This window comes from Peromyscus eremicus, chromosome 6 (genome assembly GCF_949786415.1).
Source record: "Peromyscus eremicus chromosome 6, PerEre_H2_v1, whole genome shotgun sequence".
Taxonomy (NCBI): Eukaryota; Metazoa; Chordata; class Mammalia; order Rodentia; family Cricetidae; genus Peromyscus; species Peromyscus eremicus.
Window position 1 is genome coordinate 71,833,121 of NC_081421.1, and position 144,179 is coordinate 71,977,299.

At 43.8% G+C, this 144,179-nt stretch overlaps 3 protein-coding genes and 1 long non-coding RNA gene across 6 annotated transcripts in view; 1 reads left to right on the top strand and 3 right to left on the bottom strand.

Moving 5' to 3' along the window:
* The first annotated feature begins 4,826 nt into the window (after nucleotides 1-4,826).
* Nucleotides 4,827-38,677, top strand: Znf697 (zinc finger protein 697). Its single transcript, XM_059265949.1, has 3 exons — nucleotides 4,827-4,931; nucleotides 34,538-34,805; nucleotides 37,239-38,677. Exons 2-3 carry the CDS (start codon nucleotides 34,571-34,573, stop codon nucleotides 38,675-38,677), a joined length of 1,674 nt encoding a protein of 557 aa, XP_059121932.1. The 5' UTR covers nucleotides 4,827-4,931; nucleotides 34,538-34,570.
* Nucleotides 32,643-34,607, bottom strand: LOC131913350 (uncharacterized). Its single transcript, XR_009379871.1, has 3 exons — nucleotides 34,285-34,607; nucleotides 33,763-33,919; nucleotides 32,643-33,104 (listed from the first exon to the last, which is right to left on the bottom strand). It is a non-coding gene; the product is annotated as an uncharacterized LOC131913350 (long non-coding RNA).
* A 14,922-nt stretch (nucleotides 38,678-53,599) lies between the features above and the next one.
* On the bottom strand, nucleotides 53,600-75,167 carry LOC131912596 (NADPH-dependent 3-keto-steroid reductase HSD3B3-like). 2 transcript variants are annotated; one of them, XM_059264904.1, is made up of 3 exons: nucleotides 75,023-75,167; nucleotides 67,569-67,733; nucleotides 53,600-54,411 (listed from the first exon to the last, which is right to left on the bottom strand). In XM_059264904.1, exons 1-3 carry the CDS (start codon nucleotides 75,165-75,167, stop codon nucleotides 53,600-53,602), a joined length of 1,122 nt encoding a protein of 373 aa, XP_059120887.1. The 2 variants fall into 2 exon arrangements, with proteins under 2 accessions (XP_059120887.1, XP_059120888.1); XM_059264905.1 differs by lacking the exon at nucleotides 67,569-67,733.
* A 61,327-nt stretch (nucleotides 75,168-136,494) lies between these two features.
* Nucleotides 136,495-144,179, bottom strand: part of LOC131912598 (NADPH-dependent 3-keto-steroid reductase HSD3B3-like) — a 10,951-nt gene continuing 3,266 nt past the window's right edge. Inside the window, exons 2-3 of one of the 2 annotated variants that reach the window (XM_059264906.1) lie at nucleotides 143,358-143,522; nucleotides 136,495-137,306 (exon numbers count right to left, since the gene is read on the bottom strand). In XM_059264906.1, the coding sequence (XP_059120889.1) occupies nucleotides 136,495-137,306; nucleotides 143,358-143,522 (977 nt within the window). The remainder of the gene's footprint in view (nucleotides 137,307-143,357; nucleotides 143,523-144,179) is intronic. The other variant, XM_059264907.1, reaches the window with a different exon arrangement.

A 144,179-nucleotide genomic window follows, 5' to 3' on the forward strand; every position in this document is an offset into this window, starting at 1 on the left:
CCCCTTTCCTTAGTTTCTTTGTGAAACCATCAGTGACCAGCTCCTCTAAAATTCTAACATCTGTCTGTCAGGACATCTCAGACTCACCTCCCAAATGTTGACGCTCTTCATTCAGTCCCTTGGTCCTCACATCACAAGGATCCAATTCCTGACTCTGGCACAGAGAGAACCTTCCTGTTCTCACCTATCCACCACTCAGCCAATTGCTACACTACGACCTCCCATGTCCAGTGTCCAGCTACGTAGAACTCTCAACTGCAAGGCACAGGACTTAACTCAAAATAGCTGGAGCCCCAGGTTCTGGCTCAAGAAACCAAAAAAGCCTATGAGTGTGTAAGCCTCAGGCACAACCCAACAATATCACAAAGAGGGGTCTTTCTTCCTTTCCTCAGTTTTGCTTCTTTTTATCATTCTGTCCCTCATACAGCATTGAAGCCTGTGCATTTTGGTCACATTCTTCCATTGAAATGGAAGCGGGCAACGTCTGCCTCTCTCTCAACTGCAAGGACTTGGGGTTCGAAAGGAGTCATTTCTCAAAGGTGCTGTTATCCGATTAAGGGGAGATGGTTACTTATTAGCTTCAGAAAAACAAGGCATCTCCCTTATGCTTGCAAGCTTCTAAGGTGTCTGCACCCTGGCTCCTTTCTTCTTTAGTGGGAGTTCTCTGTGCAATGGCTACAAAAGCAGCCTCTTTGGTCATGCATCCAACCCTTCGCTGGAACATGGATGGCTGCCCTACAGGACCTCAAGACCACCCTTGAAGGAGATGTGCATGTTTGTGATCTCAGGCTGTTCCCAGTCTAGAAGCCAGACAGGTAGACAGTTGCCTTTGGGAAGCCTCGGGGCACAGTGGCCGAGGTTCACATTGGCTATGTCATTGTGACTGTCATCATCAGGCTGCAAAACAAGAGCACAGGACACAGCCCTAGGCCTGGGTCCTAGTCATTTCTCTGGCCACCAGAAGACCCACATTTCAGAGAAATGGGGTTTACCAAGTTTAATGAAGATAAATTTGGTAATGCGATGGGTGACAAGTGGCTTGTCCCCAGTGGCTACAGGATTAAATATATCCCCAGTTGTCATCCCTTGTGCAAGTGTTAGGCCCTGCATTTGAGAAGGCATCTCCAGCCACCTATCTTTTATAACCCTCACCACCAGTAAGCCCTACTTCCTGTCCACCTAAAATAACTATAACAATAATGATAGTAATACAAAGCACAAGGGCTATTTGATCTAAAAATGCTGTTGGCTAATCTTTCTAAGCTCAACTCCCCTCTCTGAAAGGCAGGAATGAGAATAGTTATTTATTGTACTTCAAGGTGGTGAAGTAACAAAATGAGCAGGGCCTGGCAGCACAGACTGGTTATCCCAGATTCCCTGGAGGCTGAGGCAGGGGGAGTGTAAATGTTCAAGGCCACCCTGGGCAACTGAGTGCCAGACACAGCCTTGAAATAAAAAGGGAAAAGAGTGTGCTGGGATGAAACTCAGTTACAGAACTTGCCTCGAATTCAAGAGGCTCTTTTTCAATAACCACAACCAGAAAGAAAAAAAAAGGGCAAGGGTAGGGTGAAATATTTATTTAAAGATAAGTAAAATAAAAATCCGTGGAGGCTTCGGCTGTTCTGAAGTTGCCGTGTCCTTTTTAAATCTATCCTTAAGTCAGAGAAGGCTTGTTCGCCAGCACCAGGGAGGCTTGAGTCTCTCCCTCATTCATCATCTTCCCCTGGGGATGTGGAGGGCAGGGAAGGGAGTATGACCAGGGAGAAAGGAATGCCATTTCTGTCTGGTCTCAGACTCTGTGAGTCTCAGCGGGAATGTGCACTTTGTCCGTTTCAATGACAACATCACCAATCACGCTACTTTGCAGGAATTTGTTGGTTCAACGAGTATTTGTTGGATGCTAATCCCTCATCCTTCCTCTCTCCCTCTGTCTTTACCATCTGCCATTCTTTTCCAGCCAAAATCTGAATGTCCCCTGATACGTGCATGTTGAAAGTCAAACAAGGAAAACTCCGTGAACAACACTTAGTTTTGAGCCCATTCCCATTGATGTCACTATCCTTCAGAAACCAAGTTCACACCTCGTCTGTTTCTTCCATCTCATTTCTATTCCCACCTAAGAGCAGCGGTTCTCAACCTGTGGGTCAAATGACCCTTTCACGGGGGTCGCCTAAGACTGTCGGAAAACACAGATATTTACATTACGATTCATAATAGTAGCAAAATTACTGTTATGAAGTAGCAACATATAATTTTGTGGTTAGGGGTCACCACAACATGTGAAACTGTATTAAAGGGTCACAGCATTAGGAAGGTTGAGAACCACTGCCTTAGAGAGACAAAAGGGCTCATGGGAAGACCAGAATCTTCTGAGAACACAAATTCCTATATAGAACTTCTTGCACCACTGGACTTGGATGCTGTGTATTGATTGTGTGAGCTGTATCATGTCAACTGGGGTGTGGGCTCTGGAAGATAACACATACTTTTAATTACTCAGTGGGTAACCTACAGAAGACCTCACAGACCCTTGTTAGTCCGGAAGCAAAGATCCGGTTTTATGGCTAGTGTCCTTCCCCTCACCTCTTAGAGCACACACACACACACACACACACACACACACACACACACACACCACCCCACACTACACCTTACATACAGTGACTGCAGGTTTCACAGGACTCAGTTACAACAGAGAGATCACTGTTGAAAGCTATAAAGGCATGAGTATGTTTAAAAAGAAACTTTCCCAAAATAATGAACTAACTACATTGGAAACAAACAGAGAAGGGGCAGGTGTGATATGGCGTGGTGGAGGTAATGGGTCAAGTTTCGGCATCATCAACAAAAGTGAGAAATGTAGGAGACAGTGCTGTCAGAGGAAGGGGAATAAACAGCTTTAGTGAGGGGAGAGTAGCCGTGTTCGGTGCCACCGGCAAGCCTGCTGCCTTCTCAGACCGAGCACTGCAAGGCTGCGTCTGTCCGTGATGTGATGAACGACTATGAGTTCTTCCCTAGGGGGAGAGTGGGAAGCTCTTTTTCACGGGAATGGTCCAAGGCTACAAATGCGAAGGGGCAGCACTTTGTGCGACTAATTTAGATGGACAGTCAACAGATCCACCAGGGCTTCTGGGAAGTAAACCACCTACCCGTTTGTCAGCAGCTCCACACCTCGAATTAAACCAGCCATCCTATCCCCGTGACAAAAGGGCTCTAGAGGAAGGATTACAGTATTCTTAGAAGAGAACTGTTCTTTACACAGACTAAAGCCCTCACTCAAATGTCCCTACTTATGCAGATTTGAAACCTGAGATGACAGATGGAAATGACAGGTAATTGTGACCTTTTCTGATGGTGTGTGTATGCGTGCATTACCTATGGACAGGGTCTTGCGAGGTAGCCCACATGGGCTTTGAACTCCGTACCTTCCTGCCCCAGCCTTCTGGGTGGTGCTATTGCCAGGTTATTTTTCAAGTTGCCTTCATACCATCCTTTGGAAAGCGCAGCTTTTCCCCATTTAGTTTTATGTTGCCCTACCTCAACTTTCCCACAGGGTTCTGAGCCCCACAAATTGATGGGAACACATGGAAGACTCACAGACTTGCCAGGCTATGGAGGGAAGGGACATCCCTTTCTGGCTACCACTGTCCTTCCCTGCCCAAACACACATTCCATGGGATGTTTCACTGGGCTGAGAAAGCTGAATCCTAAAGGTGAGTGAGGGTAAGACAGAAAGTCCAGAACGTTCTTAATTCAGGGTTTTCACATATCTAATTCATGAAGTTTATTTTCTATCTCTCAGTTCAATTAATTTTCTTGAAAAGAAGCCTGGGTGGAGGCCAACAGTGGAGAAAAGGGATGTCACCGGGCCAGGATCTGGGAATGATCAGCTCCTTATGGTTTTAGGGACAAAATGCCAAGACCTTAAGGATCTGGACTCTAGGAGAGCAGTCCAGTTCTTTTCTTTAACATGCCGCAGCTGAATCCTGACTGGGTAGCACAGTGGTTCTCAACCTTCTTAATGTTGTGACCCTTAAATACAGTTTCATGTTGTAGTGACCCCCAACAATGAAATTTTCATTGCTACTTCATAACTGTAACTTTGGTACTGTTATGAATCGTAACGTAAATATCTGTGTTTTCCGATGGTCCTAGGTGACCCCTGTGAAAAGGTCGTTCGACCTCTGAAGGGGTCGAGACTCACAGGTTGAGAACCTCTGGGTTAGAGAACCGGGGAGGTGGAAAAGTTGGTAGATCAACAGAGCACTTGCCTAGCATGTAGGGGGGCTTTAAGGCAGAGCCTTGGCACACAAGAGAAACAATCAAAACAACAAACTCGGTTTGGTACATGCCTGATGCTGAGGAATGAGAATCGCGGTGAGTGGTCCAGGTGAGTTCCAGGCCACGCTGGGTGTCAGAGTGTGTCCCCATCTCAATCTCCCCTCAAGGAAGACCATCTATTAGAGGGGGGAAGTCTCCTTAAAGAGAACCCATCATAAACTTAATTTCTAAAGAAAAGGCCGCTCGCACCGCGCGCACAGGACAGTGAGCTGGTGCATGCAGCACACATCTTCAGGACCGCGACTCTGCCACTGGCGCCCGGTGGGTCAGCCATCAGCCACGCACCATTCCCGCCCAGCAGTGTCCAGGGACGCAGTGAGCACGCCTCCTCCAGTCCTGGGGTCTGAGTAGGGGCCCCTGCTGCTGCTGCGGTGGCAGGAAGTCCCCGTGAACTACAAATCGAGGCATGCTGGGAACATTCCCCGCTCCTCCCAGGAAATGTCCTTTGTCCAGCCCCACAGGAAGCCCCAGCGAGGAGGCAGCGGGCAGCTAGCCCGAGTGCCAGCCCGCGGCCGCACCGCCGCTGCACCCGGCAGACGCGCGGGCGCCAGGCTCCGGCACTGCGCTCGGAGCCGCCCGGCGCATCGCAGGTAGGAGCGCCGCTAGGCTGGGCGCGCCCCTTCGGGGATGGGGAGCTGGGCACTGGAACTGACCACCTTGGGGTTGGGGTGTATGCTGTGGCTGAGCTGCCGCGCGTAGCTGTGTTCCACACACCAGGTCGTGGTCTGCCATCCCGTGGGCTCAGGGACCGTGGACGCATGGGGAGCCCTCGCGTCCCTAAAGCCGAGCAGAGCTCCCTTTGGGCTCAGTGATGAGGGGCGGGGAGGAAGGGCTGAGACTGCACTGCTAGAGCGAGTCGGACCGTCCCACAGACCACCGAAGGGGGCATCAGAGACCCTAGGAGACCAAACCCAGGGAGGAGCTTCCAAGGCGAGCAGAAGGTGAAGGGCTTTGTGTGCAGCGGTGCACAAGCTTGGATCGCGCTCCCTTTGCTTGCTCAGTCAGCGCCCCCAGCCCCACCGTGAGGAAAAGGGATGAGGGTGGAGACTTTGTGAGGGGCAGCAGGTTAATTTGGGTCCTTGTGAAATGTGTGTCTGTTCCTCTCATCTGTCTGCCCGACTCGGATTACCGTTTAGGGGCTGCGACCAGACGGGGCAAAAGGCACAATAAGGACCTGCGGATCGAAGAAGGCTGGGCTAGGCAGCGGCTGGTGGCCCAAGAGGGGTCGTTGTCTGGCGTTGCTAGAATTCCCAGTCACAAATGTCCACGTTGGCTGGTCCTGGGCAGGTGGTGGACAGAGCTGAAGCCTGCAGCCAGAGGGCTTATTGAGACTCAGGTGGCCTGGGGGGAGGCATATGTTGGGATAAGGGAGGGTGAAGAGGAGCCGTGACACAGGGGCCCTGGGTGTATCTTACAGCCAGAGTACACAATAGCAGGACTGTCAATGGGACTTTACGACTTCCTCTGGGACTTTCCATGATGAACCATTTTCTTACCCCCCTCCCATCCCCCAGTGAATTGGCTGCCCCTCTACATGAGCATGAGGCATGCTTTAATTTGGTGGTGCTGTAATCCTGCCTGTTGAGTCAGTCACAGTTGGCTGTCAGCATTCCCATACAGTGGGTCTCCTCCCGAGAGACCGCTGTGGTAAAGGCGGTGAGGCAACAGGCTAGCAAGCTCGTGGTCTTAGAGAGCTGTGGTGGACAAGGGGGCACGTTTGAACACAGCTGGAGTGTGACTCTGTTGCCCTTCTGCTCTTACACGTCTATCCAAATGTATCCCTTCCCTTAAGGAAACGCATGGTTGTTACTTAATGTACAACACACTTTAAAGCCAAGTGAATGTCTCTTGAGTAGGGAGAAGGGTTTACCTAAAGTTCACAGGAGGAAGGATGCTCTGGACCCCGGGTAAATGGCTTGGAGGGGGAGAGAGGTTTCCCACTGGCGTTGCTAGTTAGACGAAACAATGGGAACTAAGTTGGAGTGAACTAACTGGCGTTGTCCAGGCAGCTAGTATTAGAGTATGAAATGAAGAAAATGTTCAAATGGAACGAAATGCATTGAAAAAAGTCTCCAGTTGCACACCCTGGCTGTGTGTGTAGGAGGAGGTAGGATCCTTGGAGGAAATTGATGGCCCAAGAGAGATCGAGATAACCTGAGATTGAACCAAAGGAAAGTCAGGCTGCCTTCTAGGTCATGCAGGAGACACACACAGGATGGCGTTCAAAAACTACAGGAATGAAGGAGCAAGTGACAAGAAATCAGAAAACTCAGAGGAGGCAGCCAGATGGAAGGAACCAGGGTGACCTCACTGGAGGCTGCATGTCTGAGGCTGATGGATTTGCATAACATTTCCTCTTCCTCCTGCCAAAAGCTCTTTGGATTTCTCCAGAATCTACTTATCTGCCTAAATTTTTTTAGTGTCCTGGGAAAGGAAGGAGAAAATGTAAAAGTTGGTTACTAAAAAGGATACAGCCAGACAAGAAAGAACTTGTTTACTTCCAAAGCAAGAACCCAGAAAGCCTCATGAAGAAGAAGTCCAGATCGCAGCTGTGTGGGGGCCTCGAGTGCCATTTGAGAAGTTCTCTCTAATCATTGTTTTTCCTTTCTTTACCTCTTGACAGGTTTCTGAGTACACCACATGCTATGTAGTGTTAATGTAATTGACAAAGGTTAAAAACTTAAATTTGGTGTTCAGAGTTCTTGACATATCCAGCGCCTACCCCCTTCTCTATTGTATCTACGCTATCTACTGGTCCTTGCAACAAACAGCTTTCATCCCAAGATACAACACACATTCTCAAGCGTTGGTTACTCAGGTCACACCACATGCCTGTAGCACATTCCTGTGCTGCCTCTCATTACTTTTGTTTCAATCCGTAACTCCCTCATGGGAGCCTTTCAAGAATTCCTAGCTAGTATTCGTCTTATCCTCATGGCATTTTGGTGACATCTCTCCCAGTCTGTCATGAGAGCTGTTCATCTTGTTCTCCCTCTAAATTGCAAACCCCTTGAGGACAATGATTTTTTTTCCCCCTGCCTGATGCTTTATAACTAACTAGCAGATGCACAAAGGATGTTTGATTTGAAGTTCATAAATAAATGAAAGCAATGAAAAATTACACACATCTTGTATTTATTTATAGATCAGGTCTCATGTAGCCCAGGCTGGCTTCCAACTCACTGTGTAGCCAAGGATGACTGAACAGCTCCACACCTCCCATCCTTCTTGCCTCCATCTCCCGAACGCTGCGGAAAGAGGTGTTTTTCAGGACACCTAATTTTATGCTGTCCTGGGGATCCAACCCAGGCCTTGGTGAAAACTTGGCAAGCACTTTACCAACTGAGCTCCATCCCCAGCCCACGTATGGCTTATTTTATCTCTTACTTGGTTTCTATAGTGAAGCCATGGAATCTTTCTCATAGACTTGGGAGGACTCATTGCGATGGGAAATAAAACCTCTAGTTCATGATATACCGAAACTTTTCCTTTTCCCTGGTTTTACAAGACCCTAAAAGCATTTGTCACGGTGTCTAGTAAAAGATGTTCATGGGAACCATGTTACTAAGCCTCTTTGCCAACCTGGATTTCAAACTCCAGCAACATATGGAATGGATTAATGCAAGTGCATAGTCAGTTATTTTTATAGGTCTACACTGAAGAAGGTGATTTTCTTCTCAGTATTAAAGTGTTTATGAGAAGGCAAGATGCCAAGGACTATCCCGCTCTTTGCAACCAAGTCAGGCATCGATCATGCCTCTTCCTTTTTACAGACTAAGCTGACTACTAGGGCCAAAATATAGCAGTAGAAGAAGAGGGCAGATTAACTCCTCAAACTTGGTTTCCTTCCAATTCAGTTTTTGTCCCCACGGGTGAATAATTGAGTATTTTTCTTGCTTTCTTTTCATGTGATTCATAGCCATCACCATTTACGGAATACATTATTGAATACGTCAGTGATTACAGTAAGACATTTGGGGCTAGGGACATGTGTGCCTTAGTTGGTATAGTGCTTGCTTTGCAGGTACAAGGACATGATATTGATCCCCAGAACCCATGTTAAAAAAGCCAGGCATGGTGGCATGTGCCCTGGGGAGACAGAGACAGGAGGATCCCTGAAGCCAGCCAGCCTAGCCTACTTGGTGAGTTTCAGTTTACTGAGAGATCTGGCTCATAAAAAGATGGGTAGCACCTGGGTAATGACACCCAAGGCTGTCCTGTGGCCTCCATATTCACCTGTGTCCATGTGCACCTCTGCACGTACACAGAATAAATCAGACAGCTTACATGAGTTGCCTCATTTCATCTGGTAACTGCCATTATCTCCATTCTAAAAATGAGGAAACCAGAGGTCAGAGAGTGGTCAAGAAACTAGCCTGGAGCCCAGATTCTGAACTGGAGATGCATTGGAACGTAGGTCTGTTGATCGGTACAACTTTCAGAACTGCTTTCTGTGGGAGGGACTTGCTCCACATTCGCAGGTTTCCTGCCAGGAGCATCGTTGGGCTTCTAAAATCATCTGACTGGCTCTCATTCTGAGAAGTGAAGTTCTTTCTTTACAAACAAAACAAAACAAAACAACAACAACAACAACAACAACAATAATAAACCACCTTTTTTTCAAGCCTTTAATTTCCTATGACCATCAGTTGGAAAGACCAAGTTTAGAATCCTTAAGGCCTTTGGGCACAGAACTTTGCCCCAAATTACTATTCTTTTTTTTTTTTTTTTGTTTACTTCCAGCCTAGCTGAATTTTTTTCTGTTCTCTCTAGGCTAAGTCTCTTCTCTTCCACGTAGGTTGTCTTGGTCATGCCAGGCCATCCTTACCCTCTCCTTCAGTCTCTGGCATTGCCTGAAATGCCTGGGTTTCATTGACTTCTTCATGAAAATTCAACTGCACACATGGCAGAGACTGTCTGTCCAGAACACAGCATGGCATTTGGTGGACTTTCAGAACACTGTTCACGATGAATCATTAGTCATGGGTAAATGCAGACGTGGAGGCATGAAACATCTTAATGCTGGCAATTGGCTTCTATCGTAGAAGGAAGACAAGAAAGCAATTGGTTTTCTTAGTTATTGTTCACGTTTTTCAATGGGACTGACTGCTAAGCTCCGGCTGGAAGATGCAGAGCTGTGCCGTGCTTTCATGTGTTTGTGCTAGCATCCTTGCTGAATGGTGGTGGAGGGTAATGACTTCAGGTGTGGGTGGGGCCACTGCCTCAGCTATGCCCTTGCTGGCCTGTGCATCCTCACTGGAACTAGGAAGAGCCTTTTTATTGTACATCTAAGAAAATCATAGGGGTTCCCTTAGTGCCAGTAGGGAGGGGAATAAAAAAAGAGAAAGTCTGGGGTGAGGAAGCAACTCCGCTAACACCTCTGAGAGAGTGAGAAGGGATTTGTTGGGCTTTACTTCAGCAAGTATGGATGGCGGAGCAGCCTCTCCTTGAGTGGACAGGACTGTCAGCTGTCATGAGGTCGAACCTGTCTTCCCACAGGCAGTTCATGGGATAGCTGTGTCTATCTACACAGCAGGTCATGTTCTGTGCATCTGTCTCCCAAGCTAGGTATGGCCATTCTTCAAGGAGGCATATTACATCCCCTGTGGCCTTCTGAGACCTTTGTCAGGATCCTGCTGTAAATCACAAGGCAGCAACCATTATTTCTGGGTTTTATTTCTAGGAAATGTCGCAGCTTGGATTCACTGCTGTGCACTGCTGTGTGGTTAGCACATTTTGCTTGATGCACGATGAAGGGCATTACTGAAAAGTCTCCCCTTTCCAATTGACCGTTTTGCTTTTCTGTCATACTTGGGAACCTTGGTAAGAGTCACATTTTCTCCCTGCGCCTTTGGTAACCCCTCAGCAGATATGAATAAAGATTTCTGACAATGGTAGGTGGTTTGAAAACTGAACTGAAATATAAATCTGTTAGACATAATCTCTAGCAACACAGAACCCAGAAGAATGGTAGCTTATGGCACGTTTAATAGATACTTTTGATTGTACGTTTATTAAACACATAGTATATTTTTAAATATTTCATTTTTCTTCTTGCCTAGTATGACGGTACTACCAACTTTCTACAAGGTAATGTGGGAAAGAGCAAATGCTTGTAATCTGAGCTGGAGCAGTTTTTCGGTCCGTGGGAGAGTTGAGCAGAAGGTACGGAATCTCCGTGTGCCTCCTGCCCCACCACTCTCAGACCCTGTACCAGCACGGTGCGTTTGTTACACTTGGGAAGCCCCTGTTACTGCCTCATCACCTAAGGTCTCCTGTTCACTTCTGGCTTCCTCTTGGCGGTGTGCACTCTATGAACCGACACGTGTATAATGACCTGTGTACCATTGTGATAGTGTACAGGACAGTGTGACGCTCCTGATGTCACCGGCGCTCTAATCATTTGCCCATCACTCCCTTGAAGTCCTTGGCAACCAGTGGTTTGTTTTTTTGTTTTGTTTCAACTCTCTCCGTAGTTTTGCCTTTTGCAGAGTCATAGACGTGGAACTGAAGTGTGTAGTCATTTTCATATTGTCTTCTTTCAGTAGTATGCATTTTTTTTTTTATAGATTGGTAGATGTGTTTGTGTGAGTGTGTGGGTGAGTGTGTATGTGTGCCTGTATACTTGCATGGGTGTGTAACATTTCATTGGAATGTCACAGTTTATCTATTCACGTCTTCAAAGACATTTTAGTTGTTTCCAAGTTTAAGATCAAAGCTGCTGTAAGGGATTTATGTGCAGTTTTTTTTGTTTTGTTTTGTTTTTGTTTTTTGACAGGCTTTCATCTTGTTTGGATAAATACCAAGGCGTGTAAATGCGGGTCTTATGGTAAGACTATGCTTAGTTTTGTAAAGAATGTACTGTGTTTCCCCCACAGAGAATGCAGTTCTCTGCTGCTCTGTTTACATCAGCACCAGGTGCAGGGAGTTTTAGGTTTGAACATCCCTGAAGGTGGAAGCAATGTCTCACAGCTGGGTTGCCATTTCCCAAAGCCCATGATATTGAGCACTTTTTTATATGTGCTTCTGGCATCTGTTTGGTTTTTGTTTTGTTTGTTTTTTTTTTTTTTTGATAGATGTCTGTTCTGATCTTTTGTCCATTTTTAATCCGTGTTGGTAATTGAGTGTGTGTGTGTGTGTGTGTGTGTGTGTGTGTGTGTGTGTGTGTATACACTTGTGCAGAGGCCAGAGGTTCTCCATCTGATTTATTTTCTTAAACAAACGTCAGTGATGGCTTAAAATTTATTGATTGATTTTATGTGTATGGGTATTTTATCTGTATGTCTGAGGCCCTAGGACTGGACTTACAGATGATTGTGAGCCACCATGTGGGTGCTGGGAATAGAACCTAGGTCCCCTGAAAGAGCAACCACTGAGCAGTCTCCCTTGTCTCTTCCACCTTAATTTTTGAGACAGGGTCTTTCACTGAGCCTGGCGCTCACTGGTCTGGCTAGGGTGACTGGCCAGTCCCAGGGATCCTCCTGTCTGTTAGATTATTTAAAAGACTATTCTGCTGGACAGAGACAGAAGGCAGAAAGGGAGGCTTGGTCTGACCTTAGGCGGGACCATGTTTACTTATGGCAAGTGGGTGTCTTTGTCATCCGTATGTGAAGATGGCCAAAATGCCCTGAGAGCAAGATGGTATGTGGGCCCCTTATAGGGGCAGAAAGACTTCAGTAGTCCATAAGGGGAGCTGGGAAGTGCATTTCTTCAGCAGAAAACCAGCATTCCTGACTCTGAGAGGATATAAACAAAATACAGGGTAGGGATACTACAGTTGTGTTCTGCTGAGGAGGGTCTTTGTTGGAGGGGGTAGTTCTGGGTCCATTGAGAAGGGGTCCTCAGGTCACATAGCAGGCGGAGTCTTGATCAGCTGCATTGGATCATGCTATTGTTGTCCTGCATTCCTGTGGAGACGTGGGAAATAATTCTTAGAGGGCTGGAAATAGATGATTTGGTTACAGAGTAGAACTGAGAGATTTTTCTGGAAAGGTTAAGGGATAGGGAGGAGCAGAGGTGGGTCAGTGAGAGAAAGTGGGCAGAGAGTTGATTCAGGGTGACAGTGACGAGCCCCATTGTCACCAAAATGAGCCAGCAAGAAGTAGCTTCCAAGGAAGGGAACAGGAGGAAATAGAAGAGTCATGTAACAAATTGTATCAGGCTTGGGGTGAAAGGATGAAGGGCCCTTTTACCTAGAGTTTCTCCACAGCATTTAAAAGGTCTTTTTGCAGATGTATCAGGACATCTGTAGGGCGAGAGCTATCGTGTGAGCTTACGTAGGACATTTTGTTTGGTAGAGGATGAAGTTCCATAAGTAAAACATTTTAGAGACATTGTAAAAACATAAGTATGGGGTTAATAGGAGGGGAAGAAGTGATCGGGGAGGAGCCAGGGTGGGAGGGAACCAGGAGCCCTTACATAGGAGGAGGTTTGTGGTTGATGTTTTTCCTGGTTCCTGGCTCTCCGCACCATCTCAAACCAGTTAGGATTTGTTGGTGTGGAAGCAACATCTTTTGTGGAGATGGCACAGACCTCACCTCAGTGGTCAGATCTAGTCCTTTTTAATTTTAGAGTACCTCAGCAGGCATGGAGTCCACTGGTCCTGAAGGCTCTTGAGCGGATCTGAGCTGGTGAGACTGGGGGGGGGGGGGTCATTGATGAAGGAAGGCTCCAGTCCAGCCGCTTTAGTTCTGAGTTCCCAAAACAATGGCCAGAGTGACAAGAAGACGGATGAGTTGGGTGGCCCATGGCCCATTAGCCCCCTTTTAGAGGTCACCTAAACTGCTTTTAGGGGTTTGGGGGTGTCGATCTCTAAGTAAGGCTGATGGAAGGGCAGCGAGGGGAGGAGCAGTTAGAGTGTCCATCCAGGGGGCCATGAGAAAACTTTAACAGTTGGCAAAGATCCAGAACGTAAGCCAGGAGGTAATAACTGTGCAACTTCGTGGGGAACATTAACAGACAAAGTTACCTGAGGAAAACCTTTGCATCAAGATTAACAGGAGTTAAAAGGCAGTTGTACCGCTGGCCGGGCCGTGCAGCAGAGCTCTATTGAAGGACAAGGCGACTGTAAGCAGCTGTTTGTCATGTCTGACTTCTGCCTAAGCAACAAGCACCTGGAAGCTGTGTGTAGGAAGTCAGTTAAAGTTGGCATCCAAGGAATGAATCTGAACAGAATGTGTCTACGAGATATCCCTTGTTTTTTTAACATATGATGAACTTGGTATATTTGTTTTCAGTATTAACAATGCCAGCCATTATTTAATGAACAAAAATAGTATCTTAAGTAAAACAAAAGTTTTGGTTAGAGACAATTTGATAAAATTTTAAAAATTGGGACTGCTGCCGTAAGTGGCTATAACTAGTGTTTGAAACCACGGCAATACATATTTTTGTCAACATCAAATTGTGAGACCTGTATTCCAAGAGATAATTTAATTGTAATTTGTATTTCCCCCAAAGAAATGATTTTTAATTTCCAATTTAAACATACTTCCAGAGACAATGACTGCCTTGCTCTTTCCTCAGCAGGCACATCTTTAGAACACTCGAGAACAGTCGTTCTCAACCTTCCTAGTGCTCTGACCCTTTAGTACGGTTCCTCATGTTGTGGTGACCAGCGGCCATGAATTTTTTTTTTGTTGGTACTTCATAACTGTAAGTCTGCTATTGTTCTGAATCGTAATGAATATCTGATATGCAGGATATCTTATATGTGACCCCCAAAGGGGTCGGGACCTACAGGTTGAGAACCACTGTTCTAGAAAACATCCTAAGTTACCACCCAAGTTGGTGACTGCCATGTCAGTAAATGATTCACTTTACAAAGTTTCCTAAAACTAACCCTATTAACAGAACTGTTAAAAACTACTTTCTCATTCCACGCACTCAACCAACAGATGACAGATGAAAGCAGTCAGTCATGTCAAATCTGTAAGAAATAATTTACATCATAGACTGAATTAGCCACGAAGGCTCAAGCCAGCTCTTTGCTCCTTCCCCAGGTCACCACACCCTGACCGCAGTAAGCTTATTTCTTAACACGATCCTATTTAAAAATAGATTGGTTGTTTAGAGGCATAATTTATAAAGCCAGATAACCAAATTAAATGAGCTATAGCAGATACTGGCTCTGGGAATTTCTTAGAAAACATCCACAGGCTTCGCTGTCAAAGCCTGTGTATGCCTTGTAGGCTTCAGGTTGCAGGCCCTGGCTGTGGAGCTCTCTGTCTGTGTAGAGACTAGATTATGGTCTCAAAGTGCCACAGGTGAGCCCGGGTTGGAGCGAATCTCCTCATCTAAGTTATCTCCTCCTGAAGAATCTAAAGGCTTGGAATGTCATTCAGTAGAATCATCTGTTGACTCTACAGATATAAAACCCAACTCTCCAAGACTCTGCCAGGATACTCTGCATAACTTTCCAAAGTTGTGAGTTTGATAACGGAGTATCTGGCAGCCTCCTTTAATGAGGGAACGTGAGTGCTTAGGGCATAGATGCTGGAATTAGCTTTTGCTAAGAAGAATTAAATGCCAGGATAAAGGGCATGACCAGTTGAATTAGCACACAGGTGCTTGCCGGATAGTAGGCTGAGGTACAAACTTCTGTTCACAGCATCCTTGTATGTCATTGAAGGCAGAGTGATTGTTTTTTGCCTCTCTGTTGTTTGAGACATTTTGGATGTAGGTGCTGACTCTGAGATCCTGATCCCTTTACAATGCACTGCACCATATGTTAAATTATCAAGAGGCAGCTGTAGAGAGACGGAAAGGGAAAGAGAGAGAGGCTTGATTTGACCTTAGGCTCGGCCATATTTATTCACAGCAAGGGGGTAACTTTGTCACCCATGTGTGCTGATGGCCAAAATGTGCACAGAGAAATATGGGGTGCGGGCCCCTTATGGGGTGGAAATGGCTTATGTAGTCCACAGGGAAGCTGGGAAATGTAGTCGTTCAGCAGGAAACTATCTGGGTTCTGCCTCTACAGTGTTGTTATGGGAGCATTCCAGCCTCTGGCTTTCATATGTTGTGCTGGGTACTAAACACAAGCCCTTGTGTTTGTGAAGCAAGGATGTTACTGACTGAGCCATCTCCTCAGACCTACTGTTGAGAACTCTGTGTATTTTGGGTGATGGTCCTTTATCAGGTACATCTTTGCAAATATTCTCTCCAAGTATAAAGCTTATCTTCTCTTTGTTTTGATACATCTGTACCTGTATCTATATTTGTATCTGAACGTTCCTCATCTTTTTCTTCTCTGAGGGTGTGGGTGTGCCAGATACAAAACCTGCTTTATTCTAGAAACAGGAGACAAAACTATGAGCTAGACTTGAAGAAATACCTGCTTCTTACTCATTTTTGGTTTTTTATTGATGGTCTGGAAGGGTGACTCAGCAGTTAAGAGCAGTTAGTGCTCTTGCAGAGGACCCAAATTCAGTTCATGTTGGCTCACAACCGCTTGTAACTCCAGTTCTGGGAGATCCAGTACCCTCTTCTGGCCTTCCAGGGCACCATGAAAGCACATGGTACACATACATATATGTAGGCAAAATGCTCAGACACTTAAAATAAAAGAAAGAACAATACCAATGGATTGTAACCAGCCAGTGGTTACCATAGGAACCTTTGTTTCCATTTCCCTACTGCCTAAGGGGCGCTTGGGTTTATTGATTGAGTCTGTAGTTTATTGGCTATTTCCAGTCACCACCTCCTCTGTGGCATATAATCTTTTCACACTTCTCTGAGAGCTTGTGGTTGCTGCACCGCTGATCACTGCCATCACCACCATCAGTGAGACTCAGAGCATCTGCATCGCCGCAGGCACCTCTGGCGTCAGAGCTTAACTCTAGACCCTTGGGAAAAGGGTTTTCTTGATTGGCAATTTGACATAGGAATGCGAGAAACTGGGACATCCATACCTTTCTAATTGTAGTAAGACAAACAAAACAGAACTGTCAGAGGATCGCTTCCCTTCACACAGACAGACGCTCCACATTCAACACAGGTGCCTCCTGGTGTTTGCATCTGCCTGGTCCTCTTCCTCATCCAGCGACTTTTTTACTCTCATCATTGCTCTGGAATGGTTGTGCGTTGGTCTTTTCTCGTTCATCATCTGACTGCTGCTGTCGCTTGTCCTATCTCTTCATGAGAGAGAAGCAACTGAGTTGTCAGGGCTGGGGAGTATTGGGGCGCTTTGCGTGATGAGCAGAGGAGGTACCTATGCTGGGCCGTCTGATATAAGCAAGAGGTGATGGTACTGGACCAATGATGCAGAACTCCTTTTGGAGATAATTCTGTCATTTTTAAAGTTAACTACCAGTCTCTGTAGCGACTGCCTCTGTAGTGGGATAATTTGACATGTTTGGATCTGGTTAAGAATGCCAAGTTAGCTGGGTGTCATGACCCACACCTTTAATCTCAACACTCGGGAGGCAGAGACAAGTGGATCTCTGTGAGTTCGAGGCCAGCCTGGTCTATATAATGAGTTCCAGGACAGGCAGAGCTACATAGTAAGACTCTACCTCAGAAAACAAACAAAATGAGCTTTTGAAAAAAAAAAGAAAAACAGTTGTTTTCATGGTTCTAGCTTACTTGATGTGATCTTGGCCAGGTCACGGGATTTCCTAGTTTTTTTTTTTTTTCTTAGTTTTTCCTTTTAAGACAGAGGCAATGAGATAATTATACCAAATTTTATATGTTTCAACAAACATTTGTGAACTCCTGTGGAGGAATCACCAAAGTGGATAAAACCCAACTTGTTTACCCAAAGAACTTACAGCTAGTTGAAAGGTGGTAGGGAAAGGAAGAACCAGCAGGTAGATATGAATCATTATAAATTTATTATATATACACATTCACATATATTTGTTGTTTTGTAGTGACACTGAGTATCAGTCTCCAGTGCCCTTTGTCTGCTAGCCAACTATGCTACTACTAAACTACATCCCTAGTCAATTATAAATATGACCATAATTAACAACAAATGTTAGGCAGAATAAGATGAGGGAAGGTACCTCAAAGAGCTGGGGTCTACTATGTGAAGTCAGCATTCTACAGACATTAGCAGCCATGCTGGTCTAGAAACATTAAACATTGTTTTCTGTTTGTAAAGTGGTAACACCTTATCAGATATGCAAGGTCTTAACTATGTGGGTTTGGTTACAGAAATAATAAAGTCTTCCCTAAATAAAACAAGAGTCAGTCATAGTGAAATAAACACCAGTGAAATAATTCTGTCTGAACCATTACCAATAATCCTATAGGGTAAGTTAAATTTGTTTTTCCTATTTTATAAATGAAACAAAGAGAGTCTCAGAGAGCTCCAGCTGGGGATGTGGCTCAGTGGTAGAGCGCCTGCCTACCCACCTGCCGAAGGCTGGCATTAGAGGCTAGATTCCCACCAGCAGTCTGGCTACAGAAGCAGAGCTCTGACCACTACAGGTGGGAAGAAAGAGAGAGACATCTCTTGTGTTTCCTGCAGAGGACAGCATGCGCCAGCACACAGTGAGTACCTTCTGCGGGACTCTGAGCAGGAGCAGAGTCTTGGGCTCGATCATCGAGCCCTAGAGTCTGTGCTCTGCTATGCCATTTAGGGGTTTCTGAGCCCGAGAATAAACAGTGGCAAGTGTGTTTCGGATTGATTCTGCAGACTTGTCGGTATGTGTATCTGGTGTGAGTGTCCCCTGCCGTGACAGTGGCACCAAAAAAGAGGAGAAAGGTCAAAGAAAGGAAATGGCAACTGATTTGATTGAAAGGCGTTAGGGATGGTGAGAGTTGGCTCCTCCAGGTTTTGAGGCTGCCCGGTGAGAACAAAGGCAGCTTTAACAGAACCAGCTCTGTCAGGAGGAGCCGGCTGACAAGGCTTCCGGAAGTGCTTTTTGATACGACCCAGCCTAGATATGTGAATTACAAAATGGAAATTAATTGTCTTTATAACCACTTTTCAAGGTGACTGTTTTTCATTAAAACATTTATACAATATATTTTGATCACAATCTTTCTTTTCCCCCAAATCTGCCCAGCTCCTCCCTACCTCCCTAGTCTCTTAACTTCTTTCCCTCAAAAGAAAAACAAAAAACAAAAAACAAACCATGAAAACAAACAAAAACCCCAACAAACCATAACAACCACACACATGTATATACACACACAAAAGAAAAAAAAAAGCACATAGGAAAAAAGTCTGTTTTGTGTTGGTTATCTACTTCTGGGCAAGGGGGCCTGCCTGGACTATGGTTGACATATCCAGTGTCACTCCATTGGAGAAAACTGGGTTTCCCTTTCTCAGTAGGCATCAATTTCAAATGACTTCTGTGGTTTACAGTTGGGGGAAGAAATGAAATGATTGGACTGAGTGACTGCAGAAAATATAGGAAACACCATCAAAGGTTGCTATGGCATTTTAGGAATTAAGAAGAGTATTGGTGAAATTATTAAGGCCACTCCACGTAGTTAAAAGGGAGGTTTATTTTGTGGGGTAACTTACAAGTGAAGGGACAGGTAACAGGGTCTGGGAAAGACGTAGCGCAGTCTGGCGGTGTTCTCTGGAGAATTCTGCTCAGTCTACCTCCAGCACCCAGGGTCCAGGAACCAAGAGAGCCCGCGCATCAGGATCTCGGGTCTTCAGGGTCCTCTCTGGGCCCGCCTTGTAGGCATGACAGTTACCGAAGCCTCAGTGGGGGTTGGAACTTCCAGATCAAAGCTGGAATGGCTACCCACTACAGAAGAGCAGGTGGGGTGGAGAGTGAGGCGTGGGAATAGTGAGGGCAGTGCAGGTTCACAGATGCCACAAAGAAGAATTTCCAGGTAGAATTCAACAGGAACCCAGAGGCCGGCTATTGAGTCCTGGTTCCAAGGCAAGCACTTCGTGTTGCTGGTGAGATGGAAGGGGAAGACACCACTGTATCTGGAAGACAGAAGAACAAAGCTGCTATCCATGTGAGCCTGCCCACTTGGTGCTAGCAATTGCTGCCATGTGCCAAGCCAGCTCACATCTGAACACCCAAGCTCCATCTGGGGAACTAGGGTGCGTGGTAGTAATGCTAGCTGTGAACAAGTGCCTTGGTAATGTTGCTTCTTCTCCCTACTTGTGAGTAGTGTGCAAGATTTGTTTTTGGAAAAAAAGAAGATGCTTTATGGAGATGTGCAGTAAAGTCTGATGACTGGTTTTTGGTAAATGATACTGCGGGATTAGGAAGTTCCCAGCCCCCTTCTAATTAGAAGAGTTCATAGTTTGAACCGAAGAATGGCTTAAAGGTTCTTTTGGATGGGGCTGTGTGTGTAGTTCAGTGTTGGGGGCACTTGCCTAGCATAGTTGAAGGCCTGGATTCAATCACCAGCATTGAAGCAGGTGGGGGCGGGGCGGGGGCGGGGTGGGGGGGGGGAGATGATCTAAGATGGCCTAGCCAGCACTGTCTACAGATCTAGTCTCTCTATGGTTATATTCCAACCCCCCTCTCCCCCGCAACTTTTCTTTCACACATTACACAAAGGACTTAGAGTTTACCGTAATACTTCTTTAAGTCAATGTCAATTCAAATAGCTTAACAGTCAACAAGACTTGTTTCTTGAGTGTTGATAATCCAAAACCTAAGGGTTTGTCAGAGACCGTTTTAGAGGTTCTCATGAAACATTTAAAATTACTTCCTGTTTTAATAAATAGGAAGTTAAGCCGGGCGGTGGTGGTGCACGCCTTTAATCCCAGCACTCAGGAGGCAGAGGCAGGTGGATCTTTGTGAGTTCGAGGCCAGTCTGGTCTACAAAATGAGATCCAGGACAGGCACCAAAACCACACAGAGAAACCCTGGCTCGAAAAAACAAAACAAAAGTTAATCATGATTATAATAGGAACATAAAAATAGAAGTTGGCAGAAGTCTGGAAGAGAACATGAAAATGGAAAGTATAAAGGTGTCACCCATAAAATGTGGTTACCACTGCAGCTGGAGTACCAGACCGTGAAGATGGCCGAGGGGGGTCAGGAGAGAATCTGATGCAGAAGAGACTGTGAAGGAACCAGGTGACTCTGGGTGGCTGTCTCAGTGTCTCACCTACCCACTCACTACCTTTGTGTGTTCAAACCAAGAAGTTTGTTTGTTGGGCCTCCTTTTTCTTCCCTGGGAAATAATGCTTTTCTTTCTCTTTTAAATGTATGCAATGTAGCAGGCTTTCTCATTATCAATGAGTATAGTCTCTTCGGCAGAATTTAGTGTGTGGCCATCTGCCCTTGCCCACTTACTTACTTCTCCAGAACCTCCCAGATAGGGAGGAGCTTGCTATTAAAACGGAAGCAAAAAGATGCTGTGAATCCGAGGTGAATCCGAGGGCTTGTTCGTTGCAGATTGGACGAACTGGATTCTTGATCTGGTGTATTTTCTAGTTTATGGTCTTGCTATCTTGAAGGGTTTCATGTAGTTCTTAGAACCCCCCTCCAGGGGCTGGAGCAATTGTTCAGTGGTTAAGAGGCCTTACAGTTCTTGCAGAAAACCTGAGTTGGGTTCCCAGCGTCCTCACTGGGTGGCTCACAGCTGCCTGTAATTCCAGCTTTAGGGGATCTGCCTCTTTCTTCTAGATTCCATGGGCACCTGTCCATACCCCCCCCCCCCAAGACACATGTATGTACGTAATTAAAGAATAATAAAAATAAGTATTTTAAAAAACAGTCTCCCTCTTGACCAGGTATCTCAGGATGTCATTTGCAGGTAAGATGATTTGTGAGAAATGAGTTGGTGATGTTGGCAAGACTTTAATTCTTTTTTCTATGACAAGGACGGAGATTACCTATCTAAGGCATCTATGTGCTGGGTAGACTATGAGTTGATTAACGTTGTCTGACTCACTGTCAGCAGCTAACAGAAGCTACACATTCCAGGGCCACATTTGTAAATTCGGTATATCCCAGAGAGGTAGTCAGTTAGAGACGCGGGGAGCAGCTTTCTTCTCGGAGGGCACCTGTTACTCAAAAGTGATTAAGAGGTGAAAAAAAGGTACGTCAGTGATGCTGGAAGGCCCACTTTGCCACTGTGATTAGCCAGGGAACCCTGGTGACACTGGTGGAGATTCAAAGGTGATTGGAGCCAAAGTTGATATGCCAGGCATTTAGGCTCCTGCCTGCTAGTTGGTTGTGTGTTCCCGGACAATTCACTCAGCCTCTGGATCTCCACTGTCTGACTGAGACACCACAGGCTGCTAGCTGAGGTTTCTGGGAGTGCTCAGGCGGTTCACACTTCCTTGACTCTTCTTTCTCTAGCCCATTTGAATCTGCTGGTATTTCTGGCTGTTATTGTCTGGATTTGGATTAGCTGCTATTATTTTCTCTTTTCCACTAGCCCAACCAAACATCTTGCTGAATAACATGGTAAAATTGTTCACCCTCTTCTCCAAACCACTCTTGCCCATTTCTGAAATATTTTAAAGATAAGAAATGTATTAGGAGGCTTTTGGAGTAGTGGTGGTAGCTTATAAGAGGGTTTTATTTTGTTTTGGTTTTGTTCCATGCGTCCTTTCAGAGTTCCAGGAAAAGCTGTGGGCCTTTTCACTAGAAGAACTTATCTATAGGGGACCCGTGGACTCTGGTGGACTTGGAGGGTTTCTAAACAATGCCCAAGAATAAAAGCTGTTACCATGTTTATGAGTGTAGTACTGTTGCTCCCTTCTGGAATACAAAGAGCCAGGGTAGTAGAACATGAAGAACCCAGGCAGACAGAGCCTGCTGAATGAATTAGTAACTGTGGTGTTCGAGTTGTGAATGAGCCCTGAACACTCGGAGACAGATGCATCACTTCCTGGAGGAGAGCCGAGTCCTGTGAGCGCATCTTCACACCAGAAACTGGGGACATACTTTCCAGCTGCGTTGTTTGTGGCACGGAAGGATTCAGTCTGGCTCATAGCTCCTAAGTGTCTCCAAGGAGGACACAATCTACATTTAAAAGTTCCCAGGAGTCAAGCATGGTGGTGCACACCTCTAATTCTGGCACCCGAGAGGCGGAATCAGGAGAGTCAAGAGTTTGAGGCTAGCCTGGGCTACATAGTGAGACTGAGTTTCAGTAACAAGACCAACAAACCTCCCAGGTTTAGGTGGTAAAGTAAATCTGCCCCACTAGGGTTTGTCTCATGGAGATCCTGTTTTCACAAACTGCTTCTGTAAATTTTCTTTTCCTCCATGTATGCCTTTATCATCCACTTAGAAGATCATTCTGGAGACGACCACTTATTGATGGACTTCCTCTGTTGGACACTCACATCAGATCATCAGTTTGACAGTCTCAGGGCTAAAGCAATCTCTTTGTAGAACTGTCACCTGTACTCATAACCCAGTTTACTGCGGGGGGGCCCCCCCTCCTCCCCACGCCCCATTGGTTTTGAGTACAGAGTTGCTGAGTTCATGGTAGAAGTAGTAAGCTCCAAGCTGACAGCATTCTTCTCTGGATTGATATAAATGTAGCTGAAGGTAGGAACAGGGTCCCAGTTCTCTTCTGTACACAACAGCTATTTAGATTTTTTTTAGTTTTTAGAATTTTATTTGTGTATCTATGCATATGTCTTTGTGGATGTATGCCGTTATGACGTGTGTCCGTGCATGAGGTCAGAAGTGGGTGCTGGTTCCATTGGTGCTGAAGTCCTAAGTGGTGGTGAGCAGCCCCGACATAGGTGCTGGGAACTGAAGTAGGGTCCTCTGAAAGAGCAATGAGTGCCAATAACCTCTGAGCCATCTCTCCAGCCCCACAACACCAATTTTTATATCTCATGAAAAAGGTCAAAAAGCGTCAAACTTGTTTTCCTCCTAGCCTCTTTCCTTCACTGCCCCCATGCCTCAGTTCCCAGGAGCTCTGTTCAACAGCAAGCATAATGGTCACTACTGATTTGCCACAATGTTTAGAAACAGACCGTTCCTTTCGTGGACATCTCTGACATTTTATTATGTTTGGCTCTTAATTAGAATGACCATAACCCTATCTCAGTGTCAGAAAAATGGTCTGTTTCCTTTTATAATAGAGTATCTTTTATTTATTTATTTTTGACAATTTCATACATGTAAAGAAAATGCATCTTGATCATAGGCACCCCAACTTCCCCTTCCACTCCTCCAGGAGCCCCCACCTCTTCCCTCTCCCGTTCTTGCCCTCTCTTTTTGGTTGATAGCCAGCTGGGTCCACTTGGTGCTGCCCATTGGGGATGCTGACTGGTCTTGTTAACTTGATCTTGTACAAGTAACTGTAACTGCAGTGGGTTCATGAGGGCAAGGGCCACATCATGACCTGAGACAGCATTTCACAGCCCTCCCCCACATCCTCTGGTTCTCGTTTTCCACTATTCTTCTTCAATATTCCCTGAGCCTTGATGGGTGGGGCTTGGTACAGGTATCCCATTTAGGGCAGACACTCAGTAGACACCTACTCAGCACTATGGTCAATTATGAGTCTGTATTAAGGGCTGCCCACTGGAGAGAGAAGCTTCCCTGGCCACAGTCAGCAGCAGCACTAACCTATGGGTATAAGCAGGTTTTCTATCTAACAAATACAAAGGTGGGGAGAATGGTATAACAAACTTAGATAATATATTAGCAGTGGCTGATATATGGCCGATCCCATTTTGTCTGCACCCCTGCCTAATCCTCTTTGCCTTGGAACTGTTTTGAAGCAAATTCCAGATGCATTATCTCATCTGTAAATATTTCATATATTAAAGATAAAGAACTCTGTAAACAGAATATCCAAATACCAGCATCGTAAAAAATGAACAGTTCTTGATATCAAATACCTAATGAGTATTCACAGTTCCTTAGTTGTCTCATAATTTGTTTTGGTTTTGGTTTTTGAGAGTGTTTCACGGTGGAGCTCAGGCTGGCCTTGAATTTTTGTTTTTGTTTTTCAAGACAGGGTTTCTCTGTGCAGCCCTGGCTGTCCTGGAACTAGCTCTGTAGACCAAGCTGGCCTCGAACTCACAGAGATCCACCTGCCTATGCCTCCTCCCCCCAGTGCTGGAATTAAAGGCATGCACCACCACCGCCCACTGGCCTTGAATTTTTAATGCCCCTGTCTCTTCATGTACCTCACCCAACCACTTAGAACTTGCTTTTGTAGCTTGCTAATTGAGTTGGGGTTCTGTAAGGAATGTATGTGGAGGTTGGTTGATATATTACTTAAGTTTTTGACCTTTGGAATCCCTCCTTTCTGCTTTTTATTATCTTTTTCTTGCTGTTTTTGTCACTGTTGTCTTGGTAAAGAAACTGGATCGTGTGTCTTATGCAGTTTCTTATGAGCTGGGTTTTGTGGACTCTGATAATTTTAAGGAAATAAGAGTAAAAGTGGGTCATGTTTTTAGAAGTGTTTCCCAGTGTATGCAAGGGTTTTTACTTTGAGTTTAAACAGTCTAGCTGTGGAGTTTTAAGACTTGAGGAGGCAGGAGCATTTAGGCATCATAGAGCTCTGTGTTTTCTCTCTGTTTCCCATGGATTGGACACTCCCCTGGCTGATTATGCGCAGAGGTGTCACTGACCCAGAGCTGAAAGGCACCCAGCCGGAAAACGACAGCCATCCCTCATCAGCGACACCACGCAGTTATTTTGGGCAGTGGAGTGGAATGGCAGTTTTTCCTGTTGAATCTGCATGGGAAGCTGAGTGACAGAATGTCTACCCACCTTTCCTTCTTTGCTGTGAAGAACACTTCTCTCATAACTGCTCATTCCAGGGGAAACAGGATCACAGAATCAACTGGATTGGGAAAGACTTGCTGAGATCACCTGACCTCACCCAGAAACCTTAACACGGAACCCCGGCACCAGTACTTCCAGAACAAGGCTGTTGATGAGCAAGTCTCATCGGGCACACACCTCCTGCGTTCCAAGGCTGTTCAGCCTTAAGCAAAGTTATTTATTAAACTGTGCCTCTTTCTGCTTCGTACACCATGCATGTCTAGGAAGCTGTCCCCTACTTTGAGGATTTTTGTTAGTTTCGCAACCAAGTCCTGCTCCGTGGTCCTGCCTAGCCCGGCTCTTGCTATGTAACCCAAGTTGGCCATGTTACCTCTTTTACCTCAGCCTCTCTCATGTTGGGCTTACATGCCTGTACTACCAGGCCTGTCTGAGCATCTTTAAGATTAATCTTGAGTCTCCCTCCCTGTCCTCTTTATCACGTGACACACAAACCACATCCAAGTGTGCATTCATGACAAAAACAATGCTTTTATAGGTAGATTAGAAGTGTGAAGGGATTATGTCAGATTGCTTTTTAGCTAGGGCCTGTGGTAGTTAACCATATGTGTCGGTTTGTCTGGGCCACAGGGTGTCCAAGATACAGTATCACATGTTTTTAATGGATATTTCTGTGAGGATGGTCTTTTAGGGGCTGTTGAGATGGCTCAGTGGGTGCTTGCTGCCAAGCAAGATGCTTTCTGCCAAGTTGCATGACCTGAGTTCCATCTTCATGGTTGGAAGGAGAGAACCCACTCCCACCCACAATCTCACAAGTTTTCCTCTGACCGCGCACGCGCGCGCGCACATACACACACACACACACACACACACACACACACACACACAAAGAGAGCGGGGAGAGAATAAAGAAATGCATGCAATTTTTAAGTTTTCTTTTTCAGGTTAGCCTACAAAGTTTCATCATGGCATCTTCATACATATATATGCCGTTAGACTCTGTTTGCAGTCACTCCATGCATGTGGTTTGGGAAGCAGTTAACATTTAAGGCAGTGGACTTTGGGTAAAGTAGACCAGCATCTACCACAGAGTTGGGCCTCCTCCTGCCAGTGAAAGGCCTGAGTAGATCAAAAGCCTGATCTTCAGGAGCAAGGAGGATATTCTCAGCTGCTTGCTTTTGGTGTCTGCTCTCCAGGACAGATTTCTGAAGCTGTCAGCCTCCAGAGCTGCATAAACTAATTCTTTATTATAAATCTCCTTCGAAATATACATACAGCCTACTGCTTCTGTTTCCCCTGGAAAATCCCTGACTAACATAGCGTGGGACTTTGGAGGGCCAGAGTATGTCATAGATTTATCTTGAATCTCCTTTTTTTGGGAGATGGGGGTGTCTTGCTATGTAGGCTGGCCTTAAAATCTCAATCCTCCTGCCTCAGCCTCTCTATGACAAGACCATTGGAGTGTGCTGCAGCACCTGGTCTCAGCTGTCTGTTTTTAATCGGTATTTTGTATTAAAGGGATGTCAAGATTATTGGAGGGATCATCAGGAAACTGAGATTTAAGACACACCTCTTCTAACCCTCTGCTTGCTAGTCTCTAACCCAGGCATTTGCTCTCTCTCAACCTCAGTTTGTTTTCATAAAAGTTCAAGAGATTTTCAAGATCCACGAGTCTATGAAAAATATATTGAATAGATAATTCAGCAGCTGAGCAGGCATGAGAAGACGAGTCTGCTGAGAACAGCCCAGGGTTTCTGTTACTAGATAAGAAAAACAAAAACAAAAACAAAACAAAACAAAACAAAAAAACCAAACAGCAGATAATAAAATGCCAATCACCAGGGAGGAAAATTACAAACATTATATATCCCCCGTATAGCAGGGAGACTCTTGTAATCAGTAAAACAGAACATATGGATGGATAGGTTGCCTGCATGAACATCTTGAACTTTTATACTGTTTTATCTTGAGTCAGGGTCTCACTATGTAGTCCAGACTGGCCTCCTGTTGCAGCCTTTCAAATGCTGGAATTATTTTGTGCACGTCCAGCTTATGACTTCTCATTTGAAGGTAGAAAATCTAATTTTCACTTAGGATTTGTCTTTGTATTGCAATAATTCTTGTTTACAAGGAGCTGGATGATGGTCACATGGTGGAAGTTTGACAGGTGTGTCAAGTGGTGCAAACTGAGGGCCTGCCCTAGACAATAGACCGGAAAACCTGGTCCCAAGGACAGTTTTTTTGTCTCTCTCTGTCTCTGTCTCTGGTTCTGTCTCTCTCTGTCTCTGTCTGCCTATCTGTCTGCCCCCCCCCTCTCTCTCTCTCTGTGTGTGTGTGTGTGTGTGTGTGTGTGTGTGTGTGTATGTGTGTGTGTCTAGAGACTGAACTCAGGGCGCCCGCTAGCTGTGTTCTTCTTTGGGCTTCCCACTCCAGGAGAAAAGGCAGGAACCACAGAGCAGAAACCGTATCATTCTGGCTCCTGTCTGGAGAATGGTCAGCACTTGGGTGCGGTCATCTTTTGCTGTTGTTCTCTGTCTGGAACTCAGGTTCACCTTGCACAGCAAGCAGTCTGCCACTTGGGAGGCTGGCACTGGGGATTGTGTGGTCTATGTCTGTGCAAGCCAGCCAAGGGGAGGGTCAGGTGACCTCTTTGGATGTGACATATAGGAGGAGGGTGATAAAGCAGCTGCTCCTTGCTCACCAGAGACATCCTCTGTCTAGTGAGGTGACTCTTAGCCCTGTGTCCTGACTGTGAGCTGGCCAGGAAGGAGACAAGGCTCTGAGACCATAGCCCCCAGAGGCAATTCGACTGTTTACTCTTTTACTTGGTTGCTGCTGAAGATGGACAAATGATTAACCCCTGCAGTCCCTAGCTGGATCTTGCTGATTGCCCTGAATTCAACCTTTTGAACCTCTGGCTGGAGTTGTTTTACCAGCTTCTTTCAAATTAGGCATCTCGACTATCTTCTGGGGAGAGACTGGCCAGAGTAGTGGGAAGCAGCAGGAAGAAGGTTCTAGACACTGCTGCTGGCTCCCTGGCTTCCCCCTGAGGAGGTAAGGAAGGGGCCCTGAGATGAGGAGGAGACAGGAAAGGTGCTTCAGTCTGGAGGCTGCTGAATGGAGCCACTCCTGGCCCTCTGCCCAGCAACCACTTCCTGTCCCTGACAAGACCGCTCTGCTGGCCTGGCTGCCTGCCACCTGGCAGTGGCCTCAGCACATGACTCCTGTCCACCCAAGGTCTGAGGGAGCGGGCCGGAGGTTCCAGGTTTAGCCTGTCTCTTCTGAGTCACAAGGCTGTCTTGCCAGCCGCCTTCATCTGCCATGAGACAGGTGAGTCCTAACTCTACCTAGGGGATAGGCCATGTGCTCAGTGTTCCTGACACACAGAATGAGTCACCCGCTTTCCTGATAGTTGCTAGAGTCAATGGAAAGGGACTGGACCAACTGTATGGTAAGGTGCATAGGTCTGTTCAAAAGGGACACTGCCCTCCAGCCTGGGACTGTCATAGCTGGTCTCTGATCTCTACCAAGCCCGTGCTGTCCCACCGGTGGCAGGGCAGGGTGGGGCCCTGGACGCCACTAGAGGGTGGGAGTTGCTAGGGCTTTGTCACTTGGTGCTATTTCTGGCCTTGATTTCTCTCTGGAAAATCCAGAAAGGTGGGAGGGTGGTATGGGCCTGACTGTCCATCCATAGGAAGTTAGATCTGATCTAAAAAGCGGGGGTGGGGAGGGGCTTGATCAAAGGAATAATTTGCAGAAATTCTGGAGGGGGCTAAATATGTCGGTGAACCCAGGTCCAAGTCTGATTTCCGCCTTGCTCCTGGCTTCCTCTCCCTTTTGCTCCATCCCTCTCCTCTTTCTTTTTTAAGGGATACTTTGTGGGCAGAGGATGCACCTTAGTCGACTGAGGGCTTGCGAAGCATGCTTGAGCTCCTGGGTGTGGTCTTCAGCACCGTATAAGCCTGGCATGATAGTGCCTGTAATCTCAGGATCAGAAATTCAGGGATTTTTTTTTCTTTAGCTATGCAGGAAGTTCAAGGCCAGCCTGGGCTAGAGACCATATTGTTAACTAACAACAATAGAACACCCAAAAGTTACCGGGTTACATTCTCCTCCATTCTGCGGCAGCGTCTTCCAGATGCACTGACTGGACATTTCAGACATCTGTGAGATGAAGTTGGGTTTGTCTAGAAGCTCTCGAGCATTTTTCTGCTTACTTTTAGGATATAAACATTCTTTTTAAGTTGGGGCCATGGCGGAGGAGCAAAGGACATGAACATGTATAAATTCTAGAAACTTGGATCTGAGCATTGTTAGGGATGTGCCCAGCCCCTCCCCGGTCTTTAAGAGAGAGGCAGTATGAAGGTGGTAGTGGAGACATGTTTGGGGTGCTGTGAGGTGATAAGGTGGAGCTGAAATTGTCTAGTAAAACTAACTTAGTGCCTTCTGGATCAACTCACCTGTTTATCAAGGACCCAGGCACATTTAATTTCCTTTTTAAAAAAAATGATTTATTTATTTTTATGGCATGTAAGTCTGTGTGAAGGTGTCAGATCCCCTAGAACTGTAGTTGTGAGCTGCCATGTGGGTTCTGGGAATTGAACCTGTGTCTTCTAGAAGAGCAGCCGGTGCTCTTAATTGCTGAGCCATCTCTCCACCTTCACCAAACCCCACCCCGAACATTCCAATTCTTGTTGAGAAGAAGCCAGGAGAGGACACACAGCACAGTGGCGGGACTGGCTGCACCCTGAACCCTGTCCCGTCAGCACTTGCTGCTCCTTTGCCTCTGTGGAGCCGCTAGAACTAAATGTGGAATTAATTTTTCCTGCTAGACCATTCCCTTTACTCTGTTCCTTTCCCTTATTAGACTTCTGTCTGTTCTTACACGGGGGAGCAGGCTCCCTTAGACATGGTGTGAACTGGGGTTTGCTACTCCTCCCTCAGATTTAGACCCATGTTCTGTGCTTACAATGGGTGTTTAGCAACTACCAACTTTTTACCCAGCCTCCAGCTCCCTCAAGCAACCGCCCCCTCCTTGATTCTTGTCTTCACGTGGGTGAGTTGTTTATTAACAGCAGCAAGGTTGAGGGAAGTTTTACTCGAAGCTGAAAAAGGCTTTTCCCAGGGAACATAGCTGTGGATAGTGACCTTAGTTTACTGAGCAATTGTTTAAATCAAGACGTTGACCTGGAACTTCATAATAAAGTAATTATGAAGTCTATTCACTCTGTACCTAATGTGTCATCACTGTTAACAAATGTAATTTCACAGGCTCTCAGCCTGTATGTGAGTGGCAGCATCCTTGTTTTCGTGGATGCAGAATTAGAGCTCCTACAAGGTCATGTGACTCACACAAAGTCATGTAGCCGGTTAAGAGCAGACAATTCAAGCATGGGTCAGTCTGGCTACAAAGCCATCCCTCTGCCATGCTGCTGCAGCCTACTCATTATCCAACCCTGGCTGAGCCTAAAAAAAAAAAAATGTTGCTAGTTTTTGAGAATGAGTAGGAAAGGTGTTGGAACAAAATGTGCCAGAATAGACGCTTTGGTTGCCCCACAGTGAGTAGACAGCACTTCTGAAAATTAAGTCTTCAGGATGACGGAATCACAGCTGCTCTGCTTGTCTTTCTGTTGCTTTCAGAATAATTGCGGGTTTTTCTTTAACATATTTGGTCATACTGAAAATAAAGGTAGCTGTCTTTCCCTGTTCAAAAAGGAATACATGTTTACTGTAGGAAATGCAGACACATACATAATTGTCCAACATGTCCCACAGCACCAGAAGCTGTCCGAGAAGGTCCAGCCCTGTGCTGCCGTTCACCGTGTGTAGGATCTTAGTGTAATCTCTTCTGTTCTTGTTTCTGGTCTGTGCAGTTGGAAATAGCCTCCATCATTGGATTTTGGTAAGATAAGAGTTAAAAGCCAGAAGCCTCCAAGAAGTGACCTTGAAATAGTTGACATTTTAGTAATGATCTCCTGGCCTTCCTTCCTGAGCCTGCACGTATGTGTTAAGGTATATGCTACTGTGTCTATATTAATGAAAACAAGATATTTTAAAACCAGTTGTGGCCTTTTAACCAATTAACATATCCTGACCACCTATCCTTACCTCTACATAGCTTTTACCATTGCCTACAATCTAGGATGAGCTGGTGCCAGTGGAATGAAATCTGTTATTGCAGGTGTGTGTGTGTGTGTGTGTGTGTGTGTGTGTGTGTGTGTGTGTATGTGTTGGGGGGGTGAGGAGGGGCAGCAGGCACAGACTTCTAGTCTCCTGATAACAGGCATTTTTAAACAAATATGTGAACATGGCCACTTTGGGTCATAGGGGCTCTCTTCCTTTCCAGAGCATTCCCAAACCTCCCTCCCTGTGAGGTGAGGATCAGGAAGGATTCCTTTCGGAGCTCAGAGCCTGTCTTGATTCAGCGTGGCAGTACTGTGAATCCAGATGCCAGGCCTCAGTGGGGGAACTTGGATTCTGGCCCTCTTTAAAGTTAGAAAAACGGTGCTACTGCATTTGATCTGTTCTCTGGGCGTACAGGAAGTCGCCAGTCAGAGCGCCTTCTGGTTCCAAGAAGCTTCCAGGCTGGACTGCCATGCTCCAGCCTTCAGGGAGGCGGACTGCAGTCACTGGCCTTTAGTTGGGGGAGTTTCTGGTGATGTGCTTACTGATTGATACCTTTCCTCTTGCTGCCTTCAGACTGTTAGAAAACATTGATCCATTCTCCTTTTAAACCCTTCCCCTTCTAGCAAACCAGCATGCCACATTTGCAAGCCTCCTCTTGCCTCTCCACACTCCACCTTCAGCTGTATTGTGTGTGCAGACTCTAGGGATGTCCTTGTCCATTCAGTCCCACCGACCTTCAGAAGGCTAAAGAGTGCTGAGCAGTGTGACTGGCGACAGAAGCCTCGTGTGGAATACGCTTCTGAGAAGGTTCATGGCTGTAATAATATCCCTTCCTTCTATCCTAAAACATCTGTTTGAGACTGGGCAGTGCAGCTGAGCTACCTTCCAAAGGAACCCACCTGTCCTGCAGGATACTGTTGACTGAGTTCAGACACAGCGGCTTCCCCAGGACCTTTAAGGGAATGGCTCGAGCTTTACGCTCTCATCGTTATTGAGAAAGATCTAAGATGCTCTTTGGTGTGCCTACCAAAATTACAGAGCAGCCGCTGTGTCTGTGAGAGGTATGCTGAGATGGCTGAGAGGAATAATGCACACATTTCCCAGCAGTGAAACTCAAAGCATTAACGACTCTCTCCAGTGTTTTTCAAAGTGCCATTTAATTAGTTTCCTTCTGACCCCCTCCCCGTGGAAAGGTTAAGTAGCAATACCCTCTTTCCACTGATGAGACGCTGAAACTAGGAGAGGTTAATCAACTTGCCTTGGGCCAGCCTGACCCAGTGGAGGGATTTCCTCTACCCATAACTCCTGCTTTTCATGCCAAAACCAGGGTTGCCTCGGGGAGGGCCTCGGTAGAGGAGGGAAGGATGAATATTCTTGCTCACTGTACCTTTTTTTTGCTCTTTATATTTTATCCTTTATTTTTTTGAGGCAGGGTCTCTCATGCCAAAACCAGGGTTGCCTCGAAGGATGGATATTCTTGCTCACCGTACCTTTTTTTTGCTCTTTATATTTTATCCTTTATTTTTTTGTAGCCCAGCTGCCCTCTGACTCACTGTATGAGCTTCTGATCCTCCTGCCTCCGACTTCTGAGTGCTGGCATCACAGTGACACACGGGCACGTCAGGTTTTATGTGCCTGGGACTGAACTCAGGGTGTGTGTTGTGTATGACAGGCAAGTACTCTATAAACTGCACCACATCTCCAGCCACCGCCCCTCCCACTTCTTCTGATGCAAGGGAGCCAGTCTATCGGCTTTACTCTTGCAGTCCTGTTTGGGATTGCTGAGGCAGCGGTTGAAGTGGTATCCTTCAAATCACAGACCCGGATCCTTGACCTGGATGTGGCTTTGCTTCCTTGAGCTAAGCGGCAAGCGTGATGGATAGCAGAAAGGAATTATTACTGGCTCAGTTGCCCAGTCTTGACAGGCGGCCCTTTGGGTTTGAGATGCAAACCTGATATCCACAGAGGGCTTCGGAATCGGATGTTGTTTTCTCCCTGTAATTTCACTTGTTGGGCTTTTTGGTAGAAGGGCTGCCAGGTTGTCCCTGGTACACATTCCTTGTAAAGTTCTATAACTGACACATGGCAATGTATGTAGCTAGACTGTGGAGATGGCTTGTGACACAGCAGGCCCTCGCATCTCGCCCTCTTGCTTCCACCAAAGCTGCTACAGCTTGAATCACCTTGGCTTACTTCTCCTAGAGGTACAGCAGATCCTTGCCACAGAGCCAGGCTGAGTGTGCCTTTGAGGACACGGTCTTAGATAAGCAGTTGCCATATTGATGTTTGTTATTCTTGAGGACTGAGTGTACTTTCCTTCTGGCTCCAGAAAGGCCCTCCAATAATTAGCTAACTACCTGGAGGAATGTTACAGGCTTGTGCAGGGCAGGCTTCACGAAAAGGAGGAAAGCATGGGAGTTTGAGACAGCACAATGGGCTCCCTGTCTATACTAGAGTTTTCATAGACTAGGATTGTTATTAGGGCTTTTCTTTCTGTTTCAGCTTTAACTTTTTCCCCCCCAGCTGTAAAATGTTTTGTTTTTGTTTTTTCCTCCTCTGGGGACAGTGTTTAGAACTATCCAGAGTGGTCTAGGGTTTAATATGCCATCATAGCCTTTTCTACCCCCAAACCCCTAGCAAGAGAATTGCTTACCTTTATACCAAGGAGGCTGTAAAAAAACATTCAGTGTGTGCTCAGGTGGACAGGGCCTGTGGTGATTCCATGTGTGCTAAATGTGTCAGCTGCGGATCAAGCTTGCTTTCCTCATGGTGAAAGTGTGTGGCGAAGGCATGAGCACAGAGTCAGGAAGCTAAATAAACACGAAAGGATTTTAAACAATGAAAAGAGACATGTCACAGTCCTAGAACCCCAGCCACTCAGGAGACTGATGCAGAGGTTGGGAAGTTCAAGACCTACTGGGGATACAGAATGAGTTCAAGGCCAGCCTGGGTAACTTAGCAAGACTTCGTTCCAAAAATAACAACTAAGTAGCTGGAGAGATCGCGCAGTGGTAGAGTGCTTTCAGTCCCAGGTTCAATCCCCTGCACTGCAGAAATAAATAAGGCAAAAGTAAAAAAAAAAAAAAAAAAAAAAAAAAAAAAGCAACGCTTACTTCAATGTTAAGGTGTAAACTCATACCCAGACATTTACTTCATAGACACTTCACAGACTGACCTGATCTAGTTTTGGTCCCAGGAGTGTTGGCATGTGGTCTCAGGATGTGGCCACCTTTTCCTCCTCCAGCCAAATGTCCCCCTTCACACAGCTGTTTATAGCCTAAGTGTCCATGTGGTAGGGAGTAAGTAGATTGGTTGTTGGCACTTACAGTTCCAGCTGTTTCATTGGATGGGAAAATCAAGACCATGTGTAGTAAAGGGTTAGATCCAGGTTGATGTAACCTTTCTTTCTCCACGTTTTGTCTGAGCAGATATCCTTGGTTACCTCACCCTTTTCTTGCTGGATGGAACAGGAAGATAATCAGGGTGTGTGTGAACCCCAGAATTCCGAAGATAGAGGTATGGGTTCTGACTTTGAGAACTCTGAGGACAGAGAAGGGGACCCAGAAGAAAGAGGAATGGGCTCCAATCCACGCCACACAGAAGAGAGGGGCCACCTGGAGATGGACTCCGACCCACGGGATGACGATCTAAGAGGGGACTCACAAGAGAGGGAAATAGTGTCCACTGTCTGTCCAGGTGAGAAGACTGGAGTATCCACGGAAGTTACCACACTCACATTTACACTTGGTGCCTCTGTCATACAATCAGGGCCGGCACCCTGTGAGTCTAGGGGGAAGGCTCTCTAGAGACCATTGAGCAGGATTCTCAACTGCCTTGGCTCTCCTAATGTCGGTCCTCTGAGCATCTTTTTCTTTAATATCATCCACCATTGAGGCCACGCTGGTAAGTGAAGGGTCACTCATGGGTGCTGCCCTTTGGTACAGATGACTACTTGTAACATTACAGTGGAATCACAGGCAGTACCGGGTACTGGTGAAATTATTAAGGCCACTCCACGTAGTTAAAAGGAGATTTATTTAATGGCGTAACTTACAAATTAAGGGATAGGTAGGTCGCGGGGTCTGGGGAAGGTCTATCGCAGTCCAGCGGTGTTCTCTGGAGCTCTGCTTGGCCCACCTCCACCATCCAGGGTCCCAGAACAGAGAGAGAGCGCTGGCCCATCCAGATCTCGGGTCTCCAGGCACCTCCCTCGGCCCTGCCTTGTGGGCGTGACAGTTGACGAAGTCTCAATGGGGGTTGGAACTTCCAGATCAAAGCTGGAATGGCTACCCACTACAACCGGGGGTGGGGGTGAGGGGGCTACCTCACAGACGTTGGGGAGTGACCTGACATGTTGGATTTAAAGAGTGACTTGGGAGCCTAGAAAGATGGCTCAGTGGTTAAGAGCACTTACTACTCTTGCAGAAGACCTGAGTTTGGTTCTAAGCACCCATATCAGTCGGCTCACAACCACCTGGAATCAGTTCCAGGGAATCCAATGTCCTCTTCTGGTCTCTGCAGGCACCTGCACGAATGTGGTACGCACAAACTCACATACATACATAAGAGATGAATACCTGTTTTTTTAAAAATTTTCAAAAGTGACAGCACACTGCTGGGCAAAGTATATGGATGTTTCTAGTTAAATCATCATCCCCGCTCTTGATAAGCAAAGTCAGTAGTTAAATGACCGACCTGTGTTCACGAGGCTGGTTACCCAAGGGCCTAAGTTCCTGGTTACCACCCTTGCTATTTCTGACCCGAAAGCAAATGCTGGGTCTCTAGCCACTTCCTTGTTCCTGTCTTTGGACACTGGTTGCTTTGTCCTGTTCAGGGTATACAGCAGGGCCAGAAAAGAGCTGAAACACCCTATGGCCAGGACTGTGTGGTTACATTTCTTTCCCTGTGACAAAGTCCCAGGTCCCCTGCTGCCCTCCTCCACAGCGCATATAAGCCTGTGGCCTTCACTTCCTCAAGTGCCCTCTGTTTGAGGAGGAAGCAGCCAGAGACTGACAGGTAGATATTCTCTACCAGTTTATAACTTGGTCCTTACCAGTTCTGGGCTGTCTGCCATCCCTTACCCATCTTCCAATGCTGAGTTCAGTTTGCTCATGAGTGTGACCAACCTGCTGCCGAGGACAGCGGTGAATGCTACTCCTCATGAAATTGTAAGTGTAATTAAAACTCCAAAGTGTGTGTGTGTGTGTGTGTGTGTGTGTGTGTGTGCGCGCGTGTGTACATCTATGGGTTGTTATATGTGTCAGCCAGAGGTCAACCTCAGGCATTGTTCCTTAGCAGCCATCTAACTTGAATTTTTAGGTGGGGGGTCTCTGTGGTCTAGAGCTCACCAAGGTAGGCTGGCTGGCCAGCAAGCGCCAGGGCGATCTGCCTGTCTGTCTCCCCACTAGAACTGCAAGCACCATGCATCCCACTTGGCTTTTTTTTTGCGGGGGGGGGGGGGATCAAAATCAGATCCTCGTGCTTGCACAGCACTTTAGAAATAACTTATCTTTCCTGATTTTTTTCCCCCTTAATACTTGACTGTTTGCTTCTTGAGCACAGACTTTAGTAGACTGTAACAGGGTGTTGTTGCAATGTCAAAGGTTGGAAATGCTCTCAAGCTGTTCCAGATTGACCAAATGGTTTTTTGTTTTTGTTTTAAAATCAGTTCTGGACCTAATGCAGCCAAGTGGTCTCTTTTACTTTTCATGACTAACCTGATTTGTGTTTTGAGGCTCTAACTTTACAAAGTGTGGTTGAGCAAATAAAGTTTTTTCTCCATTTTCTGGAGACAGAACTCTATCTCCTGAGTTCCCATATGGTACAAACCTGGCTATCTGCATCCTGCCAGTGGTTCAGCTAAACAAAGCCTGGGGTATAGTAGATGTGGTCTGCCAAAAGACTGGTTGGCAGCGGCACAGAGTGCACTGTCCTTTAGGTCTTACTTGGAGGAGACCAGTGGGAAAGAGGCTGGAGTATAAGGAGGTTAGGGAACTGGGGTGGAGAGGTTTTGGGGAGTACCCGGGACGAGCATTACTCCTTGGCTCACAATCTTTGAAGGGCAGTTCTCCTAGAATACCTTTGCACGCCAGGTCTACCTGACCCCCACTGCCAACTTGTCTGTTGCAGAGGGGCTGCTGAGTGAGGAAGAAGGGGCTGTCCTCCGTGAGGAAGAGGATGACCAGCCTGGTGTGGCTGACATAGCACTGTTCCCAGGCCTGTCAGAATCTGACAGTATATCCCGGAGTCCCCGCGGAGAAGAGGAGGAGGAGGAGTTGGAAGAAGAAGAGGAGGAAAACGTTGGGGAGAACGGGCTGATGGAGGCAGATGAGCAGTTGCCTCCTCCAATGCTTCCCTGGAGGCGTCACCTCTCCCTGGGGGGTCGACACCGAGGTGACAAACCTGCCCACCGCCGCTTCCACCGGCTCCATCACCCCATGGCCATGGACCTCGGGGAACTCGACAGCCTGATGGCCAGCATCATGGACGCGCCCACCATCTGCCCGGACTGCGGGGAGAGCTTCAGTCCGGGTGCCGCCTTTCTGCAGCACCAGCGCATCCACCGCCTGGCTGAGGCCGCCGCGGTGGCCAGCCTGGAGCCCTTCGGCTTGGCGGCCGAGTGCGGTGGGGTGGTGGGGATGATGGGCATGGGCGTGGCCGGCGGCTTCGGGGCGGGGCCCGCGCTGGCCCGGCCCCCCCGCGAGAAGCCCTTCCGCTGCGGGGAGTGCGGCAAAGGCTTCAGCCGCAACACCTACCTGACCAACCACCTGCGGCTGCACACGGGCGAGCGGCCCAACCTGTGCGCCGACTGCGGCAAGAGCTTCAGCTGGCGCGCCGACCTGCTCAAGCACCGGCGCCTGCACACGGGCGAGAAGCCCTACCCGTGCCCGGAGTGCGGCGAGGCCTTCAGCCTCAGCTCGCACTTGCTCAGCCACCGGCGCGCGCACGCGGCGGCCAGCGGCGCGGGCTCGGCGGCGCTGCGGCCCTTCGCGTGCGGGGAGTGCGGCAAGGGTTTCGTGCGCCGCTCGCACCTGGCCAACCACCAGCGCATCCACACGGGCGAGAAGCCGCACGGCTGCGGCGAGTGCGGCAAGCGCTTCAGCTGGCGCTCGGACCTGGTGAAGCACCAGCGCGTGCACACGGGCGAGAAGCCCTACATGTGCTCCGAGTGCGGGGAGACCTTCAGCGTCAGCTCGCACCTCTTCACGCACAAGCGCACGCACTCGGGCGAGCGGCCCTACGTGTGCCGCGAGTGTGGCAAGGGCTTCGGCCGCAACTCGCACCTCGTCAACCACCTGCGCGTGCACACGGGCGAGAAGCCGTTCCGCTGCGGCCAGTGCGAGAAGCGCTTCAGCGACTTCTCCACGCTCACGCAGCACCAGCGCACGCACACGGGCGAGAAGCCCTACACGTGCATCGAGTGCGGCAAGAGCTTCATCCAGAGCTCCCACCTCATCCGCCACCGCCGCATCCACACCGGCAACAAGCCCCACAAGTGCGCGGGCTGCGGCAAGGGCTTCCGCTACAAGACGCACCTTGCGCAGCATCAGAAGTTGCATGTGTGCTAGGGCCGGAGGGTGGGGTGGGGTCCCAAACGAGGCCGCGCGCTGGGAGTAGATGGCTTGGTTACTGATCCTGTAGATGTGGGGGAAGGGACGGGAGGGACAGCCCGAGAGTGTCGGGGGGGGGTACTTTTAATGTTTGCCCCTGCTCCCCCACAAGGGGACGGTTAATAAGAGTTGTTATTTCGAGGTGCCTACCTCCTCCATGGAAGTAACTCTTAGGAGATGTGCTTGAGTTGATGGCTTACTTAAATACACACTGTAAGGAGTGAAGAGCTTGGGTGAACAGATGCTTGGAGGACCCCCCCCCCCCCAGGAAGGGGATGTGGGTGGAGAGGGTTGGGCTCTCGTGTTTGTGGGAACCGGGAGGGGTGGCTGGTTTAGAGTTATGGGGGTACAGTAAAGCGCGGGTAGGAATAAGCCTGCGACACCTCTCACCCTCAGCTCTAGCCAGACCCTTCTCATCCCTATAGAAGAGGTCGCTTCTATCCACTTCCCTTCCCATGAGCCACAGTTAGCTGCTATTTTGAGACATCCAGGGAAAGTCGAGCAGAGAAACTGCACAATTACTTCAAGGGGCAACCCAATTACTTCAAGGGGCAACCTTGGGTTTAGAAATCCACTAATAACTGGTTCCCGGATTTCTTAGGAAATCCTGCACTTGGTTCTTCCTGTTGGGTCTCGGGTGCCTAGGTGGATGGATGACCCTGACCTGGGTGTAAGTCAGGACTTGCCCTGTCTTAGTCCGGCTTCAGGAGGACTGAAGACCACCATCAGCAGCGGCCTGAGAAACCTGTTCACAAAAGTCAGCCCGCTCAGTTTTGCTGGCTTTCTGTGGAAAACGCAAGAAAGCTGGGTTCCCAAGATGGGGATGCCTTTCTTTGCATGTGTGTGCCCTGACTCCAAGAACCCCAACTTCTGCACAAATTAATGAGGGATCTAGTCCAGACAGGGGTTTCCTTTTTCCGCTTCCGTATGAGAGGCAAGGATTTACACATGGAGGGTACGGACAGGAAGAGGTGGGAATGCAAAATTGCCAAATAGCACAAACAATGAATGTTTTCTAGTTAGACAGATGCCAAAATTAGCACTTTTGTATTTTCAAAGTGTTTTATGCTTTCTAATGATTGCTAGTGTTTCTCACGTGCTTGTGAGGTAAATCAGTATTACGAACTCTGTCTTGGGGAAGGTCTAGGGTAGGAGTGTGGCAAGCCTCTTGAATGAAGGCTGAGGACTGCGGATGGTAGAGCCTGACTTTTATGTTCTTCAGCTCCGTTGCTAGGATGACTTACGTCCTCTGATTTAAATAATACAGTAAGAACACTGAGCATTCTTGTGCTTGACAGAAGACATAAAGCCTAGAAGGACCAAAGATGTCCTTATTGACAAAGCTGGCCTTTGTCACCTGATTACAGTGTCCTCACTATGTTCTGTTTCTAGGAGGGAGCTGTAGTCAAATGACATGTATAGGTTTTGGTTACACTGAAAATCCCTCCCCTAGATTAGCCTGTAGAAGTTAGTGTTGTGGCAGGCGGTGAAGTTTTCTTCACTGAAAGTGTTTCGCCCTAGACTGTTCATGGGAGTCTCAAACTGTTGGACACAGTTGAAGGGGGGGGGGAACTATACAATTGTTTCTACAGTTTTAGTGAAGTTTCTGTGAATGCTAGTGATTTATACTTGATCATTTATATTTTAGTAATAATCTTTCTTTGGGGGGCTGTAGGAAAGCATGGTTTTTTTTTTGTTTTTTTTTTTGGTCATTTTAAGTACACTTCAAAAATCTGGAGAACACCCAGGCTTGTATGTTGCCTGCTGATCTTGACCACTAAATCTTTATTGTTGTTCACAGATGGAAATCAGACACTCACACTACGGATAGTTTTGTAAAACTCTAATTCTCTTCCAGTTTTCTTTTAGTGAAGAGTTAACACGTGCAAAGTCTGTGCCCATGATTTATTCTGACTCTTGCAGTCTGAATGCCAAGTGTATGAGACCTACTTAAAACAACACAGCCAATCTGTAAGTGATCTTTAATTTTTTTTCTTTTGAGACAAGGTCTCTCTACATAGCCCTGGCTGTCCTAGAACTCACTATGTAGACCAGGCTGACCTTGGACTCAGAGATCTGCCTGCCTCTGCTCCCCAAGTGCTAGGATTAGAGGCAAGTGCCACTATGACCGGCTTATTATTATTATTATTATTATTATTATTATTATTATTATTATTATTATTATTTTGTACACATCTACCTCTTCTGGCTGTTTTAAGTTCTCTCAAGTGTGTGCCAATGAAATTGCATCCGACTTTTGATTCTTCATATATTTTCCGGTCACTTTGTGTTTGATGGGCTTTGTTTTGTGTTTTTTTTCCTTCTGTCGTTACCATTACACACAGTATAGCCGCTGTGAGATGTGCTGCATTTCAGCAGCTTTAGAGAGTGGGTTCAGTGGGGAGTGGATCTTCAAGCTGGTGTGAAGTAATGGCAGTAGAAATCTTTGGCCTTCTCCTCTTCTTTCCATTGCCATGGGTAATAGCCTCAGCTCCTTTGTTATCCCTTGGCTGAGCAAATCCTTCAGCACTGACCATGTACCACTCCAGGGGTGTATATAAGATGTGATTCCCTTTCTCTTACTTCTTCAGGGAACATACCCGCATTAAGTGAGATTCCACGCACCCAGATGGTTAGTTCTCGTCTTCCGACTTAGGATAATAGTGTTTCTCCAGGATACCCTGGTGACTGCGGTTCGTGCTTGAAAGGATTCCTCCCTCCAACTCACTGCTGATGTTGGAGGCCTTTGTACTGTTTATTTCGGGGGCGTTTGGTCAAAAGCAGGTTCCCTTTGCTGTCCTTTACTAAGCAAAACTCGGTGCAGTTTATGGGCTTAAATGACTTAGTTCTGAGGTGGAAGAAGGATAAGCGCCCCTTTGGGCCACGTGGTGTCTTTACAGTCTCGAGGCTGTATATATGTGAAAAGTGAAAATATAAAAAAAAAAAAACTATGTTCATAGACAATCTGAACTGTGTTTCTGAAGTTTGTGCACATATTTCATTGTAGTGCTATTTTACATTTGTTTGTTAAAGTAGTAAGTAATTTAATGATCCGAAGAGTACCAGATTCTGTGTGAGTGTGCTCGTGTATGTGAGAATTGCCTCGTTTTCAGGCTGTTTTATTTAATGATGGTCCCTTGGACAGCATCCTGGTGTTCAGCAACGAATGTGGGATATTTGTCATTAAATTTCTATCAGTCTTTTATCATTCTTCTTTATTATCTGTCTCACATATGACTCTTTGTAAATGAAATTTTACTGGAGTACAGTTACACCTCGGCGGCCATGCTTCCAAACTGTCTACGGAGACTTTCATGGAAAGCTGAGTAATTGTGACAGAGACCACATGGGCCACAGTCCTCAAATATTTGCTATCTTACCTTTAAGAGCACAGTCTAGTGGAGTGTAGGGGGGTGTAGTGGGGTGTAGGGGGCATGCAGCAAGAGGCTGCAACAGGATGGGTGCTGGTGTGAGGCCAGCCTCATCTGTGTAGTAAGGCACTGACTCAGAATTGGTTCCTGTTCATTTGTGTATGTATTTATGCACACACACGTCCTAGTTTGCTTTCTATGGCTGTGATAAAACACCGTGACCAAAACCAGTGTGGGCAGGAAAGGGTTTACATGACTTCTTCCAGTCACAGTCCATCATGAAAGGAGGGCAGGGCAGGAACCTAGAGGTGGGAACCGAAGCAGAGGCCGTGGAGGAACATTGCTTGCTCAGTGTTGGCTTGCTCTGCTTGTCCTAAATTGCTTTTTAACTCAGGACCACCTGCCCTAGGGTGGCACCAAGCACCGTGGGTTGCTCCCTCCCACCATCAATCATTATGAAGCAAATGCCTCAGAGACTTGCCCACTGGCCAATCTTGAGGAGGCATTTTTCTCAGTCATGGTTTCCTCTTCCCAGATGACTATCTTGTGTCAAACTGAAACAACCTAACCAGCACAATTGGCCCCTTGTTCTTGACACAGATACACCGCTATTAAACCAATGCTGTCTCCATTGTTTGTTACCAAGATCTTGTTAATGTCATTATATAAAACAGTATAACTTTAAAAGCCCCACCATCTGTAAAATATTCAAACACTTTGAAATCTCCAGCTCTTTAAAATATCCAAAGCCTCTCAATTGTGGGCTCCTGTAAAACAAAAATGAGGTCTGTACTTTCTTACTCCAGAGAGAAAAACCAGGGCACACTTTGAATTTGACCAAGGCAAACCCTGAATCCACCAGTGTAAATACCTCAGTGTTGGCTGTCTGGAACTCACTCATGATCTTCTGGTCTCCAAAAGGCGTGGGCTTATGCATATACACAATTGCTGGAGTTGCCTGAGTCCTGCACTAGAACATTGGGGGGATCTCCGACCATCCTGGAAATAGTTCATGGCTGAAGTTCAAATAGTTTGCACATTCTTAGCAGTGACTCAGTGCAGCACAGTGAGGCTAGTACTGTGCCTTTGGAGTAATGGGGGATGTTTTCATGTTGTTTATCACTGCTCTCCATTCCCAAAGAACTGCTTTCACTCTTATCAGTGTGGCGATGTGTTGCGACCACCTCGACCAGCAAGGAAGACACAACACCGAGCTCTTCTTTCTGCCGTTTATTCAAGAACCTTGAACAATCTTCTGACCCCAGGGAAAGCCAGCCCACGCCCTTTATAGCCACTGGGCAACCAACCCCGTAGTGCCACGTGGACAATGCCGATAGGGTCAGACATACACAAGCAAGCCAGATTCTATGCCCAAGCCAAATAAGGAGTTGTTTATCCCAGAGAACACCCGCCATTGGGAAGGCGGAAGCTGGACGCCGGCGCCATCTTTGAGGTGCGGCCGTGCACGGCTCTCTACAGTTCCCCCTTTTTTGTTTTAAGCAGCAGGCAAGAGCAGAAGTCTAATCTCTGCCAAAATACAACTTGGACATTGTACTGGTGTTAGTCCAGGTGTCATCCACCCAGAGAACACTTGACCCGTCCAATACCCTTTTTTACATAGGTGGGAATTAGGGTAGCAACCCACATGCAATTAGACTTGCTCTTCTTGGGTTTTGCAATACAGCTAGACCCAAGTGCAGTGCACTAGCCTCACATCCTGTGCGATCAAGCTTTTAATGCAGCCAGCCAGGCCTGGGGAGACTGTCCAGCCTCTATGGCTGTAAAGGCTTGGATAATCATGGCTGCATTGCGCTGCTGAGAAACCCTTAAACGAACAATGCACCACAGGCACATCAGGGAGACAAGTACCAGTAGGCCTGCCAGGGCACCTAATCCCGCCCACTCCTTTAAAAAGGTGATAGAATTTTGCAGCCAAGACATCATTTCTGCAGCGGAGGCCAGGTGCACATGGGTGGAGTTGACTGCAATGATCTCATTGCGCAGGATCTGGGTTCTGCTCCTGCAGCAAGTCAACTCAAAAATAAAGCAATACACTAGAATGTGATGTTATGGGTAAAGGGTATGGCCAGGCTTTTATAAGAGCCCAGAGTAGTCGATCCTCAGCTGCTCCCGCTGGCACGCTTGTCAGAATCAGGGCTATCAGGATCAGGCACATCAGCTTCATCAGAATCAGGGGAAGAGATAGGGGACTCGGAAAGCTCTAGGTCTGAAAGGTCAGGATATAACCTTGTTTTTTCTTCCCCCTTTTTTGTTTTACTTCTGGTAGACGCTGCTTTAGCAGACATAGCCTTTTCTGATCTTTCCTCCTGCAACATTTCTAAGGCTGCCTGCCCATTTTCTACCGCATCGCTGCAGCGCTGGCCTTCGAGACACCCTCTTACTAATTTCCAAACTGGTCTAACCCCATGTTTAAGCATCCCTTGTTCTGCAGCGAAATCTAGATCACGGCCCAACCTTTCCCAGGAAGCTACCATGAGGCTTCCGGAAACTGCGAACCAGGGTGTCATTATATCACATTCCTCTAGAAATCTTTCTAAAGTACTCTTCTTAATCTTTAATTTCTTTGAAAGGAACAGCTCGTTAAGAGCCAGAAAAATTGGGTGCAAAGAAGTTGCGCCCATGATACTAGCAGCACTTTTGCCTTCACTTGCTTTCACTTTCTTTAATTTTCCCGCCCGCTTTTGTCGCGGCTCTACGTTTTCTCGCTCTCTCTTTATCTATAGATGAGAGCAAAATCCGCTTTTATTGCGGTTCCCCAAATTACCTGAGGACTTACCGGTATACCACCCTGACAGCAAAAAGTTCTGAGCTCCACGAAGAGGCTGAGGTTCCCCGTACAGGCCACCACTTGTTGCGACCACCTCGACCAGCAAGGAAGACACAACACCGAGCTCTTCTTTCTGCCGTTTATTCAGGAGCCTTGAACAATCTTCTGACCCCCGGGAAAGCCAGCCCACGCCCTTTATAGCCACTGGGCAACCAACCCCGTAGTGCTACGTGGGCAATGCCGATAGGGTCAGACATACGCAAGCAAGCCAGATTCTACGCCCAAGCCAAATAAGGAGTTGTTTATCCCAGAGAACACTCGCCATCGGGAAGGTGGAAGCCGGACGCCAGCGCCATCTTTGAGGCGCGGCCGTGCACGGCTCTCTACAGCGATGGTAGTGGTGGTGGTGGTGGTGGTGGTGGTGGTGGTGGTGGTGGTGGTGGTGGTGGTGGTGTTGGTGTGGTTTGATGGAAGGTTCAAGAAAAATTAGTTATTGAGAAGGGAAGAGACAATAATATGTACTCCTGAATCTCATAACAGAATTTCTCTTGCTTTGATTCTCAATAATTCAAATGAATGATTATTGATAATACCCAAGGGACCTCACCAGCTAGACTGAACTTTTGCTAAAAATGGCTTAGCTCAGTGGTTCTCAGTCTGTGGGTCATGACACCCTTGGGGGTTGAACAACCTTTGGCAGGGTCACCTAAAAACATCGGAAAACACAGCTATTTGTGATTCCTGACAGCAGCAAAATTACAGTTACAAAGTAGTGATGAAAATAATTTTCTGGTTGGGGGTCACCACAGCATGAAGAACTGCATTGAAGAGTTGCAGCGTTAGGAAAGTTGAGAAGCATTGCCTTAGCTCGTCTGGGCCTAGCCACCTCAAAACACTGACTTAGCAGGTCCTGGGGAAGATACCTGGAAAGCAGCAGAAAAAAAAGAATTATGAGAATGTGTCACCTGATCTTTCAGCGTTTCACAGTGACCTCCTTGTTTAGACGATCCAGAGTCCTTTCCCTACTCAACAGGGCCATGGGAAGGCAAAGAGAGCTAGGTTTCTCGCCAAGCCTGACTTGGCTTGAAGCATTAACCAGAGCAGCTACTGGTCCACAAGCGTCTCAGGAAAAGGAAATCAAACCCAGAGCTTTGGCATGGGTGAGTCTAGTAAAGGATGGCCTTGCACTTCTGATTCTTCCGGCCTCCAGCTCCCAAGTGCTGGGATGACAGCTGTATACTATCACATCTGATTTTATGCACTGCTAGTGATTGAACCCAGGGTTTCATCTAGCCTAAACAAGCACTGTACCAACTGAACTAATCCCCAACCCACAGGTAAGCCTCTCTTAATGGAGGGCAGCAGGGCCAGCGAGGTATGGTGCCATAAACTTGTGATCCTATCACTCAGGAGAATGGTAATGGAGTATCATAAATTTTAGGCTTCAAATAACAATTGGAAGACTGCAAAACAAACAACATCAGGAAATCATTTCCTGGGATCGGTGTAGAGTTGCCCAGATGTTGATGGGGCAACCTCTGCATATGCAGAATTACTTTGCACGCCTTGGAATTCTCAAGTTTGATGAATTGAGGCTAGACATGCTTTAACTAAACTTGGAGAGGTTTTTGTGACTTCATTATCTAAATCTGGATATCAGTTAATTGAGGTGAGCAGGGTAGATTTTCACCATAACTAGCAGGTGTCTCAAGCAAGACTCTGGCCTTTCTACGAACCTCTTTGATAGGCAGATACCACCATTATTGGCTATCCCCTCTGTGACAGTCTAGTGCTGGTCAGAGGGCTTCAGTCTCACCCAGGAAAGACCAGAGCTCATGACCTGCTGACATGAGCAGTCAGTGCCACCATTTAGGAGTCTGCGTATCAGACCATGGACTGGCTTTCCTGAGCTCCCCTTTGCCCCAGGCCCTTCACAGTCCTTGGAGGAGTATGATGGCCCTTTACTAATAGGTGCGAATGCCAATGGGGTGGAGAAGTGGGAAACTGTATTCTCATGCCACTTTGCTTTCATGCAACACTCCAACTTAAAGATTCAGGACTTAAGAGAAAACCGAGCTTCACTATTGGAGGAGGCAGAACATGGAAACCATCTTTTAGTCGCCCAGTGCCTTCGAGGCCCCCAGGAAGCAAGGCCTCACCTACTCTCTTCTTAGCTGAGGGCTGGCAAAGTAGCATTCTAGGTGGGGTCAGAGTCCATTGTGGAGCGTCACACCAGACAGCCTCTGAACCATTTCCCAACACCCTGTTCATCCTGTCCCTCAGGTCTCCTTCCTTTCCTCCAATCTTATTCTGGCATAGATTTGAGAAATAGCTGAGCACGGGTTGTCAGTGTGGGTTTCCTGTGGTGGCCCCCCAGAATCCTCAGACTAGGAAGTTGATAGACAAGTTAGAGTAATCACACTGTCTTGTGACAGGTGCCTGGCAGAGAGAGACGCGTCATCCCTCCTTGGACCCTGACGACTGCTGGGGGAAGGGGAGCTCAAAGCAGAATGACATAGGGACAGGTGGATAGAGAAATGGGATGTGTCAGGCAGCCCTGGTGGATGTATGGTGTGTCTGGAGCATGTTCCAATGTTGGTAAAAGGCAGATAATGTGACGCAATCCCCCAGCTTCTGACTGCGTTCCATCCCCCAAATGCGTGTGTTCCTAGCCCTGTGCTCACTGGTCTATACTCTCCCCTTTCATCTGCAGCCATGCTAGCCTTTTCTTTATTTTCAAATGAGTAGAGAAATTGGGGTTCAGCCCAACTCTGCTGCTGATGGCTTGGTGTCTTAGTTAGGGTTTTATTGCTGTGAAGAGGCACCATGACCACAGCAACTCTTATAAAGGAAACCATTTAATTGGGGCTGGCTTACAGTTCAGAGGTGTAGTTCATTATCATCATGGTGGGAAGCATGGTGGCATGCAGTCAGACATGGTGCTGGAGATGTAGCTGAGAGTCCTGCATCTGGATCAGCAGGCAGCAGGAAGGAAGAGACACTGGGCCTGCCTTGAGCACTTGATACCTCAAAGCCCACTCCCAGTGACACACTTCCTCCAACAAGTCCACACCTCCTAATAGTGCTGCTCCCTGTGAGCTTATGAGGGCCATTTTCATTTAAACCACTACACCTTAAGTCTGTTCCTTCACCTCAAAAGCCTGAAAGAGCCCATTGTGTCAGGCTGGAAGAAAGATGATCACAGTCAGCATTGGTGGCACATTTTGGCCACTAAGTGTAAAGTTATGTCTGGGGCCCCGTATAGACCCTTAAGCCAAGCATAGGGCCCTGAACACCAATCCTGCACTCCACAATGACTTCCATACTCCAGCAAGTACAAAAGCAAGTGCTTTAGAGGCCCTCAAGTGTTCTTCTGCATTCATGGCCAATGTCCATGCCAGGATGCCAACAGGCTAGGGCCCCTCAGGCTCCTGGAGGCCCCAGCAACCATGCTGGTGGGACTGGGTTCGCTGGTGCAGATCCTTGTATGGACAGCTGAGGGGCCACTATACTTGTCACTGACAGGAAGCTTTAGGGCTGCAGAGCTGGTTCTTGACTGAGTCCACAGCAACCCAGGGTCCCCTGCCTCTGGGGACAGCGGGCATTCCCTTTGCGATCACCTCCCCTTTCCTCTACTCTTCAGGCCTCAGAAGACCGTCCCTATCCCAGGCTCATTACCTTTATGTGAGATTTTGGCTGCCAAAAAGGGAGAGGACTTCCAGGCATGGTGGTGCACACCTTTAATGCCAGCACTCTGGAGGCAAAGGCCAGCAGATCTCTGTGAGTTCGAGGCCAGCTTGGTCTACAAAGTGAATTCCAGGACAGCCAGGGCTATAGTGAGAGACCCTGACTTACTGGGGGTGGAGGGCAACTTCCTCCCAATGTCAATGTTGTGTAAAGTATTTCCCTCCAGAGGGACTGACTCCTACTTTCCAGGAGGTGTCCATGAGTTGAAGAGGTTTTAAGATTTGTCAATTTTTGAAGTCAGACTCCCCCTCCATCTTTTTAATAGTATAGCAATGCCGTAGACATTATTTTAGAACCTTGTTGAAATTCCACGTTGTTACAACCTTTGTAGCTGGCGTTTGCCTTCATGGAAGCCTTCTCTATTTTCTTTTCAGGTCTGTCTACATTCTCCTCCCCCTCTGCCTCCCCGCCCCTCCTCTCCTCCCCCAGTATCCTGGCCCTCACCCCCTTACAGCTAATGTCAATGATCTTCCACCTGTGCATCCCAGTTCCCAAAAGGATGACTTGGTAAGGTTCACTGAAACGTTGAGGTCACTTTGGTTGAGGTCACATTCTCCTTTGTCGTTGAAAACGTTCTGCTCCCTCCCCGTCCTTTCAGCTCTCTTCCACTTCCTTCAGCTGCTTTTGCTCTATCTCACTGTCTTGACCGATGTCTGCATCTGTTCTCCCTCCTTCCCACCCTTCCCTTCCGCTCCCTCCCCTCCCTCCACTTCCAGCCCTTCCTTTCGTTCCCCTCACCACTTCCCACCCTTCCTTTCCTTCCCACCCTCCCTTCTTCCCTCTCCTCCTTTCTTTTCCTTCTTCTGGGCCCTTTTGTGCCAAGCATTGGTGGCACACATGATTTAGGGGACACACACACACACACACACCTCGTATAGAATGAGTTTACACACACACACACACACACACACACACACACACACACACACCTCGTATAGAATGAGTTTACCCTCAGAGTGTGGCTATTCAGAGAAGCAGGGAGAATACATGAATTAATAAGGGCAATGTAATTAGATATGCAGGAGACAGGCAGTGAAAAGAGAATTTCTAGCTAGTGAGCACTACTAGAACTACTGAGTTAACTCAGGCCAGCTGGGCACCTTCTAAACAGAAGGAATACTGTTTCCTGCATGGCCATATGGAAAAGCATGGTGTGTGGAGGAACTTCAAGTTTCAGAAATTGATGAACCATCGAACGGAGTGATAGAGGGGTCAGAGAAGGATGCATGGATGACTATCCAGGCAGTGAGACCTGAATGGGGGAGGAGGCAAGGGATGCTGATGACTGCAGCAAAGCTAGGCTGCCAGAGAGAAGAGAAAGCATGCAGGGTTTGCAGTTCCAGCAGAAGGGACCGAATGCTTGGATTCTGGCTTCACTTCTGTCGCTGTGACAAATTCCCTGGTCGGAAGTCAATAAGGGGAAATAGTTTGGTGTACTATCACAGGTTAGGGTCTGTCATTCTGGGGAAGTCAGGGCAGGGACTTGTCACATCACATACACATTCAAGAGCAGAAAGGTGCAAATGCATCCATGCTGCCTGCTTGCTGCTTCTGGTCCCCTTAGTTTTCTTCGCTCTCACACCTTCTCACTTTGACTAAGAACAGCCATGCAAGCAGCCAACCTAGTCTACATAATTCCTTATATGTAGGAAGAGACATAAAGACTGCCTTCCCAGGTGATTCTAGGCCCTGTCAAGACGGTTTTTAAAACATACCAGCAGAGGGCACTGTGTGACATCAGATTGTATCTGGTGCGAACGTGCCCATGGGTCTGCAGTGAGGACACTTAATCCTCCCTGGTGTCTCTTCCCAAGCTTGCCTCACTAGACCTGAATTCCATTTGCTGCAGTCACATGCATCAGGCCTCCACTTTGCTGCAGTCACATGCATCAGGCCTCCACTTTGCTGCAGTCACATGCATCAGGCCTCCATTTTGTTACAATCACATGCATAAGGCCTATACTTTGCCGCTAGAATCTTTGGGTGTCCCCTCATCTTTTCTCATCCATCTGCTCCAGGATGCTTTCCAGGAAGCTGAGGTTAAATACTTACTGCTTTCCATAGTGTATTGAGTGGGGCCTGGGCCTGCCCCCTGACTGCCATTATTCATTGCTAAAGCTGATGGTATGTACTTCCCTCATCCAGCAGGAATACTGCCTCACTTAGGACCTGACCTTCTCAGGACACTGTGAACCTTCCTGTCTAGAGCCCCTACCAAATGTCACATTTTTCTCTCTCTACTAGACTGTAAGTCTGGATCAGGGATGGAGCAATGGGGCCAGGGGCCTGGGTTCACCATCAAATACATTTTCTTAGATTTCATACTTCTTTTTCCTCAGATTGCATCTCTTTAAAATTAAAGCTCATATCGAACTTTCTGAGGTTCAGATTTCGATGAAGTGTGTACTGAGGACTCACACCAAGGGGAAACAGTTGAGTCACTGGAGCCTCCCACCATCTGAATAAGAAACAGGGCACACGCCTTTAATCCCAGCACTCGGGAGGCAGAGGCAGGCAGATCTCTGTGAGTTTGAGGGCAGCCTGGTCTACAAAGCGAGTTCCAGGAAAAGGCGCAAAGCTACACAGAGAAACCCTGTCTCGAAAAACAAAAACAAAAACAAAACAAACAAACCAAAAAAGAAAGAAACAGGATCCACACTCAGCTGAGGAGCAGGGGCCACTCCCCTGTTCCTTGAGCTGTGTGTTCTCACTCTGCTGCCCAAAGCTCACACTCCAGTATTTGGAGATCAAGGAACAAGCATTGTCTCTGGACATTCTCCTGCAGGTGGCCTCATAAACAGACCATGTACTGAACACTCTGCTGGGTCCCCAGAGGCCACCCTTGCCTAATGTCCATCTCTGTCTGGCACCCAGGACACCCACTGTCTCTCAGCAAACCCTGCTAAGTGGTGTCCAGCCTCCTTACTCACTGGCCTTCCTCCTCCCCCACCTGCACACTCCTCCTTTGCACCATCTCTTGGGCTGTCCTCCCTGCATGGACCCACCTGACACTCTTTAGAGTCCCACTATGTTTCTGAAGCTTTCCTGGACACCTTCTGCTCAATTCCATTCTCTTCAGTCATTTGTACATCACACTTAAACCTGTGGGTGAGCACATCTCTGAGCTTCCCTTATTCCTTGGCCACAGACTGCAGAATCCAGCGGAAAACAGGAGGAAGCTCACAGGCTGGGGCAGCTGCCAGTCTTTCTGTGCCTTTACTGCCTCCTTGTGGTGGATTGCATGCAGTATATGGCTCCTGAGTGTGGGAGCTCTAACTGCCACCAGCAACTCTGTATCTAGACTGAGTAGGTAAGGGGGTGTTTCCTTGTTATCCAAAGGATTCTATGGCCTTATGCTTGTCAGGCTAGATGCACAAACCAGGTCACTCTTCTTTCTTTCCACTCACCGTGGTTAGACCTTGGGATTCTGCTTTCCCTGAGAAAATGGCTCAGTGAATCCAACGAGGGATTTAAGTTGGCAGAAATCAAGATTGAAGATCCTTTCTCCTACCCCACCATATCCTTTCCTTCTGAGCTAATGGAACAGGCTTGTGGAAGTTGTTCAGTTTTCCCCGGGCTCATGGACACTCACTCTGGACAAGCTGCCTGGGGTGTATGAGCTGCAGTCCTGAGCTGCCCCCAACCTGGGGGCCAGGTGAGAGCTCTTACTTGTGTCCTTGTGGGTGGTGCCTGAGCATCTCCTCTCTCTCTTATAGAGTGAACGCTGAAGCTACATCCTTAGTGAGTGTCCTCTCAAAGAACTGATGGATGAGGAGTCAAAACAGAAACATGTAGCCAATTGTGGCTAGAAATCGTCCTTGGAATTTACTTTTACTCCCAGAAACAGATGACTCTTCCTTTTTTTTTTTTTTTTTTTTTTTTTTTTTTTTACCATAGAACACTGTCCAGTGAGCCGAATTGGGGCTCCCTTGGTCTGGCAGGGCAAAGGAATCAGAACTGGCTGACAAAGGCAGAGGATCCACTTCCAGATGATCCCTTGCTAATGTGAAACCAGGTGGGGCTTCCTAGGCTATAAATGCCCTGCTTGAAAATGGTGCTTGTTTCTCTCTCCTGATATTGTAGTAACCAGGAAAATACTCTTAGGTTTGGTTTGTTGTATAGAATTTCAGCATGGTCTTGTCTCCTGATCCTCGTACAGGAGCTCAGTCCTAATCAATGTCATCCTACGAACATTATTAATTAATGTGGGGTGAGAAAGAAGTATTGATGCTGGATGAGACTTTCATGTTGTCTGTGATACCAAAAGGCAGGTGAGTTACTACCCAGTTGTGACAGGACACAGTTTTCTTTCCTCTATACTGTGTCCCCACAGCTCCCTCAGGTTTATGATGTCTGGTTGAGCAGACAGGGCCTCTTTCAACTGTGGGTTCTATAGTAACCTACTGACCCTGTTACTGACCCTGAGCAAGATGTTGTCTGTGACCAGGTGATGCTGAACTGAGGTACTCCAGGTCAATCATCTAGTCCATGCTTGGGCCCATCTCTGTGGGAGTGACATTCTGTTTCTATTCTGACTATGGCCTTAACTGGATATAGAAAGGAAAGCTGGAATCAAGATTGACCTAACCAACCTTCTCCAGATTAGGCATGAAATCTTTTTATTGTTCTTTTCTTTGAGCTTCACGAAGCAATGGGAATTTTCTCAGACAAGCAATGCTTTGAGACTGTGAGAGGGGAAATGGAAACATTGGTGAAATTCTAAGTTACAGGAGGCTCTGGGCAGTTCAGCCCCAGAAACTGAACCTTTGGTCACAGCAGCTGAGGCACAGCCTGTGTGTCTCTGGGTAAGTGTTCAGGGCAAAAGTTTGGGACAGGGCCAGTGCCTGGCAAGGCTTTGGTGACCTGAAGACAAGTTGGCCAGTGTGTCAAAGGGAAGTGTAGGAGTTGGGTTGTATCTTAGACCCTTTCTGGAGAGTCTGACAACTTCAGGGCCATGTCCCTGCCATGGTCACATCACTGAGACGTTGTGTTCCGTGTCCCCTTGTGCTGCTCCACTAGTGACCCAATCCATTGAGAAGTTTTCCGTCTGGCTTCCTCCCAGCTGACAGGTGGCTCATAGCCCAGATCTCGCTGAGCTTTCTTGTAGGAGAAGGTGAACACACTATTTGACAGTGTGACGAAGCAGCGGTTAAAAGGAGGCTGGTAACTGTAGATTGGACGCAGCAGGAAGCTCACAGATTCCAACAGGAAGGCCAGACCGTAGAGCATGGGTAGAGGAAGGCTCCAACTGGAATCCAGGTGAATGCCCCAGTCCTTGCTCAGGTTGTAGAATAAATCAACAAAGCTTTGGTGAGGGGTTTCATCTGAGATGTAGTAGAACTGACCTTGGATGTTTGGTGACTTCTTGGGGTCTCGTAGGCCCCTGGCTGCCAGAATGTGTGCCCAGGCTGCATTACTCACAAACACTGGGTTGATCATTGAGAATCTGGCAAAATTGTCAAGTATGCCATTGTTCTTGAGTGCTCTATTTACTGCATATGAAATGTGTTGGCTCCCTTCTCCATAGATGAATGTAAGTCTTAAGGCACAAGTACGCAAAGTGCCACCATCTTTCAGGCTGCTCCCATTGGCTGCCAGCACTGCCTTCTCAGCCATCTTTTTGCTGTATGGGTACGGATAAGACAATGTGCTTTCATGATTGTCTTCCTCGCATCCATTCTGGATGATCTCCTTGTAGGAATTTGGTCCAGCCACAGACACTGAGCTGCTGTAGATGAAGACTGGGACACTGGCTTCCACACAAGCATCCAATAGGTGCTGAGTACCTGAGTATGGGAAGTTTACCATTACTGTTAGGAAAGAAGCTGAAGGGTCCACTGTGGAGTTAGATTCATCCCCACCTCAACCCCAATAGAAGGGCTACTATAGATCTAAATACATTCTAACCTGCTCTTGACTCAAATTGCCATTCTATAGCCACAGAATAACCCCCAAATTAAAAGAGGTGACATTTCGCTTCTGAAAAACAGGGGATTTCTAGGTTTTTGAGTTTATAGAGCTCTCTCTCTGTCTCTCCCTGTCTCTCTGTCTCTGTCTTTCTCTCTCTCTCTCTGTTTGAATATAATTATTTTTCTTTTCAGTGTTGGGATTACACCTAGGCTCTTCCACATGGTAGACTAGACCCCTCCCACTGAACCTCTGTCCTGGTTAGCTTTCTGTTGCTGTGATAAAGACCAGGACCAGAGGAATGTGGGGAGGGAACAGTTTCTATGGCTTCTATGTTCCCATCGCAGTGTGTCACTGGAGAAAGTCACCCAGGAACAAAGGCAGAGACCATGGAGGAATGCCCTTTACTGCTTTGCTTCCCATGTGCTCAGCTTATTTACCTGTATAACTCAGGACCACCTGCCTAGGGGTGACACAGCCCACAGTGAGCTGAGCCCTCCCATATCCATCACTGATCCAGAAAATAACCCACAGATATAACCCCTGGCCAGTCTGATGGGAGCCATTTCTTAGCTGAGGTTCCCTCTTTTCAGGTGACCACTATGAATCAAGCTGACTAAAATGAAAACCAGCATTTTTATTCTGAAAAATACGTCCCCAGATTTTTATTCTGGGAAATTATTTCTTTATGTTTTCTAGAAACTGACATAAAAAATTCCCATTATTTTGAGGACTTTGCTCAGTGATTGAGTGTTTGCCTTTTGTCTAGGTTTGATCCATGAAACAACAACAACAACAACAACAAATTTAAAAAGGCTCCTCCTCCAAATAAAAGCAAAGAGTTACTTATTTTTATGTATTTCATTTCATTAAAGGAGGGCTGTTTTTAATCCAAAAATTCAAGTTACCGTATTCTCAGAAGTATTTCAGAATTTACAGCATGCCCACTCAGGTATAATATAGAGCCATTATGTACTTATTTTATTTTATCTTATTTTATCTTATCTTATCTTATTTTATTTTTAGGATGGAGTCTTATTCCTACGTAGTCCAGACTGGGCTCTAAGGTGTGATCTTCCTGACTCAGCCTCCTGAGTGCTTGGATTACAGATGGGTACCACTACATCTGGGCATGCAGTATACTCTCATAATAGACATTAAAGGCTGGTGTTTTTTCTCATTTAGTTGAGACTATTACACAACTGAGAATCTGAGTATTTATGTAACAACGTGCAGGGCAGGGTATGAGGGAAGTAACTGGGTAGAAGTAATAGGGAGTCTTTTGAGTTGGTAATGGCCATCCCCAAATAATTAGTTGATTTGGAAAAGGAGCCCAAGTCACTAAATTTGGAGGTCACATGGAGGATACATGCCAAACAGGACCTTGGAAAACAGTGGTACTAAAAAGACTGACTTTTGATGGGGGGTCAGAGTGATCATGTTATATGGCAATGTCCTTTATTAAAGTATATTGCAAATCTATCTTCCAAGGAATGGGAATCTCAGGAAGAGACTCTGTGCCCTGGCTAGGACCAGCCTTCAAGAGTGGACTAACACTGATCTGAAGAGATGACCTTGTAGAAATTGGAAAACCTTTGCTGTTGAGAAAACGAAAGTGCTGGATCATTGTTCCTTGCAGACCCCTGTGGAGAGGCTTTGGTGTCTCTCTACTGAGGAAAGGTTAGGGTCTGGTCCAGAGAGGCAGTGTGTGGGAGCCCAGCTGGGAGACAGAACACAGATAGAAACACAGGATAGCCTTGGGTGGGCCTGGATCATTATTCACCCCCACCTCCTGTCTTTTCTAAGGGGCTATTTATAGGAGTACCAAGGGGTGGAGTAAAAGACCTCCCCCTAGCTCAGCCAAGTACAGACCCTTTCCAGTCACCTGGTCACCACGCACCATGGGGTCAAGCAATCCTCTAATGCAGCTCTGTTGGGTAAAGCAAGCTCAGATCTCACTAGGATATCAGCTTTGATATCATTCTGAAAGTTTTCCTAACAGTTTGAAGTCAGAGCCAAATTCATCAGTGGCTGTAAGCTTGACTGAGGGTAAAATTCCCTCTTCTTAATTTTTTAAAGCTGCTTTTTAAGATTATTATTTGAGCCTCCACAACTCCCCCTTCTTGGTATAATAATGGGCCTCCCAGGTCCCCCAGATACACTGTGCCTGTCTTGGGTTGTTCTTGATTAATTTTACATACACAGATTCAGGAAGCTATCAAGAAGAAAGTGGCCCATCTTTGGTTACCAGCCTCTGGCAGGAGGGGGTACAGAGCCTAACTTAACTCTGACTCAGGTCCCTATTAAGATCTTGCAAACATCCACAGAGATCTCCATAGCTGCCCTACCTCCCAGGAAAGGAGTAGAGGATAATAAAAATGGGATATCCCTTTTGGAAGAGGTCTAAGGTGATTACAGCAGTCTTAGCTGCACCAAGCCTCTTTTCTAAATCATTACTCTTTCCTAACAGATGTTCAATAAAATTTTCAAGAGACTATTTTGATTCCCAGGAAAAAAACAGTCATTTCAAACATTTCAAGTATCCACTCAAGTAATCAAAACCATGCCAATTATAAAGACACTTACAAACTAACTCGATTGTGGGAGGCCTACCCCTTTCTAAACAAAAACAGAAGGAGTGGAAACATCTAGGAAGAAGACAGAAAAACTCCCCTAATTATGATACCTTTGCTTAAGTTTTCTAGGGGCCACTGAGACCATAAAACTATATTTTGAGCTCTCATAAAAATATATTCAAATATATCTGAAGGTAAAAAGTAATAAAATCAATTCTAGTATGAATATCACTATACACTTTTTACAAACTTACATTCAACATTTTCATTTTTTACATTCAACATTTATACTTCTTACATTCAATGTTTACACTTTTTACATTCAATATTTACATTTTTACAGGCTTAATTCAAAAGGAATCTCTATAGAACTATTTTACAAACTTATCTAGAAGAATCTCTTAACAGATCTAACTTACATTCAAAATCAAATTCTATTAGCAAACATCTAGAAGAGATTTCTTAACAGAACTATTAACAAGACAGGAAGTACTCAAATCATTTCTGAAGCTCAGGGTTAATAGTCAGCTTTGATATCATTCTGAAAGTTTTCCTAACAGTTTGAAGCCAGAGCCAAATTCATCAGTGGCTATAAGATTGACTGAGGGTAAAATTCCCTCTTCTTAATTTTTTAAAGCTGCTTTTTAAGATTATCATGTGCGTTTCAATGATTTCAATGTTTCTCTCTTGCATTTCAAGCGCAACCCAAGATTCTTATTATTATTTTTTTTTAATTTGCCCATAAGTTTTTTTCTTTTTTCAGACCCAAAGCAGTTTCTCAGTATACGGACCTCTTTCCCTAGTTTTCTAAAGAGTTTTAAAGTGACTTGTTGACAAACAGTATTAGCTTTTAATTGCCTCCTCACAGGAAACTCTTCACTTATTTCTAATTCTTGAGAGGCAAGCTAACAAAGCTTGTGAAAAAAAATAGCATTTTGAGCTGGAAAAACACTGAAAAAACAGAGTTTTTGGGCAGTACAGTACCAGTATCTCTTTTACAGACTTCCTTTCCCAAACTGCCTTTCTCTATATTGTCACACTGTTACAAACCACTTTATGGACTACATTTTCCAAGCTGCCTTTTTCTAGATCATCATGCTGTTATGAATGGACTACATTTCCCATGCTGCCTTTCTGGCCTACCACAGTCTGGTTACCATTTACATGGTTTCTGTTCATACTGAAAGTCAAGATCAGGTGAATTTTTTGACACAGGAGGTTTCTGTTCTCCCTGAGCTGCTGGCATTGACAGGTGTACTTCCTTCACCTAACATTTTCTCCAGAGTGGTCCACACCTGCCCACATGTGCACACTCACACAGGCCTTTTGGTAACCCTTTGCCCACACCTCAGCCCCCATCGCGCCCCCCCCTTGTTTTACTGGGTCAGTGAAAAAGTAAAGAGAATACTTGAAAATAGAGCTTTTTAAAACAAGATTTCCCATCCGGCCCCCATAGAGAAAGAAAAGAAAGAGCTTTTTCAGAGATGTTCTTTTCTCAGCCTTGGGTGCTGCACAACCTTACCTACTGTTGGGGCTGGTAGTCCAGCAGGCCATTCTCCTGCTCCCATTGGCCTTGTTTGTATGCAAATTTTGCCTTAGCTCTTGCCATGCTGCCTTTATAGCTGCTGAGAACTTAGACCCTGCTTTTTGATGCCAGCAGCTTTTTACCCTGGGTCCCGCTCTGCTTTTGCTGTGGCTCCATCCTTCAGTGGGGAAGCTGACCCACTCAGATCTCTGCCTCTACTCTCCCAAGAATTGATTGCTAGGCTCTAGCCACAAGGGATTTTGGCGAGGGTCTAAAGTATCTGCTGTTTTTCTAATTTCGACTGGAAGGGGAGATAGGACTAGCAGAGAGGATTTGCCCTGTTCCAAGTGGTTGGTTGTTTTTTCTAGAGCAATTACAGGTGATTTTCCCATACTGATAGATGTTATTTCCAGGTGATTTAATTTTTGCCATTACAGAAAGAGAAAAAAAATCTGAGAAGGAAAGACCTGAAGAGCTTCCAGTTTGAGAGAGAGAGAGAGAGAGAGAGAGAGAGAGAGAGAGAGAGAGAGAGAGAGAGAGATTACTAAGTTTTTCCCAAGAAAGCTTTCAGTTTTTGAGAGAAAGATTACTAAATTTTCCTCAAGACTTCTGTTCCCTAAACTTGGCTTCACGGCCAAAGAAACTAATTCTGATGGTGAATTTATCATACAGTAACAATGTCAGTAGAGTGAAGAGTTTTATTTCATCTGCATCTATCTCAGGGAAAACTCTTTCCTCTGCCACCCAGGACTTAAATCTAAGCTGTTCACAGGCCAAATCTTCCACAGGAATCTTTCTCTGCCCATTTTTCTCATTTATGAGAGATTTTTCTCTGATTTCTTCCCCAGGAGTTTGTATTCATAGTCCCATAGTTGGAAAAATCAAGGAGATAGTTCCTCTATCTTGTTGCTGATATGGATTCACAACATGCCCCCACGGTTAGGGCATGGTTGTGCATGCCCGGCGGGACCTAGTCACTTCCGCCTAGTCATTTCCGGGTCAAAACATCTCACTTGACCAGGATCCCATGGCTTTGCGTGGTAGTGTAAAGTGCAACCATGTGATCTATGTGCATGCGTGGAATAGCCACATGGGCGTGTGTGCACAGGCGTGGCCCAACCTTTATAAGCTGGCGCCATGATTCCTGGCTCCATCTTTACTCACGTGTCCTTTCCACAGGCCTGTTCACCTCTGTCTCTTTACCTTATCTTAATAAAACTCTTTTTAGTGGATTCTGTTGTGTTCTGTGACGTTTCCTCGCAGGGTAAGAGTGATGCAGTAACCAACATCTGGTGCCGTGACCAAACAGGTGCTTCCGGGCTCAAAGCGCCCGGAAACCTGTAAACTGGGGAGTCTGCTCCATCCACGACAGACCACTGTCCATTTGCCTGGCTGAAGGAATCTGCATGCAACACCGCTGCTTTGATTGGCGAGTCTCCCACTTTTCAGCCAGCATAAATGGTTTCCTGAATCTGTGGGAATGACTCCTGAGCATCCGGCATCTCACTGAGTATTCTTGAAACTGGGGAACCCCCGGCCAAGGTCTTTATTGGCTACGGTCAGCCCCTATCACAGGCCTAAATTTCTAGCCATCTCCCACGTCTGCAGTTTGAGATATTCCTCGTGGTTGGACCACCACAATCGGGTGCGTCCTGGGGCTGTGTGAGAGTGGCACGTTTTTCCGTCTTGATGAAGTGGTAGATGCTGTTCCAGATTCCTGGGGAATCCTTGCTTCACACAGTGTAGGCCCCTGCTTTTCAGCTGATGAGCCATCTGCAGCCTGTGCCTGGTGAAGATCCGTCCTTGGCCTTAGGGATGCCTGGGGCCTTGGTTCTGGATCACATTTGTTTTTTTTTTTTATTTTTTTATTTTTCTGCCTCTCTGCTCCAGACATAGGAAATAAGGCTCCCAACCCCATCAGTCCTACCTCTCCCTTAGGCTGTCTTCTTGAGGCTTTAAAACCCCTCAGCGTAATGCCTTACTTAAAGATTCCTAAGCTTATCCATCTCTGTACTAAGAGATGACCCAAATATGCTTTAGAAAATAACAAAAAATGGCCACCAAGCGGATCCTTAGATCCCGATATTCTACGGGAATTATCTAATTTCTGCCAGAGAACAGGCAAATGGAAAGAGTTACCCTATATCATAGCTTTCTTCTTTCTCAGTGCTAAACCTTCTCTTCTGGATTCCTTCTCTCCTGCTCATAAGCTCCTAACTATGCCTAAACCAGAGGATTCTCTGACTCTGGAATCTCTGACTCTAGATCCTGCTAATGAACCTCCACCTATCCGACCTCCGGCTCCTACCCCTACTCCTAGGGTGACTGTTCCTTCAGCTCCTCTTCCAGATTCCTCTTCCTCTAAAGCCATTTCTTCCTTGGCAGCAGCTGTTTCCAAAGGCCCTGCCCTGATTCCAACCTTCCCTCCTCCTGCCACCCGTTCTTGAACTGCTAAATTGCCTGATTCCAGCCATTCAAATCTGTCAACCATTCTCCCTTCGTGAGAGGTGGCCAGTGTGGATGGACTGAATAAGGTCCATGTTCCATTCTCCCTTGCAGAACTCTCTCAGATAGAAAGCAAGCTGGGTTCTTATACTTCTTATTCTGCTTGCTTTATTAAACAGTTTCAATATATAACTCAATCTTATAGTCTCACCTTTCATGATATATACATGATACTTTCTAATAATTTACTTCCTGAGGAGTGCAGGTGGGTATGGGAACAAGCTAGGACCCATGCAGATGAGGTTTACCAGAATAACCCCTCACACCCTCCAGAGGCTGAGGCGGTTCCTGACCAAGAACCACACTGGGACTATAACACCAAGGGTGGCTGTCTAGCCAGAGATAGGTTTATTACCTGTCTCCTGACAGGCCTCCGTAAGGCTTCCCTAAAACCAGTAAACTATGAAAAACTAAAAATGATAATTCAAGATAAGGATGAAAATCCATCCCACTTCCTGGAGTGCCTCACCAAGGCTCTACTACAGTTCACTAGCTTAGACCCAGAGATCCCTGAGGGTAGGCAGCTCCTAATGACCCACTTTGTCTCACAGAGCTTCCCCGACATTAGGGCCAAACTTAAATGTTTAGAGAACGGCCCTCTGACCCCATAGGCAGATGTGCTAGCGATAGCTTTAAGGTGTACCATGGGAGAGATGAGAAGGCCCAAAAAAGGAACTGCCAGATGCTGGCAAACACTATCTAATTGGCTCCCCAAAAGCCATCTGATCCCTGTTTCAAGTGCAGGAAAGAAGACCATAGGGCCCGGGCTTGCACCACCACCCCACGAAGGGCATCTATAGGGCTTGTCCAAAATGTTGCCAAAAGGGTCACTGGTCAACTGACTGTCCTAATGTCCCAAGCGACATAGGAATGCCAGATGAAGATCACCCTCCAGATGACTTTCTAGGCTTGGCCTACAGCGAGGACTGACGCTCCCTGGTGTCCGCCCTGGCCACTCCCATCTCACACAGGGAACCTAGGGTAGTGATAAAAGTAAACGGGTGCCCTATCTTGTTCCTTTTGGACACCGGAGCTACCTACTCTGTCCTGAGAGAGTTTTGGAGGCCTACCTCTCCTTTTCATCTCCCTATTGTCAGGGTTGGGGGACAGCCTTACCTGCCTCATCAGACACCACCACTTAATTGCATTTTCAGAGGCATCCCTCTCACACACACATTCTTAGTGGTGCCAAGCTGCCTGGTACCTTTAATGGGAATGGATCTTCTAGCTAAGGTAGGAGCATCCATTTCTTTTGCTCCACACGTTCGCCTCACCCCAGACGTGCCATCAGCTCCTCTTCTTCTTCTCCTAGCCACTCACTCTACTGACTCTAACAGTTCTTTTCCCTTGCCAGCCTCTCAGGTAGACCCAAAAGTCTGGGATACCCAGAACCCTTCTATCACTAGGTACCATCTGCCTATTACTATCCAGCTACAGGACCCTACCAGATATATCACCCAAGCTCAGTACCCTCTCTCACTCCAGAGCCTAAGAGGACTTAAGCCTATCATTTCTGACCTTCTCAAGAAAAAGCTGCTCTGCCCAACCTCTTTACTTTTAACACTCCCATACTTCCAGTTAAAAAGTCTAGTGGAACCTACCGCCTGGTTCAAGACCTCCGGCTCATTAACTCTGCAGTGGTCCCCCTCTGTCCTGTAGTGCCTAACCCTTATACTCTCCTGTCCACTATCCCTTCAGGAACCTCTCACTTCTCAGTTCTAGATCTCAAAGACACCTTCTTTTCAAAATATCTTTGCTTTCACCTGGACTGACCCTGACACTCACCTGTCCACACAGCTGACCTAGACTGTTCTGCCACAGGGATTCAGAGACCGTCCACACCTATTTGGTTAGGCTCTGGCCTCTGACCTGCTTTCTCTGTCTCTCCCTGGCTCTAAACTAATACATATGTAGATGATATTTTACTCTGTAGCCTGTCCTTATAGGTTAGCCAAACTAACACCTCTGCTCTCCTAAATTTCTTATCCAGCTGAGGTTATAGGGTATCTCCTTTTAAAGTTCAGCTGTCAACTCCCCAGGTCACCTGTTTGGCTCTATCCCTTCCTTCCTCCAACCTACAAGGCTATTACTGTAGACAGGAAGCATCTAATCCAGTCTCTTACAGTCCCTTCTACTAAACAGGAGATTCTGTCTTTAGGAATAGCTGGCTTCCTACGGTCTTGGGTTCCATCTTTTTCTCTCCTTGCTCACCCCTTATATGAGGCAGCTCAGGGCTCACCACATGAGCCCCTCCTCCATCCTGTCACTAAACCTTTCCAAAAGCTCTGACAGGCTCTTCTTCAGGCCCCAGCGCTTCATGTCCTAGACTTAACCTGTCCCTTCTCCCTCTATGTAGCAGAGAAGGAGGGATTTGCCCTGGTAACTCTAGGGAATCAGCTGGGACCCTCCTTTATACCTGTAGCAAAGAAATTAGACCTTACCAGTCAGGGCTGGGCACCTTGCATCCGTGTCTTAGCAGCTGCTGAGCTCCTTATTTGGGAATCAAAAGATAAGTGATCCTTTGGGTCACCTATTACTGTCTTCTCTCACCACAACCTGTCCCATCTCTTAGCTTACAAAGGCTTACAAACTTTACCTCCTTCCCGGGTTCTTTCTCTCCAGGTGGCATTGCTAGAGGATGCCACACTTACTTTCCAGACCTGTCCACCTCTTGATATTTCAAGCCTTCTCCCTCAACCTAATGCTGACTATTGTCTTTCTCATTCCTGCACTGAAACCTTAGAGGAACTGTTATCTCACCCTTCACACATACAGGAGGGCACATTGCCTCAGGCTACTTATACCTGGTACACAGGTGGCAGCTCCTTTTTATATGAAGGGACCGGTAAAGGGGGTTATGCCATAGTGTCAGATACTGAGATAATAGAGGCACAGACATTACCCCCACACACCACTAACCAACAGGTTGAGCTGATAGCTCTCACTTGTGCCTTCCAATTGGCACAGGGACAATCTCTAAATGTTTACACAGACTCCAAATATTCTTTTCATATCCTCCTGTCCCATGCTGCTATTTGGAGGGAGCATGTCCTTCTCACAGCAAAAGAGGGATCCATATCTAACTCAGGGCAAATAATGGCCATGCTAGAGGCTTCCCACCTCCCCAAGGCCATAGGAATTGTCCACTGCTGGTCTCATCAGACCGATAGCTCTGTCATCTCTAAGGGAAACAACCGGGCTGACCAAGCAGCCAGGACAGCAGCCCTCCAGGGCCAAGTCTCACCCCGCCCACCACAGGAAATCCATACAGTACAGCTTACACCCTCACAGGCAACTCCTGACAATAGACAAATTCTTTCCTATCTACACCAGCTCTTTCATCCTAATAATCTTGCTCTGTCTCAATTTGTAAAAGCTCACCTGCAGCCCTCTGAGGACTTACAGTTCTTAAGAACTATTACTGCCTCTTGTGAGATCTGCCAAAAAACAGATCCCAATACCAAGTACAGGAGTCAGCCTTTTCCTACCCACCAGGCTAGAGGTTCCCTTCCAGGGACTGACTGGCAGCTCGATTTTTACCTATATGCCCACTGTCAGGAAAGTTAAATATCTCCTTGTGATGGTGGACTCATTTTCAAATTGGGTGGAGGCATACCCAATTTCTAATAAGTGGGCCCAGACAGTTGCAGACCTCCTTCTCCTTTCTTCTCCGAGAAATTATTCCTTGGTTTGGGGATTCTGCTTCTCTTCAGTCTGACAATGGCCCGGAGTTCACCTCTCAGATTTCCCAGATGCTAGCTAAGGCTCTTAACATTCTTGGCATTTTCATATCCCATACCGTCCTCAATCCTCAGGAAAGGTAGAGCATACGAACTGGTCTTTAAAAACTATTCTTACTAAGATGTCACAGGAACTTCACCTCGACTGGGTAAGATTATTGCCTCTAGCTCTTCTCAGGCTCAGGGCTCTTCCTAAAAAGCCTCTTTCAATTTCTCCATTTCAACTAATGTATGGAAGGCCAGTTTTAACACCAAGTCTTCTATCCAACCCTCCAGCTGTTCCAGATAGCCTGTTAACCCTCCTGCTATGTCACCTAAGGTCTATCCTATGGAGCTTCGCAGACTACTCCTTACCTCAGCCATGTGACAATCCTTGCCTACCTCCAATCCACATCGGGGACCAGGTTCTTCTTTTTCCTCCAGGCCAGCGCCCTTCACCCCTTTTCTATAAGTGGCAGGGACCCTTCAAGGTAATTCTTGTGACTCCTACAGCTGCTAAACTCGAGGGCTTTCCTCACTGGGTCCACCTGTCTCATCTAAAACCTTTTATCTCACCTCCATCCCAGAAAAATCTCTCTTCATATACAATGAAACAAACAAGGCCTGGTTCTCTCAAGCTCTAGAGGACATTAGGGTCCACTGCCTTGTCACCAATTCCAGAGGAATAAGGTATCACCCCTTCCTTTCCCAACTAGGGCCACACAGAGATGGAGGCAAAAGGACCATCAGAAATATCCAAGCTGTAAGGAAAAGTGTAATGTAACAGTCTATCATTGATAAATACTCAGCAACTAGTCACCTGTGTTTCCAGAATACTAAACTAATGAAGGGAACAGGTACCTTAAATAAACTATCTCTAATAAACCTTGTCTCAGGTAAAAAATAAAGCAGAGTACTAAAACACCATAATATTCATTAATTCTCTCACAGCCACTTTTTAACATGTCTCCATCTGGACAGGCCAGATCTACGTCAGGTAAATGTCAGCTCCAAAAAATAAAATAATAATGTTTCTTTTCTCTCTAAGCTTTTTCTATGTCACCAGTATCTTGTCAGACAAAAGGTTCCCAGCCACACCATGAAGGATGGACAGCTGCAGAACAAGGGACGACAGAACTTCGTCCCAGGGCTCCCACTATCACCCAAGGACTTCAGAAGCTACCCTCCCCATTTCCCCAAGAGCCAACCAACGTCCACCATTCAGTTGGAAGCAGTCTTTGGGAGAAATGATGCCCCATACCCACTCACCCACCATTTTTTTTCTTTTTTTAAAAAACAAGAGTCCGGGATGATATGGATTCATAACCCCCCCCCAACCCCCCCCCCCCACACAGTTAGGGCATGGTTGCGCATGCCTGGTGGGACCTAGTCACTTCCGCATAGTCATTTCTGGGTCAAAACGTCTTACTTGACCAGGATCCTGTGGCTTTGCGTAGTTGCATAAAGTGCGCAGTGCAACCATGTGATCTACGCACATGTGTGGAATAGCCACATGGGCCTGTGTGCACAGGTGCGGCCCAGTCTTTATAAGCCGGCGCCATGACTCCTGGTTCCATCTTTACTCACGTGTCCTTTCCACAGGCCTGTGCACATCTGTCTCTTTACCTTATCTTAATAAAACTCTTTTTAGTGGATTCTGTTGTGTTCTGTGACATTTCCTCGCAGGATGAGAGCACCGCAGTAACCAACAGTTGCTTATCTTATCCTAAGTTTTTTCTATACAATATTCCTACATTCTACCTTATATTTTTCCCTTAATTTTTATAGATAGAAATTAAGAGAGAGAGAAAAAAAGAAAGAAATGTAGAGAGAGAGAGAATTATACACTGCAGCCTCACTCACTTTTAACTTTGGCATTAAGCCACCTAATTTTCAGTCTCAAGAATAAAATACTGTCACCTTTATTTTTAATTCCTTATCGGGCATGCCCCCTTACACCTGAGACACCTCCACTCTCCTTTTGCCAAGTCCCCTATTCCTGTCCTGGCACCATTTGTGGGAGCCCAGCTGAGAGACTGGCTCCCATATTTTATGACAGGTTACTCTTGAGGAGTGAGGGATAGGAGATATTAGATAGAAGGACAGAGGGGATGGAAACAGATAGAAACACAGGATAGCCTTGGGAGGGCCTGGATAATTATCCACCACCCACACCTATCTCTTCTAAAGGGCTAAGTAAAGGAATGCCAAGGGGTGGAGCAAAAGACCTCCCCCTAGCTCAGCCAAGTGTAGACCCTTTTCAATCACCTGGTAACCATGCACGTGGTCAAGCAATTCTGTAATGCAGACCTGCTGGGTGAAGCAAACTCAGATCTCACTAGGAAACCTTTGTGGGTATTCACGGCAGTGGGTGGATGGACATCAGGCATTTGGAGATGGAGTCCACTCACTTTGGCATGGAGGAGCAGGAGAACTTCCTGGCTGTTGAATTGTCCTGGGTGTGGCTTTATGTCTTTTCTCTCCTCTGACTACCTGTGGGGCGTCTGTTCCCTCCTCTCTCAGCCCAATCTCTTCTTCTAAACATCAAGGACAACCGCCCTGAGTTCTGCTAGCTGGGCTGGCAAGCAGAGGCATCTGACAGACCCAGAGCACAGCAGGTGTTCCATGGCTGGCACTTCTCTTCCTGTCCTCATGCTATTTGACCATTCTGATTTTTCCCACTCTCTCCATATCCTCCTGAGACACTGTACCTTTCAGGTTGATATCCAGGACGGTCTGTCTGGGAATGGCACCCAAGATGTCAAGGGAGGCAGCGGTGTGGATGATAACAGAGACACCCTGGCAGGCTCTCCTCAGGCACTGGGCATCCAGAAGGTCTCCCTTCAGCACGGTCACCTTGGCTTTTGTCTGGAGCTCTGAGGAACACAAAGCAGGTCATTGGGAAGCTTTCAGCACAGGATGGAAGTTTCCTGACACAGTATCAGTGATCTAGGCCTTCAAGGGCAGCCAGAGTGAGGAGATCCTGGGAAGGAGGCCTTTCTACTGAAGGAATAATAATTGCTCAACAGTCAGAATGTATCATTTGTAGGGAAGGAGGAAGCATCCATGTCTACCCCTCCCTTTGTAGAAAATGAATTTAAGCAGTGAGATTTGATTTGTGCTTTGCACATAAAAACAGATTTATGGGAATTCATATAGTGATTAAAATGACCAGAGAGGTGGTGGTAGTTAAATGTAAAAAGGGAGAACTAGGATTTAATTGATAGAGAACGGGGAATCACTTGAGGATTCAGACTGAAGGAGAAACAGAGGCAGAGTCCTGCCCTGGGAAGCTGTAACAGTGCTCTCAGGTTGCTAATGGACAGGCATGAAGACATAAGAGTAACCTGGGCAAGTAACAGGTTAATGAGATTGTGTCCTCCAGAGTTCCAGTGAGGAGGACCCAGAAGAGGGAGACATGAAGATGGAAAACTGAGCTCTGCCCCTGACATATCTTGATACTTTCTGAGTCTGGGCTGAGCACAAATGAAGAGTGAGCTCAGTTACAGAGAGGAAACTGGAGCCCCAGTGAGAGAACTCAGAACGGGCTCCTATGATGGGTTTAGGGGAGCATTTCTTATTGGATAGACACATTGTAAGTGAGGCCACCTCCAAGGGACCATAGTACATCCAGGGGCAATGGATAGCTTCAGGTTCCTCTTCAATATATAGGATGGTACTAAAATCACAATGTCACCCAAATTAGTTCACAAAATTGATGGTGTGGCACATGCAGCCAGTATCTATACCCCACACTGGCTTGAGCTTCATAATTTTCATGAATTATTCATAATTCACATGATTTTCTCAGTTTGCAATCTCCTTTCACAGCTATGTCATGAACTTAGGATTCTAGTGTCCTTGGTATAGGTTGGGGAAAGTTCAGAAAGCTCCAGGGACATGTCTAAGGACAAACATCTTTCCAGTGAAGGCTCTATTGTCCCTCTGCCTCCATCCAATCCATTCCCACATCTGTATGCACTCTAAGAGGAGGACTCATTCAGAATAAACTCTTTTGAGACAATCAGGTCAATTAAATTTGCAATGAATGCCAAAGAATTCTTTGATAGAGGCAGAAGTAGAAATCCAGAGCTGGAAAAATCCTTCTTGGGACAGATTACAAACTCCCCTGAATGTGTCTACTGTAGCCCCTCCTCTCCCCTGTCAGGGAACTCCAGGAAGGCCTTGACATAGAGGATGAAGGGTAAAAGCCTTCTGGGAAGGAGGCAGGTACCAGGATGTGAGTCTGTTTCTGTGTGATTTCTCCTCCACTCTTCTTAACAGCTGACTTTAGACAGACAGGGTCAGAAGATTTGCTGTGACAGGGCAGGAGGAGCCCAGATACAGGACCAAGTAGACTCACACATCAGTTCTTTGGGGAGTCTTGAGATACCAGGAGGTGACATCTTTGTGCTTTGTGGTAGGGCCACATTTCTCACCTTGTCCAGGACACCATGGACTTGGCAGTTGTTCTTCACTGCCACATCATAGAGCTGATGCTGTGCTGTGAGCTGCAGTAGGAGATCCAGAAAGAAGCTACCACACTCCAGCCTTTAAAAGGACAGAGGTTATCACCAGACCTCCTGGACCCCTACCCTACTTTGTCTTATTTTAGCTGTGGGATCTTGAGGAAGTCAGTTAACATTGTTGCACGCAAAGTCCGATGTCCCCAAAGATCATCAAGAGACCAATCTGAATGCAAAAGCAAAAAGGTTTTTAATTTCATGAGTTCAAACCCAGGTCCCTTTTACAACCATCGAAGCAGTGGAGTGAGATGGATCTTAAGCAGTTACAGGATAGGATTTTTATAGTGGTTAGGGTCGGGGGTCAAGGGGAATTCCAACTCTGTAGAGTCACAAGCTCAGGATTGGTGCCTACTTCAGGTTGGAGACGCTTGGTTTGAACAGATTGGAGTGTTGCAGCTACAAGGAAATTGCCGTATTCTCTAGCAGTTTATGTCATGCCCCTATATTGTTGGCAGACAAACTTTCTCTGACAATTAGACATTCCATTTCTTATCTGCAGGAAACTTGCTCCCTCTGACATCTATGGTATGTAATCTGTCATATCCTTTAGGTTATGGTAGGAAATATCTGGAACTCATTTTTTTTTTTATGTGGCTCTTAATTGTCTTCGTCAAGGGGCAGCACATCATCTGATGAGTTTCCTAGGGCCTGCTGCACCCAGCCTAATCTTCTGGTGGGTTTCCCAGGGCTTAGGATGGAGGGGCAGCACATCCTCTGGTGGGTTTCCCAGGGCTTAGGATGGAGGGGCAGCACATCCTCTGGTGGGTTTCCCAGGGCTTGCTGGCCCCTGTCTGACCCTTCTCTGAGATGGCTGCCCCCTGTCATCTTCTCAAACATCTGTGTTGTCTCTTTGTCTATATTGTCAGAAGACAAAATTCCCTTTGTTTTGGGATCTCATGGGGGTGGAGAAATAAGGAGTTTTCATTATTAAGATGTCTCTGACACAATAGGACACCAGGATTCTCTCCTCTTACTGAGAGGAGGGAGATTCAGTTGAGCAAAATGCCTGCACATGATGAGGCTGTAGGCAAGCCTGTAGGGCATTTTCATCATTAGTGATTCATGTGGGAGGGTACAGCCCATTGTGGGTGGTGCCATCTCTATGTTGTATAAGAAAGCAGGCTGAGCAAGCCATGAGAGCAAACCAGTGAACCCCACCCTTTCATGGCCCCTGCATCACCTCCTGCCTCCACGTTTTTGCTCTGTAAGTCCCTGTCCTGATTTCCTTTGGGTGATAAAGAGTGATATGGAAGCATAAGCCAAACAAATATTTTCCTCCCCAAGTTGTTTTTACTCATGGTGCATCCTCACATCAATAGTAATCATTACTAAGATTCTCTAGGTTATTTATTTCTTTGTTTGCTTTTTTGGAGACAAGGTGTCTAGGTTATTTGTAAGGAAGTTAAAGTAGTGAAACATGAGGCAGAAATTTAAGGTTTATGTATTTTAGCATTTTGTTGTATGTAAAAAGAATCAGCTGAGTATGGAAGGGAAATGTGAAATGTTTGATAAGGATTTATGAGGGTATATATAAAATCGGAAAATGTGTGTAGAAGAAGTCAGAGGTAGTTTTTTTCTTTCTTTCTTTTTTTTTTTTTGGGTTTGCTTGTTTGTTTCTCTAAAGATAATGATGGTCCCAAATTATAAAAGAGAGATAAACCCAGAATGAAGGAAACAGTTAGACTCGTAGTGAATGGTGTAGAAAGCTGCAAAAGGATTTCAGAAAGGCACAGGACTTCTTGTAGGAGGCACAGAGGTCCTCATGCCCACAGATGAGCACTAGGGGATCCTGGAATGTTAGCACACAGACTTGTTCCTCCAAGGGAAGGAATGCATAACCAGCTGTCTGTCCAGAAGGCTGGGAGCAGATGTGCTTTCTAGTCTAGTCAACTTTGCACAGTCTGTGTGCTTGAAAATCACACTCGATCCTCCCCCAGACCCATGTCATAGCTTGATTTTCCCAATCTATAGAACCCATCTTAAGGAAGGCATCCCATGTACTTTATGAAATGTTTCTATGTGATCATGTCTGATACTTATTTTGCTTACTTTGTTCCTTAAGGTTTGTGTATGTATGCTTTATTGGGCAAAATTATCACAAGAAAGTTTTTGCTAAATTGTGCTGTGCTTAAATACACCAAAATTAAACTATTCAGTGTCAGACTCTAGAAACTGGAACCAACACCAGCTATTTAGAGGTATTGAACTGCCTTCTTGCCTCCCAGGGACTGTTACCCTATTAGCATTAGTGCTCAAAGAGCCTCCTGAAACTTCTGGGACAGATGCACATGAGATCAAACAGTATTGACTCTTGTAGACTATGAACAGATATCAAAGAGTATTACCGCCTGCATAACCTTTGATTCTCCATGTTCATATTGGGGAGTTTTCCCAATAAACAAAAAGCATAGGGTTCAATAATCAATACAGGAAAGAGCAAACCCAACAGAGGTTTCTTGCATCTGATCTTAATAGAGAACTATGGCACCTCCCGCACCTTTTTGGTAAAGGTAGGCCATCTATATTCTGACCTCTCCTTATCTTTAATTGTTTTGGTGATTTTTTTGTGTTGTTTGGTAATTTTACCAAATACTTTAACATTTTACATATTTTACAAACTAAAAATGTAATGTTTTTAATTTACTACTGACTTTGAGATTTCAGGAGGTCCTGGAATTCCAAGGGACCTATATGTTAGACCTATATTTTCAAATATGCATTTATATATGTCCAAAGGTTATATAAGATCTCCAGAAATCTGGCATGTTTGAATGTATGTTTTGTTATCAGTGTTCTTATAATATAACATTTCTACATGCTTAAAAAAGTCAACAAATTAATTTTTTTCTAATTCCTTTAAGGAAAATATGGAATTGTATTAAAAATGTTGTTCTGCCTGAACTCTATTATGCACATGGTATTTGTTTGGTTCTTGTTAGGTTTCTCTGTCTCTGTCTCTTGGTGTGTGTGTGTGTGTGTGTGTGTGTGTGTGTGTGTGTGTGTGTGTGTGTTTTCCTTTTAAAACTATTCTACTTCATTTACAAAAAAACAGTCAAGGGAATTTGGTCTGGGTAGACACCTGTGTGAGTTTACTATGTTCTGTGTGTCTTGGTGATATCTCAGCTGTTACTGTTGCAACTATCTGCCTGGGCTCAGAATTTGCCTCTGGGATTTCTGGCCACTGAATCTAGTGTAAAAACAGAGATTCATAGGTCATTTTGTTATAAATAATATTGAAGTTGTTTTATGCTATTCTACTTTATTAAAAGAAAAGCTGAGGAAGTCTAGCATGGTTAAAAATCTGTAACAAAAATTAACTTAAAACTTGTAACTCTAAATTGGAGCTGTTCTGGGAAACAACACATGGTTCTCCACCATCTTAACTAAACAAAGTGTAGTCAGGAGGCTGGCAGCCATCTTTGCTAGGGTTGGAGAAGAGCAGGGTCATGTGACTTCATTGCCATCTTAACTAAAGGTGACCACATGGAATGGGCCTACCAAGGAGGCAACAACAGGTGTCCAAGATATTTTGGATTAGGATGGATTTTTGTATGATAATAATTCTTCTATCCTGAGAATAAGGTTTATAGAAGATAGATGTAAAACAATGCTAACTTAATGAGGTATTAAAGCAAGGAGGTTAGATATACATTCCTACATCTGTCTCTGTTGGCCTGAACAGAACTTAGGTCAGGAGAGACCCTTTGCCAGACTGCTTACATTTTCCTCTTAGTGGCATATCTTGGCAGGGCCCACTGAAATGTACCCACATCACACTTTGTGTTTGTTTGTTTGAAGACTCTCTGAATGGGCAAGGTTTGGAGAGAGAGACAGGAATGGGGCTTCTCAGACCATGCAGGGACAAGTTGGAGGTTCCAGCTGAACAAGACCCTTGCAGCTATTGCTTGTTAAAACTCTGAAGACTATTACTTTAACACAACAATACTGGCCCAGTATCTCAAGATCGTAATAGTTCCAACAAAATAGATAAAATTTAATGTGAAGATGGATTCCAGGTACATGTAGCCCAAGAACTACTCTTTCCAAACCTTTGTCTTAAGGTGTTTGGACACTGAGTTGTGGTGGTTTGAATGAGAATGGCTCCCATAGGTTCCTATCATGGAATATTTGGTCCCCAGTTGGTGGAAAGGTTGGCGGTGTTGCCTTTTTGTAGGCAGTGTGTCCCTGGGCATGGCCTTTGAGGATTCAGAAGACTTGCATCATTCTCAGTTAGTTCTCTGTCTTGCCTTGTGGGTCAACATATGAGCTCTCAGCTATTGCTACACTGCCTGCTGCCTGCTGCCTGCCCTGCTCCCTGCCGTGACAGTCATCAGCTCTAACTCTCTGAAAACTCCAAGTCCCCAACTATCTCTTTCTTCTACAAGCCGTTTTGGTCATGGTGTCTTATCCCAGCAACAAAAAAGTAACTAAGACAGGCCTCAGTCACCTTCCTTCATTATAGGACCGTATCACACCAGCTCCAGGTATTGGTTCATCTTGGGAAGGAAGGAAAATAAAAATCAAACTATACGGTGTCTGATAAGAGGTTTTATACAGAGCCTATCTGACAAAGCTAAGGAATGGGTGGTTGGGATCCAATCAAAGGGGTTGAATGAACTCTGGAGAGTATGGAGGAAGAGATGCATTCATAATGGCCTCACACTAGGAGCAAGGGTCCTTCACAAGCTACATCCACAGAAGGATGTGAGAATGGAGCAGCTGGGAAATGACTGTCAGCCCAGTGCTTGTACTTGGCCAGGGGTGGGGGAGAGATAGCAGAAAAACATAAAGTACCTCTCAGTAAAGTCTGTAGACCCTTCCTTTGAGGATGAAGGACAGAGAGGAGGAATGATGGGAAAGACATTGGAGGAATCCCCATGACACATATGAAGTCCACCTGGTCCTCAGTCTGTTTCTATCTCGTGTATATGCTCTCTAGTGCCCCCCTCTCTGTCCCTCCCTACCTCCTTCATCAATTTACCTTTACATTATAATCACTTCCTGCTATGAACTTCACTCTCCCCTACTCTTAAATAAAAAGAAACTACAGCTGGGCGGTGGTGGCACATCCCTTTAATCCCAGTACTTGGGAGGCAGAGCCTGGCATATCTCTATGAGTTTGAGGCCAGCCTGGGCTATAGAGTGAGTTCCAGGACAGTGCAAAGCTACACAGGGAAACCCTGTTTTGAAAAACCAAAACCAAACCAAACCAAACCAAAACAAAACAAAAAAAAATAAAAACAACAACAAAAAAAGAAACTACAAAGTGGAAAGAGAAGGTTCAAAGGAGGCAGGTTCCCACTGCTCAGGTCTCCAGTTTAATAATCTTTTGCTAGTGTTGTACAATATTGCCATGTCCAGACCTTTTAAGACAGAAAAGCTTCCAGCAATGAGAAAACTGATCTACAATGTCTAAATAGGAGAGCAGCATGAAGGCCCAGGGCCTGCCCATGCCCACGTTCTCTAGTTCTGGGTCAGACCAGAATGCACTTTTTCCAACTATGCAGTGCCTTTTATGCTGTCTCAACTGTGATTACTCCTGCTGAGGCTCTTCACAGATCCACTTGTTTCTTACTTGGTGACAAGGAAGCCCTCCCCATGCCCAGTCCATGTTCACCAGCTTCCAGGTCACTACTTACTGGATAATTCCTCCCTGTGTTTTGGAGTGAAGGACCTGAACAAGGCCCTGACCTCCTGCAGCTCTTTCTCCTGAGCCAACAAGCGGATGATCCTCTGGCCCAGAAATCCTCCTGCTCCTGTCACCAGGCAGCTCCACATAGGCATGGTCACACAGGAAGCAGATCTCAGCGGCCTCAGGTGTGATGTAACGTCACCCTGAGGAGGGATAGAAAGAGAGGTGCAATGGGTACAGAGTCATGGGGTTCTTACTATAATGACATAGTAGAAAAAGATGTTCTCAAGATGGTTCTTGAACATTTCTCTCATAACGTTGCTTCCATGATTCTAAAATATCTAGGTTTTCTTCAAAAAACAAGCAAAAGATCAGTTCTGCAGCAGACACCAGATGTGCAACCTCTAAGTCAGGTCAGCTCTGACAGTGAGACACTGTCAGACCTCACATGTCAGGCTGTGCCCCAAGGTTGTCCCTCTCACATGAGATGCCACTTCCAAGCCTCAGACTGTCTTACCTGTGCTTCTGAGAAAGCGTGCACACACTGGGGTCCTACAAACCCTCACTGCATATGGTTAGTTCCTGCAGCTCCTCTTGGACTTCAGGGACCAAAGCTTACATCCATTAGCTTTTGTAGTATGAATCTTAAAAGATCTTATAAATAAAAACAAACCTGGAGCCAGGTATTGGGGTGAGTGCTGGAAGATCCGAGAAGTAGAACAAGTCACAGCCACCTTACCTTGCCAACTTCTCAGCTGATCCTGTTTCCTCAACTAGAAGCCTCTGAGTCCTCATCTGAATGGATCTCAGCTGAACTGCTGCTAAAAGCTTAAAAGATTAAAAAGAGCTCTAGTTCCTGGTCCTCATGTGTTATATATCATGGTGGCACTATACCATGGGACTGGACTAGGCCCTCTGTATATGGAAGATGGTTGTTTGACTCGAACTGTTTGGGGGACACCGAGGCAGGGGGATCAGGATCTGCCCCTGGTGCATGGGCAGGCTTATGAGGATCCAGTGCCTGAGGTGTGACGCCTTATGCAGCCTTGGTGCAGTGGGGAGGGGCTTGGATCTGCCTAGACTCAGTGTGCCGGGCTTTGCTGACTCTCCATGGGAGACCTTGATTTGGGGGATGTGGGGATGTGGGGTGGCTTGGGAGGGAGGCCTAGTGGGTGGAAGGAGGAAGGAGGTGGGATCTGTGGGTGGTATGTAGAGTGAGTAGAAAATTTCTTAATAAAGAAAAATAGATAAAAAAAGAAAGAAAGAAATTAACTGGTTACAGCCTGCCATTGGATTATCTATTTAAGAATTAAGTCATTTGTTTCAAATTTTGCAAGATGTCTAAGATTTAAACAGTCCAAGACAATTAACAGCTGAGGCAGAAAGGGAATTAGCCCAAGTAGAACAAAACTAACAAAATTCCTATGTGGCTTGATTAGTTCTCACAACTGAATGTATTTTCATAATTCTACCTTCCAATCATTCCCCTACTGGAGTCATTACAGAGGGAGAATAATATTTTGGAATGGATTTTCCTATCTCACTGACAAAGTAAAAAGTTAAAGACCTATATAAAAAATGTTTCTTCCTCAATTGTTGTGAATGAATCCAGCTGAGATTGTGGTACCCTATATTGACACTGAAATTGTACAAATATGGGTGATTAATGATGATTGGCAAAGAGCCTATAGTAATTTCTTAGGAGTAATTAATGACAAATATCCAAAAAGAGAGAAACTTCAATTAATTAAATCAACTGGCTAGATTCTTTCCCTCATAATAAAAAGAACACCTATTTCTGGGACTGTTACATTTTATCCTGATGCAAATAAATTAGGAATGGCTGATTATAAAGCAGGAAACTAGTAAAGTACTTCAAAGTCCATATGATTTAGTTACAAAATCAGAGTTATATGCCATTCTGATGGTTTTATTAAACTTTAATAAATGTCGTAATATAATTATTGATTCTCAATACGCAGAAAGGGTTGTATTGCACATAAAAAGTACTGAACTTATTCCTGGTAATTCAGAATTAACTTTATTATTTGTACAACTAGACCTGCAATCCAAAAAAGGAATTTACCACTTTATATTGCCAATATTTGCTCTCATGGGTTGCCTGGGCCATTAGCAAAAGAAAATAAAGAGGTTAACCAATTACTGATAGGAAATGTGTTGGAAATTTAGAATTTCATAAGAAACATCATATGAGTAGTAGGAACTTAAGGAAAAATTTTTCCAATACTTGGAAACAAGGTAAGGAAATTATAAAAAACTGTTTTGCTTGTTATTTGTATAATCAAGTTCCTTAACCTGCAGGAACTAATCCTAAAGATACATAAAGAAATGAAATTTGGCAAATAGATATATTTTGTCTAGCAGAATTTGGAAAATTAAAATATATTCATCATATAATTGATACATACTCTGGATTACATCCAGGCATCTGCCTTAAGCTCTGAAAAAGGTTGATTCTATAGTTATACATTTATTAAAAAACAACGGGTATAATTGGCATACCAATATAAGTGAAAACTGATAATGCCTCATCTTATGTTTCCAATGAAATGTAACAAATTTTTTGTGCATTATAATACAAAACACATTACAGGGATACCATGTAATCCTACAGGACAAGCAGTTGTTGAAAGATCTAAATACACTCTAAAGGAGATGCTTATTAAACAGAAGAGGGACATGAGGATCCCTAGGGATAGACTCCATATGGCTTTACTAATTTAAAAAATTTAAAAGCTAATGAAACAGGGACAACAGCTGCTCAAAGACATCGGATTGTGGAAAAACCTGCTAAATTGAGCCAGCCCATGTATTATAAATGTTTTCACATTAAAATAAAAACCAGAGAAAGTGTTAAGACAGGGCTAAGGGTATGCTTATGTTTTCATAGGAGATAAAAGATCGTAGATCCCATCAAAATATGATAAAAAATGATAAAAATCTGCCATGAGCAAGAGGAATCTCATTGATGCCTTGGCTGAGATGCCTCTGGGAAATAAAAAGTGCAGAAGGCCTTTGGAGCAGACAGCTAATTCTTCCACCTGAGGACAGCTTAAAAATTGGTGTGACAAAGGGGAGGTGATAATTCAAATGCCTCAGAGACCTCTAAATGCTACAACTTTGTTCCTTTCTACTCTGTCTATGGTAACTATGCAGATAATGGGGACTGGTCATACTTACTGGACCTTTATCCCTAATCCTCTGATTAACTTAGCAGTAAGTTGGGGAGTTATGACTATTCTATGATGGTTTATGAATCTTCTTGGCTACCTGGGCCTTATGACAACTGAGGTCCTGCTCAGACAATGGAGGAGGGTAAAGAGATTAAAAATTATACTGGAAAGTTAAACATTAAGGATCATAAATATACTTGGTGATAAGGCTCCACCAAAGCCTGCTCCCAAGACTTGACAATCAACGAGTCCACGATGAAATCACAGTAGAACCCAATGATGAAGAGGTCGCTTATGATGAAGCTACAGATGAATTGCTTCTTACTTCAACAGACAGACATCTCCTAAGATTTTCATCACGACATCAGATAGACCTCATGGGAGAACAGTACCACTCTGTGAACAGCTCTCAACAGTTATACCAGATTCACATGTTTATTACAGAAGAGGACTGACTCTGAAAAAAATTATTCCACAGTGCATTGCAAGAGATTTCACAGACCTGATAGTTATTAATGAAGATCAGAAAACATTGAATGGTCTTATTTTGAGTTACTTGCTAAATGGTCCAACTCCTCATTTTAAAATGAGTAGTGTTTTCTCTTATTTTCTTTGCAAAGACGAACACTACTCATTTTAAAATGCCTGGTTTATTCCAATAGGCATTTGGTTATTTAATTGCTCTGAGTAGGGACTTCTTCTATCATGGCAGGAAAGGTCTGAACTGAATTTGCTGTGGGGCCCTGCATGAGGCCCCTCTCAGAGTTTTCCAAGGACAGAGGCAAAGGATTATCTTGTCTGTCTCTTGTTCTACATTCCTTGGTCCAATGTTTACCTCTACCACACACCTTCTGCATAATCCAGAAGGGAGGGGCATTGTGTTGCCCCTGTTCCTGGAATAAACATTCTTTCTTGGAACGCCCTGTTTACATTCCCTTTTCAAATGACCTTGTTTTCCACACCCAAAACATCTGACATTCCTCAAACCTTTTAAAATTGATTCTCCTATCCACATATTATCATGGTCATGAGATTCAACATTAATTGTGTCCCTGATCCAATCCTCCAAGGGTGCAGATCTTGCCTTTAATGGCCTGATTATTCTTTTGCATGTTGCAATAATCAGTCTAACCATTTGATGTGTTCTTCTTAATATTCTTCCAGCAAGCTTCTGTACCGGGATCGTCAAAGGTGAGTTTTGCCATGGCCTCAACAACCTCACCAGTATCTCTATTGTTGGCCTTGCTCTAAGAACATATAAAGTTTCAGAGGTTAAGTATAAAGACATACTAGAATTAACTCAGGTATAAAGGGTACAGCATTCACAAGCAATGCTGCAATTATTAGGGTACCATTGTACAGGCTCCTTCAGTAGCAAGCAAGGTACACATACCATAAAAGGATGGCTTTGATTTAGTCTAAAAGACTTTGGTGATATTTTATTTGTGCTGAAATGTGATATTTTATTTGTTTGTTTATAAATAAAGTTTGCCTGGAGATCAGAGGTGATAGCCAGCCATAAAGAAAAGTTAGGCAATGGTAGCACATGCCCTTAATCTGATCACATGGCAGGCAGAGTCTCTGTGTGTTCAAGGACACAGAATGGTGACACATGCCTTTAATTCCAGTACCAACCATAGAGACATGGAGGTCTGTGTAGACAGACAGTGACTAGAAAGTGAGGTGGCTAGGTTAAGAGCCAATGAGAAGGCAGAACAGCCAGGCAATAAAGGCACAGGTTAGGCATGAAGAGGTTCTCTTGGGAAGCGACAGTGGTGTGGTGAGCTAAGGTTAGTTTGGTTGCTATCACCATTACTCTGATCTCTACAGCTTGCACCCCTGTATTTGGCTCCATGTTTCTTATTTAATAAGACTGTTTAGAAAATTGTCTACAGATTATTGCTGTTATTTTGGGAATTATTGCATTGACTGCTACTGCTGCAACAGTCAGAGTGGCCCTCCTAAAAATTTCAAATTGCTGAGTTTGTTAGAGACTGGTAGAAGCATTCTACAGGACTTTGGACTGACCAAAATAAAACAGATGATGGGATAGTTAGTGAATTAGCTGATGTGAGGCAAGCTGTTATGTTGGGAGATCAGTTAAAAATATTGAAGAAGAAGATTAAATTAAAATGTGATTGGAATGTTACATCCTATTGTATTACACCTTTAAAGTTCAATGATAGCAAGTATGATTGGGAAAAGGTTAAGATGCTGTTGATGGGTCACCCTAATTCTTCTCAAATGATTTATGATTTACAGCAAGAAATTAAGAAAACTTCCACAAAAAGTTACGTGATATGACAGGAACGAATGTTATGGAAAGCCTTGCAGATATGATACCCTCATTCAGCCCTGTGAATAGATTTCTTGTTTTAGCAACTGTTACACTTGTGCTAGCAATAGTAGCCTTCTTGGCTTTAAAATGTGTTTTGGCTTACTTACATAAGATTGTAAAACAGAATAGAGAAAAGGCTGTATATGCTGCAAAGCTACATAATCTCCAATATAATTAATTGTTGCATACAAAAAAGGGGGTATGTGAGTGGAGTTCCTGCAGATTTCAACAGCTGGATTGATTCTGGAGTGTTAGCACCTAGCTTTGTTCTGTCTATGCTCACATGTATATACGATGAAGTATGTGTGGAGATCAGAGGATAACTTCTGAGTTTGTCCTTTCCTTCTACCATATGGGGCCCAGGACAGAATTCAGGTGACCAGGCCTGGCAACAGGTACCTTTACCCACTGAGTCATCACTCTGGACCAAATACGTATAATCTTATTATATATATTAATAAATGTAGCCTGGGTGGTTATTTTGGCAAACAGGGCTAGAGATTCTTTGGGATCAGTTCGTTAATTGCTTCTTTTCTTTACTGGACATGAAGTACAAACCATAAGTTCCATATATTCTTAGGGAAATGGAAAAAGAGAACACACATTATAGGATTTCCTAGGTGTTCCCTATGGGCTACTAGAGGCTTCCTTTCACATATGTTCTCCAAACGGGGAGGTCATAAGTAAGGTCCGTGCGGTTGCTTTGTTTGAGTTTCACTAAGGCAGGCAAGAAGAGGCCTGGGAGACAGCCCTGGGAGGCTTTCCTTGCCCTCTGTCTTTCTCTCACAGTTTTCTTCCCTCCCCTCCTCTCTGACTCCTCTCCCCATTCAGCTCACCAACTAGAACCGATTCTCCACATCACTCCTCTTCTCCTCAGCTTTCCTTCTGGATGCTTCCATTCCCTTTTCCCTTTCTGGGTGGACAGTCTAGTGCCTGGCGCTGCGGTGTTCTCCTCAGAGCCCTCGGGTACTTAGAGGTTTAGTTCATTGCAGCCAGCCTGTGCTTTCAAGGTCAGATCTTCTGACTCAAAGCACATTTCAAAGTGCTTCCCTTTGCAGGGGCCCTTGTGGGATGCAGGTAGGGTTTGGTCACTCTGCCTACATCCAGTGTCCTGCTTAGGGCAAGAAATTGCTTATCTTGGACACTAGTGAGGGATGGCAGTGTATTCCCTGTATATACAAAGATGACTATGTTACCAATATACCACAACACTCAGGGTAACTTTCCCTTCACAGTATGGACAGGGAAAGAGCTTCAAATGCACCACCACCTGTAATAAACCAGACATACCCAGGATTTTCTAGGTGGAAGGACACATAGTGTCTGGGACTGGAGACCATGAGATCATTGCAGGTAGTTCGATGCTGTAATTTTATTCACAACACACTCTATAGCACAGGACATGTTATTTGAACAACAAGGGAGGGTCCAGATGTACACAAGGATCCATAATGTCCTGAACAAATTACTAGCTGTGATAGAATTATCTCCTGGTCCAAATCTTTACCTCATTCATAGCCCTAGAGGAGAGTTCACTCCATACATCTATGGTGGAGCCAGGTACAAGGCACAGGGATCCAATCCTGTCTAAGGGTGAAGGTGAAGGCTGATTTTGTTCCCTGCCAGCCATCAGTCCAAATCCTCTACAGTGAGTGATTTCACAAGCCATCAATCTGACTTTTGATATTTGACCAAGAGCTAAGAATGTCATCAAATACCATCTCAGGTCTATAGAATAGCACCCCACTTCTCCTTGTACCTGCTTTTCTGGTGTACCCACCAATGTATTTTAAATTTGCCTTGACTTATGATTTTCATTGTTTTGTAAAACAATTAAAAATCCTGTGAAACTGCTTCCATTTTTGAATATGGCATTTGGAATTATCTAAATCCGTGTTCCAGGTCATGGTCACTCAAAATGGCTTCAGAACAAGCTATCTCTTATTTCTTTTAAGATGCGAGCTGTGGTTTGTACATCGATAGTTGTGAGCTGCTATCTGTGTTTTGGGTACAGAAGATGGTCCTTTGTGAGAGTAGCACGTGTTCTTAACCACTGGGCTGTCTCTTCAGACCCTCAATTTATTTTGCCCCTGATTCTTGATAAAGCTGTCTAAAAGTATATAGCAACAACCAGTGCTAGAAGCTGAATGCCAGTGACGGCATTTTGGAAACTCTAGTAGGGTGGCTTTGAAGACCATAGTCTAGCCCTGCTTCTAGCTGTGCTCTCTGCTTCATGCTTCACCATTGGGAACAGATTAGAGAATTCCTACAATGTCATATATCATATATATATATATATATATATATATATATATATATATATATATACACACACACATACAAAACTTTTATTGATTCTTTGTGGATTTCACATCATGCATTCTATCCCACTCATCTCCCTGTGACATCTCACCCACCTTCTGACCTTGCAACCACAAAACAAAACCAAATTTAAAAGAAAAACTGAAAATTAAACAAAGCAAAGAAATAAAAAAAAAAAAACAAACAAAACATAAAACAAAAGAAGATGAAGAATCTTGTCATGGAAGCTGTATTATCTTAATACATGATAGGTGGGAGATCAGAACACCAGAATGCCATAGATGTGTGGATATTAAAGAGTACTATTTCTTTTTTTTATGTTTTTTTTCTTTCTTTTTTTTTATTAAGAAATTTTCTACTCACTCCACATACTATATACAGATTCCCCCCTCCTCCCTCCTCCCACCCCCCAGCCCTCTTTCCCAAGCCACTCTGCATCCCCACATCCCCCAAATCGAGGTCTCCCATGGGAGTCAGCAGAGCCCAGAACACTGAGCCTAGGCAGGTTCGAGCCCCTTCCCATTGCACCAAGGCTATGCAAGGTGTCACACCACAGGCATCGGATTCCCAGAAAACTGCCCATGCACCAGGGACAGATCCCGATCCCCCTGCCTGGGTGCCCCCCAAACAATTGAGTCAAACAACCGTTTTTCGTATCCAGAGGGCCTAGTCCAGTCCCATGGGGGCTCAACAGCCACCAGTCCACAGTTCATGGGCTTCCACTAGTGTGGCCAGTCATCTCTGCATGTCCTCCTGTCATGATCTTGACGTCCCTCTCCTGCAATATCTTTCCTCTCTCTCATCAATTGGATTCCCAGAGCTCAGCCTGGTGCTTGGCCATGGATCTCTGTATCTCCCTCCATCAGTCACTGGACAAAGGCTCTATGATGACATCTAGGTTATTTGCTAGGCCGGTCACCAGAGTAGACCAGTCTAGGCACCCTCTGGACTGCTGCCAGCAGACCAAAGTGGGGTCAACCTTGTGGATTCCTGAGAGCCTCCCCAGAAACTTGCCTCTTCCTATTTCCATGATGTCCTCATCTAGGAAGTAGTCTGGAATGAATTATCACAGGAGACCACTTCCTAAATATAACACCAGAAGCACAGACACTGAGAGCAACAATTAATAAATGGGACCTCCTGAAACTGAGAAGCTTTTATAGAGCAAAGGACACGGTCAATAAGACCAAACGACAGCCTATAGAATTAGAAAAGATCTTCACCAACCCCACATCTGACAGAGGGCTGATCTCCAAAATATATAAAGAACTCAAAAAGCTACACATCAAAATACTGAACAATCCAATTAAAAAATAGGCTACAGAGCTTAACAGAGAACTCTCAGCAGAAGAATCTCAAATGGCTGAAAGGAATTTAAGGAACTGCTCAACATCCTTAGTCAGCAGGGAAATGCAAATCAAAACAACTCTGAGATACCATCTTACACCTGACAGATGGCTAAGATCAAAAACACTGAAGACAGCTTATGTTGGAGAAGATGTGGAGCAAGGGGAACACTCCTCAACTGTTGGTGGGAATGCAAACTTGTACAACCACTCTGGAAATCAGTATGGCGGTTTCTCAGAAAATTGGGAATAAGTCTTCCTCAAGACCCAGTTATACCACTCTTGGGTAGTAACTCAAGTAGTAAAAAACAATGATACCATGAAATTTGCAGGCAAATGGATGGAACTAGAAAATATCATCTTGAGTGAGGTAACCCAGACTTAGAAGGACAAACATAGCATGTACTCACTCATAAGTGGATACTAAATGTGAGGAAAGGGATGGCCAGACTGCAACCCACAACTCCAGAGAGGGTAGCTGACAGGGAAGGACCCTAGGTGGGACACATGGATGACCTTGTAAACAAGAAGTGGATGAGATCTACAGGAGGTGGGACACATGGATGACCTTGTAAACAAGAAGTGGATGAGATCTACAGGAGTGCACTGGGTGTGGGGGTGTGGCAGAGGGCAAGGAGTGGGGGATGAGAACATAGGGAAATGGGAGGGTCAAGCTGGAACAGGGACAGAGTGGGAGGATAGGGAGGAAGATACCATGATAGATAAAGAGTACTATTTTAATGTGAACTGTAGCATTTCAAATGTCAACAATTTACGGTCCAGAAACCACCTGTGTTAGGTTTTGACAAAGGGGTTGTCTCTGTTTCATATGGTAAAATTTTGAGTAAAGTTTGACTCAAAAGTAATGGGCTAATTAATCTGGGACAGGAAATTTCAATGTGACACCATGTTCTGGATCACAGACTCCACTGTGAGAAACAGCATGCATCTGAAAGTCCTTTCAAAGAGAGAGCTGCAGGGTGCTGTACTCAAAGGTGGTTGGCTATGGATGTGTTTTCCTATATCAGAAACTTATAAGCCACTGCAGCCTTGGTCCAAGAGGCTCTGACTACTGCTGGAATTTTCAGCAGAACCTGGAATCATTCACACAATGCTAGTTTTTCAGGCACAAATGATGTAGGAGTTCTGGAATCATGGAGGCTTTTACCTAGAGTTTAAAGAAAGCCTTTGAACTCAGAGTAATGTGTAGCAGGGTTAGATTCCCTGTAAGGAGCCTCTGAGAGAATGATGCATGAGGCTATGATGGTGAAGCACTGGTCACAGTATGAACCCACAGTATTAGAAGTACGAAGAACATGGAACACCTGTAGAGGAGACTCCCAGCCAACTGTAGACATTGAAGAGTGAGGCCACGGAAGCCACAAATAGTAATGCCATAGTGATAGGATTGCTGAACCCAGTTAGAACATACTGAACACGGAGGCCAAGGGATTTTCTTTATGGACATTGTCTTCTTTCATTCTTGCATTCTATAAGTTCATGCAATACTCATTTTGGCCCAAATTTTTAGATATGAGAACAAATTTTGGGTGCAAGGCTCTCAGGTATTTTACTGGAGTCTAGAGAGACCAGTCGGATGATTGGTAAGTTAATGAACATCCACAGTCAACAGGGAGAGGTGCCCTGAACCAGTATGCAACTCTCTCTGCTAGGGTGGAGATTCCCCAGGAAGGGTAGCCTGAGGCAAGAAGTTGTTGAGAAACTACATTACAGGGAGTGGGATGAGCTGCCAGAAGGAACAGTCCTGGAAGAACCTTGATATAGATGCTGGGATTTCAGTTGATGGTAAAGGATGGTTTTCTCCCCCACCATTCCTTTAAAAAAACTTACTTGTTTCTTATTTTACATCCCAGCCACAGTTTCCCCTTCCTCCTCTCCTCCCAGTTCGTCCCTGTAATCCCCCTCTGTTCCCCCCCACCCAATCCACTCTTCCTCCGTTTCTGTTTAGGAAAGGGCAGCTGTCCCATGAATATCAGCAAAGCATGACATATGGAGTTGCCCTAAGACTCAGCACCTCCCCATATTTTAAGGGTGAACAATGAGCTGTAGGGTTCCCCAAAACCAGTAAAAGAGTCAGCTTCCCTCTTTCTGTCCCTCCCTCCATGTGCTCCTCTCTCCCCTTTTCTCTTACACAGCACAGTGATTAATTTTTCCACCATAGACTCCCGGTGGCCTTCTGCTTCTTGATTCTCATCATGATTATGCAACTCACTCACATTAGGCAGTAGCTTCAATTCACATTTACATTTATGTTCAACTCACTCACATTAGGCAATACCTTCAATTCACATTTACATTTATGTTCAACTCACTCACATTAGGCAGTACCTTCAATTCACATTTACATTTATGTTCAACTAAGCATTCTGCCTCTTCCCTTATCTCCCCTTCTTGTGCCGGCTATTTGATAAAATCTGTGTCTACTGTACCTCATTTTTCAGTTTATTCACTCAGAGTTGCCTACCTGGTCAGTTACTATTGACATCGAGGTGAAACGTGTCCCCTCAGCACAGAAACGAAGTAAATGGCACTCAACATATTTATAAGGACAGTGCAATTAGCTATGGATAACACCTGGAGGTGGTAAAGGGAGAAGCTTTGTAGAGTGGGTGAGTAAGGAATTGAGAAGATTGTCTTAGCAGAAGATGCATCTGTCACTACTTTTGTTGGTAAATTGATACCTACTGTTGACACATATTGGGAGTCAAATCTGAGAGCATGAGTTCCCCAATTTCAGACTCAAGCATTTATCTCAAAGGCACTTCAAGAGCCTTTCCTCAGGCAAACTCCCCCCTCTCTCGCCCCTGTGATGAGGAGAAAGGAGAACACAAAACAGTTAAAGGTATTCAAGACATGGAGCCCTCCAGAACAGCTAGAAGAACCGTTGCCAACAGAGATTATATCTTGTCTCATGGTATAAAGATACCTACTGTGGGAATAACAAATGGGAAACTCACCCACGTAACTGGTAACCTTCTCACAAGACAATATCTGAGTAACAAGTTTTAGTTACTTTGTATTGCTGTTACAAGTCATCACTGCCAGATCAATTTATAAAAGCAAGCATTAAATTGGACTCACGTTTTGTTTCCTGGGGTTGGAGCTCAGGATGGCAGCAGGCACAGCAGAGAGCTCCCTTCTTGGTCTGGAAGCACGAGGCAGAGTGAGCACTAGGAGCAGCAGCTGTTCAAAGTCCACCTCAGAGACACCTCCTCCAACAAGGCCACATATGCTAATGCTTTCCTAACATTTCCACCAAAGGGGACCACGGATTCAAGAATGTGAGTCTATGAGGCCATTCTCATCCAAAGGCCACCTATATTTTCAAGCTCCAGCAAGACTGTTTCAACAGGGCCTCCCTGGTCATTTCTAACAGTGTTTTAAGAGCCTTATTTGAGATTACATTTGCTTCCTCTCCCACTTGGGTTACTCTAGTCATTTCTGATGGGTAGGGTAATGCACTGTGAGGTAGATCATTGAATCTACTCTGAGAAAAAAGATGAAGAAATAATAGGATAAATGGGTAGATCATTGAATCTACTCTAAAAAGAAAAAGGGGAAGATATAAAAATGACAAAAGGTAGATTACTGAATCTATTATAAAAAGAAAAAAGAGAGAATATGGATATGATAAGATAAAAAGATCAATTCTTGAATCTACTTTTAAAAAGGAACTACTTGTTTTACATAGAATAAGTAATGAAATTTTTTTGTCTGAGTTTATGAAATGTTACTGGACTGGACATTGTTAATATATATAAAATGGAGTTTTTGGTCTGAATCTGTCAAATGTTAATGGATTAGACATAGTTAATGTAATTCTTGACTGTATATATTGTATATACTTATTGGATATAGTTTTTCTTGTATTAGTTATAAGCTTTTTTAAATTTTAGACAAAAAAGGGGAAATGTGGTGATATTGTGTTCCCCAAAATATTTTGCAACCCAATAAACATCTCTGGGGGACAGAGAACAGAACCGCCACAATATTAAACATAGAGGTTAGGCAGTGGTAGCACACGCCTTTAATCCTAGCATTCTAGAGGCAGAGATCTACCTAGATCTCTGTAAATTCAAGGCCATACTGGAAACAGCCAAGCATGGTGACTCACACCTTTAATCCCAGGAAGTGATGGCAAGAGGCAAAAAGGTATTTAAGGAATGAGGATGAGGAACTATAGCCCAGTTAAGGTTTTAGACTTTTGAGCAACAGTTCAGCTGAGATCCATTGGGAGGAAGACACAGAAGCTTCCAGTCTGAGGAAACAGGATCACCTGAGAAATTGGTGAGGTGAGGAAGCTGTGGCTTGTTCTGCTTCTCTGGTCTTCAAGCATTCACCGCAATATCTGGCTCTGGGTTTTATTTTATTAATAAGATCTGTTAATATTCATGTTACAGCACTCGTTGATGATGTTTCTTTGTCTATATGCCACGTCTCCATATCTGCTACTTTTATTTGTCATTTTACTTTTGCTAGCTATATGTTTAATAAAAAACACTCATTCAATACTGAAAAGATAAATGTAATTGACCATTTTTCTATATGATATATATTGATGTAGTTTTCAAAATCAAGCATATGCTGTTTCTATTTTTGAAGATGTTATCATAATAAAAAAGGGAAAGGTGAATAAGACTGAAAGAAAAGAGTGTATCTGCTCATTGCCACTGTGCGGCTGAATTGGGAAATTGACAAGTGAGCTGGGATGTGATGGGATGAGTAGAGCCTCACCCTGTTGAAACCTGGCCTCTCATTCTCAGTGGGTAGAAAAACAGTGGGAACAAATGCCTTTTGTATTCAATACTTCAATAAAGGGTTAACATGTAAAGATTTTTGGCTGTTTTTTCCTGCTTTCTCCTGATATCAAACAGAGTTCACTGTTCATGTTTATTTTGGAGTTCATTTGTCTTAGCTGGCACTAACTCAATGTCACTTCTTATAATTTTTCGACTTTTATAAGATAAAATCAATATGTGAAAAAACAATGAAATCTAAGCAACAATGGTGTTTGCTTACATAATTGCAATAGAGAAAACTCTTACAGTTTAACAATTTTCTAGGCTGATAATCTTAATTTCTCATGTTATGTCACACATGCCATTTAGATTCAACTCTTTTTAAGACTATTTTATTGATTCTTTGGAATTTGATACCAAATATTTTGATCATATTTACCCGCAACTCCCTCCCCTTAATTTCACCCAGATTCATCCCCACTCAACAGGTAAATGGATAGAACAAGAAAAAAATCATTCTGAGTGAGGTAACCTAGACCCCAAAAGACAATTATGGCATGTATTTGTTTATACATTAGCTGCTAAGTCTTTGATAAGCAGGCTATGATCGATATAACCACAGAGGTTAGATATAGATAAGGAACTAGGGGTGAGAGAGAAGGAATTCCCTGGGAAGGGGAAATAGAATAGTTACAGATGAATGGGGAGGAATAGGAAAGGGAGGATAAAATGGGGAGGGGAGGAAAGAGGAGGCAAGGGAGGGAATACTGGAGGGATAACTAAAACTAAGTGCCATTTGAAAAGTCATATGGAAACCTAATACAATGGAAACGTCTTAAAATACAACTTCTATAAAATAATTCTAAATTGGAATCACAAATAACAGGGGAGACAAAGCCCCAACTAGACATCTGTCACCACCAAATGAAACCACCAGTGCTGGAATGGATTACATCTAATCTAATTTGGTTGTTGGCCAAAGGGACCCCATCACAACCCCTAATTAACCCAGGCTATTGCCAAGGCTGTTGGTTGCTTTCCACAAACTGATCGTAAGGTCTTACTGTTGAAGACAACATCCACATAACTCACTGAACATGGGGAAGTTGAGCTTGTGCCTATGTAGAGCCTTCATCCCTTCTGAATAGTAGTGTTAATACTGGAAAGTACTCTGTGCCCTGCCAGAGAAAAAAGTTAAACACAAACCCACCTACAAAATCTGCTGTATGCACAAGTTTCTGTCCCCCACACTGCTTCCAAGTAACCACTAAGAGGCTTAATATTAATTACAAATGCTGGGCCAATAGCTCAGGCTTGTTGAAAGCTAACTCTTCTAAATTAACCCATATTTCTTATCTGTGCTTTGCCACTTGGTAACTTTTCTCAGTACAGCATGTCCATCTTCTCTCTGCATCTGTTCAAGATTCCAGCTCTTCCTCTGCACAACATTCTCTCTGTCTCAGGCTGTCTCACCCAAGATCTTTCTGCCCAGCTATCAGCCAATCAGTTTTTTATAAACAATGAAAACAATGCATATTTCCAGTGTAAAAAGATTGTTCCACAGCATTTCCCCCTTTCATCTAATTAAAAAGGAATGTTTTAACTTTAGCATAGTAAAATTATATACAACTGAAACAGTTATCAGGTAAGAATTACAGATATAATGTTAGTCCATTTGTATTTGGCAAAATTAGAGAAAATATTCTATTATGTATGCTATCATTGTGAGACTAAAGTTTTACACCTAATTTACCTTTTATCAAAACTAAAGAAAACTATATATTTAACTATTTAGTCTTTAACTCCATCAAAGACCCTAGAAGGGTGAAATGTTACCTAACCACAGGGATGTCTGACTGTAAAGTGAATCTTAAAAGGTCTTATTAATAAGAACAAACCCGGAGCTAGGTATTGGTGTGACTGTTGGAAGATTAGAGAAGCAGAATAAGCCACAGCTTCCTCACCTTGCCAATTCCTCTGCTGATCCTGTTTCCTCAGACTGGAAGGTTTTGAGTCCTCATCCAAATGGATCTCAGCTGAACTGCTGCTAAAAGCCTAAAAGCTTAACCAGCTAGTTCCTGGCCTCATGCCTTATATACCTTTCTACTTCCTGCTATCACTTCCTGGGATTAAAGGCACGAGTCATCATACCTAATGGATCTCTGCCTTTGAAATGCTAGGATTAAAGGTGTGTGTGCCACCATTTCTGGCCTCTGTATCTAGTGGCTGTTCTGTTTTCTGACCCCAGATAACTTTATTAGGGTGCCCAATATTTTGGGGGACATAATATATGACTACATTTAACTGCCTGGACAGTCACCTGAAGTTCTTCTGTAATGTTGAGGCATCCAAATTTGGCCTTCAGGCCTTGTATATCTTACAGACATATCTCAGAATCGGGGAAATTTGAAGGACTGTTTTACCTTGTCTTGGCAATTTTTAGCAGTCATTTTATTTTGTGTATTGCTTTTGCATTTTGTGACAATACTCCGTCAGTAATAGAAGCAAGATCAGTTTATGCCCAAATGAGTAGATTTTTGCCACAAAGAAAAACTCCATACAGAGCTTCTTTGATACCTATCATCTTCTTTTGATATAAATTGGGGATGTCTTGAGCAGATGTGTATAATTGTCATGAAAAGCTTTAGGTAATTAAACATATTCAATGCCATATTCTGTGGGTCTTTGAAGTATTTAAAGACTATCTAAGTAAAACTGTGTATGACCTTGAAAACATATTTCACATGACTATAAGTTTGACTATTATAGATTACTAACTACTAACCTGTATTTCCTAATTATACATTATATTTTTAGATGAGCTGTATAATCCAATTCTCCAAACAAAAGTAGAAATATACATACATTATAACAAAATTAACTTTAAATTTGTATCAAAATACCAAAATCCATACCAATGTGAAATATTTAAGACTACAAGTTGCTTTTTTAGTTTAAAAGTAGATTCATTAATCTATCCTTTTATCCTATCATGTCTATATATATAGAGATCTTTGTATTTAACTCTTTTGTTAAAACTATGACCTGTAACAACATGTAACTAACTTCCTTTAAATATAATGAACACCTATAACCCAATATTTGGGAATGTGGGCATCATTTCCTAGACTACGACCTATCATTTGTGAGCACTGACATTTTTGAAGAAACCTTGAGAAAATTGGGATAATAATGAAGTCCTGGTTGGAGTAGTCTGTGAGGCCCAACCATCTCAGCCAGCAGCCTTGAAGTTGTTCTGGATGCTGGATCATCTGGGTTATCTATTTATATTGGTGTCTGCTTCCCTTGTTCTGAAAATACATGAATTTTTAAAGGTAACATACACTACAAGTATGGTTACGTGGTGTGCATAAGTCAGTTAAAAATGATTTTTTTGTTTTATATTTGAGGGAGTAAAACACACATTACCTGTCTTCTAGATCTTTTATTTATTTATTTATGTATGTATGTATGTATGTATGTATGTATGTATGTATGTATTTAATATTTGTAGCAGAATTTCAGGGAGTCTTCCCCAATCAAACCTGATTTTCTTTAATCCAGACTCAATCCATAGCTTCTCATCTTCTGTGGAAATAAAGGATAACCTCTTCCCCAAAGTAACATATCTTTTGACTTAAATTTTGAAGAGAAGACATTTTTAAAACATATAGGTTGGTTTAATCTAGCAGTTTTCATAATCAAATGTATCTTAGCAGCTGTAGTTTCTTTGTGAGCAATCAGAAAAAAATCTAAATACAACACAATAACATACAGAATCCAGTCTCTCTGTTTATTTTCCATCTTTATATGGCTTTTTTTATATTACTTTAGTTCCTTTTAAAATACTTTATTTTATTATTGTAAAACTATATATACATATTTATATTATGACTCTGTTTACCTTCTCTTTTCTCTCTCAAGCCTACATATATTTTTAAATACACTGTAACCCATTTAGAGTTTTTTGCATCTGAATCTGTCTTTACTGCATATCTATAATCTTTTCTGTCTGCATGAGCAAAACTCCAAACTGCCACATTGGGCAGTGGCTGAGAGACACCTCTCTGTACAATGGCATGTGTGAGAGATTGAGGGAAGCAGCCTTGTGGCTTAACTCATGAGGTACTGGTATCTGCCAGAAGTTACAGCAGGCATGAGAGAAATGAGACTAGAAAGCCAAGTTTGGCTACATTTTTTTTTTGTGTGTATAAACTTGTTTAAGCTTTCTTTCAGAGCTTATGTGGAAATTCCAGTCCCATGTTGGAACACCATTTGTTGGTAGACTTGTTTTTCCTGCCCTCCAGTTTCTTATATTTTTGGTTGTGAGCCTAACCTTCATCGGCTGAACCATCTCTCCAGCCCGCCCTCCAGTTTCTAAATAACCAACACAGAGACTCAATATTAATTATAAATGATCAATCAATATCTCAGGCTTGTTACTAGATAACGCTTACATGTAAATGAACATACATTTCTTATCTATATTTTGCCAAATGGCTTGGTACCTTTTCTCAGTACAGCATGTGCATTTTGCTTCTCTCAGCATCTTCTCTTGACTCCAGACTCTGTCCTTCCTCTTCCATCATTTATTCTATGTCAGGTTGTCTCACCCAATCTTTTCAAGTCCAGCTGTCAGGTAATCAGCTTGTTATTAACAATAAGAGCAATATATATTTACAGTGTACAAAGATTGCTCCATAGCCCCCTGCAATCAACATTGGTGACTGACTTGCAGAGATACCCTGTTGTGATAGTGGCACAAAAGTTATGGGAGCAACCAATAACTCTCTGTAATTAAGGCCTACTCTGTGAGACAGAACCGATGCCTGATACCATTGAAGTGGCCAAGAACCTGAAGCTAGATAGGCCAGGGACCTGGGGGAAACCAAATATTATTGTCCTATTAATGGAATGTAGCAACAAAATGACTCCTAATGACATCTGCTGTGCTTGTAGATCAGCACCTTGCTCAGCTATCATCAGAGAAGCTTTTTCCTGCAGCAGATGGGAACAAATACAGACATCCACACTGGACATACTGCAGAGAGTGAGAGACCTTGGAACACTCAATCCTGAATGATTGTTTTCAACAAGTCTGTCCCTTTAGGACCCAGAAAACTCTGAAGAATAGGAGGCAGAAAGATTGTAAGAGCCAGAGAGGATGGAAGATATCAGGGAAACAAGGCCTTCTAGACACACAGGATTTACACACCTATGAAGTCATAGAAACTATGCAGCAGTCACATTACCTGCACAGGTTTAAGCCAGATGGAGTTTTGGTTCTTAGAGTGGAAGCATACAGAAACCCTCTTCCCTAAACCAGAAGCTATCTCCAAATGATAGTGGATCACAAAGGAAAAACTGTTTTTCAGAGTCTCACTGGGTCAAAACATAATGACAGGCAAGCCTCATGCCCACCAGTGGTTGGCCAACACAAAGTGAACTTAATGGTACTTTTGGAGTTTATTTTTTTTTAAACTTTACAGATCCTCTGCTTACATACTATGATTTCCAATTTTGTTTTTAATCAGTGGTCTGTCAGTGCAAATGTGCTATTGAACAGGACAAAGAAGAAGTCTTGGTGCTAGGTGAGACTGTTGTGCTGTCTGTGGTATTTAAAGACAGAGGAGACAATATCCAAGATTAGAAGGTGGCATCTTTATTCCTTCAAGATTGCCAAACCTATACCTGCTTGGATTGTTACTGTCTCTGTGGACTTGACAGGGTTTTTGGCTTTTGGTTCCTAGATCAGTTAAGAACCATGTCATAAGCCCCCAAAACTTATTTCATTTTTCTTTTACAGGGTGTGTGTGTGTGTGTGTGTGTGTGTGTGTGTGTGCTCACACATGCATGCTGTGGCACATATGGCTGGAGTCCGTTCTCTACTCCAACCATGTAGGTCCCAGGACTTGAACTCAGGTGGTCAGGCTCAGTGGCAAGTGCACTTTGCTGTCTGAATCCTGCCACACGTCAAACCTGTCTCTATTAGCTTCCTCTTTTCAGGAAAATTGAGATGGACAATACAGGAAGTGGCAAGAGGGAAAGAGGCTGAGGATAAAGGAGAAAAGATTGTGGGAATGGAAGGAAGTTGTGGATATGGAGGAAGAAGGAGAAACAATTAAATGTGAAGGGAAGGGCAGTGCTCCACAGCTCGGGTTTAGTGGGAGACAACTTTTAGGAGGAATCCAAATATTTTTGTTTTTATTTTGCTGTGAACTCATAATTTGTCTCACTGTGTAAATGGAAAGGTGGAAAGTCAATACTGGGAATAACCACACACATCCAGGTGTGTTCTAAAACTTTCTGTGATACAGATGATGGAAGTTGTTGCTAAAATTCTTTCCCTTGAGGAGACATAAACAATGTCTTCCCCCTTCCCTAAGGCTCCAATAACAAACCAAGACAAGGTACTACTAAAGTTCCTCCTGCCATAGCATTGAGTTTATTGGCCTTAATTTCAGTGCGTAGGTGAGGCAGTTACAGAAGAGTGGATGCTCCCTGCAGAAGGCTACACTAGAAAGTCTTTACATAGCAGGGATGATGACTTTTTTCATAACTGACCAGACAGAGCCCTCCTCTCTCTAGTCCTATATACGCTAGCCCCTCCTTGAGGCCATATGCAGTTAGAGTAGAATTGAGTATAACAGGTGATATGGAGTGGCTAGACACTCAGGTGAGGGTCCCATGATCCTTCCTGCCCCCTCTTCTACAAGGCGATGTCAACAGTTGACTAGTCCAGCTGGGATGATCCACATTTAGGCACAGTTAAGCTTCCTAAGATGTAGCATGAATTTTAAAAGTTCTTATTAATAAAATCAAACCTGGGACCAGTTATTGGGGTGAAATGCTGGATGGTCAGAGAGACAGAACAACCCACAGCTAACCTCATCTCGCCGGATCCTCAGCTGGTCTTGTTTCTTCAGACTGGAAGCCTCTGAGTTCTCATCCAGAATGAGTCTCAGCTGAATTGCTGCTCAAAAGCCTGAATGCTTAGCCAGCCAAATCCTTAACCAGCCAAATGCTTAACCAGGCCAAATGCTTCTAGTTCCTGGTCCTCATGCCTTATATATCTTTCTGCCTTCTACCATCACTCCCTGAGATTAAAGACTCACTCCCTGGGATTAAAGGCGTGTGTCATCATGCCTGACTCTTTCCAATGTGGCCTTGAACTCACAGAGATCCCAGATGGATTTCTCCCTCTGGAATGCTAGGAATAAAGGCATGAGTGCCACCATTTTTCTAGCCTCTGTATCTAGTGGCTGTCTGTTCTCTGACCCCAGATAAATTTATTAGGGTACACAATATTTTGGGGAACACAATACCACCATACTAAGATGGCAGTTGTTTGGATCAGAGGAAAGGTCTGTACAGCTCAAGTGGAGGCTGACACTAGCTCTGCTCCCCCATCTTCTGACTAGGATCATTTTTTAAGGCAAATGTGGCATCCCAAGTGCCCCTCAAGGTTTCTCCTAATTCTGTAGAGTACCATGTTCAGGGCTGGGCAGGAGGGAAGCCAGGAGTCCTAGGGATCTCTCAGGAAGCAGTATCCCATATTCCAGGTCTCTGCTATTCCATTGACAAACTGGTGTGGCCTCAGGATTCTGTGGGAAGACAAAGTCTTCAAACCAGTTTCCCAGGTGAACTGTGTTGGCTGCTTTCCATGGAAAGGAATCCTAGACTGAGAACAGGAACCACTATACCAGGGGCAGAGGAAGGCTCCAGTACTTGCTCAGGGTGCAATGTACATCATCATAGCTTTCCTGATGGGTGTTATCTTAGATGTAGTGGATCTGTCCTTGGTTGCTTACGACATCTGTGGTCTCTTTGGACCCTGGCAGCCAAAATGTGGGCTCAGGTTGCATTGCCCATATAAATGGATAGATTGTGGAGAATTTTCCAGTAACATCCACAATACCGTTATTTTTGAGGGCTGTACCCATTACCCCAGAAAGGAATGACCTTCTTACTCCATAAATGTACCTGGGCCTTGAGGCACAAGTATGAAAAGTGCCACCATTTGTCAGGATGCACCCGTTGTGGCCAGCACTGCCTGCTCACCCATCTGTATGCTGTGAGGATGTGGATCAGACCATGTAGTTTCACATTGTTCTTCCTCATGGACATTCAGGATGATCTCTTTGCAGGTGTTGGGCCCTGAAACATGAACTGAGCTGGTGTAGATGAAGGCTGTCACACTAGCCTGGACAAAGGCTTCCAACAGGTTCTGGTACCTAATCACAGACAACACACTATTATTGTTGGGAAATAAACCAAAGAATCCAAATGATTCCTGTTCATTTCTACCCTGATCCCATCTCCAAGGTGAATTCTTTCCTGTTCATGTTTCAGCACAGCCATGGTGTGTAGCTAGAGTTTTCCTGCCTGGCCCACAGTCAGGACAAATCTCTCTCACCCGCCAGTCCCACAGCCGCTCAGACCCAACCAAGTAAACACAGAGACTTATATTGCTTACAAACTGTATGGCCATGCCAGGCTTCTTGCTAACTGTTCTTATATCTTAAACTAATCCATTTCTATAAATCTATACCTTGCCACGTGGCTCATGGCTTACCCACGTCTTCACATGCTGCTTGTCATGGCGGTGGCTGGCAGTGCCTTCCTTCCACCTTCCTGTTCTCTCAATTCTCCTCTCTATTAGTCCCGCCTATACTTCCTGCCTGGCCACTGGCCAATCAGTGATTTATTTGTTGACCAATCAGCAACACATTTGACATTCAGACCATCCCACAGCAATGGTGTGGGAACATGGCAATAAAAATGGCAGGGGTGACATCTGGGAGCCAAGTGTTGTAGACTTTCAGCCTTTATAGAGATCTCTCTGTGTGTCTCTCTCTGTCTCTCTGTCTCTCTCTTTATGTTTGTGATTGTGGCTATTTGTGTTTTTTTTTTTTTTTTTTTTTTTTTTTTTTTTTTTTTTGTGTGTGTGTGTGTGTGTGTGTGTGTGTGTGTGTGTGTGTGTGTGTGTAATCCTGACCAAGAACTTTGATTCGGGGAAAGAAAAAAGGGTTTCTATTCCATGCTTTGTCAACACAGTTTTAAAATGACAACTTATATCATTAATGGGAAGCAATATTTAAATTAAGAAAAACATGCAGGCACATTCAAGGACAGCTGAGAATCTAGATGCTACAGTGCCACACTCAGTTGTACCAAGGCAACTGAACACTGACGTGGACATTATATCTCTGGAATTGTTCTCACCAAGTGAGAGCTATAGAAATTGTCACAAGGACCATCCCTAGTGACCCAGCAAAGTTTGCCTAGGTGTGTGGAGATTTGACTTTTTCTGTGTCAGAGGTATCCATTTCTTCTGCCTTGTCTGCAACACCAGAGATTCTGTCTTCCATGTTGTGTACTCTGAGGTTTGAGTTTGACCTCCTTATCTTTTCATTTCCAGTTTTATCTCAGGTTGGGTTTGCTTTAGCCATTCCATATCGACTTTCATGTCTTGAACAGTTTTCATCATGTCCCTCACTGTTCCTTTGTGTTTTCATAGGCGTCATTAAGGTTTTTTTTTTCATATCCTCTGTAAGGTCCTTGAACATATTCAGAATTGCTGCTTTGAAGTCCTTGTGTTTCCATGCTGGTGTCTTGGCCTCTGGGTTTGTGATGACTGACATGACTTTAGGTGTTGATATTTGGTCTTTGTTGTGTGGGTGCTCTGTTGTTTGGTTTCTGTTGCCCTCTCTTGGTCTTAAGAGAGTGTGGTGGTTGTGGTTTCTGAGTATACAGTGCTTCTGCAGGTAGATAGGTCGCAAAGAGGAATAGAGGTGGGCTAGGAAAGAGGCCAAAGTGTTGTTCCAGAAAATAGTCAAGGGCATCCTGTCTACATCAAGAGACAGGGTCCCCAGGGAGTTGGAGGTATGGTAGAAAGTGGGCCTTATGCAAGTAGGTTGACCAAAGGCAAAGAAGAATCTGGAGAGACAGGCCTGAATGGGCTAGGGGGACCCTGGGTCTGAAGCAAGAGTTGGAGTCTCCAGTGAATGGAGCTGAGGTGGGAAAAGGGGACATGTATGCAGGTTGTTATGTATCTGAGGGTGAGAGTGGAGAGATCATAATGGAGGACAGGAAGAAGTGTGTGACTCTCCTATCTGAGTCTCTGCCAGATGTAGCCCCTGGAGTCCCAGGTACAAAGTGCTTCTTGGTATTGGGAGCTGACAAGTCGAAATGGGGATATGCTAGACGTGTGTGTGGGAGAGAGGGTCCAGATGAAGAGGAAAGCTGGGTCTGCTGCAAGGTTTAGCATGATCCCCAGGTAAAGAAGTAGGGCTGAGGGACAGGCTACTGTAACCAGGCTGCTCCAGGGCTGGAGTTGAGGATAGAGAGTGTAATATGGGACAGGAAGGACCATGGAAATCACCTACTGGAATCCAGTGTGTGTTCCAGGTAGAGAGCTTTTCTACAAATAGGCTTCAGACACAGATGGATGGAAGGAAGGAGGAAACCTGGATATGCTGCAGGGTTCCAGAAGTCCCCAGAGAATGGAGGGAGTAGGGTGGGAGGAGAGGGCTCTGCAAGCCTCTTTCCTCGTTTGAAAGTGGTATTGTTTACTCTTTGTAACTCTCTAATCTACAACAACAGCCAGAGTTCATTTATTTTCCCCGTTAATCTCCTTTGAAAATTAGCGCTATCTATCTATGTACCTATCTATGTCTCTATCTATGTATCTATCTGTCTGTGTATGTATGTATGTATGTATGTATGTATGTATGTATGTATGTATGTATCTATCTATCTACATATCTCAATCTATCTGTCTGTCTGTCTGTCTCTATCTATTTTTCTTTCTCAGCAGGGTTTGTCTTTGTAGTTCTGGATGTCCTGGAACTGGCTTTGTAGATCAGGCTAGCCTTGAACTCAGAGATGTGCCTGAGAATTAATTGCCTGTGTGTCAGGGACCAAACATGAACCATGGAAAAGTACTGGCTAGGCCAGAGAACAAGCCACAGGCCCTAAACCAGATGCCCTCAAAGATAAAGAACATTCCTCGGTCAGGTAGGTCAGGTAGCATAGCAACAGAACAATGGGCCCTGACCAGTGACCTTATCACCTAGCACAATATCCTGAAGCCTCACGACCTGCACGTCTCCCCTCAGCTGCATGTCTGGCAGGTCGTGCACCCCTTCCCTCCTTCCTGCCCCCTCCCCCTCCCATGCTATATAAGCCTTGTTGAGGAGAATGAAATTTGCAGCTTGATCAGAACCCTGTCTTGTTGTCTTCCTTTGTGTCTCCCTGTCCCTTTCATTCTCTCCCGCAGGTGGGTCGCCCCTGTTGACACCCCGCTGGCCGGGGCACCTGTGCTGAGAATTAACTCTTAAATGTTAACATGTCAGCTATTATGTTAACTGTGAGCTGAAATAAGAACCTTCCCTAATAGTTTTTTCTTTCAGAGGCAGCAGAAGAAAGAGCTATGGAGTGGGGACTATCAGTCAGAGACACAGTCTCTGCACTGTGTTTCCAACTTCAGCTTAAGGGCTGGTAAGATGGCTAAGCAAGTAAAGGCTCCTGCCCCAAAGACTGATAATCTGAGTTCAATTCCTGGATGGACTAACTCCACATGTTGTCCTTGGACCTCTGCATACACCTGCTGAGGTTCACAGGCAGGCACACACAAATACACATAGAAAGTCAGTAAGAAAGTGCATAACATAACGATAATGTTCATGTGCTTATGCATGGATGTTTGTAAAAGTGTTTTTCGATTAGAAACAAGAACAGCAACTTGTACTATGCATAAGAGAAACCTAAATTGACTTAAAAATGGAGTCATAGCAGGTACATATGTCATTTACTTTTCAGAATTCCAGGGGTAGATGAAGTTTTGCTGAATGCCTTGTTCTACTTTATTTGATTAGAAGATCATTTCAGTGGCTGTAGCAAGAGTTAATGCTGGGGTAGTGTTGTGGGTCACTGAGGTGTGATGCTCAGTGAAGGTTCCTTCCCAGAGTGTCACTGAGGGCCAGGCATCTTCTTTTCCATGTTTCAGAAGGGCCCTACTCTAAAGTGGGTGTGGCATAGCTCAAGATATGGGGTCACCAAGCCCTTATGTCTGTCTCCCAGAGGAGCTGTTGGAGGTCCTTCCACTCCAGAAATGGGATATGTTCTTCTGCTATGATTCTCTGTGGGGCAGATGTATGTCTTGGGGCCAGATGCTTATGTTAAGGGCCTTGTCCCTCAGAGACAGAGTGGGCTGGAGGGCACATTTTTCTCCTCTCTAACAGAACTGTTGTAGCTACATTGTTCTTTCCTTCATGGGATCACGGTTCACAGATCCAGACAGGAAGTAACAGGACAAGAGCATTCATATAGACTTAGAATGTCCAGGTAGGCTCAGAACAGACATGCTGTTTAAAAAGTGAGTGTAGGCTGTCACTTCCCAGAGGCTCTAGGGGCAGAGCAGAGCAGGTTTTTTTCTTTCTTTCTTATAAATATATAGTCTAAGCTTGGCTTGTTTACAGCCAGCTTTTCTTAACTTCGATTATCCCACCTAACTTTTTCCTCTGGGCTTTTACCTTTCTGTATTTCTGTGTACCTTTCATGACTTTTACTCCATAGCTTATTGTGAAGCTGGGTGGCTGGCCTGTGAATGCCCTACTCCTTCTTTTCTCATTCCTTCTATCTTCTTCCAGATTTCTTCTTCTCTTTATTCTCTCTGCCTACTCAGCCTATCCTCTCTCCTGCCTTGCTATTGACTGTTCAGCTCTTTATTAGACAAATCAGGTGTTTTAGACAGGTAAAGTAACACAGTTTCACAGACTTAAACAACAGCATCATAAAAGATTGCAACACAATTTTCCATCATTAAATCAAATATTCCACAGCATAAACAAATGTAACACATCTTAAAATAATATTCCACAACAGAGCAGGCTTTGACTAAAGCTCACACTTGAACACCCACAGAGCCCCTGATTCTGTTTGTCATATCCTTTCTCAGGGAATTACTAACAGATTTGTGGAACACAAACTTCAGAATCCTAACTCAGGTTTTTTGCACATCCAAGGGAGAGAGTGCCAGTGCTATGTTCACCCCAGGTGTGGAATCCTAAACCCACAGGAGGAGAGAGCTTCTGCATGGAGTCTGGAGTCTGGTGCCTGTGCAGTTTTAGGTGTGGGGAGAAGAAACTCCCACGTGACAGCAATCCTAAATGCATATGTATCTTACCCAACACTCTTTACAAAATAGGTTCAAATACACAGGGGCCACTTTCCTATTCAAGGGGTTCTTAGAAGTAAGCACTCTTCATAATTTAAAAACTGGAAAAGGAAAGTGAGAAGAATGAAGCATTCCTAACCACAGTTTCCCAAGAACTTTCCAATCACAAACCCAGTAGCACAGCTTCCTTCCAAACAAGGTCAGGCTGGAGCCCATTGCCCACTCTCTTGACCAATATCCTTTGTAGGCAGTTGGTACCATCATGCTTAGAAAGAGGAAAATCTCCACCCTGCCCCCATAAACTGCTGGGTATCCTGATATATCAACCCAAATCCTCTCTCTATTATCTATGCTTTAAAAAAACTGGTCAGTAATTGAGGTAAGGGCAGTTTTTTTGCCCAAATGACTAGATTTTTCCATAAAGAAAAACTCCATACAGAGCTTCTTTAATGCCTGTCATCTTCTTTTGATGTAAATTGGGGCTGTCTTGAGCATATGTGTATCATTGTCATGAAAAGCTTTAGGTAATTAAACATATTCAATGCCATCTTCTGTAGGTCTTTGAAGTATTTAAAGACTATCTAAGTAAAACTGTGTATGACAATATACCTCACATGACTATAAGTTTGACTATCATAGATTACTAACTACTAACCTGTATTTCTTAATTATACATTATATTTTTAGATGAGCTGTATAATCCCATTCTCCAAACAAGAGTAGAAATATACATACAGTATAACAAAATTAACTTTAAATTTGTATCAATATGACAAAATCCATACCAATGTAAAATATTTAAGACTACTAGTTGCTTTTTTAGTTTAAAAGTAGATTCATTAACCTATCCTTTTATCCTATCATTTATAGTGTTATTTTATTTGTACTGAAATGTGATTTATATGTTAATAAATAAAGTTGCCCGGGGGTCAGAGCTATTAGCAAGCCATAGCAAAAGCTGGGTGGTGGTGGTGCATGTGTTTAATCCCAGCACTTGGTAGGCAGAGCTAGGTAGATCTCTATGTGTTCAAGGATACAGCCAGCATTGGAGACACATGCCTTTAATCTCAATACCAACCATAGAAGACCTGGAGGTCTGTACAGACAGGCAGTGATAAGGCGGTTATGTGGTTGGGTTTACAACCAATGAGAAGGCAGAACAAAAAGTCTTTATAAAGACAGACACACAGGAAGTAGGTCTCTTTTGGAGAGGTAGGACCACCGCGAGAGGAAGGGTAAGGTTTTTAGCTCTTAGCTATTGCTCTGACCTCTTGACTTTCTTCTTTGCATTGGTTCTGTGTTTCTTATTGAATAAGATGGTTACTTCTACATTTGGCGCCCAATGTGACAAGAATCCATTAAAAACTGCTTGGCTTGGCTTGGCAGCAGGTCTGGTTTCCAGCCTGGGTGGCCCAGCTCCCTAGCTTGGGCCCAGGTTGGCTTGGTCTCAGGCCGGACTGACTGTAGCCCCAAGCAGTTACATGCAGCTGGAGCTACTTGCTTAAAGCTGGTGCTACAAACAACTCAGGCCTGCCATGCCGAAAAGGACCCTGCCTGTAAAGCCAATGCACGTGGTCAGAGCTTAAGGAAACATGAGCCCAGACTTGACTCGACTCAAGTGGGAACATGTGGCTGATTTAAGCTTTTAGCCAGAACTTGTGGCTACGCTTTCTCTCTCTCTCTCTCTCTCTCTCTCTCTCTCTCTCTCTCTCTCTCTCTCTCTCTCTGGATTCACACCTCGGGCACTAGGTGGCTGTTTTGAAATTTCCTTGGATTTCTACTGTTCTACATAGACTTGGTAAGTCAATTAAGATATCAGGTATTTTAAAGGAAACTATTTAAAAGAGAAATTTTTTTCCCACATTAAAAAAAATGGGTTTTATGTGTACATTGGAAGAAAATTGGGCTTTGTTTGAAATTTTAGGCAGTCTGACAATGGAACAACTATATGAGAAGAGTAATATTGATCGAATTATGCAGTTTATTACTTTGCTTATCCTCATTTTACTATTTAAAAAGATAGTCAATTTAAGTGCCAGGATAACAGTTTTAGAAAAATCTGTTAAACCTGTAAAAATGAATTATAGAGAAATTCAAATTCAGACAGAAGAAATTAACAGTGAAGTTGTTTCAAGATTGGATCATAAGGTTACAGAAAGAAAGCCTGTTTTCACACAGTCACCCTTAATTTCTCCAGTAACCATACAGCAGCTACCTGATCAAGTGAATACACAAAATATTTGGACTCCAACTGAAATGTTAGATTTACGAAGGTTTAAGGAAGCAACAGTATCTTATGGCATGCATTCCCCATATGTAAAGCAAATGTTAAATACCTGGTCAACTTGTAACAGGAACATACCACAGGACTGGTGGGAACTGACACATGCTATTTTAGAACCTGGACAAAAGCTTCAGTGGCAAATGTGGTTTAAAGAGGAGGCTAAAAACATAGAAAAACAATGGAGGGATAAAGGTATACAAGTCTTCCAGGATCAGCTTATTGGAGAAGGCCAATATGCTTCAATACAAATACAATGTTTATATGATATCCAAACCTTAATTCTGTGTCAAATGGCAGCCTTGAATGCATGGGACAGAGTTGAGGAACCAGGAAAGAAAACTGAGTCATTAACAAAGATTATACAGGGCCTAAAAGAATCTTTCACAGATTTCTTACAACGATTGACTTCAACAGTAAAGAGAATGGTCCCGAATTCAGAAGCCAGTCAGATAATAATCGAATCTTTGGTTTTTGAGAACACAAATGCAGTGTGCAAGAGAATAATCAAGCCATTAAAGGAAAGATCTGCACCTTTGGAAGACTGGATTAGAGACACGGTTAATGTTGAGGCTCATGTCCATGATGATATGTGGGTAGGAGAAGCAATTTCAAAAGGTTTGAGGAATGTTAGATGTTTTGGATGTGGAAAGCAAGGACATCTGAAAAGGGCCTGTAAACAGGTCATTCCTAGAAACAATGTTTTTTCAAGGAACACTGGTAACAGAATGCCCCTTCCTTCTGGAGTATGCAGAAGGTGTGGTAAGGGAAAACACTGGACCAATGAATGTAGATCAACAAGGGACAGGCAAGGTAATCCTTTGCATCGGTCTTTGGGAAACTCCCAGAGGGGCCTCATGTAGGCCCCCATAGCAAATCCAGTTCAAACCTTTCCTGCAGTTGTAGAGGAAACCCCTACTCAGAACAATTAAATAACTAAATGCCTATTGGAATAAATCATGCTGGTCAGGATGATGAAACAGAGAGAATAGAAAATTCAGGAAAAACATAAAAGAAATTTTTTTGCAAACTTCTATTAATGAACAAAGACTAAAATTAACAATAAAAATAAATGGTGTATTGTTGTCTGGTCTGGTAGACACAGGTGCGGACATTTACCATAATTGCACCAGAATTTTGGCATCCAACTTGGCCTCTTCAGGAGGTAAACGTTCAACTGTTAGGAATTGGGACATTATCTCGAGTGAAACAGAGTGCAAGATGGCCTGAATGTATAGGTCCAGAAGGACAGAGAGGAAAATTAAAACCATATGTGGCTAACATAGCTATGAACCTGTGGGGTCAAGACTTGTTGCAACAATGGAATACTCAGATTAACATCCCTCCAACCTTAGAAACAAATCATAAACTAGCACATGTTTCTGAGAGAAATGTTAGAAGATACCATTCTAATGAGTGGTCACCAGCCATCCATATTATACAAGAACAGGGCACAACAACTGATGATCTTCCAAAGACACCAACAGCTCTACCTTTAAAATGGTTAACAGACAAGCCTGTATGGGTTCAGCAATGGCCTTTAACAACAGAGAAACTCCAAGCTTTAGAAGAGCTGGTAGAAGAACAGTTAAAGGCTCAGCATATTGATGAGATTGATAAATTATTGATAGGAAATGTGCTGGAGGCCCCAGAATTTCATAAAAAACATCATGTCAATAATAAAGGTTTAAAAAAGGATTTTTCCATAACCTGGCAACAAGCCAAAGAAATAGTAAAGAAATGTCCTACTTGTTCCTTCTACAATCAAACGCCATTACCAGCAGGATGTAACCCAAAGGGTACTCAGAGGAATGAAATCTGGCAGATGGACACGTTTCACTTTGCAGAATTTGGAAAATTGAAATATGTACACCATACCATTGATACTTATTCAGGATTTCAATGGGCAACTGCTTTGAGTTCTGAAAAAACTGATTCTGTAATCACTCATTTGCTAGAAGTTATGGCCATCATGGGTATACCTGCACAAATCAAAACTGACAATGCTCTATCATATGTCTCTTTTAAAATGAAACAGTTTTTTGCTTATTACAATATAAAGCATATTACAGGTATACCACATAATCCTACAGGTCAAGCAGTTATAGAAAGATCCAACAGAACTCTAAAGGATATGCTAAATAAACAGAAAGGGGTAACAAACCCCCCCAGAAATAGACTTCATAATGCTCTATTAACTTTAAATTTTCTTAATGCCAATGAGAAAGAAACAACAGTTGCAGAGAGACATTGGATAATAGAAAAAACTACAGAATTAGATCAACCTATATACTTTAAGGATGTGCTGACCTCAGAATGGAAACCAGGATATGTGTTACGTTGGGGACGAGGTTTTGCTTTTGTTTCTACAGGAGAAGATAAGCTGTGAGTACCATCAAAATTGATAAAGGTTTGATTTGAACAAGAGAGACCTCTTAATTAGAGGAGGTGATAGTTCATCAACCAGCATGAACATCCAAATTAAACTAACTTATACCAGTAACCCATGCCTTTTCATTTAATCAGATAATAACTTGCCAAAAAGGAACATCCCCAAAATTAGTCTTGGGGAAAGGTTTTAGTTTTTGTCTTTTAGGAGAATGAAGGTTAAGGAATCTGAAGAACACTGGACAAATGAGACAACTGAAGAAAAGGGACAAATCATTTATCCTAAGAAACAGAGTGAAATGGCGTATGGGTATATCATCTAAAAAATTTTATGTCTTCCTAAATGTTTGTTTCTGCTCTTCTCTAAAGATCTAACACTATTGGTCTTCTAATAGTCCCAGTTCAATTAAAATTTAAAGCTGACTTTGAAGTTGGAGAATGGCTCTCTCCTTCTTTAAACTCAAGCACGTTGTTAAAAGGATAATGCAAACTCCCTGTATCATGCCAGAAGAAAAGAGCCATCTTCTGCTATGGGACAGGAGAAAAACCAAATTAATTAAGGGGCTATTCTATTACTAATCTCCAACTCTTTGATTCTATTCTGATTCTTTAAATTTTTCTTAAAGTATGAATTTTATATCAAAATTTATAAGATATATATGTATATATACATATATATATATATACATATATACATATATACATATATATATTGCTGGACCCCAAAGTTTAGGGTCTCAAGTGGGCACCCCAAGAACCCAGACTCCAGTCCAGTTGATGCAACAGCACGAGGAATTTATTGGCTTCTGTACAGAAGGGCAAACTCCTAAGAGCAAGAGCCGCATCTTACTGCAGCCCCATGGGGGCTTTTAAAGGAAAAACCCACAAAACCCACAAGATTACAATTCCCATACAATTTCATGGCCTGATCACAGGGTGATTACAGAGGGGGTACAGTTACGTAAACCTCAAGGGGGGTATCAGGGCGGGAGTGGAGCTTACACACAGGTCACAGTGGTCCTTCCTGGAACACCTGCAACTATCTCAGTCACAGTTGAGCACATCCCTTAACAGAAATCTTTTTACATTGTTATATTGTTACAGGGGTGATTGAGTAGTGGCTGAGTCAGGTTGCCCTGGGAACTAGATTTTTAGTTTCTCATTTCCTGGTGCTTGAAGTTTCTCTCTTCCTGAGGCTTGGGGGTGTAAGCCTGAAGGGCTAGGGTCTTTAATATACATACATACATTTTAAACTTTGTTAAGATATGAATGGTCATATAGAATACTAACTAATTCTAGAAAAAAAAGCTTCAATTAGCTGCATATATATGTCTTCGTGTTCGAGTCTCTTATCAGTTTTCTGCAGGAAATCATGGCCAGGCCTAACATCAACTGAAGTCTCCAGAAAGAAGATGGGGCCCCACAACAACAACAATTCCACATGGACAATAATAATATCACTAAGCTGACAAACATCATCTACAGATCAGCTTTAGACTACAAAGTGCTCAGAGCAATTTTGAGAGGGCTAGCTGAGATGATCCAGTCTCAAAGACCACTTGAATAAGGACTTGAGATAAACTCTGAACTTTGGCATTATACACCGACTGGATAATGAAGGATATAGTTACCTTTCCTAGAATTTTACAATTAACTTAAAGTTTTTCTTTCAGGATAAAAGATAACTTCGCCCATAACCAGCAGGGAGCAATTTTAAGAATACGACACCCACATTCCCGAAGAGGTGGTGTGGTGTGGGTGTTTTTTTGGTCTTTTTAATGGGTTTTGGGTCTGGGATAATTTTCATTGTTTAGGGGGGTTGATTACAAGTTGTTGTCAAGGGTTAGGAAAAGGGCTAAGCAAAGGGGATTAGATTTAAGGTTCTTGTTTTTTAAAAAAAAGAAAAAAAAGAAAGAAAAAGACAATTACTAGTTTTAAATACTTTACATTGGATTGGATTGTTTTATATTTTATACAAAATATATATATTGAAATTGATATTGTTAGAAAATACCATACATATTTTTAATCTTGTTCAAGATATTGTACTTATACTGTTCATTTAACAATGTAATGCAAATTGCTGATTCTTGAATGTTATTATTACCAACTATTAGGATAAAAAGAAATGAAAGTTAGTAGTTAGACATTACAATAGAACTTGTAGTCATATTAGATATGTTTTCAAGATTGAGCAGATATATTTTAGATATACAGGTCATCTTCAAACCCTTCAGAGATCTACAGAATATGGCATTTAAAATGTTTTAATAACAGAAAATTTTTCTTTTTGTTATGACTATGAGACATATCAGCTCCTGGCAGTACCAATCTATTTCAGAGAAAATATGGGCATTGAAGAAACTGCATATGGAGTTAACTTTCATTGTGGTGAAAGTTAGCCACTGGACAACAAAGTATCCTCAAATCAACTGCTGACAACAGGACAAAATCGACAGACAGGACACGAAACAAAGGACTACTGATTCTTGCCAAAACAAGTGTGGTTATGGCTTTATCAAAAGGCATCTTCTGAGGCCAGGACAATATGGCACCATCCCTGAAGCAATCCAGAAAAGGTACAGTGCCCTTTTCTTCGAAGGCAGCTGAACAGGCAGTGGGCTGATGGCTTCTGATGTGCAATGGAACAGCAGCTGAAACAGTTATTCTTGAAGAGTAACTAAGCTCATGCCTCTCAATAGTAGAATGGCATTTAATAGAGGGATGTGGAGAAGAACGGGATGCTGAGATGAAGCCACACACACACGTAGCCAAGAAGAATGGATAGCTGAATTCAAAAAACATCAACATTTCCAGAATTTAAAATCCTGAATCATGACATGACACTAGTGGAAATCAGGTGTTTCTGGTACATGGACTGCTCTCACCCAATGTGAGGTCGAACTATTGACCTTGTGTACATCCTACTTCACAAATTAGTCTGTCAGATATGCTAAGCATATAGGCTGAAGATGATGCCCCAACACTATGGAGAAACCTTGGTGACTGTCCAGGCAGCTGGCTGCTTCTGTCAACTCACAATTTTTTTGGAAGTTGCTTGCATGTACTTCCTGTTTTTATTTTTTATTAGGTAATATTATTCCCTTCTTGGGTCTCTGAGGGAGTTGATGATTAGTTAGTTATAGTTGAAGATTTGTTAGTTATAGTTGAAGATTAGTTAGGATAGAAAGTGAATTAGGTACATTTTGGACTTACCAAAATAGAATAGATAATGGAATTATTTTCTCTGAATTTTTCAAATACAAATGGACTAGACATTATTTAGGTATTTATTACTTGTATATATTGTATATAGTTATTATACTTTTGTATATAGTTTTTCTTATGTTAGTTATAACTTTTTTCCTTTTATTAAAATAGAAAAAGGGAAATATAGTGATATTTTATTTGTACTGAAATGTGATTTATATGTTAATAAATAAAGTTGCCCGGGGGTCAGAGCTATTAGCAAGCCATAGCAAAAGCTGGGTGGTGGTGGTGCATGTGTTTAATCCCAGCACTTGGTAGGCAGAGCTAGGTAGATCTCTGTGTGTTCAAGGATACAGCCAGCATTGGAGACACATGCCTTTAATCTCAATACCAACCATAGAAGACCTGGAGGTCTATACAGACAGGCAGTGATGAGGCGTTCATGTGGTTGGGTTTACAACCAATGAGAAGGCAGAACAGAAAGTCTTTATAAAGACAGACACACAGGAAGTAGGTCTCTTTTGGAGAGGTAGGACCACCGCGAGAGGAAGGGTAAGGTTTTTAGCTCTTAGCTATTGCTCTGACCTCTTGGCTTTCTTCTTTGCATTGGTTCTGTGTTTCTTATTGAATAAGACGGTTACTTCTCCAATCATTTCTATATATATAGAGATCATTGTATTTAACTCTTTTGTTAATTTTTTTTAATACTATGACCTATAACAACTTTCCTTTAAATTATAATAAATACCTATAACCAAATATTTGGGAATGTGGGCATCGTTCCTTAGACTACTACCTATTGTTTGGGAGCACTGACATTTTTGAAGGAACCTTGAGAAAACTGGGATGATAATGAAGTCCTGGCTAGAGTAGTCTGTGAGGCCAGACCATCTCAGCCAGTAGCCTTGAAGTTGTTCTGGATACTGGATCATCTGGGTTATCTGTTTATATTGGTGTCTGCTTCCCTTGTTCTGAAAATACATGAAATTTTAAAGGTAACATACACTACAAGTATGGTTATGTGCTGTGGATAAGTCAGTTAAAAATGATTTTTTTGTTTTATATTTGAGGGGGTAAAACACACATTACCTGTCTTCTAGTTCATATATATATATACATATATATGTATATATATACATATATATTATCTGTAGCATGATTTCAGGGAGTCTTCCCCAATCAAACCTGATTTTCTTTAATCCAGACTCAATCCATAGCTTCTCATCTTCTGTGGAAATAAAGGATAACCTCTTCCCCAAAGTAACATATCTTTTGACTTAAATTTTGAATTGAAGACATTTTTAAAACATAGGTTGGTTTAATCTAGCAGCTTTCATAGTGAAATGTATCTTAGCATCTGTAGTTTCTTTATGAGCAATCAGAAAATCTAAAGACAACACAATAACATACAGAATCCAGTCTCTCTGTCTATTTTTCATCTTTATATGGCTTATTTTTATATTCCTTTAGTCCCTTTTTAAATATTTTCTTTTATTACTGTAAAACTATATATATATATATATATATATATATATATGTATGTATTTATGCTATGACTCTCTATACCTTCTCTTTTAACTCTCAATCCTACATATCTTTTAAAATACACTGTAACCCATTTAGAGTTTTTTTTCCATCTGAATCTGTCTTTACTTCATATCTACAATCTTTTCTGCCTGAATGAGCAAAACCCCAAACTGCCACATTGGGCAGTGGCTGAGAGACACCTCTCTGTACAATGGCATGTGTGAGAGATTGAGGTACTGGTATCTGCCAGAAGTCACAGTAGGCATGAGAGAATTGAGACTAGGAAGCCAAATTTGGCTCCATTTTTTTTTTTTTGTGTGTAAAAATTTGTTTAAGCTTTCTCTCAGGTCTTATGTGGAAATTCCAGTCCCATGTTGGAACACCATTTGTTGTTAGACTTGTTTTTTTCTGCCCTCCATTTTCTAAATAACCAACACAGAGACTCAATATTAATTATAAATGCTCAGTCAATATCTCAAGCTTGTTACTAGCTAACTCTTACATGTAAATTAACACACATTTCTTTTTTTTTTTTTGGTTTTTCGAGACAGGGTTTCTCTGTGTAGCTTTGCGCCTTTCCTGGAACTCACTTGGTAGCCCAGGCTGGCCTCGAACTCACAGAGATCCGCCTGTCTCTGCCTCCCGAGTGCTGGGATTAAAGGCGTGCGCCACCACCGCCCGGCAACACACATTTCTTATCTATGTTTTGCCACATGGCTTGGTACCTTTTCTCAGTACAGCATGCCCATTTTGCTTCTCTCAGCATCTACTCTTGATTCCAGACTCCATCCTTCCTCTTCCCATTATTTACTCTATGTCAGGTTGTCTCACCCAATCCTTTCCTGCCCAGCTGTTGGGCAATCAGCTTGTTATTAACAATAAGAGCAATATATATTTACAGTGTACAAAGATCGTTCCATAGCCCCCTGCAATCAACATTAGTGACCGACTTGCAGAGATGCCCTGTTGTAATAGTGGCACAAAAGTTATGGGAGCAACCAATAACTCTCTGTAATTAAGGCCTACTCTGTGAGACAGAACCAATGTCTGATACCATTGAAGTGGCCAAGAACCTGAGGCTAGATAGGTCAGGGACCTGGGGGAAACCAAATATTATTGTCCTATTAATGGAATGTAGCAACAAAATAACTCCTAATGACATCTGCTGTGCTCATAGATCAGCACCTTGCTCAGCTATCATCAGAGAAGCTTTTTTCTGCAGCAGATGGGAACAGATACAGACAAACAGCCGGACATACTGCAGTGAGTGAGAGACCTTGAAACACTCAATCCTGAATGATTGTTTTCAACAAGTCTGTCCCTTTAGGACTCAGAGAATTCTGCAGAAGAGGAGGCAGAAAGATTGTAAGAGCCAGAGAGGATGGAAGATATCAGAAAAACAAGGCCTTCTAGACACAACAGGATTTACACACCTATGAAGTCATAAAAATTATGCAGCAGTCACATTACCTGCATGGGTTTAAGCCAGATGAAGTTTTGGTGCTTAGAGTGGAAGCAGACCGAAACCCCCTTCCCTAAACCAGAAGCTATCTCCAAATGATAGTGGATCACAAAGGAAAAATTGTTTTTCAGAGTCTCACTGGGTCAAAGCTTAATGAAAGTCAAGCCTCATGCCCGCTAGTGGTTGGCCAACACAAAATGAACTCAATGATACTTTTGGAGTTTTTTTTTTTTTAATTAAACTGTACAGATTTTTTTGCTTACATACTAGGATTTCCAATTTTGTTTTTTAATCAGTGTCTGTGCAAATGCGCTATTGAACAAGTCAAAGAAGAAGTCTTGGTGCTAGGTGAGACTGTTGTGCTGTCTGTGGTATTTAAAGACAGAGTAGACAATATCCAAGATTAGAAGGTGGCATCTTTATCCCCTCAAGATTGCCAAACCCATACCTGCTTTGGATTGTCCCTCTCTCTGTGGACTTGACAGAGTTTTTGGCTTTTGGTTCGTAGACTAGTTAAGAACCATGTCATAAGCCCCCAAAACTTATTTCTTTTTTCTTTTACAGGGTGTGTGTGTATGTGTGTGTGTGTGTGTGTGTGTGTGTGTGTGTGTGTGTGTGTGCTCACACATGCATGCTGTGGCACATATGGCTGGAGTCCGTTCTCTACTCCCACCATGTAGGTCCCAGGACTTGAACTCAGGTGGTCAGGCTCAGTGGCAAGTGCACTTTGCTGTCTGAATCCTGCCACACGTCAAACCTGTCTCTATTAGCTTCCTCTTTTCAGGAAAATTGAGATGGACAATACAGGAAGTGGCAAGAGGGAAAGAGGCTGAGGATAAAGGAGAAAAGATTGTGGGAATGGAAGGAAGTTGTGGATATGGAGGAAGAAGGAGAAACAATTAAATGTGAAGGGAAGGGCAGTGCTCCACAGCTCGGGCTCAGTGGGAGACGTTTGGGTGAAATCCACATACTTTTGTCTTTATTTTGCTGCAAACTCATAATTTGTCTCACTGTTTAAATATAAAGGTGGAAACTCAAGACTGGGAATAATCATACACATCCAGGTGTGTTCTAGAATTTTTTGTGATACAGATGGTGAAATTGTTGCTAAAATTCTTTCCCTTGAGGAGACATAAACAATGTCTTCCCCCTTCCCTAAGGCTCCAATAACAAACCAAGACAAGGTACTACTAAAGTTCCTCCTGCCATAGCATTGAGTTTATTGGCCTTAATTTCAGTGCGTAGGTGAGGCAGTTACAGAAGAGTGGATGCTCCCTGCAGAAGGCTACACTAGAAAGTCTTTACATAGCAGGGATGATGACTTTTTTCATAACTGACCAGACAGAGCCCTCCTCTCTCTAGTCCTATATACCCTAGCCCCTCCTTGGGACCATATGCAGTTAAAGTAGAATTGTGTTTAACAGGTGATATGGTGTGGCTAGACACTCAGGTGAGGGTCCCATAATCCTTCCTGCCCCCTCTTCTACAAGGCGATGTCAACAGTTGACTAGTCCAGCTGGGATGATTCACACTTAGGCACAGTTGAGCTTCCTAAGATGGCAGTTGTCTGGCTCAGAGGAAAGGTCTGCACAGCTCAAGTGGAGGCTGACACTAGCTCTGCTTCCTCATCTTCTGACTGGGATCATTTTTTAAGGCAAATGTGGCATCTCAAGTGCCCCTCCAGGTTTCTCCTGATTCTGTAGAGTACCATGTTCAGGGCTGGGCAGGAGGGAAGCCAGGAGTCCTAGGGATCTCTCAGGAAGCAGCAGCCCATATTCCCGGTCTCTGCTGCAGGAAGATGAAGGCTTCAAACCAGTTTCCCAGGTGAACTGTGTTGGCTGCTTTTCAAGGAAAGGATGCCTAAGCCGAGAACAGGAACCACTTACAGCAGGGGCAGAGGAAGGCTCCAGTACTTCTGACAGGTGTTATCTTAGATGTAGTGGAACTGTCCTTGGATGGTTCATGACATTTGTGGTCTCTTTGGACCCTGGCATCAAAATGTGAGCTCAGGTTGCATTGCCCACATAAATGGGTGGACTGTGGAGAATTTCCCAGTAACATCCACAATACCATTATTTTTGAGGGCTGTAACCATTACCCCAGAAAGGAATGAACTTCCTCCCTATAAATGTACCTGGGCCTTGAGGCACAAGTATGCAAAGTGTCACCATTTGTCAGGATGCACCCATTGTGGCCAGCACTGCCTGCTCACCCATCTGTATGCTGTGAGGATGTGGATCAGACCATGTAGTTTCTCATTGTTCTTCCTCATGGACATTCAGGATGATCTCCTTGTAGGTGATGGGCCCTGAAACATGAACTGAGCTGGTGTAGATGAAGGCTGTCTCACTAGCCTGGACAAAGGCTTCCAACAGGTTCTGGTACCTAATCACAGACAACACACTGTTAGTGTCAGGAAATAAACCAAAGAGTCCAAATGATTCCTGTTCATTCCCACCCTGAAACCAGCTTCCTGGTGCAGTCTTTCCTGTTCGTGGATCACTAAGGCCATGGTATAGGAACATAGCAATAAAAATGACAGGGGTGCGATGTACAATCTGGGAACAAAGGGTTATAGACTTTCATCCTTTACAGAGATTTCTGTGTGTGTATACATCTCTGTCTCTCTGTCCCTCTCTCTCTCTCTCTCTCTCTCTCTCTCTCTCTCTCTCTCTCTCTCTCTCTCTCTCTCTGTGTGTGTGTGTGTGTGTGTAATTCTGACCAAGAACTTTGATTTGGGTAAAGAATAAAGGTTTTCAATTCCATGCTTTGTCAACACAGTTTTAAAATGACAACTTGTCATTTCTTTAATGGGAAGCAATATTTAAATTAAGAAAAACATGCAGGCACATTCAAAGACAGCTGAGAATCTAGATGCTACAGTGCCACACTCAGTTGTACCGAGGCAACTGAACACTGACATGGACATTATATCTCTGGAATTGTTCTCACCAAGTGAGATCTATAGAAATTGTCACAAGGACCATCCCTAGCAACTCAGCCAAGGTTGTTGAGCTGTATGAAGATTTCACATTTTCTGTGTCAGAGGTATCCATTTCTTCTGCAACACTAGAGATTCTCATTTCCGTGTTGTGTACTCTTGAGGTTGAGTTTGACTTCCTTCTCTTTTCATTTCCAGTTTTATCTCAGGTTGGGTTTGCTTTAGCCTTTCCATGTCGACTTTTATGTCTTGAACAGTTTTCATCACGTCCCTCACTGTTCCTTTGTGTTTTCATAGACATAGACATCATTAAGGGTTTTTCCACGTCCTCTGTAAGGTCCTTGAACATATTCAGAACTGCTGCTTTGAAGTCCTTGTGTTTCCATGCTGGTGTCTTGGCCTCTGGGTTTGTGATGACTGACATGATTTTAGGTGTTGACGTCTGGTCTTTGTTGTGTGGGTGCTCTGTTGTTTGGTTTCTGTGGTGGTTGTGGTTCCCTGTTAGACAGTGCTTCTGCAGGTTGGTGGGTGGCAAAGAGGAATAGAAGTGGGCTAGGAAACAGGCCTTAGAGTTGTTCCAGGTAATACCCATGAGGATCCTGTCTACATCAAGAGATGGGGTCCCCAGGAAGTTGGAGGTGTGGTAGAAAGTGGGATGCAAGTAGGATGACCTAAGGCAAAGAATAATCTGGAGAGGCAGGCTTGAATGGGCTAGGAAGACCCTGGGTCTGAAGCAAGAGTTGGAATCTCCAGTGAATGGAGCTGAATTAGGAGGAGGGGACTTGTATGCAGGTTGTTGTGTATCTGAGGATGAGAGTGGAGAGATCATAATGGAGGACAGGAAGGAGGGTGTGACTCCCCTATCTGAGTCCCTGATAGATGTAGCCAAGGTGGTCCCAGGTACAAAGTGCTTCTTGGTATTGGGGGCTGACAAGAAGGAATCAGGATAAGCTAGAAATGAGGGAGTGGGGAGGGAGATGGTCTACAGGAAGAGGAAAGCTGTGTCTACAGCAAGGTTTAGCATGATCCCCAAGTAATGAAGTAGGACTGATTGGCAAGCTCCTGAAAGCATGCTGCTACAGGGCTGGGAGTGAGGATGAGAGAGTGTAATGGGGGACAGGAAGGACAGTGGAAATTACCTAATGGAGTCCAGTGTGGGTCCCAGGTAGAGAGCTTTTCTACATATAGGCTTCAGACACAGAGGAATTTGAGGAAGGAGGAAACCTGGATCTGCTGCAAGGTTCAAGGTAATGGAGAGAGTATGGTGGGAGGAGAGGGCCCTGCAAGCCTGTTACCTCCTTTGAAAGTGATGTCTTTTATTCTTTTTGTAAATCTCTAAGCTAAAACAACAGCAAGCGTTCATATATTTTCCCCTTTTATCTCCTTTGAGAATAAGCGCTCTCTCTCTCTCTCTCTCTCTCTCTCTCTCTCTCTCTCTCTCTCTCTCTCTCTCTTTCTCTCTCTCCAGGCATTCTCTGTATAGTCTTGGATGTCCTGGAACTAACTTTGTAGATCAGGCTAGCCTTGAACTCAGAGATGTGCCTGAGAATTAATTGCCTGTGCTGAGAATTAACTCTGAGATGTTAACATGTCAGCTAGAGTGAGCTGAAATAAGAACCTTTCCTAATAGTTTTTTCTTTCAGAGGCAGAAGAAGAAAGAGCTATGGAGTGAGGATATCAGTCAGAGACACAGTCTCTGCACTGTGTTTCCAACTTCAGCTTAAGGGCTGGTAAGATGGCTAAGCAGGTAAAGGCTCCTGCCCCAAAGACTGATAATCTGAGTTCAGTTCCTGGACTAACTCCACATGTTGTCCTCTGACCTCTGCACACACCTGCTGAGGTTCACAGGCAGGCACACGAAACACACGAAAGTGTACATAGAAAGTCAGTAAGGAAGTGCATAATATAACTATGATGTTTGCATGCTTATACACGCACATTTGTAAAAGTGTTTTTAGATTAGAAACAAGAACAGCAACTTGTACTATGCATAAAGAAAACCTAAATTGATTTAAAAACGGAGCCATAGCAGGGACACAAGTCATTTCCTTTTCAGAATTCCAGGGGTAGATGAAGTTTTGCTAAATGCTTTGTTTTAGTTTATTTGATTAGACAATTGTTTCAGTGGCTGAAGCAAGAGTTAATGCTGGGGTAGTGTTGTGGGTCATTGTGGTGTGATGCTTAGTGAAGGTTCCTTCCCAGAGTTTCACTGAGGGCCAGGCATCTTCTTTTTCATGTTTCAGAAGGGCCGGACACTAAAGTGGATGTAGCAAAGCTCAAGATATGGGGTGACCAAGCCCTTATGTCCATCTCCCAGAGGAGTTGTTGGAGGTCCTTCCACTTCAGAAATGGGATATGTTCTTCTGCTATGATTCTCTGTGAGGAAGATGTAAGTCTTGGGGTCAGATGCCTACACTTCTGTTAAGGGCCTTGTCCCTCATTACCAGAGTGGGCTGGAGGGCACATTTTTCTCCTCTCTAACAGAACTGTTGTAGCTACAGTTTTCTTTCCTTCATCAGGTCAGTCTTCACAGATCCAGACAAGAAATAGCAGGACAAGAGCATTCATATAGACATAGAATGTCCAGGTAGACTCAGAACAGACATGCTGTTTAAAAAGTGAGTGTAGGCTGTCACTTCCCAGAGGCTCTAGATGCAGAGCAGAGCAGAGTAGTAGTAGTAGTAGTTGTTGTTTTTCCTCTTTGACTGTTTTGAGCCCCTCCCCCCCACATAAATTCTCACAGAGGCCTTTCTTTCTCTCTTCCTTTCTTCCTTTTTTCTTTCTTTCTTTCTTTTTTCTTTCTTTTTCTCTCTCTTTTTTCTTTCTATCTTTCTCTCCCTTCCTTCCTTTCTTTGTTTCTTCTTTCTTTCTTTCTTTCTTTCTTTCTTTCTTTCTTTCTTTCTTTCTTTCTCTTTCTCTTTCTCTTTCTTTCTTATAAATATCCAGTCTTAGCTTGGATTGTTTCTAGCTGCCTTTTCTTAACTTACATTATCCCATTGATCTTTTTCCTCTGGGCTTTTACCTTTCTGTATTTCTGTCTACCTTTCATTACTTCTTACTCTGTGGTTGGCTGTGTAGCTGAGTGCCTGGCACCTAATGCCCTCTTCTCCTGCTCTTTTTCTCAGTCCTCGATCTCTCTTCCAATAATTCTTCTATTTATTTTCTCTGCCTTCCAGCCCACCTATCCTTTCTCCTCCCTTGCTAATGGACTGCTCAGCCCTTTATTAGGCAAATCAGATGTTTTAGACAGGCAAAGTAACACAGCTTCATGGAATTAAATGAATGCAACATAAAAGAATGCAATATAACTTTCCATCATTAAATCAAATGTTCCACAGCATAAACAAATGTAACACATGTTAAAACAATATTTCACAACAGAGCAGGCTTTGGCTAAAGCTTACACTTGAACACCCACAAAGCCCCTGATTCTGTTTGTCATATCCTTTCTCGGGGAATCACTAACAGATTTGTAGAACATAACTTCAAATTCCTCAGTCACACTCTTTGCACACCCAAGGGAGAGAGTGCCAGTGCTGTGTTCACCCCAGGTGTGGAATCCTAAACTCACAGGAGGAGAGAGCTTCTGCATGGAGTCTGGAGTCTGGTGCCTGTGCAGCTTTAGGTGTGGGGAAAAGAGACTCCCATGTGACAGCAATCCTAAATGCATATGTATCTTACCCAACACTCTTTACAAAATAGGTTCAAATACACAGGGTCCACTTTCTTATTCAAGGGGTTCTTAGAAGCAAGCACTCTTCATAATTTAAAAACTGGAAAAGGAAAGTAAGAAGAATGAAGCATTCCTAACCACAGTTTCCCAAGAACTTTCTAATCACAAACCCAGTAGCACAGCTTCCTTCCAAACAAGGTCAGGCTGGAACCCATTGCCCACTCTCTTGACCAATATCCTTCATAGGCAGTTGGTATCACCATGCTTGGAAAGAGGGAAATCTCCCCCCATCCTGGCCCCACAAATTCTGGGAATGCTGGAATATCAACCAAAATCTCTCTACTGTCTAGGTTAAAAAAAAAAAAAAAGGTCCCTGGAGTCTGGTATCTGAGGTGCACATTTCTGTGCTTTAGAGAGAGGAAACTGTCCTATTATGGCCATATGGAAAAGCATGGTGTGTGGAGGAAGTTTCAAGTTTTAGAAATTGATGAACCATCAAACTGAGTGATAGAGGGGTCAGAGAAGGATGCATGGATGACTATCCAGGCAGTGAGACCTGAATGGGGGAGGAGGCAAGGGACGCTGATGACTGCAGCAAAGCTAGGCTGCCAGAGAGAAGAGAAAGCAAGCAGGGTTTGGAGTTCCAGCAGAAGGGACTGAATGCTTGGATTCTGGCTTCACTTCTGTCGCTGTGACAAATTCCCTGGCCGGAAGCCAATAAGAGGGAAAGAGACTGGAATACTATCACAGGTTAGGGTCTGTCATTCTGGGGAAGTCAAGGCAGGGACTTGTCACATCACATACACATTCAAGAGCAGAAAGGTGCAAATGCATCCATGCTGCCTGCTTGCTGCTTCTGGTCCCCTTAGTTTTCTTCGCTCTCACACCTTCTCATGTTGATTAAGAACAGCCATGCAAGCAGCCAACCTAGTCTACATAATTCCTTATAAAGACTGCCTTCCCAGGTGATTCTAGGTCCTCTCAAGACGATGATTAAAACTAACCAGCAATGAGGAGGGTTTATATGAGCGAGAATTGTTGACACCAAGGTTGGATAAAGTACAGGGACAAATAGCCAAACGAATGGAAACACATGAACTATGAACCGATGGCTGAGGGGTCACCAATTGGATCAGGCCCTCTGAATGGATGAGACAGTTGATTGGCTTGATCTGTTTGGGAGGTATCCAGGCAGTGGGACCGGGTCCTGTGCTCATTGCATGAGTTGGCTGTTTGAAACCTGGGGCCTATGCAGGATTGCTTGGCTCCGCCTGGGGGGAGGGGACTGGACCTACCTGGATTGAGTCTACCAGGTTGATCTCAGTCCGTGGGGGAGGCTTTGCCCTGGAGGAGGTGGGAATGGGGGGTGGGCTGGGGGGAAGGTGAGGGGAGCAGGAGGGGGTAGAACAAGGGAATCCTTGGCTGATACGTAGAACTGAATTGCATTGCAAAATAAAAATAAAAAAAATTAAAAAAAAAACAAAGAACTAACCAGCAGAGGGCACTGTGTGACATCAGATTGTATCTGGTGCAAATGTGCCCATGGGTCTGCAGTGAGGACACTTAATCCTCCCTGGTGTCTCTTCCCAAGCTTGCCTCACTAGACCTGAATTCCATTTGCTGCAGTCACATGCATCAGGCCTCCACTTTGCTGCAGTCACATGCATCAGGCCTCCACTTTGCTGTTAGAATCTTGGAATGTCCCCTCATCTTTTCTCATCCATCTGCCCCAGGATGCTTTCCAGGAAGCTGAAGTTAAATACTTACTGCTTTCCATAGTGTATTGAGTGGGGCCTGGGCCTGCCCCCTGACTGCCATTATTCATTGCTACAGCTGACAGTATATACTTCCCTCATCCAGCAGGAATACCGCCTCACTTAGGACCTGACCTTCTCAGGACACTGTGAACCTTCCTGGCTAGAGCCCCTACAATTGTCACATTTTTCTCTCTCTACTAGACTGTAAGTGTGGATCAGAGATGGAGCACTGGGGCCAGGGCCCTGGGTTCACCATCAAATACATTTTTTTAGATTTCATACTTCTTTTCCATCAGATTGCATCTCTTTAAAATTAATGCTCATATCAAACTTTCTGAGGTTCAGATTTCGATGATGTGTGTACATAGGACTCACACCAAAGGGAAACAATTGAGTCACTGTAGCCTCCCACCATCTGGTTTAGAAACAGGATCCACACTCAGCTGAGGAGCAGGGGCCACTCCCCTTTTCCTTGAGCTGTGTGGTGTCACTCTGCTGCCCAAAGCTCACACTCCAGTATTTGGAGATCAAGGAACAAGCATTGTCTCTGGACATTCTCCTACAGGTGGCCTCTTAAACAGACCATGTGCTGAACACTCTGCTGGGTCCCCAGAGGCCACCCTTGCCTAGTGTCCGTCTCTGTCTGGCACCCAGGACACCCACTGTCTCTCAGCAAACCCTGCTAAGTGGTGTCCAGCCTCCTTACTCACTGGCCTTCCTCCTCCTCCCCCACCTGCACACTCCTCATTACACCATCTCTTGGGCTGTCCTCCCTGCATGGACCCACCTGACACTCTTTAGAGTCCCACCATGTTTCTGAAGCTTTCCCGGACACCTTTTGAACTCCATTCTCTTCAGTCATTTGTACATCACACTTAAACCTGTGGGTGAACACTTCTTTGTGTTTCCCTTATTCCTTGGCCACAGACTGCAGAATTCAATGGAAAAGAGGAGGAAGCTCATAGGCTGAGGCAACTGCCAATCTTCCTGTGCCTTTATTGTCTCTTTGTGGTGGATTGCATGCAGTATATGGCTCCTGTGTGTAGGAGCTCTAACTGCCACCACCAACTCTGTATCTAGATTGAGCTGGTAAGGGTTGTGGGAGGGTCTTTGTTATCCAAAGAATTCTAAGGTGTTATACTTGTCAGGCTAGATGCACAAACCAGGTCACTCTCCTTTCTTTCTACTCATGCTTTTTAGACCTTGGGATTCTGCTTTCCCCTGAGAAAATAGACCAGTGAATCCAATGAGGGATTTAAGTTGGCAGAAATCAAGATTGAAGATCCTTTCTCCTACCCCACCATATCCTTTCCTTCTGAGCTAATGGAACAGGCTTGTGGAAGGTGTTCAGTTTACCCGGGGCTCATGGACACTCACTCTGGACAAGCTGCCTGGGGTGCATGAGCTGCAGTCCTGAGCTGCCCCCAACCTGGGGGCCAGGTGAGAGCTCTTACTTGTGTCCTTGTGGGTGGTGCCTGAGCATCTCCTCTCTCTCTTATGGAGTGAACGCTGAAGCTACATCCTTAGTGAGTGTTCTCTCAAAGAACTGATGGATGAGGAGTCAAAACAGAAACATGTAGCCAATTGTGGCTAGAAATCGTCCTTGGAATTTACTTTTACTCCCAGAAACAGGTGACTCTTCCTTTTTTACCATAGAACACTGTCCAGTGAGCCGAACTGGGCCTCCCTTGGTCTGGCAGGGCAAAGGAATCAGAACTGGCTGACAAAGGCAGAGGATCCACTTCCAGATGACCCCTTGCTAATGTGAAACCAAGTGGGCTTCCTAGGCTATAAATGGCCTGCTTAAAATGGAGCTGGTTTCTGTCTCCTGATATTGTAGTAACCAGGAAAACACTCTTAGGTTTAGTTTGCTGTATAGAATTTCAGCATGGTCTTGTCTCCTGATCCTCGTACAGGAGCTCAGTCCCAATCAATGTCATCCTATGAACATTAATTAATGTGGGGTGAGAAAGAAATATTGATGCTGGATGAGACATTTATGTTGTTTGTGATACAAAAAGCAGGTGAGTTAGTACCCAGTTGTGACAAGAGACAGTTTTCTTTCCTCTATACTGTGTCCCCACAGCTCCCTCAGGTTTATGATGTCTGGTTGAGCAGACAGGGCTGTAGCTGAAGTTTTCCTGTCTCCTAGCCTGCAGGCAGTCAGTGCAAATCTCTCCCCCTAGTGTCCCCCAAGTAAACACACAGAGACTTATATTACTTATAAACTGTATGGCCATGGCAGGCTTCTTGCTATCTGTTCTTATATCTTAAATTAACCCATTTCCATAAATCTATACCTTGCCACCTAGCTTGTGGCTTACTGGTGTCTTACATCATGCTTCTCCTCACGGTGGCTGGCCATGTCTCCTCGCCTCAGCCTTCCACCTGCCAGAATTCTCCTCCTCCTTGTCCCACCTACACTATCCTTCCTGCCTGGCTACTGGCCAATCAGCATTTCATTTATCAATCAATCATAGCAACATATATTTACAGCATACAGGACATCCCACAGCACAGGGCCTCGTTCAACTGTGGGTTCCATAGTCAGCTACTGACTCTGTTATCTTGTAAGGCCTCAACCCTGTCCTGATTGGCTTCCTCTGCTCAGGGAAGCTGAGGGATGAGAGGGAGGGAGGGGAAGGAAAGATGCTAAGGCTATAGAAGGATATGTGTAGCTAGAGTTTTCCAGTCCTGCCTGGCCCATGGTCAGGACAAATCTCTCTCACCTGCCAGTCCCACAGCCGATCAGACCCAACCGAGTAAACACAAAGAGACTTATATTGCTTATAAACTGTATGGCTGCAGCAGGCTTCTTGTTATCTAGTTCTTATATCTTAAATTAACCCATTTCTATTAATCTATAAGTTGCCACATGGCTTGTGGCTTACGGGTATCTTTTACATGTTGTTTGTCATGGCGGTGGCTGACAGCATCTCTCTGCCTCAGCCTTCCACTTCCCTGAATTCTCCTCTCTCCTTGTCCCACCTATACTTCCTGCCTGGCTGCTGGCCAATCAGTGTTTTATTTATTAACCAATCAGAGCAACATATTTGACAAACAGAACATCCCACAGCACTCCCCCCCCCCTTTTTTTAAAGGAAGGTTTTAACTTTCACATAGTAAAATTACAGATAACAAAACAATTATCAAGCAAGAATTACAGTTATAGTATCTAGTCTATTTATAATATCTAATCTATTTGGAAAATTTAAAGAAGATATCCTATCTATCCTATATTTGTGAGTCTAAGGTTTCACATCTAACTTATCTATTATCATAACTAGGGAAAATTATACCTATCTAGTCTTCAACTACATCAAAGACCTCAGAAGGATATAATATTATCTGAGAAATGGGAAAAAGACACAAGCAACTTTTGGGAGTCTTGCAAGAGTAGACGGAGACAGCTGGCAGCCTGGACAGTCACCTAATGTTCCTCTGTAAAGTTGGGGCATCTGTCTTCAGCCCACAGTCCTAGAGTCTCTCAGTCACTTCTCTCTGTGTCCTGTAGAATGTCGGGCAGTTTCCTCTGCGAAGCAGGAACCTGAAGGGCCATTTCACCAAGCAAAGTTTAGTGGTCACCTTCCTATTAGTCCTGCATGTCCAGTCGATCAAGCAGTCCAGGCAAGAACAGTTTCTTGCCCAAATGGCTATTTTTGCCAAGGTGAAAATAAACTCTATACAGAGTGTCTTCGATGCCCATCCTTCTCTCTGAAGTAAATCCAGTGCTGCCAGGAGCAGACATGTCTCACTGTCCAGAAAGTCTAAATTTTTAAAACATTTTAAATGCCATATTCTGTAGGTCTTTGAAGTGTTTGAAGATTACCTACCTAATTGAATTATATCTATATATACCTAGAAAACATGACTATAAGTTTGACTATCATAGAAGACTAATTATTAATCTGTATTTCTTACTTATCCATTACAATTTAAATGAGTTACATAAACATAATACCTCAAATGAGAGTAGAAATATATATACAGTATAACAAATTAAGTTTAAACTTGTATCAATAAACTAAAATCTCTAGGAATGTAAAACGTTTTTAAACAAGTTGCTCTTTAAAAGTAGATTCGGACAGCCCCACCGGGAAGGATCCCCTTCTCCAAGACCCCTGGCAGACCCTGCAGTCTCCACGCCCTGCCCCCATCCCCATCCGCCTGAGCCCCAAGCCTCTTCCTGAGACTTAGAGGCCGGCCCCCAGCTCCCATCTTGCCCCGGACTTCCCTTCTGAAGCACAGCTCCCAGCTCCCATCTTGCCCCGGACTTCCCTTCTGAAGCACAGCTCCCAGCTCCCATCTTGCCCCGGACTTCCCTTCTGAAGCACAGCCCCATCGGGAAGGATCCCCTTCTCCAAGACCCCTGGCAGACCCTGCAGTCTCCATGCCCTGCCCCCACCCCCATCCGCCTGAGCCCCAAGCCTCTTCCTGAGACTTAGAGGCCGGCCCCCAGCTCCCAGCTCTCATCTTGCCCCGGACTTCCCTTCTGAAGCACAGAGAGCTCCCATCTGGACAAGAGAGAGAGAGACTTCCTGAATCTGTCAGCTCTGTCTGAACCAAGTGTGCGGATAAGGCCAAGAATGAACCACAAGGAGATGGGCAGACATCAAGGCAGAAACACATACAACAAAATAAATAGCAATACACCATCACCAGGCCCTAGCCCTCCTCCAACACCTAGACCTGAACATCAGAAATTGGAAGAAGCAGAAGAAAATAGCCTTATGAATGCCATCATGAAGAAGTTAGAGGCTCGTGTAGAGGAAAAGACAAAAAAATGTGAAGAACGCTGTAAACAACTAGAGGAAAGGGCAAACAAATTAGAAGAAATCAAAAAAGTCCTGGAAGAGAACAATAAAATACTGAAAGAAAATCAAGAAAAATCAATGAAACAAATGAAGGAAACAGTCCAGGACCTGAAAAGGGAAATAGAAAAAATGAAGAAGACACAAACAGAGGGAATGCTGGAAATAGAAAATCTGAGAAAATGACTGGGAACTTCAGATGCAAGTATAATCAACAGAATGCAAGAGATGGAAGAGAGAATCTCTAGTGTTGAAAATACAATAGAAGAAATAGATTCATCAGTCAAAGAAAACACTAAAGTCAACAAAGTCATGAACCAAAATGTCCAAGAAATTTGGGACACCATGAAAAGACCAAACCTACGAATAATAGGGGTAGAAGAAGGAGAAGAATACCAACTCAAGGGCACAGAAAATATATTCAACAAGATCATAGAAGAAAACTTTCCCAACTTAAAGAAGGAAATGCCTATGAAGATACAGGAAGCCTATAGAACACCAAACAGACTGGACCCCCAAAAAAAGTCCCCTCGCCACATAATAATTAAACAATTAAATGTACAGAATAAAGAAAAAATATTAAGAGCAGCAAAGGAAAAAGGCCAAGTGACATATAAAGGCAAACCTATCAGAATAACACCCGATTTCTAAATGGAGACTTTGAAAGCCAGAAGGTCCTGGACAGATGTAATGCAGACACTAAGAGACCATGGATGTCAGCCTAGACTAATATACCCAGCAAAACTTTCAATCATCATAGATGGAGTGAACAAGACATTCCATGACAAAGCCAGATTTAAACAATATTTATCCACAAACCCAGCCCTACAGAAAGCACTAGAAGGAAAATTCCAACCTAAGGAAGTCAGATACACCCTCGAAAATGCAGGCAATAGATAAAGCCACAGCAGTAAACCCCAACGAAGAAAAGTACACACACATCACCACCAAAAAATAACAGGAATGAACAATCACTGGACATTAATATCCCTCAATATCAATGGACTTAATTCACCTATAAAAAGACATAGGCTTACAGAATGGATACGAAAGCAGGACCCATCTTTCTGCTGCATACAAGAAACACATCTCAAATTCAAAGATAGACACTACCTAAAAATAAAAGGCTGGGAAAAGACTTTCCAATCAAACGGTCTTAAGAAACAAGCGGGTGTAGCCATCCTGATATCCAGCAAAATAGACTTCAAACTAAAATCAATCAAAAGAGATCAAGAAGGGCATTACATACTCATCACAGGAAAGATCCACCAAGATGAAGTCTCAATTCTGAACATTTATGCCCCAAACACAAGGGCACCCACATATGTAAAAGAAACATTATTAAAGCTTAAATCACATATAAAACCCCACACATTAATAGTGGGAGACCTCAACACCGCACTTTCACCACTGGACAGATCCCCCAAATCGAAACTTAACAGAGAAATAAAGGACTTAACTGATGTCATGACTCAAATGGACTTAATCGACATCTACAGAACATTCCATCCTAACAAAAAAGAATATACCTTCTTCTCAGCACCCCATGGAACCTTCTCTAAAATCGACCACATACTTGGTCACAAAACAAATCCAAACAGACACAAAACAATTGGAATAACCTCCTGTGTTCTATCAGACCACCATGGTCTAAAGTTGGATTTCAACAACAACAAAAACTACAGAAAACCTACAATCTCATGGAAACTGAACAATACCCTCCTGAATCACCAATAGGTTAAGGAAGAAATAAAGAAAGAAATTAAAGACTTCCTAGAGATCAACGAAAATGAAGACACCACATATCCAAACCTATGGGACACTATGAAAGCAGTACTAAGAGGGAAATTCATAGCACTAAATGCCCACATAAATAAGCTGGAGAAATCTCACACTAGTGACTTAACAGCACACCTGAAAGTTCTAGAACAGGAAGAAGCAAAGTCTCCCAGGAAAAATAGATGCCAGGAAATTATCAAAGTGAGAGCTGAAATCAATAAAATAGAAACAAAGAGAACAATACAAAAAATTAATGAAACAAAGAGTTGGTTCTTTGAGAAAATCAACAAGATAGACAAGCCCTTATCCAAACTAACCAAAAGACAGAGAGAGAGCATCCAAATCAACAAAATCAGAAATGAAAAGGGGGACATAACAACAGACATTGAGGAAATCCAGAGAATCATCAGGTCATACTTCAAAAACCTCTATTCCACAAAACTGGAAAACCTAAAAGAAATGGATAATTTTCTGGATAGTTACGACATACCTAAATTAAATCAAGACCAGATAAACTATTTAAATAGTCCAATAACCCCTAACGAAATAGAAACAGTCATTAAAAGTCTCCCAACCAAAAAAAGCCCAGGACCAGATGGTTTCAGTGCAGAATTCTACCAGATCTTCAAAGAAGAGTTAATACCAATACTCTCTAAATTGTTCCATACAATAGAAACAGAAGGAACATTACCAAACTCCTTCTATGAGGCTACAATTACCCTGATTCCCAAACCAAACAAGGATACAACAAAGAAAGAGAACTACAGACCGATCTCCCTCATGAACATTGATGCAAAAATACTCAATAAAATACTGGCAAACAGACTCCAAGAACACATCAAAACAATTATCCACCATGATCAAGTAGGAGTCATTCCAGGGATGCAAGGATGGTTCAACATACGAAAGTCTGTCAATGTGATACACCATATAAACAAACTCAAAGAAAAAAACCACATGATCATCTCACTAGATGCTGAAAAGGCATTTGACAAAATCCAACGCCCCTTCATGATAAAGGTCTTGGAGTGATCAGGAATACAGGGAACATACCTAAACATAATAAAGGCAATTTACAGCAAGCCAACAGCCAACATCAAATTAAATGGAGAGAAACTCAAAGCAATTCCACTAAAATCAGGAACGAGGCAAGGCTGTCCGCTCTCCCCATACTTATTCAATATAGTACTTGAAGTTCTAGCCAGAGCAATAAGACAACATAAGGAGATTAAGGGGATACAAATTGGAAAGGAAGAAGTCAAGCTTTCCCTATTTGCAGATGACATGATAGTATACTTGAGCAACCCCAAAGATTCCACCAAGGAACTGATACAACTTATAAACACCTTCAGCAACATAGCAGGATACAAGATCAACTCAAAAAAATCAGTAGCCCTCCTATATACAATGGACAAAAAAGCGGAGAAGGAAATCAGAGATACATCACCCTTTACTATAGCCACAAATGACATAAAATACCTTGGGGTAACACTAACCAAGCAAGTGAAGGACCTATATGACAAGAACTTTAAGTCCCTGAAAAAAGAAATTGAAGAAGATGTCAGAAAATGGAAAGATCTCCCATGCTCATGGATAGGCAGAACTAACATAGTAAAAATGGCAATCTTACCAAAAGCAATCTACAGATTCAATGCAATCCCCATCAAAATACCAACACAATTCTTCACAGACCTGGAAAGAATAATACTCAACTTCATATGGAAAAACAAAAAACCCAGGATAGCCAAAAGAATCCTGTACAATAAAACAACCTCTGGAGGCATCACGATCCCTGACTTCAAGCTGTACTATAGAGCTACAGTAATCAAAACAGCTTGGTACTGGCATAAAAACTGACATGTGGACCAATGGAATCGAATTGAAGACCCTGACATTAATCCGCACACCTATGAACAAATAATTTTTGACAAAGAAGCCAAAAGTGCACAATGGAAAAAAGAAAGCATCTTCAACAAATGGTGCTGGCAAAACTGGATATCAACATGTAGAAGGCTGCAAATAGATCCATATCTATCACTGTGCACAAAACTTAAGTCCAAGTGGATCAAGGACCTCAACATAAACCCAGCTACTCTGAACCTGCTAGAAGAGAAAGTAGGAAGTAGTCTTGAACGCATTGGCATAGGAGACCACTTTCTAAATAGAACACCAGTAGCACAGACACTGAGAGAAACAATCAATCAATGGGACCTCTTGAAACTGAGAAGCTTTTGTAGGGCAAAGGATACGGTCAACAAAGCAAAGCGACAGCCTACAGAATGGGAAAAGATATTCATCAATCCCACATCTGACAGAGGACTGATATCCAGAATATATAAGGAACTCAAGAAATTAGATATCAAAATGCCCAACAGTCCAATTAAGAAATGGGCTATAGAACTAAACAGAGAATTCTCAACAGAGGAAACTCAAATGGCTGAAAGACATTTAAGGAATTGCTCAACATCCCTAATCATCAGGGAAATGCAAATCAAAACAACTCTGAGATACCACCTTACGCCTGTCAGAATGGCTAAGATCAAAAACACTGAAGACACCTTATGCTGGAGAGGATGTGGAGCTAGGGGAACTCTCCTCCACTGCTGGTGGGAATGCAAGCTTGTACAACCACTTTGGAAATCAATATGGCGATTTCTTAGAAAATTGGGAATCCATCTCCCCCAAGATCCAGCTATACCACTCTTGGGCATATACCCAAGGAATGCTCAACCACACCACAAGAGTACTTGTTCAGCTATGTTCATATCAGCATTGTTTGTAATAGCCAGAACATGGAAACAACCTAGATGCCCTTCAACTGAAGAATGGATAAACAAAATGTGGTACATATACACAATGGAATACTACTCAGCAGAGAAAAACAATGACATCATGAGGTTTGCAGACAAATGGATGGACCTAGAAAAAATCATCCTGAGTGAGGTATCCCAGACTCAGAAAGACAAACATGGTATGTACTCACTCATAACAGGATACTAGATGTGGAGCAAGGATGACTGGACTGCTACTCACATCACCAGGCAGGCTACCTGGAAAACAGGACCCCAAGAAAGACACAGGGATCGCCCAATGACAGAGAAATGGAATGAGATCTACATGAACAGCCTGGACATGAGTGGGGGTAGTGAAGGGCGAGGGTCGAGGGAAAGAGAGCTTGGGTGAGTGGGAGATCCCAGCTGGATCAACAACAGAGAGGGAGAACAAGGAATAGGAGACCATGGTAAATGAAGACCACATGAGAATAGGAAGAAACAAAGTGCTAGAGAGGCCCACAGAAATCCACAAAGATACCCCCACAACAGACTGCTGGCAATGGTCGAGAGACAGTCCGAATTGACCTACTCTGGTGATGGGATGGCCAAACACCCTAATTGTCGTGCTAGAAACCTCATCCAACTACTGAGGGATCTGGATGCAGAGATCCATGACTAGGCCCCAGGTGGATCTCTGGGAGTCCAATTAGCGAGAATGAGGAGGGTTTATATGAGAGAGAATTGTTGAGACCAAGGTCGGATAAAGCACAGAGACAAATAGCCAAACAAACGGAAACACATGAAATATGAACCAATGGCTGAGGGGTCACCAACTGGATCAGGCCCTCTGAGTGGGTGAGACAGTTGATTGGCCTGATCTGTTTGGGAGGCATCCAGGCAGTGGCACTGGGTCCTGTGCTCATTGCATGAGTCGGCTGTTTGAAACCTGGGGCCTATGCAGGGTCGCTTGGCTCGGCCTGGGAGGAGGGGACTGGACCTACCTGGACTGAGTCCACCAGGTTGATCTCAGTCTGTGGGGAAGGCTTTGCCCTGGAGGAGATTGGAATGGGGGGCGGGCTGGGGGGAAGGTGAGGGGGGCGGGAGGGGGGAGAACAAGGGAATCTGTGCCTGTATGTAGAACTTAATTGTATTGCAAAAAAAAAATTAAAAAAAAAAAAAAAGAAATGACTCCATAAGAATGACCTACAAAAAAAAAAAAAAGCACTGTGATATATTGAAGTTTAATAAAAGCACTAAGAACATGATTGTAAACTGTGGCAGATTTTGCCAAAATGCACCTGAGAAACTGTATATAATTTATCATCTAGACATCATTGCAAAAGCATGTGTCATTGTTCATGTTGACTGGGTGGTAATATCAAGGTTGAAATGTGTGTATTCATATCTACTTTGTGTTACAATTAACCTCAGAATCTTCTCATGATAATATACTCAATTGAAACCCAAATATCTCTAAGTTTATTTCATATTAGAAATAGGAGAACTAAATTCTAAATTTTCAAATGCTATTAGATCTTTATAATTTACATTATAAAGCTAAGGTTACCTAACTGATCATTTTAATACACTTTGGACATAAAAACTCCATTTTCAAACTGAAAATTTGAATAGATTACTTAAATATTTGGATGTGACTAGCACTTAAAACTATGGACATTTTCTTGAATCAATATTCATTAATTAAATCTTTCTGTTTGCTTGTTTGTTATTCTCTCTCTCTCTGTGTGTGTGTGTGTGCGTGTGTGTGAAATCTTTCTAATGAAACTAACTGACAGTATAGAAGCATGATATATTCATTTCTTGTCTTCATCCATTAAAATGTTGATATTTTACTATAGCTTGCCATTTATGCTAGAGATTTTGGACAATGCGACCTATTGCTTCATCAAGTTCCATTGAAATTTTCTGGGAATTACTTAATCATCAGATTATGCATCTCTTTTAGCTTCACCCTTTTCTCAAGAATATCCATTTCAAAATTGATGCTGGAAACATTGTGGTTTTGGATTCACAAAGGAAACTAGATGCAGAATATGATATTATCAACATCTGGAATTTTCCAGAGAGCCTCAGAAAAAAGATGAAAGTTGGAACATTTTCTCCAAAAGCTCCAGAAGGGCAGCAACTGTTTTTGTCTGACCATATGATACAATGGGCTATAGTATTTACAGAGGTGGGCTGGATCTTTTGCATTGCTTTGATCTCTATGTCAGTAAACATTTGTTTGTGGATGTAATGATTGTTGTTTCCTTACTCAGTGCCCATCTCAATGTACAAAAATAATGTCATATAAGGAAGATTCTGTTTCCTTATTCTGAGTAATGGAATGGTTTATTTTTCCATACCTTATTCTATGGTCACTTGTTTGCAGTTATAAATATAGTGTCTATTTATTACAATTTAATCCCTGCACTGAAACCAACTGACAAAAGCATTAATTAAACTGCCAGATTAGGAACTATCAGTGCATGGTTATTTTGATTTCAGGCACCGGGCAATGCACAGTAGCATGGAGGGCACATATGCATTGGTTAATTACTTGTCTTGATGCTGAAAAAGAAGCAATCTGTCTATGCATCAAAACATACCTTATGAACATAGATTTTAGTTGTATCACATTTGGGGTGAGAAATCGATAATAATTCAGGCAATCATGTTGACAAGAGCCTGAAAATGTGATACAAGTTGTATCTTCAGTCAGGAAGAAGATAGAGGTGAACATTGCTCTTCAACTCCCTTTTTGTTTTTCTTTCAGTCCTTACCAACAGCCAATGAAATGTTGCTACATTATTATAGAGTATAACTTCCCACTTCTAATGCCATAACAAGATCATCTCACATAGAAAATCACAAAGATTAGTTTATATGAAAATTCTGAATCCTGTCAAGTTGAAAAATGTAAATTAAGCAACAACATTGGGAAACAAAGTTGCTCACTCCATCTGTGAGGAAGTACAGAATAGGATCAGTATGATATTACAGTTGCCCACTATGATATGTACTCAGTAAACTAACGTCTTATTTTTTTCCTATCATTTATATTTCCACAATTCTTCAGATTTCTGTTGTCTTTTGGATCATTGTTGGAACAAATTGAACTTCATAGGGTATATTACATTGAAATGATAAGCAATGCAACAAAAAATCTGTAACCTGCAAATAATAAATATGAAAACTTTCTATCTCAAAAAAAAGTAGATTCGATAATCTACCCTTTCATCCTATCATATCTATATCATATCCCCTTTTTTTCTTTAGAAAGAGATCATATTTATAATCAACCTGATTTAAATAAAAATATTGATTTTTCTCAGTCCCACACCAGAGGGCTCTTCTGATATGGGACAAAAGAACCTCTTAACCTTTTCTTTTAGCAATATGCCTGGGTTTAGAGAAGGAGTGAGCCAATTCCATCTCCAAAGCCAGGTTGGTATATTTGGGAATTTGGGCGTAGCTTCTCTTACTACTTCCTGCTGTAGGGGGGTGCTGTATCTTATGGGGACACAAAGAAAAGTTTAGGATTATGGGGTAGTCCATGAGGGTGTATCATCTGAGCCAGTTGCCTTTAAACCGTTCTGGATGTTGGATCCTTTGGGCCATGGTATCATTGGAGACCTTTCCGGGGTCTCGGTTGGTCAAACCTGATGTGTCTTAACCTGGAACAAATCCATAGCCTCTGGCTTTCTGTGGAAACAAAGGCAGAGACTTCTTTCCAAAGCAACATATCCTTACATCCAAATTTTGAAGTCAAGGTACCTTTAAAATATACATATTGGTTTAACTCAGCAGCCTTTACAATCAAATGTCTCTCTGCAGTTAAAAATCCCAAAGACAGCATAATCGAGATTCCCTGTGTGATCTCCTTCTTTACGTGCCTTATATTTTATATTACCTTTAGTGTCTCTTTAAAGACTTTATTTTAAAACTTTTTATTTCTTTAATGTAACTGTCTATATTCCTTTCTTTTCTCTTCCAAGCCCACGTACATTTTTATACATATTGTAAACCATTTAGAGGTGCATTTCATTTGAATCTGTCTTATTGTGAATCTACTGTTTTAAAAGGTAGCAATTGTAAGACCTAAACAGCTGCTGTGGATGCTGGCTCCGCTCACCTCAGCTTCCCAACATGGTGGTGGTGGTACATTTTCCACCAGCTCTGGGAGACATCAATTCTCAGAAACAGTGGTTTAGGCTTCTACCATAGCAGTGTGTAGCCCAGAAACCTCTTTTTTTTTTTTAACTAGCAAAAACTATATCCAACACACAGCATAGTGCACAGCTTGGAGACACCTCTGTGTAACACAGGGTAGGTCAAGCCTGCATGAATGCCAGGGAGCCGCCATAGAGTAGCTCAAACCCGCAGGCTGCCGCTAACTTGAGAGAGACAAGTAGGAAGCTTTTTGCTCCATTTTAGAATCTTTTTTCTCAGGTTTTAAGTGGAAACTCTTGCCAACCCATTGGGCACCATTTGTAGGCAGAGTTTTCCAGTCCTGCCTGGCCCATGGTCAGGACAAATCTCTCACCCGCCAGTCCCACAGCCACTCAGACCCAACCGAGTAAACACAGAGAGACTTACACTGCTTATATACTGTATGGCTGCAGCAGGCTTCTTGTTATCTAGTTCTTATATCTTAAATTAACCCACTTCTATTAATCTATAAGTTGCCACATGGCTTGTGGTTTACCTGTATATTTTACATGTTGCTTGTCATGGTGGTGGCTGGCAGCATGTTTTATTTATTAACCAATCAGAGCAACACATTTGACACACAGAATATCCCACAGCAGATATGGCTTTAAGAGATTGGGAAACTGAGGAAAAGAGAGGGAGAGGCAGCTACATTTAGGTAGGGACAGCAGACTTTCACACCTTAGGCTCAGGAGGAGATACATTTGGGGGAATTCATTACAAGGAGACTCTCAGATCATCTCTGATGCCCAGGGCCACTTGTCACAGTGCTCACAGTCTCCTGGGTAGCTCTCAAGGCTTGTCCTGGTTCTAGAGAGCCCCATGTATAGTTGGTAAGAAGGGTAAGAAGGACGGAGACAAAGGGAGGCAAGACTCTGCCCTGGAAGAACAGACTATGTTCAAGGGCTGTGCTGTACCCACTGACAACCAGTGTGAGCTCCACCAATCAGTGGGAGGAAGTGGGTTTGAATTTCCTAAGACCATGAGCAAGATGCTGTGTGTGATCAGGTGATGCTGAACTGAGGCACTCCAGGTCAGTCATCTAGTCCATGCTAGGGCCCACTTCTGTGAGAGTGACATTCTGTTTCTGTTCTGACTACTGGCTATAGAAAGGAAAGCTGGAATCAACACTCACCAAACCAACCTTCTCTGGACTAGACATGAAACCTTTTTATTGTTCTTTCTTTGAGCTTCATGAAGCAATGGGAATTTTCTCAGACAAGCAATGCTTTGGGACTGTGAGTGGGGAAATGGAAATACTGATGAATTTCTAAGTTACAGGAGGCTCTGGGCAGTTCACCACTAGAAACTGAGCCTTTATTCACAGCAGCTGAGGCAAAGCCTGTGTGTCTCTGGGCAAGTGTTCAGGGCAAGAGTTTGGGACTGGGTCAATGCCTGGCAAGACTTTGGTGACCTGAAAACAAGTTGGCCAGTGTGTCAAAGGGAAGTGTAAGAGTTGGGTTGTATCTTGGACTCTTATGGAGGATCTGACATCCTCAGGGCCATGTCCCTGCCATGGTCACATCACTGAGTCTTTGTGTTCAGTTTTCCCTTGTGCTGCTCCACTAGTGACCCAATCCACTGAGAAGTTTTCTGCCTGGCTTCTTCCCAGCTGACAGGTGGCTCATAGCCCAGATCTCGCTGAGCTTTCTTGTAGGAGAAGGTGAACACGCTATTTGTCATTGTGACCAAGTAGCGGTTAAAAGGAGGCTGGTAACTGTAGATTGGACGCAGCAGGAAGCTCACAGTTTCCAACAGGAAGGCAAGACCGTAGAGCATGGGCAGAGGAAGGCTCCAACTGGAATCAAGGTGAAAGCCCCAGTCCTTGCTCAGGGCATAATGTAAATCAACAAAGCTTTGGTGAGGGGTTTCATCTGAGATGTAGAAGAACTGACCTTGAATATTTGGTGACTTCTTGGGGTCTTGTAGGCCCTTGGCTGCCAGAATGTGTGCCCAGGCTGCATTAGTCACAAACACTGGGTTGATCACAGAGGATTTGGCAAAATTGTCAAGTATGCCATTGTTCATGAGTGCTCCATTCACTGTATGTGAAGTGTATTGGCTCCCGTCACCATAGATGAATGGGAGTCTTAAGGCACAAGTATGCAAAGTGCCACCATCTTTCAGGCTGCTCCCATTGGCTGCCAACACTGCCTTCTCAGCCATCTTTTTGCTGTATGGGTACGGATGAGACCATCTGCTTTCATGATTGTCTTCCTCGCATCCATTCTGGATGATCTCCTTGTAGGAGTTTGGTCCAGCCACAGACACTGAGCTGCTGTAGATGAAGACTGGGACACTGGCTTCCACACAAGCATCCAATAGGTGCTGAGTACCTGAGTATGGGAAGTTCACCATTACTGTTAGGAAAGAAGCTGAAGGGTCCACTGTGGAGTTAGATTCATCCCATTTCAACCCCAATAGAAGGGCTACTTCAGATCTAAATACATTCTTACCTGATCTTGACTCAAATTGCCATTCTATAGCCACAGAATAACCCCTGAATTAAAAGAGGTGACATTTAGATTCTGAAAAACAGAATTTCTAGGTTTCTGAGTTTATAGTGCACACTCTCTCTCTTTTTCTCTGTCTCTCCCTGTCTCTCTGTCTCTGTCTTTCTCTCTCTCTCTGTTTGAATATAATTATTCTTCTTTTCAGTGTTAGGATCACACCTAGTCTCTTCCACATGGTAGACAAGTTCCCTCCCACTGAACCTCTGTCCCAGTTAGCTTTCTGTTGCTATGATAACCACATGACCAAAGGAATGTGGGGAGGGAACAGTTTCTATGGCTTCTATGTTCCCATCTCAGTTTGTCCCTGAGGAAAGTCACCCAGGAACAAAGGCAGAGACCATGGAGGAATGCTCTTTACTGCTTTGCTTTCCATGTGCTCAGCTTGTTTACCTGTATAACTCAGGACCACCTGCCTAGGGGTGACACACCCCACAGTGAGCCGGGCCCTCCCATATCCATCACTGATCCAGAAAATAATCCACAGATATAACCCCTGGCCAGTCTGATGGGAGCCATTTCTTAGCTGAGGTTCCCTCTTTTCAGGTGACCACTATGAATCAAGCTGACCTAAATGAAAACCAGCATTTTTATTCTGAAAAATACGTCCCCAGATTTTTATTCTGGGAAATTATTTCTTTATGTTTTCTAGAAACTGACATCAAGAAATTCCCATTATTTTGAAGATGTTGCTCAGTGATTAAGCCTTTGCCTTTTGTGCAGGTTTGACCCCTGAAACAACGGCAACAACAAAAATTCAAAGAGGCTCCTTCCCCAAATAAAAGCAAAGAGTTACTTATTTTTATGTATTTCATTTCATTAAAGGAGGGCTGTTAATTAATCCAAAAATTCAAGTTACCATATTCTCAGAAGTAGTTCAGAATTACAGCATGCCCACTCAGGTACAATGAAGAGGCATTATGTATTTTTATTTTATTTTATCTTATTTTTAGGATGGAGTCTTATTCCTATGTAGTCCAGACTGGGTTCTAAGGTATAATTTTCCTGACTTAGCCTCCTGAGTGCTAGGATTACAGATGGGCACCACTCCATCTGGGCATGCAATATACATACACTCTTTATAGTATTAAAGTTTAGTTTAGTTTAGTATTAAACTAATTTTTTTTCTCATTTAGTTAAGCCTAACACAGAACTGAGGATCTGAGTATTTACCCACCAATGTGCAGGGCAGGGTATGAGGGAAGTAGCTAGGTAGAAGTAATAGAGATCCTTTTGAGTTGATAATGGCCATCCCCAAATAATTAGTTGATTTGGAAAAGCAGCCCATGTCACTAAATGTGGAGGTCACATGGAGGACACATGCCACATGGGACCTTGGAAAACAGTGATACTAGGAAGACTGACTTTTGGTGGGGAGTCAGAGTGATCATGTTATATAGTAAAGTCCTTTGTCAAAGTATATTGCAAATCTACTTTCTAAGGCACTAACCATTTAAGGATGGAGATATGAAGAAGAGACTCTGTGCCCTGGCTAGGACCAGTCTTCAAGAGTGGACTAACACTGATCTGAAGAGATGACCTTGTAAAAATTGGAAAATCATTGCTGTTAAGAAAACAAGTGCTGGATCATTCTTTCTGGCAGCCTCTGTGGAGCAGTTTTGATGGCTCTCTACTGAGGAAAGGTCAGGGATTGGTCCAGAGAGGCAGTGTGTGGGAGTTCAGCTGGGAGAAGGGTTCCCACATTTCATCTGAGGGTACTCTTGAGGAGAGAGGGATAAGAGATATTAGATAGAAGGATTGAGGGGATGGAAACCGAAAGAAACACAGGATAGCCTTGGGTCGGCCTGGATCATAATTCAACCCCACCTCCTGTCTCTTCTAAGGGGCTATTTATAGGAGTACTAAGGGTGAGGCAAAAGACCTCCTCCTAGCTCAGCCAAGTACAGACCCTTTCCAGTCACCGGGTCACCACACACGGGGTCGAACAATCCTCTAATGCAGCTCTGTTGGGTAAAGCAAGCTCAGAAATCACTAGGCAACCTTGATGAGCTTCGACAACTCCACTTTCTTTATATAATAATGGGCTTCCCAGGTCCCTCAGATAGAAAGTGCCTGTCTTGGGTAGTTCTTGATTAATTTTACATACACAGATTCAGGAAGCTATCAAGAAGGAAGTGGCCCATCTTTGATTACCAGTCCTGGCAGGAGGGGGTACAGAGCCTAACTTAACTCTGGCCCAGGTCCCTACTAAAATCTTGCAAACATCCACAGTGATCTCCATAGCTGCCCCACCTCCCAGGAAAGGAGTAGAGGATAAAAAAGATGAAATATCCCTTTTGGAATAGGTCTAAGGTGATTACAGCAGTCTTAGCTGCACCAAGCCTCTTTTCTAAATCAATACTCTTTCCTAACAGATGTTCAATAAAATTTTCAAGAGACTATTTTGATTCCCAGGAAAAAACAGCCATTTCAAAGCTCTTTTAGTATCCACTCACGTAAACAAAACCATGCCAGTTATAAAGACACTTACAAACTAACTCGATTGTGGGAGGCCTACCCCTTTCTAAACAAAAACAGAAGGAGTGGAAACATCTAGGAAGAAGACAGAAAAGCTCCCCTAATTATGATACCTTTGCTTAAGTTTTCCAGGGGCCACTGAGACCATAAAATTATATTTTGAGCTATCATAAAAAGTGTTCAAACAAAAAAAGTAACAAAAGAGTAACAAAAATAATTCTAGTATGAACTTCAAACTTCTTATAAATCACTACAAACTTCTTATAAACTTACTTTCAACATTTACACTTTTTACATTAAACATTCATACTTCTTACATTAAACATTTTATACTTTTTACATTCAATATTTATACTTTTTACATTCAATATTTATTCTTTTCACATTCAATATTTACATTTTTACATGCTTAATTCAAAAGGAAACTCTATAGAACTATTTTACAAACTTATCTAGAAGAACCTCTTAACAGATCTAACTTATATTCAAAATCAAACTCTATTAGAAGAGATTTCTTAACAGAACATAATAAGACAGGACGTATGCAGTTACTTCCTGTTCCGAGTTAAGAGTCAGCTTTGATATCATTCTGAGAGTTTTCCTGACAGTTTGAAGTCAGAGCCTAATTCATTAGTGGCTGTAAGCTTGACTGAGGGTAAAATTACCTTTTCTTAATTTTTTAAAGCTGCTTTTTAACATTATCATGAGCGTTTCAATGATGCCAATGTTTCTCTCTTGCATTTCAAGCACAACTCAAGATTCTTATTTTTTTCATTTGCCCACAAGTTTTTTCTTTCTTCAGACCCAAAGCAATTTCCCAGTATACGGACCTCTTTCCCTAGTTTTCTAAAGGGTTTCAAAGTGACTTGTTGACAAACAGTATCAGCACTTTAATTGCTTCCTGACAGGCAACTGTTCACCTGTTTCTAGTTCTTGAGAGGCAAGCTAACAAAGCTTGTGGAAAAAAATAGCATTTTGAGCTGAAAAAAAAAAACCAGAGTTTTGGGCAGTGCAGTACCAGTATCTCTTTTACAGACTTCATTTCCCAAACTGCCTTTCTCTATATTGTCACACTGTTACAAACCATTTTATAGACTACATCTCCCAAGCTGCCATTTTCTATATCTTCATCCTGTTACAAATGAACTTCATTTCCCATGCTACCTTTCTGGTCTACCACAGTCCGGTTTCCATTTACATGGTTTGTGTTCATACTGAAAGTCAAGATCAGGAGAACTTTTTGACACAAGAGGTTTCTGTTCTCCCCGAGCTGCTGGCATTGACAGGTGTACTTCCTTCACCTAACATTGTCTCCAGAGTGGTCCACACCTGTCCACAGGTGCACACTCAGACAGGCATTTCAGTAACCTTTTGCCCACACCCCACCTCGTTTTACTGGATCGGTGAAAAAGTAAAGAGAGTACTTCAAAATAGAGCCTTTTTAGCAAGATTTTCCCCCCAATAGAGAAAGAAACGAAAGAGCTTTTTCAGAGATGTTCTTTTCACAGCATTGGGTGCTGCATAGCCCCACCTACTGTTGGGGCTGGTAGTCAAGCAGGCCACTCTCCTGTTACCACTGGCCTTGTTTGTATGCAAATTTTGCCTTAGTTCTTCCCATGCTGCCTTTATAGCTGCTGAGAACTTAGACCCTGCTTTTTGATGCCAGCAGCTTTTTCCCGGGTCCCGCTCTGCTTTTGCTTGGGCTCCATCCTTCAGTGGGGAAGCTGATCCACTCAGATCTCTGTCTCTACTCTCCCAAGAATCTACTGCTAGGCTCTAGCCACTGGGGATTTTGGGGAGGGTCTAAAGTATCTGCTGTTTTTCTAATATTGGCTGGAAGAGGAGATAGGACTAGCAGAGAGGATTTGCCCTGTTCCAAGTGGTTGTTTGTTTTTTCTAGATCACTTACAGGTGATTTTCCCATACTGATAGATGTTATTTCCAGGCGATTTAATTTTTGCCATTTTAGAAAGAGAGAAAAAAAATCTGAGAAGAGCCAAAGAGCTTCCAGTATTTCAGAGAGAGATTACTAAGTTTTTCCCAAGAAAGCATTCAGTCTTTGAGAGAAAGATTACTAAATTTTCCCCAAGAATTCTGTTCCCTAAACTTCGCTTCATGGCTAAGGAAACTAATTCTGGTGGTATGATGTTATCATATAATAACAGTGTCAGTGGAGTGAAGAGTTTTACTTCATCTTAATCTGCCTCAGGGAAAATTCTTTCCTCTGCCATTCAGGACTTAAATCTAAACTGTTCACAAGCCAAATCTTCCACAGGAATCTTTGTCTGCCCATTTTTCTGATCTTTGGGGATCAGAAATCAGAGGAAAATCTCTGATTTCTTCCCCAGGAGTTTGCATTCATAGTCCCATAGTTGGAAAAATCAGGACATAGTTCCTCTATCTTGTTGCTTATCTTGTCCTAAGTTTTTTTCTACACAATATTCCTACATTTTACGTTATATTTTTCCTTATTTTTTATAGATGGAAATTAAGAGAGAGAGAAAAAGAAAGTAATCTAGATAGAGAGAAATATAAACTGCAGCCTCACTCACTTTTAACTTCAGCATTAAGCCACTTAATTTTCACTCTTTAGAATAAAATACCGTCACCTTTATTTTTAATTCCTTATCGGGCATGCCCCCTTACACCTGAGACACCTCCGCTCTCCTTTTGCCAAGTCTCCTATTCCCGTCCTGGCACCATTTGTGGGAGCCCAGCTGGGAGACTGGCTCCTATATTTTATGACAGATTACTCTTGAGGAGTGAGGGATAAAAGATACTAGATAGAAGGATAGAGGGGATGGAAACAGAAACAAAGGATAGCCTCAGGAGGGATTGTATCATTATATACTACCTCCTCCTGTCCCTTCTAAAAAAGGCTAGGTAGAGGAAACCCAAGGGGTGGAGCAAAAGACCTCCCTCTAGCTCAGCCAAGTGCAGACCCTTTTCAATCACCTGGTAACCATGCACGTGGTCAAGCAATTCTGTAATGCAGGTCCTGCTGGGTGAAGCAAACTCAGATCTCATTAGGAACCCTTTGTGGGTATTCACGGCAGTGGGTGGATGGACATCAGGCATTTGGAGATGGAGTCCACTCACTTTGGCATGGAGGAGCAGGAGAACTTCCTGGCTGTTGAAGAGTCCTGGGTGTGGCTTTATGTCTTTTCTCTCCTTGTGACTACCTGTGGGGCATCTGTTCCCTCCTCTCTCAGCCCAATCTCTTCTTCTAAACATCAAGGACAACAGCCCTGAGTTCTGCTAGCTGGGCTGGCAAGCAGAGGCATCTGACAGACCCAGAGCACAGCAGGTGTTCCGTGGCTGGCACTTCCTTTCTTGTCCTCATGCTATTTGACCATTCTAATTTTCCCACTCTCTCCATATCCTCCTGAGACACTTTACCTTTCAGGTTGGTATCCAGGATGGTCTGTCTGGGAATGGCACCCAAGATGTCAAGGGAGGCAGCGGTGTGGATGACAGCAGAGACACCCTGGCAGGCTCTCCTCAGGCACTGGGCATCCAGAAGGTCTCCCTTCAGCACGGTCACCTTGGCTTTCGTCTGCAGCTCTGAAGAACACAAAGCAGGTCACTGGGAAGCTTTCAGCACAGGATGGAAGTTTCCTGATACAGTATCAGTGACCTAGGCCTTTAAGGGCATCAGAGTGAGGGGATCCTGGGGAGGAAGCCTTTGTACTGAAGGAAAAACAAATGCTCAATAATCAGAATGTATCATTTGTAGGAAAGGAGGAAGCATCCATGTCTACCCCTCCCTTTGTAAAAAATGAATCTGAGCAGTGAGATGTGATTTGTGCTTTGCACATAAAAACAGAGTTATAGGAATTCATACAGTGATTAAAATAACCAGAGATGGGATGGTAGTCAAATGTAAAAAGGCACAACTAGGATTTAACTGATAGAAAATGGGGAATCACTTGTGGATTCACACTGAAGGAGAAACAGAGGCAGAGTCCTGCCCTGGGAAGCTGTAACAGTGCTCTCAGGTTGCTAATGGACAGGCATGAAGACATAAGAGTAACCTGGGCAAGTAACAGGTTAATCAGATTGTGTCCTTCAGAGTTCCAGTGAGGAGGACCCAGAAGAGGGAGACATGAAGATGGAAAACTGAGCTCTGCCCCTGACAGGTCTTGATACTTTCTGAGTCTGGGCTGAGCACAAATGAAGAGTGAGCTCAGTTACAGAGAGGAAACTGGAGCCCCAGTGAGA

What these genes read in the sequence shown, in the direction of transcription:
- LOC131912596 (XM_059264904.1), bottom strand. Translation starts at nt 75,167, where the DNA reads ATGCCTATGTGGAGCTGCCTGGTGACAGGAGCAGGAGGATTTCTGGGC. An exon ending in ACACAGGGAGGAATTATCCA is followed by an intron (nt 67,734 to 75,022) that starts GTAAGTAGTGAC and finishes TGTGTTCCTCAG; the next exon opens with AGCTCCAGACAAAAGCCAAG. An exon ending in CCTGGATATCAACCTGAAAG is followed by an intron (nt 54,412 to 67,568) that starts GTACAGTGTCTC and finishes TCCCATACTCAG; the next exon opens with GTACTCAGCACCTATTGGAT.
- Znf697 (XM_059265949.1), top strand. Translation starts at nt 34,571, where the DNA reads ATGGAACAGGAAGATAATCAGGGTGTGTGTGAACCCCAGAATTCCGAA. An exon ending in AGTGTCCACTGTCTGTCCAG is followed by an intron (nt 34,806 to 37,238) that starts GTGAGAAGACTG and finishes TGTCTGTTGCAG; the next exon opens with AGGGGCTGCTGAGTGAGGAA.